Raw genomic sequence first — 120,546 nt, 5'->3', positions numbered from 1 at the left:
ATTCTTTTCATTTCCAACCTCTATATAAGCACCATTCAGCCTTCAAGGAAGAAAAACAGAAATTCATACACATTTCCATTAGTTCCAAGGCTTGCAAAGAAGGAGGAGTGCTTGGAGTTGTGCTAGCCATTCCATTGGAGTTGTTGGAGCATTCTAGGTGTATTCTACTTTGTTTCTCTATGTTTAATATCAATTGTTTTTGTTTAATTGCAAGTATGAGGAACTAAACCCTTTAGCTAGGGGGTGATTCGAAACTATGTTTATGCTTGCAATATGAATTGATTACCTTTGGTTGGAATTTCATAAGTTGTGGATTCAATTTGTTTAACCATTTGATTGATAACTTATTTATGTATGTTTATTGAGAGTGCACGCTTAATTTTCATGCATAAATATGACGCTAGAATATAAGTGAGTTTCACCTAATCGTTATGAACTTATATTCACAAGTAGTGGAGGTTGCTTATAAACAATCGCGTTAAATGAATTCTTGGCACTAGTTTCATGCTTTTCATAGTAACGAATGCCTCGTCAACACTTATAGTTTTCATGATGCTTAATGATCTTTGATTGTATCTTTATTGTGCTTTTCACGTAAAGGACTTTTGGAGAATGTTGTGAATTGCGTTGCGCAAACCCATCCAATTCATTAACTTAAGGAGAACTTGACGGTTAATTTAAGCGGACCTAATTAACCTAGGGTGTTAAGTTTCATAATTTATCGAAAGACCAACTGAGAATCGATCTTGTATTGCAAGTGTGACATGTGTGGAGAAGAACCCCTTAAGCTATTCCATCATCCATATTTTTCATCGCATTCATATTTACATTTTGCCCTTAATTATAATCTGTCCATTTAATTTAATCTCGTCAAAAACAACTCAATTCCCCCTCCCCATATTTTGTTAAAGTCTTAGTCGTTCAAATCTATCTTATTTTATGCTTTTAAGTATTTGGAGTCTTTTGAACTTGTTTTGAGTCTTTTGGTTTGTCTTAGTGTTTTAAAAGTTAGTTTTATTTATTTGAGTCAAGTGTTTAGCACCCCTAGTTAATCCCCGGTTAGAACGATCCCTACTTACATCATTACTACAATTGTCACAAATAGGGTTTAATTTGTGTGCTTATATATTTCGCACCAAATTTTGGCGCCGTTGCCGGGGATTAGTAACTTTGCTAATCCTTTTATTTTTGTTTTTGTTTATGTTTATATTGGTGTTTGTGTATTTTACTTTTGATATTTGATTTATTTTTCTTTCTTTGATTTTAGGCACAAATGGAGCTGAGGGAAATTTAAAGGAAAGATGCGTCCGGCTAAAGACGTTAAATCAAGCGCTTCTTGGGAGGCAACCCAAGCATTCAACGAAGGGAGACTTTGGAATCGCTAACCCAATCAGATTTGCATTTTTACACCCTTATCTTTACTGCTTTCATTTTGTTTTGTTTAGTTAGTTGTGTTATTTGGTTGATTTCTGTGAGTTTGTATTACTTAGTTTAAGTGTGGGGGAAGGTTAACCAAAGTCTCTTTACATTAATTTACATAAAAAAAAAAACAATTAAAAAAAAAAAAAAGATAAAATTTAAAATTAATGATAAAAAAAAAAAAAAACAATTAAAAAATCAAAAAAAAAAAAAACATAAAAAAACAAAAAAAAAAAAAATTAAAATTAAAATTTTACAATGATGTAAACTAATAGTATTCATTGGTCGGGTGGTGCTTCAGTAGTAGGCGGGGCTTCAGCAGTCGGCGGGGCCACAGAAGGAAGAGGCAGCAGAGGTTGATCAGTTGGAGCTTCACTACGCGGTGCCGCCCCAGAAGACGAAGGCAGATGCGGTTGGAACAAACCCACAAACCTCCGATGATCAAGTAAAATTTGACCATCGGTGTCCTGCATCTGGTCAATCTTCCTCTTCATGCTGGTGGCATAGCTGTGTGCGAGCTTGTGCAATTCCTTATTCTCATGCTTGAGCCCTTTAATCTCTTGCTTGAGACTCTGTATTTCAGCCACCAAGGATTCAACGTGACGGGTTCGGGCATATAGGCGTTGGGCCATGTTGGATACGGAACCCGCACACTGCACACTGAGAGCCAGAGACTCCTTGACCGCCAATTCATCAGACCGCCTTGCGAGCAGTCTGTTATCTCTGGGAGTGACAAGGTTTCGGGCCACCACCGCAGCGGTCATGTCATTTTTCATCATCGAATCCCCCACGGTAAGGGGACCGGTAGGGGATATGAAGGATGGCCGCCATATGTTGTCTGGTGAAGGCGGAGCTGCCTCTTCACCAATGTTCAAGTCAAAACGACGATCAGAAGGGCCAGACATTTTTCAGAGGTGGTAAAGAAAGAAGAGAGTTGGACTGATCAAGATTAAACAAGTGCAAGATGGGAGTGTTTACAGGAGGGTACTCAAGTGTGTTGTGGAACAAAATTAACGCCTCTATAAAAAGAAGAAATCAAAGAGGCGCTCCTCAGAGAAGCGTCCTCTCGCAAATCGAAGAGTCGGGGCTTCTTTCTCAAAAGCCGGATTCTTTTCTCAAAAGAGGAGTTTCCGTTCTCAAAAGCCGGATTCTTTTCTCAAAAGAGGCGTTCATTTCTTAAAAGTTGGGCTTGCTCAGAAACCACGAGCCGAACCCCGGATTTCGCAAGATCAATTCGTCCAGACGTGTTGTCACCCGTCACACGCAAACTCAGCTCTGCGAAAATCACGGGCAGTCTGTCGAAGTGCCGATTCCAACCATCTGTCTCTCTCAGCCTAGTCAGCACTTGTCACATGCAACTGGCAGCTTTGCGGAAATTACGGGCAGCTTTGTCAGAAAGCGCGTAATTTGTATTCTTCACCCATCCACCGGCTGCCGACACTAAGTGAGAGAACAGTTCCGGTTGTGAAGACAAGTCCTATAAGTTTCTACCTTCGCCTTCCACAGCAAAAGCACTCTCTCAGCACACCCTCTCAACACCTCTTCATCTCCGAAAATGCATTCCCAAAGAATCCTCTCGAGTCACTCTGTGTTCCTCATTCCTTGGGATACTCCTGCGAACAACCCATTCAAAGCAAAAGTATTTCATATCATAAAGGTTGAAAGCAAGAGTATCTCATATCATGCTTTCTCCATGTCCTTCTCCTTGTCTTTGTTTTCCGACAAGGAGAAAGAGAGCAATCAGCCAGCATTTGGTATCAATCTTCCAATCTGGAGCCAACTGCCTGGAACCCTTTCCTGATTGCTTACCTAGCCTTGCTCTCGAGTACTCATCTTCATCATTTTATGCTTTCTCTTCGTCTACCACATCTGCCTGGGGGACAGTAAGGGAAGTGAAAATGATACCTCGAAGCATGTGGAGACAATTCAGCTAGGGACAAGGAGAAAGAAAGCAAGAGGTGGGCACTTGGAAAGATTGAAGAAAGAAATAAGGACCAACACCTTTCCCTCGTGCCTGCCCGTTGTGCAGAAGAAACAAGCAGAGAAGAATGCAGCTTGCACAATCATCCCAGCGGAAGGAGTCCGAACTGAAGAACTAGAGAGGCTGCCACATCTGCTTGGAGAACAAATAAGGAACTGCAACATCACCAAAGAGCAAAGCTTCGCCGTACAATATCATCAAATCATCACTTGCAAGTAAAAAGCTAAGTGTCACCCCGTTCAAGAGGAAAGCTGTGGAAAGTCAACAAGCACGATCAATGATCACTTATTAGTTCTATTCATTGTCTTTTATCGTGATTTTCAATTTTTCGTTTGCAATTTTTTTTTTTTATATTTTCTTGTGTTACTAAACTGAATTATTTCTTTTCTTTGCAGGAACTTTTGGTTATTTCCACCCTTGAAGTTGATTGCAGAATTTTAGCTTGGGGGGTCATCGCTTGGTTTTACTGCAAACTAGGGAAGTTTTCAGTCCAATTGCTTTATTTTGTTTCTTATTATTTATTTATTTTATTTTTATTTGCATTATAGTGTTTTCTGACAGTGGGGTATAGATTTCATGGGTCCTTTCCCTCCATCTTTTGGTTTCACTTATATCTTGCTAGCTGTTGATTATGTTTCCAAATGGGTGGAAGCCAAAGCCACCCGGACTAACGATTCAAAGGTTGTTGCAGATTTTGTGAAAACTAATATCTTTGCTAGGTTTGGCATGCCTAGAGTTCTCATTAGTGATGGAGGCAACCCATGGAAATAAAGAAGACCTAGGAATTTCTGACTCCAAAACCAGGTGTTTGCGTTCTTTAACCCTCCTCTCTGTTGCTTTTACTTGGCCATGTTTATCATGTTTCCTCGTTGTTTGTTTGTTTGCTTTTGTGTGAGTTTATGTTTGAAACATTGAGGACAATGTTAGATATAAGTGTGGGGGGGGTAAACAAGTTGCTGTTGCATGATTTTCGTGGGATTTTATTCACCTATCACTTACAATGTTGTTTCTTGCTGTTTTAAGTGTTTTTAGTGTGTTTTTAAGCATGTTAGTATGTTTTGACATAAAAATCCGAAAATTTGACAAAAATTTGAAAAAAAAAATTGTTTTGAAAAAGCCAAAAAGAGTTGTTTTTGTGTGTTTGTTTGTGTCTTAGGGTACCTTCCAACACAAATAATGAGGATTTGGTTTTTAATTGCATGACTGTTAAAGAAAGTTATAAACATGATGGAAGTTTGATATGCTTTTGATTTATGCTTGGTTATAGTTATAGTTTACGAATTCACATGTAATCACAAAGAAAAAAAAAAAATCAGTTTTTGTAACATGCTTGAAGGAAGGAACTCAAACTAACACTACAACCTTGAGAGACTTGAGCCTAATACGTTCTTTGGAGAGTTATTAATCTGTGCATTTTTGTTTTCTAAAGTCGTTGCATGATCTCATCATTCTTTGCCTGGTTGCTATTTAGAAGGCGTTTCATCATTTAGTTCCAAATACTAGAACTTATGCCCGTTCCATTCAAAGCATGACATTGATTTGCATAACACATATTCAAGATGAAGTTGTGTAGTGAACTAGAGCCAAAAAGCTTATCCCGTGCATATTTGTTTAAGTTTAACCCCGTTGAGCCTTGTTTAGCCTGTTTTCTTTGTTAAACCACATTTCCCTTACCTAGCCTAGATTAGGACTATCCTTACCCTTGTTTTTAAAGCATAATGAAGCATGACTTAAAATGAATTCCTTTTGATTGTCCTTATGCAGAAAACAAGTGTGGGGGAATGAGATTTTTGTGTTTAGTGTGCCAAAAGAAAGTAATAAGGCACGGGTTAAAAAAAAAAAAAAAAAAAAAAAAAAAGTTTGAAATAAGTGAGGAAAGGCTCACAAGTGTTGTTTGTTGTAGAAAGGGTCCAAAAAGTTGAAATCGACCCTAAAAAGTTGAATGAATAACCCCATTGTGTTTAAAGTTAGTTGCTGCATTCAAAAGGAATTCTAAGCATCAATTTCATTACTTTGCTTATATTGCTTTAAAAAACGTTTGTTTCCTTACCTTTCATTGTTAGCCAATCACCCCTAACCCCGTTACAACCCTTAACTTCAATCTTGAGTGTTATGTGTTTCAATATGTGGAGTTTGGGATTGGTACGAGCATATGGTATCCCTGGTTCTCGCATCTAAGTAGTAGCATTCCAGTCATGAGATCATATCTATACATGCTTAATAACTCCAGAAATTGCTTTCTTTGCTTTAAACATATGTGAGTGTTCGTTTTCATGTTTACATCAATCTTCTCACATACACCTAGTGTAGGGTGTGTAGTCAGAAATTCAGAGTGAAAATAAGAGTGTATCTTGTAAGGAATTGAGCAAATTCTCTAAGGCATGTTACTACATTTAAAACATCGTTTTAATTGGTTATATGTGAACTAGTATATGGTGACTATGATTAAGTATGTGCTCAAGGGTAGGGAAGGCCAAAATATGTGGTTATGATGATCTTTTGCATGTCATGTTGCATTGAAAATCCCTAAGGTAAATGTTGGAAGGTTTAGGTTTTGTTTTGTTCTTATGTTTTGTTTCTTTGTTTTGCTCGAGGACAAGCAAAAGCTAAGTGTGGGGGAATTTGATAGGAGCATAAATATGCGACTTAGTATGTTTGTTTTCGTGCATTTATGTTCTTAGTTCTTAGTTATGTTAGTAGTTTAAGCCATTTTTGTGTGTTTGTAGGTTCTATGGGCCAAGGATGCAAGAAGATGCATTTTGGAGCACTTTGGAGCATTTTTGGGCCAAGATTGGATGGTGCAAACATGGAGACATGAGGATGGACGAATTTGATGATTCAATGGGCTAGAAATCTACATGTGTGTGTGCAAAGTGTTGGCCTACAACTTCAAACATCATAGCTGCCATGTGATGGCAGAAAATGTGTTTATTGCTAGCTAAATGGATGAAGAACATGCATGTGCAAGTATAAACACCACATGGGCAGCAAGAAGGAAAGAAAACAGCAACACACACACCACATGGGCAGCAAGGAATCAGAAATTAAAGCATGGAAGAGTGGGAAGTGATGATGACAACACAAACACACACACACGGCAATGGAATGGAGTTGGCAGATTTCTACAACTTTGGTAGTGAATGGACAGCAAGGAATGGCAGAAATTGGACCACTATGAGGTGGATTTCTGGTTGGTCTTCCACTTATAACTTTGGGTGGCTTTGGAATGATTGTTTCTAGGTGGAAAGAGCACAAAAACAGCACACACACATGCAAAAACAAAGCTGGCAGCATCCTTTCTTCTTTGCCGTGAGTTGTCATGTCCATTGCCTTGCAATTCTTTTCATTTCCAACCTCTATATAAGCACCATTCAGCCTTCAAGGAAGAAAAACAGAAATTCATACACATTTCCATTAGTTCCAAGGCTTGCAAAGAAGGAGGAGTGCTTGGAGTTGTGCTAGCCATTCCATTGGAGTTGTTGGAGCATTCTAGGTGTATTCTACTTTGTTTCTCTATGTTTAATATCAATTGTTTTTGTTTAATTGCAAGTATGAGGAACTAAACCCTTTAGCTAGGGGGTGATTCGAAACTATGTTTATGCTTGCAATATGAATTGATTACCTTTGGTTGGAATTTCATAAGTTGTGGATTCAATTTGTTTAACCATTTGATTGATAACTTATTTATGTATGTTTATTGAGAGTGCACGCTTAATTTTCATGCATAAATATGACGCTAGAATATAAGTGAGTTTCACCTAATCGTTATGAACTTATATTCACAAGTAGTGGAGGTTGCTTATAAACAATCGCGTTAAATGAATTCTTGGCACTAGTTTCATGCTTTTCATAGTAACGAATGCCTCGTCAACACTTATAGTTTTCATGATGCTTAATGATCTTTGATTGTATCTTTATTGTGCTTTTCACGTAAAGGACTTTTGGAGAATGTTGTGAATTGCGTTGCGCAAACCCATCCAATTCATTAACTTAAGGAGAACTTGACGGTTAATTTAAGCGGACCTAATTAACCTAGGGTGTTAAGTTTCATAATTTATCGAAAGACCAACTGAGAATCGATCTTGTATTGCAAGTGTGACATGTGTGGAGAAGAACCCCTTAAGCTATTCCATCATCCATATTTTTCATCGCATTCATATTTACATTTTGCCCTTAATTATAATCTGTCCATTTAATTTAATCTCGTCAAAAACAACTCAATTCCCCCTCCCCATATTTTGTTAAAGTCTTAGTCGTTCAAATCTATCTTATTTTATGCTTTTAAGTATTTGGAGTCTTTTGAACTTGTTTTGAGTCTTTTGGTTTGTCTTAGTGTTTTAAAAGTTAGTTTTATTTATTTGAGTCAAGTGTTTAGCACCCCTAGTTAATCCCCGGTTAGAACGATCCCTACTTACATCATTACTACAATTGTCACAAATAGGGTTTAATTTGTGTGCTTATATATTTCGCACCAGGAGCCTAAACCAGCTAGTGCATCTGCATGTGCATTGTCTGCCCGCGGAACTTGAGTGAGAGTGTAAGTCTGAAATGCTTCAAGCTGCTGGCGTACTTTCTCTAGGTATTGTGCCATCCTTGGGTGTTTTGCAGTGTATTCCCCAGTAGCCTGGCTGGTGATTAGTTGGGAATCAGAATGAATTGCGAGTTTCTTCACCGCCAAGTCTTTTGCCATTCGGAGGCCCGCTAGTAGAGCCTCGTACTCTGCTTCGTTATTGGATGCTTTGAAACCTAGAGTGATCGCCTGCTCGAGCATTGAGCCATCTGGAGTAACAAGAACTACACCTGCTCCCGAGCCTTTATAGTTGGATGCACCGTCGACATGCAAGTTCCAGAAATCTTTATTGGATGGAGTAAGTGTGGCTAAGGTACTCTCTGCTGCTTCTGGGGCGTCGTTGGGCCGCACTGTTGCGTTGCCTAGGCTAGGTGTGAATTCTGCCACGAAATCCGCCAAGGCTTGGGCCTTTATCGCTGTGCGAGGTTGGAAAACTAAACCATATTGGCCAAGTTCCAATGCCCATTTCATCACTCGTTGAGAAGCGTCCGGACCATGTAATATTGATCGTAAGGGATATTGAGTCATAACAATGACTGTATGAGTTTGAAAGTAGGGTCTGAGCTTCCGAGCCGCAACAACTAACGCCAAAATTAATTTTTCGATCTTCGGATATCTTGTTTCTGCATCGAGAAGAGCTTTAGAAGTGTAGAATACCGGCAGTTGGGCCCCCAGCTCTTCTCGTATGAGAGCAGAGCTCACTGCTACCTCGGAAACTGCCAAATAAATATATAAATCCTCCGCTGCTTCCGGCTTGGATAGTAAGGGAGGTGATGTGAGATAACTCTTCAAGTCTTGGAAAGCTTTTTCGCATTCTTCATCCCATTTGTTTCTTTGTGCCCTCTTGATAGCTTTGAAAAAGGGTTTGCATCGATCGGTGGATCGTGAGAGGAAGCGATTGAGGGCGGCTGCTCGTCCGGTCAAGCTTTGGATCTCCTTCAAGGTAGTTGGAGATTTCATCTCTATGATTGCTTGGATTTGCTTGGGATGTGCCTCAATTCCTCGTTGGGTTACTAAGTACCCTAGGAATCGACCTGAAGATACTCCAAACGTGCACTTGGTGGGGTTGAGCTTCATCTTGTACCTTCTAAGGATATTGAAAGCTTCTGCTAAATTGCGAATGTGATCTGATCGCTGCTTGCCCTTTACCATGATATCGTCGACATAGACCTCCATGGTTACCCCAATTTGCTTTTTGAACATCATATTTACTAACCTTTGGTAAGTGGCTCCCGCGTTCTTGAGGCCAAAAGGCATGACCTTGTAGCAGTAAGTGCCTCGCTCTATCACGAACGCAGTTTTCTCCTTGTCGGGCTCATGCATGGCTATTTGGTTGTAGCCGGAGTATGCGTCTAAGAAACTAAGTAACTGGTTTCCAGAAGTTGAATCTACTAATAGATCAATCCGGGGGACAGGATAATGGTCTTTTGGGCATGCTTTGTTGAGGTCAGTGTAGTCTACGCAAACCCTCCATTTGCCCTTCTCTTTCTTCATGACTAGTACGACATTAGCAAGCCATGCCGAGTGTGCTACCTCTTCTATGAAACCGGCCTCCAATAGTTTGTCGATTTCTGCCTCGATGATCGCTACTCATTCGGGAGCGAAATGTCTTCTTTTTTGAATTACCGGTTTGGCAGTTGGATCGACGTGCAGCTTGTGGCAGGCCACTTTGGGATCAATACCGGGCATGTCGGATGGTGACCATGCGAAGATATCTCGGTTTTTCCTAAGGAAAATTGTGAGTTCTTCCTTCTCGTCTGGGCTTAGTCGTGAGCCAATTTTAGCCGTCTTTTCCGGCTGCTGGGGATCAAGAATGATGTCTTCGGCGTCCTCTTCGGGTTTCCATCCTATCCTGTCTGCTTGGGTGCCATCTTCTCGATCCACCTGCTGTAATTGCTATTTGGCAATTTCTTTGCCCTTTTGGACTTCGGTAACCTCTACGGGGGTAAAGGTCTTTTTCTTTGTTTCTTTTAACATTTGCACAGTGCATCGTCGGGATGAAGCCTGGTCAGACTTGATCTCTCCGACTCCTCCTTCCGGGATGCGGAATCGGATTTTTTGATACTTGACGGAAGTGACAGCATCCAGCTTGATCAACCAAGGTCTCCCAAGAATCCCATTGTAGGGAGATGGGTCGCTTACAATCGTGAATGTTTGCTTTGAGACGACTGGCGGTGTTTTTACGTCAAGTATGATATGACCGATGGCAGTTGAGGTGTGTCCGTTGAATCCAGTAAGTACCTCTGCCCGGCGTATGATTGTACTTTCCAGGCCCATCTTCTGAATGACTGAAAGTTGAAGTAGGTTGACCGCACTTCCATTGTCAACCATCATCCTGTCGACTATAGCATGGGCTAGTTGGACAGATACTACTAATGCATCGTCGTGTGGGAAGTCGACTCCTTCTGCATCCTGCTCCGTGAAGCCAATGATAGGTCCAGGTTGGGTATCGACTGCATGAACTTGTGAGATTAGTAAGGCCTGCTGGATCTTCCTCTTTTTGGAGTTATTAGTAGCCCCTAAGTGCTCGGACTCAGCGAAAATGCCGTTGATTCGAATCGTCTTAGTTGGTGGCTCCTCATCTCCGTCTGCATTCCTTTTTTGCTGCTCAGCTGGCTTGTCCAAATATCTATCGACTTTGCCTTCTTTCACGAGTTTCTCTAGGTAGTTCTTCCAAGTGTAGCAATCGTTGGTTGTGTGACCGGGACCTCGGTGGAATGCACAATACTTAGTGTGGTCCAACTTGGAAGTATCTCCTTTTGACTGCTTCGGCAACTTGAACCATGGTTCATTCTTGACGTCACGAAGGATTTGATGAATCGGAATTGAGAACTTAGAATAGTTGTTGGTCATCGGGCCTTCTTTGGTCGTGGGTCGGTCCCTGCGCTTGAACTCATGCCTGCCCTTGTTGGGTTGTTTTTCATCCTTCTTTTGAGTAGCTGCCAACTCTTTTCGAGGTTGTTCGGGAGCCTTTTCTGCTTGTCGAGCCTCGTCCCAAAGCGCATGCTTTTCTGCCAGAGCAAAGGAATCTGCTAGAGTTAGGTCTTCTTTCATGATCATTTCTCCAAACAGTAGGTGGTCTGCTGGTAGTCCTTTTTGGAAGGCTGCACTTGCTATCGAGTTGTCGCATCCGACGATCTTCGCCTTCTCTGCTTTGAATCTCTTCACGTAATCGCGAAGCGACTCTTTTGGGTTTTTCTTTACGTTGAACAGGTGATCGGACTTCTTCTTGATCGATCGATAAGATGAGTATTCTTTGGTGAAGACCAAGGAAAGATCATCAAAATTCAGGATGGATCGTGCCGGCAAGGTATGAAACCAATCTTATGCCTCGCCTTGTAAAGTAGTGGCGAATATTTTGCACATAAGGGCGTCATTATTCCGATAAAGGACCATCGCATTTCGGTAATGCTTCAAGTGTCTTTCGGGATCCCCATCTCCTTTGAAAGATGTGAAGTGTGGCATGCTAAACTTGCGCGGAGGCTCTGCCTGCTCGATCTCATCCGCGAAAGGTGACCTGCTCATGTTGGTCATATCTCGCCTTAGTGCCTCATCAACCATTTTGTTGCGCCGAAAATCACGCATCCGCTCATTGAAAAGCCTTTCTACCTCTTCTTGGATTTGCTTTTGTTGGGGTAGCGGAGCTTTTTGCTGCCCTTGGTCTTTTTCTACCGGTCTAGGCTGCTCTTCTTCTCGCTCGGCTCGTCTACGCTGTGGCTGCAATGGATGAGATAGATTCCTAGCAGGCGAGGGATTTCTTTGCAGGCTACCGGTTGAACTAGAGCCAGATTGAACGATCGTTTCCTTCCGTTTGTCAGGCTGCCTGCTCCGATGTGATGTGGAGGATACTCCTTGTGAGCCTAATCGCGAATGAATGCTTTGCCTGGAAGGTTGCCCATGTTGATTATCAAAGCGTGGCCCCAACCGTGAATGTATACTTGCTCGTGGGCCTAACCGAGAGTGCACGCTCATCCGCGCGCTAAGACGGGAGTATATGCTATTTCGGGGGCCCAATCGAGAGTGTGCACTGTCTGAATGCTCCACTTGTGATGGGTTGAATGGCTGCTTTCCAGGACGCTGTTTAAAAGGCTCATTGTCTACCCTTGTTCTACTCCGGGAAACTTCATCGTGAGCGCGATGCATCTCAGTACGTTGTAAAAGTTGATTCACCAAGGTGGTTTGTTGTGCAAGGGCGCTCGTCAATTCTATGACTTGTCGGGACAAGTTTTGTTCGCCATTCGGATTGGAAGAACTTGGATGGAATGCACCTCCTTGAACAATGAAAGGGTGGTTGACTCCAGGTGCGAGATTTGAGTTGGGGAATGTCAAATCTGCAGAGAAATGCGGTGAAAACGCCTCAGCCTCGATGATTGGTCCGGATGGTTGAGATTGTCTCGGGCGGACTTGGGCAGCTTGGGAAACCATGAAAACAGGCTGGGCTGCGGGGGCAGGCTGGATCACTGGGGCAGGCTGGATCGTTGGAGCAGGCTGGGCTACAAGAGCAGGCTGGATCACGGGAGCAGGCTGCTCAATGCGCGGTGCATGTGAATGCGAGGCTTGGGCTTTGGTCCACGTAAACTTGGATGGCACGACTCGGGCCGTGGTGAAGGCTCCATGGACCTCGCCACGAGTGGCTACCGAAGTAGCCACCGTGGTGGTGCCCATGGCGGCTGTGGTGAAGGCTCCATGGACCTCGCCACGAGCGGCTACCGAAGTAGCCACCGTGGTGGTTCCCATGGCGGCTGTGGTGAAGGCTCCATGGACCTCGCCACGAGCGGCTACCGAAGTAGCCACCGTGGTGGTTCCCATGGCGGCCGTGGTGAAGGCACCATGGACCTCGCCGCGGGTGGCTACCGAGGTAGCCATCACGGTGGTTCCCATGGTGGAAGCTCGTGGTGATGATGTCGCTCCCCTTCTTGTCGCATTTTGCCTCATGGATCTCCGTAGTCCCATTTCTTGAATACTAGAATTTTTACTTGCGGAATTTTCTAAATTTCTAGTCATTATATTTTTCTTATACGTTTTATCAAAGAACCTTTGCAAGTAGAAAATTCTAATAATAAGAACGTATGAAAAATATTCAAATAGACTAGAAAATAAAGAAAAAACCTTTTTGTACGAGAGTCTTCGACGAGTATGGATTACAACTCTCAATGAAAGCACCAATTTGTGGATGCAAATTTTCTCCTCTTCGATCTTGGACGATTTTGCACCTACAAAACAACTAGCACCTTAGGTTAAGGCCAAAAGCCTCACGCGCCCACGATGAATGGGGGGGGGCTTTGGCCGAAGAACCTCCGATGCCAAAGTTAGAAATTTAGAGAGAAATAGTGTTTAGAGTGTTTTGGAATTTTTGCAAGAGGTTTGGAATGAATTTTTGGTGAGAATAGGAGCCTATTTATAGGATTAGGCTTCCCCATTTTTCACCAAGGAAGGGCCGGCCACACCCTTCCCTTTTCTTAGTCAATTTGTGGTTTTTTATTAGCCCCTTTATTGGCTAATAAAATAGAAATGAATGGGGTCTTAAATGATTAGCTTTATTTGAGTAATAAAGTGGAGGAAAATAAAAAAAAAGGTAGGGAAAAGATGGGAGGGAATGTGGCCGGTTACTATGGGATTTTTAGGTTTAATTTTAGGTTTAATTAGCCAATTAATTGGCTAATTAAATATGAAAGGAGATATTTTATTATTTATGGTATTGATTGGCTAATTTAAAAGGGAAGGAAAGGTGGAAAAGGTAGAAAAAAAGGTGATGGAATAGACTTTGAATGGGGTAGCCGGCCCTATCCCATTTTTTAGGTTTGAGTGGATGTTTCAAATTGGTAATTAAGGGATGATTTTAGGAGATATGGGAAGAATATATTATTTAGATAATTAATTAACTAAATAATATATTAGGGAAATTAAGTTTTGGAAATAATTACCTAAAATAAGATAATTTGGAATTAGTTACCTCTTCTGGAGCATTTTTGAATTGGTTGAGGATGATTACCCACTACTTGCGCGTAGGAATCCCGATATACCTCAAGGGTATTTTTGTCCTCTTTCGTTCACAAATCCACGTGTCGCCTAGTGAATATTTTTGGCTCCACAGTTGTCGTCTTCGACGACGAAGATGATGCAGGTGAGGATGACGTCCTTGCAGTTCGGGGGGGGGGGGGGGGGATATGGGTTTCGCGCCGGAGGGGTGGTAATGGGATCTGGGTTGGGTTTCGCGCGCGCGCGCGCAGGGGGGGCGTGGTAATGGGATATGGGTTGGGGGGTGGTCGTATGGGGTATGGGATCTGGGTTGTTCTTTGGGTTTTTTTTTTCCTTCAAAGGTGCAAGTATGGGGTGGGGGAAGATGGGAGCGGGGAAGAAGAAGGCTGAGAGGGGTTCACGGGGGTGGGGTTTTGTTCAGCTTTTGGGTTTTTATTTTTTTATTTTTTATTTTATTTTATTTTATTTTAAATTTCAAAGATTTAGGTTTTTTTTAAAAAAATTAAAAAATTATTATTTTTGCCACGTGACACACATTTGGCAGCCACATCAGCACAGATGTGGCAGCCACGTCAGTATTTAACAGATTAATGGACGGAAAATCTAACGGATGTATTATTTTGAATGATGTATGAAAGTGAAATGTTTTAAAGACGTTGTATGAGGTTGTAATAGACATCAAACATGAGTGACTACTATGTAATTTACCCTAAAAATTAGTACAGGATTCTCACACGTACTAAAAATTAGTACAGAATTCTCAGAATTCTCACACGTATTAAATTCTAGGGATTACGTGGGCTTGCAATGGATTCTTCATCACCATAGTAAACTCCCGCTTCTCTGACAGGTCAACGTCATCTCCCTCCACAGCCCTCCACTGAAACTTCCAAACCAAATTCGCCACAAAGTACTCCAGGTGAAGCACCGCCAATCCCGACGCAGGACAGATCCTCCTCCCTGCCCCAAACGGCATCATCTTAATCTCCCTGCTCCCCGTCAAATCGAACCCTTCTTCTCCGCCGCTGCCCAAGAACCTCTCGGGCTTGAACGCCATGGGATCCTCCCACACTTGCGGGTCCCAGCCTATATCCGCCACCATGAAATTAACACTCCCGTTCTTGGGCACCACGTGTCCGCCCAAAACCACGTCTTGCGTCACCGCGTGCGGCAGCACAAAGTGCGCCGGCGGGTGGCGCCTCAGCCCCTCCAAGATCACGGCTTTCAGATACGGCAGCTTGTGTAGGACCTCCTCCCGCACCTCCTCCTCCGTTTCTCCCATCACCCCTTTAATCTCAGCAAACAGCTTCTCCTGAACTTGCGGGTACTTCACTACGTTGGCCATGATCCACTGCAGCGCGGTGGAAGTCGTGTCGGTGCCGGCGTTCAGAAACTCTGAGCAGAGGCTGACCATTTCTCCCTCCGAAAGCTTCCGCTTTTCGTTGCCGTCGGGAAGTTCGAGGTCCAGCAGCGTATCAGTATACGACAACACAAATTCATCGTCTTTGTCGTCGGTTTTGCTGCCCTGCTTCGCCCTGGTTTGTCGTGCTCGAATCAGACGGACGAGCACTTCTCGTCGTTCCTCGAGGATTTTGAAGAATTGCCGCTACCGATTTTTGAAGATAATCTTCGTCAATTTTGGATTGAAATTGAGGATATTGAACCGCCCGAAACTCAAAAGTAGTTGGCGGTTCACACGCTCGATTTCTTTGATTTGCTCTTCGTTCATTTTGTCGCCGAAGCACATCAGAACCAGGAGGCAGAACATGGCGTATCGGAAATGGTCGACCACCCTGACGCCGCTGGCGACGTCTTCTGAGTGGGATTGAGACTCGGTTTTGAGGCGGTTGACAAGGATGTCGAGAACCCATTTGCGGGCGTTGCCGTAGGATTTAACGCGGGAAGGGTGGAGGATTTCGGAGGTGATATTGCGGCGGAGGAGACGCCACGAGGGACCGTAGCCGGCGGAGCCGATGGTGTGCTGGTTGCTGTTGAGACACTTGTTGGTGGCCAAGGCCCGGGGGCGGTCGGCGAACACGGCTCCGTTCTGGATTAAGGCCTGGTGGGCGAGGGAGCGGTCGGCGACGAAGACGGTAGAGCGGGAGCCGATGCGGAGGGAGATGATGGGCCCGTATTCGGCCTGGAGTTTGCGGATAATAGGCTCGAGCTCCGAGGCAGATTTGAGGAGGAATAAGAAGCCCTCGATGATGGGGAAGAAGCGAGGCCCGGGAGGGAGATTGGGTCTGGAGATGGAAGTGGGTAGGAATAGAGAGAGAAGGGGTTTGAGGAGGAAGGAGACGCAGAGGGCGATGAGGACAAGGAACCAGGTTTCCATGGTGAATCGTAAGCAATCAGACAAAAGGGCAACTGCGTCTGCTCATTAATTGTTAGTTTCCATACATTATAAGGAACCAAGTTTCCACGGCATTAACTCAGCTGCACATATTGTCACTTTCACTTAAAATGTCTGACCATGAGTCCATGACAACTTCGACGAAAAATAAGTCCTACGTTGAAATTAAACTTTAGTGTGTTTCCTGAATCACTGGAAGTTAACATTGTGATTCAAGTTCATATGAAGGCATTAGATATTATGTCTATCCATTTAGATCATCTCTAATTTATAAAATAAAGCTTAAAATATAAATTTTAAAACCTCCAAACTATCTCCAACCATAAGCTAAAATAAAATATATCTCTAAACTAGATTCCTCCAAGATTTAAAGTTGGCTTAAATTATTTTGAATCCACCAAACTGTTATATTTCAATTTTTCTTTTGCTTTTTACTTATAATTTAACGGTTATGATCAAATGAGATCAAATCTAAAAGTAAAAAAAAGATTTGACCGTCCAAGATTAAATCAACATCTAAAATAATTTAAGAAAATTATTTAAATCAAATTTAACTTAAAACTTTATAAATACCTATGTATTTGTATGATTTTTAATTACTTATCGGAATTTAAATATTTTTAGACTAAAATATTTATAAAAATAGATTAAGATAATCTACGTAAATTTTATTTTCAAAAAAAGTTACCGAAAACAAAAAGTTAGGCTAAAATCATTATTTGATCATCACAGGCTAAAATTTTAAGCCATAAGGGTTAGAAGAGAAAAACAGTTTCTCGCTTATGACTTAAAATTTTCTGGCTTAAATTTTTAAGCTTTGTCCCCAAAGGTTGGAGATGGTCTTAAAGGACATAAAATTGTGACTAGAGATACTCCCGAATCTTGTAATAATTCTCACATAAGGGGCCTTCAATCACAATTTGTTGGGTGCCAGAACCACCACCCTACAAAAGATCAAATTATATATACGCTAGTCAGACTTTCCGTCCGCAAACTAGAACTCTAGCTATGGAACTGTTGTGCTAAAAATGTGGGTGCAAATACTATTAGCATATTGTATATGACCAACCTTATGGCTTGCATCTCCAACTTTGCGTAATGTCACATATTCATTGCATCTCAGCGTCCCACCAACAAATTCAACATGTCAAAGAAATCAGATCGAGATTGTTGTAAATATAGTAGTTCCATAGAGCTTAACCTTATCTCCGAGGCTCAAAACATGAAGTTGAAAACTTCAGATTACTTCAGTTGACGAATTTTTAGGACGAAGCATAGTCTAACAAATTAAGCAATGAACAGAAATGGTACCATAACACCTTTGTCGGAAAGAAGTTGTCTTCAAAAAGTTGTTTATTCTTCCATTTCTATATATACGAAGGTAAAAACAAAAACACTACTCCACCGAGTTTGTTCAGACCACAATAACTGGGATATCGAATTAGTCATCAAACAAGTTGTAACACCAAGATTAAAGGAGAGTTGTAACTATGTAGGCATTCCCATCAAATTCTCAAATGCTCCTTGCTATTGGGCAATCTCTAAATACAGAAGATGTCTTCCAAGATTGGAAAGTTGTATTAGTTATAAGCTAAAAAGTAGCAAGTACAGCTCACTCAAATCACTCACTAAATATTGAAGTTATAAAATCTGTCTTGTATCACACTAGTAAACTAAAATTCCAAATTTTCGAAATTGCATAATCAATGAAGAGCATACATTGATGGATTTGACAGTTCAAAGTATATCGAAAAATTATTACAGAATTCTCCCACGCATTAAATTCTAGGGATTACGTGGGCTTGCAATGGATTCTTCATCACCACAGTAGACTCCTGCTTCTCCGACAGGTCCACGTCATCTCCCTCCACAGCTCTCCACTCAAATTTCCACACCAAATTCGCCACAAAGTACTCCAGGTGAAGCACCGCCAATCCCGACGCAGGACAGATTCTCCTCCCTGCCCCAAACGGCATCATCTTAATCTCCCTGCTCCCCGTCAAATCGAACCCTTCTTCTCCTCCGCCGCTGCTCAAGAACCTCTCCGGCTTGAACGCCATGGGATCTTCCCACACTTGAGGGTCCCAGCCTATATCCGCCACCATGAAATTAACACTCCCGTTCTTGGGCACCACGTGTCCGCCCAAAACCACGTCATGCGTCACCGCGTGCGGCAGCACAAAGTGGCCCGGCGGGTGGCGCCTCAGCCCCTCCAAGATCACGGCTTTCAGATACGGCAGCTTGTGCAGGACCTCCTCCCGCAGCTCGTCCTCCGTTTCTCCCATAACCCCTTTAATCTCCGCAAACAGCTTCTCCTGAACTTGCGGGTACTTCACTACGTTGGCCATGATCCACTGCAGCGCGGTGGAAGTCGTGTCGGTGCCGCCGTTCAGAAACTCTGAGCAGAGGCTGACCATTTCTCCCTCCGAAAGCTTCCGCTTTTTGTTTCCGTCGGGAAGCTCGAGGTCCAGCAGCGTATCAGTATACGACAACACAAATTCATCGTCATTGTCGTCGTTTTTGCTGCCCTGCTTTGCCTTGTTTTGTCTTGCTCGAATCAGAGGGACGAGCACTTCTCGTCGTTCCTCGAGGATTTTGAAGAATTGCCGCCACCGATTTTTGAAGATAATCTTCGTCAATTTAGGGGTGAAATTGAGGATATTGAACCGCCCGGAACTCAAAAGAAATTGGCGCTGCACCCGCTCGATTTCTTTGATTTGCTCTTCGTTCAATTTGTCACCGAAGCACATCAGAACCAGGAGGCAGAACATGGCGTATTGGAAGTGGTCGACCACCCTGACGCCGGCGCTGGCGCCTTCGGAGTGGGATTGAGACTTGGTTTTGAGGCGGTTGACGAGGATGTCGAGAACCCATTTGCGGGCGTTGCCGTAGGATTTGACCCGGGAAGGGTGAAGGATTTCGGAGGTGAGGTTGCGGCGGAGGAGGCGCCAAGTGGGGCCGTAGATGGCGGAGCTGATGTTGTGCTGGTTGCTGCTGGAGTACTTGTTGGTGGCCGAGGCCCGGGGGCGGTCGGCGAACACGGCGCCGTTCTGGATTAAGGCCTGGTGGGCGAGGGAGCGGTCGGCGATGAAGACGGCCGGGCGGGAGCCGATGCGGAGGGAGATAATGGGCCCGTGTTTGGCCTTGAGTTTGCGGATGATAGGCTCGAGCTCCGAGAAGGATTTGAGGAGGAATAAGAAGCCGCCGATGACGGGGAAGACGCGGGGCCCAGGAGGGAGCTTGGGTTTGGAGATGGAAGTGGGTAGGAATAGGGAAAGAAGGGGTTTGAGGAGGAAGGAGACGCAGAAGGCGATGAGGATCAGGAACCAGGTTTCCATGGTCAACCGTCGGCAATCAGACAAAAGGGCAATTGCGTTTGCTCAATAATTATTAGTTTCGATACTTTGTAAGGAGATTGATAAGGAACCAGGTTTCGACCGCATTGACTCAGCTGCACATATTGTCACTTTCACTTAAAATGTCTGACCATGACAAGTTCGACAAAATATAAGGGACCTGGCTTCTCTGCATTCCTAGTTTTCATACACTCTTATCTCCTCTTATTTTTGCGATAACAGTTAAACTATGTTAACATTTTATATCACTATTACTTTTTGTCTTATTATCTCTATAAAAAGATCAATATAAAATATTGACGTGGATTAATTGTGACCGCACGAAACAAAATAGGAGGGGATGGGAGTGTATGAGAACTGGAAGGGCAGAGAAGCTGGGTCCAAAAATAAGGCCGGCACTGAAATTAAGCTTTAGTATGTTTCCTCGAATCACTAGAAGTTAATATCGTGATTAAATGTCGGTTTATCCGAAAGCGTTAGATATTAGGATTTGGATCCTCTCCTGAGCTTAAGGAGAGGATCCTTCTAAGCAACGTATATGGACCGTTAGATGAAAATTCAACGGCTATAATTATTATAACTTTAAAAGAACATTCTGTTTGTAGCCGTTGAATTTTCATCCAACGGTCCACATATGTTGGTCAGGAGGATCCTCTCCATTAGCTCATGAGAGAATCCAAATCCTAGATATTATGTCTCTCCCCTTAGACCATCACCAACTCATGAAATAAAACTTAAAATATATGTTTTAAAACACTCCCAAACCATCTCCAATCATGGGCTAAAATAAGCCTGGGAGAGAAAATATATTTCTCAGCTAGATTCCTCCCAGGATTTAAGCTTGGCTTAAATTATTCTGAACCCACTAAATTATCATATTTCAAACTTTTTTTTTGTTTTTTTACTTATAATCTAACGGCTACGATCAAATGAGATCAAATATATTAGTAAAAACAGATTTGACGGCCCAAAATTAAGTTCACTAAGTTTCCCCTCTTTCTATATACTATCGATGAAATTGCAAATATGTTTAAAAAGTACAACCTTCAATCATACGTGTTCGTTGTGTTGTTTATTATTATTCCATATTCTCCTCTTTATTAATATATTTATTTTATTCATTGAATAATGTATGAGTTGTTGGATGATGAAAGCGCAATTAATTCATAATACATTGACAATGGTCTGTATTTTAATTTGATCAATTTATATTATTGTTTCACGGACCGATATAATTACAATTGGATTTAAAAATACAACATAACGTTAAGAACCAAGCCGGCATTGGTGATATTTGTGACAAGTCTTTGTTTTTATTTTGTATGGAGTGGTGTATGGGTACTTGGATGAAGGTGCAATTAATTCAATATATATTGGAGGGGGAGGACAAGGCCTAGCTACGGTGGCACTAGTGCCATGGGAATTCCCCCCTTATACTGCATGAATTTGAAGGGTGACACTCACACACCCACGCATAGATTAAGGGTTGTGATTTTCACACACCCTTAATTACCTTTCCCACACCCCTTCTTATTTTTTAATACTTAATTGATATCTTACTATTTACTTTTCCATATATACCCTTTTTACTTTTTGATTTTTAAAAGTTGTTTTTTATTTTTTGTTTTTCTTGAAACTCCCCTGCTTTTTCCCATGCTTTCTTCCGATTCTTCCCCAAAACCCAGACACCTCCTGCTTTTTCCCATGCTTTCTTCCGATTCTTCCCCAAAACCCAGACACCTCCTGCTTTTTCCCCAAACCCAAACACCTCTTCGAAGCATCTCACTCCCTCAGCCGAGCCCAACGAAACTTATTCTGAAATTTCCACTGCTTCTTCTCTTTCCGTTCCCCTGTCCTCTTTATTACTTCTTGTGAAAAACCACAATGGATGACCTGATAATAACAGATGAAGAGCTCCAGATGGACATTGAGTTGCAGAAGATATTGGATATGGCATGCAAGGAGGATGGCATGGAAGAAATTTCAGAATGCATTCCTCCTCTTAACACTTTTGATGGTAAGTTTCTAAAGTATTTTCTCAAATTATTAAGATTGATTTTGGAATTTAGGGTTTTTGTTCTCTTCTTGCCTCAATTTGTTTTTTAGGTTTAGTTTGTTCTTTTCCTAATTTGTGGTTCAAATGATAATTGAATGAATGAATACTGGTGGTTTAAGATAAATGTATCATGTAACAATGAAGTAATTGAATCTAGGGGAAGAAATTTAGAAAAATGCGTCAAGTAAACAGAAAATCATGAAACTAAGTTTGTAAATGTTTTTGACATCAGAATTTTTTTTACAAGAATAACGAAAAATTAGGCAATGCTCAGAGACTAAGGAGCAAAAGATTAAAAACTACCATGCTTAAGTGAATGCACCGGTCAATGCTCTATACACGGTACACATGCTATTTACACATCTAGATAAGAACCGTTAGATTGAAAATGAACAGACGAGATAAAAAGTATGATTGATATATTTTTTTGTTTGAAATTTCTAACTTAAATTCTTGGTGTCTTTTGCCCAAATCAAAATCTCGGTCTCAACTCTGTAATCCAAACACTTGAACTTCAAATGGAGCAAAAAATTACCTATTCCTCATAAAAATTGGAGCAAAAATGTACTTTAACTATTGGTTTGTGTTGGGGTTTATAAAAACTGAAGCAAAAATGTACTTTTGCCCAAAACAAAAACTGGTGTCAACTATGTACTCATAAAAACAGAAATAATAGAGAATATTGATTTGTGTTGGTTTTGGGGAAATTAATTTTCTACTGGAATCTATTGGTCCCCAATACACTTTAACTTAATGGTAAATTGGTATTAGGTTTAATTGTTGTGGTTTTACCTAGGCTCCATGTTTTGGTGTAAACTTGATATAATGCATACAATGCTTTGGTATAAATTTGATACTTAAATGTCTAGCCCATTGATAAAAAGTATATATTCTACATATATAAATGTGTTGGTTTGTGATATATAGGAAGTCAACCAACGATTGATGAGCCCGATAAAATGCTCTCTTTGTTGGCGAAATGTTTTGAAAGTCGAGAAGACCTCATCGGGGAAGTTCGTAAGATAGCATTAATGCAAGGGTTTGCAACCGTTATTAGAAGATCTAAGACAAATACATATGTTGCTATTGGTTGTGATAGAGGTGGGGATTATCGAGCCTCTAAAACTTCACTAGATGAAAGAAAAAAAAACTCAGGATCTCGCCTCATAAATTGTCCATTTGAAGTCAGGGGGCGTAAAAAGAAATGTGAAGAATTTTGGAAGCTAGAGATAAAAAGTTTATTGCATAACCATGAACTTTCAAATGACATGTGTGGACATCCTTCTTGTCGTCAATTTTCACAAGAGGAAATCTTACGAATTAAAGAAATGAGTAAGGCTGGTATACCACCACGCCAAATTCTATCTTCGCTTCGGCAAGGCAATCCTCATCTTCAAGTAGTTTCTCGAAACATCTATAATCTAAGAGCTAAGATTGTGAAGGAGAGTCTGGCTGGGCGTCCAGTTATTCAAGCATTATTAGAAGAACTTGGTGAAGGTGGTTTCACTTATAACATTGAGTATGATCATGAAGGCCACTTGACTCATTTGATCTTTGCTCATCCCTTGTCTATAGAGTTGACCAAGAGCTACCCATATGTTTTTGTGATGGATTGCACATATAAGACCAACAAGTATAAGATGCCATTATTGGATATCATAGGAGTTTCAAGTTTCAACACATCCTTTTATTTTTGTTTTGTTTTCATGCAAAATGAGAAAGAAGAGGATTATGTGTGGGCTCTAAAAATGTTTAGTAAGATTTTGGGAGTTGATAATCATCCTATGGTGATTATAACGGATAGGGAGTTGGCATTAATGAATGCTATACGCATTGTCTTTCCGAGTACTTCCAATCTTTTGTGCGTGTGGCATATTGAGAAAAATATACTTGCAAATTGTAAAGCTCATTTTGAGGAAGAAGTTGATTGGATTGATTTCATTTCTACTTGGACAATTTTAATCCAATCTCCTAATGAAACATCATTCAATGAAGCTTGGAGTCGTTTTGAAGTTAAGTACGAGGATAAGAAATTTGTTTTGAAATATATTCTTGGTACTTGGCTTCCATACAAAGAAAAGTTTGTAAGTGCATGGTCAGAGAAAGTTACCCACTTTGGTAACCGTGTTACTTCAAGAGCCGAAGGTGCACATGCAACGCTAAAAAAATATCTTCAAGTTTCAACTGGAGGTCTTCGCGAGGTAAAAGAAAAAATATGCCTTGCTATTGAAAATCAATTTCAAGAAATCAAAACTCAACTTTCAAGTGAAAAAGTTAGAGTTTCACACAAGTTTCGACTTCCCTTCTTCAAAGAGGTTGTTACTCATGTATCTAGATTTGCATTGAATGAGTTATATAATCAATATGAAGCCTCAAGTTCTTATGATCTTCCATCTCAATGTAAGGGTCATTTTCTCAAGACAATGGGTCTTCCTTGTGCTCACATGATTAGAGAGATGAATATTGAAGTCTTGCAACTAAATAACATACATCCACAATGGAGGATTGATAGAAGATTGTTTGTCAATGATCGTCATGTAAGCTTGGACAATGAACAAGATCAAATAAGCGGCCTTCTATTGGAGTTTAAAGATAAGTATGAAAAGTTGCCTCTTACTCAAAAAGAGGATACCAAAAGGCAACTTTGTGAATTTATTGATACTTCTCTTCCATTAACTCTTGAGCCTAATGTTAAACCTCACAAAGGTCGTCCAATGGGTTCTAAAAATAGAAAAGAATCAAGCTCTACAAAGCGTGGTCCTTCAAAGTTTGAAATAGTGGAGAAGGCTCATAAACGTGCTCGACGGGTATGTCATTTTTTTTATTTATCTTTTAATATTGTCTACTATGGTCATGATTATTTATATATAAGTATAACTTAATGTTCATTGTTTATAGGTGTGATGAGCATAATGATTTGCCAAAGAAACTTTTTGTTAATAATAGCTTAGATGTGTAAAGAACACATTAAGGTACATATATTTTTGTTGATTTTTCCCCATAAAAATACTAATTAAGTTTGTAATTTTCTTTCCTTTTGTTAACACGTTTTTATTTTCTTGTAGGTTGGAATGCATGGGTTTCATATCTTTTTGGTAACATCTCCTTTTGAACACAAGATTAAAGGCCAAACATAGTGTAGGCAGAATGTGAAAGCTTGTAATGATATCTGATGAATTGTTTGGGGCATGAGGCTACTATTATGGGGATTAAAGTATATGGATTGCTTACTAGTATTTTGTACAATTCATGTAACTTATGCATATATGCCATATCATTAGGTAATCGTTTTATTTTTATTTATATAATAGGTGTTTTATACTTGTTTTGGGATCTCTCAGATTAGACATATATGGTTGAATGTTAGAAAAAGAAAAAAGCAAGTTTAAAATAAAATAACAAAAGTATTCTAAAATTTCAATGGTCAAAAAGTAAAAAGGGTATATATGGAAGAGTAAATAGTAAGATATCAATTAAGTATTAAAAAATAAGAAGGGGTGTGGGAAAGGTAATTAAGGGTGTGTGAAAATCACAACCCTAGATTAATTAACTTAATGTGTAGCAGATAAGCAGCACATTAAAATTTTACATACTAGTTTCTGTTGAATGTTAAAGTGCTAGCTAATCCAACAAAAAAAAGTAAAAGTAAACAAAGATGGGTCGTCACTTGTCAATCATAATCCGTAGGGTTAAAGTGCTAATTATTCCTAACTCTGCGCCCAGACTTCTTTAAATCTTTGCAGGCTAGGCTATTTGTTTCCTTTTAGTCTTGTAGGCTTACTGCTTTGTTGCCTCTACTGTCGACCTTGTTTCCTTGCAATTTCTCAGTAATTGGGGGCTCTGCTCTTGTTGTCTTTAGGTTTAGCACATTAAACAGGTTTGCTAATACAGATTGTTGTAAGGGGATCTTCTTCATTGCAGGAATAAGGGGATCTTTTTCATTGCAATTGATGTAGACAAGCCACTTTTAGGTCAAGGACCCTTTGATGTTGTTTTGCATAAGGTGGGTGCTCATATGTTCTTTTAGAAGCATAAAAGCCTTTGATTTGGTTTTTGTCTTCTAAGACAAATTTAGCATGGTTTTGGTTTTTGTAGTATACGGGAATGTGTGTAAACTTATAGTTTGTTTCTCTCATTGTTCCTAATTATTCCTAATCATTCTGTAGGTAAATGAACCAGAGAAGTGGGGCTACTCTAGCCAATTCCACCTCCCGAGTTCCAAAACAACCCTCAGTCTTTCAGAATCTCTCCCTCCCTCGACTCGACTCCCTCCTTGTCCTTTCCCTTAACTCCAACTCTCAGACTCTAACTCACAGTGCTTAACGACGTTGGGACTAACACAACAGCACCACCTCCACCGTCGCGACCACCATCACCCCATCACCACCATTGAGCTCCAACTTTCAGACTTTCACAGCTTCGTCGCTACCAACACAACGGCACCACCTCCGCCATCGCGACCATCATCATCCCATCACCACCGTCGAGGAACACTGCTACCACCAGTGGTTCAATACCGCTACCACCAGTGGTCCAATACCACTACCAACCATCATCCCTCTAAAATGTAGGTAATTTTGAATTAGGATTTATTATTAATGCGAAATTGTGAATATCTGGTGTAGGGATTTTAGGGGTTTTAAGTTAGAATTTGTAGAAGAGGTCGCACTTGGTGCGATGGCAAGTGCCTTCGCCCATGAGCGGTAGGTCTCGGGTTCGAGACTTGGGAGCAGCCTCTCCATAAAATGGGGGTAAGGCTAGCCGACATTCACCTCTCCCAGACCCTGCGTAAAGCGGGAGCCTTGTGCACTGGGTACGACCTTTTTAAGTTAGAATTTGTAGATTGATGATTGAATCATATTGCCACCATTTAGGGTTTTCTTAAAATTTGAATTGCATTTGTAGATTGATGATTGATCTGTTGCCACAATTTAAGGTTCTTCTCTTTGCATCAACCAATTTTTTTCCACTGTAATATTGAACCATTGATAACAAATTTTGGGTTATTACCTGTGCAAAATAGAATAGAAACCGTATGAGCACTCGTGAACAAAGGGGAGAAGGGAAGTTGTGTTTTGGTTCTAGTAGATGCGAGGCAATGTCGACTATCTTCCCACGTGTCATTTGGATTTGATTGATGCATGCAAGCATGGTCTTAGGTTCTATGGAAGTGATTCAGGTTTTAGATTTTCAGTTGCATCTATGTCGAACATGCTTATTTTGATTTTCCATGCGTTATTACCAGTTGTGGAGCTTCACTTTTCATGGCACATTCATTGTCATTTATATTTATAAGATTGTAATTCTTGTTTAATCCATGTAATTCAGTGTCATTTTTATTTGAATTGCATTTGTAGATTGATGATTGATCTGTTGCCACCATTTAGGGTTCTTCCCTTCGCATCTACCAATTTTTTTCCACTCTAATATTGAATCACTAATAACAAGGTTTGGGTTTTTCTTTGCTTTGCATATTTCAGATCTAAGTCTGAGCGAAACGTTTCCACTCTCAGTTGTCGTCTTTGATTCAATGTAGTCTAGTTCTTCTTAGTTCTTATCATTCACAGTTGTCAATTTGTGTTTCGATTGCATCTCAAAAAGTTCGTAATTCGGTGATTGTATGCATTTGGTTTCACAAACGGCCGATGTAGATTTGGTTGAAGATGATACAATTCAATTTTAGATGTTCTTATATTGATATGTTTTGGAAATTAGATTTTATTTTCGGATAGAAAACTCATTTGAACTTAAGCAATTTTTAGGGATTTGTTCTGCTTTAGTTCACTTAGTATTCAAACCTGTTTTAAGTTCACTAAGTTTCCCCTCTTTCTATATACTACCGATGAAATTACAAATGTGTTTAAAAAGTACAACTTTTAATCATACGTGTTCGTTGTGTTGTTTATTATTATTCCATCTTCTCCTCTTTATTAATATATTTATTTTATTCATGGAATAATGTATGAGTTGTTGGATGATGAAAGCGCAATTAATTCATAATATATTGGCAATGGTTTGTATTTTAATTTGATCAATTTATATTATTGTTTCACGGACCGATATAATTACAAATGGATTTAAAAATACAACATAACGTTAAGAACCAAGCCGGCATTAGTGATATTGTGACAAGTCTTTATTTTTATTTTGTATGGAGTGGTGTATGGGTACTAGGATGAAAGTGCAATTAATTCAATATATATTGGAGGTGGAGGACAAGGCCTAGCCGCAGTGGCACTAGGGCCATGGGAATTCCCCCTCATACTGCATGAATTTGAAGGGTGACACTCACACACCCACGCATAGATAAATTAACTTAATGTGTAGCAGACGAACAGCACATTAAAGTTTTACATACTAGTTTCTGTTGAATGTTAAAGTGCTAGCTACTCCAACAAACAAAAGTAAAAGTAAACAAAGATGGGTTGTCACTCGTCAATCATAATTTGCAGGGTTAAAGTGCTAATTATTCCTGGCTCTGCGCCCAGACTTCTCTGAATCTTTGCAGGCTAGGCTGTTTGTTTCCTTTTAGTCTTGTAGGTTTACTGCTTTGTTGCCTCTGTTGTCGACCTTGTTTCCTTGCAATTTCTCAGTAATTTGGGGCTCTACTCTTGTTGTCCTTAGGTTTAGCACATTAAACCGGTTTGTTAATGCAGATTGTTGTAAGGGGATCTTCTTCATTGCAGGAATAAGGGGATCTTCTTCATTGCAATTGATGTAAACAAGCCACTTTCAGATCAAGGACCCTTTGATGTTGTTTTGCATAAGGTGACTGCTCATATGTTCTTTTAGAAGCATAACAGCCTCTGATTTGGTTTTTGTCTTCTCAGACAAATTTAGCATGGTTTTGGTTTCTGTAGTATACAAGAATGTGTGTAAACTTATAGTTTGATTATCTCTTTATTCCTAATTATTCCTAATCATTCTGCAGGTAAGTGTACCAGAGAAGTGGGGCTACTCTGTTGATTGGAAGAAAGTACTAGTCTTCTTCTTTGGAACCCAATAAATGTAAGTACTTAATAGTTAATAGATCCGCACGTTTTTCTTTTAACTAGTTTTTCTTTGAATATTGCTAATGTAAGTCAAATTTAGCATGATTCAAAATTGCTCTATCCCTCTTTTTAGCATATAGTTTCTTTCTCCTATTTTCATTTGGTTTCATATCGAGTATTAATGGGGATGGATTTATTTAGCACGTCTTACATTTGGTTTCTCTTTGTTTTCATTTAGCACGTCTTTCTCTTGTTTTCATTTGGTTTTATTTAGTTTCTTTCTCTTAATGGGGATGGATTTAGTAGTTGGTTTTATTCGTGATCTGAACTCTAAAGTTTTAATGGTTTCTTAAGATGATTAGTATTTTGTGGTAATTTCATGAAATTGGTGTGCATATTTCAAAATATCTTTATTTGATTAATGAATATACTTCCATTATTTAATTTTTACAAATTTTTACATATTGTCTCGATCTCAAAGTTAAAGTACCCCTAGTACTAATGTAGCATCATCTATGGCTACATCACCATGTCCTCCACAACCAACACAAGCACAACCCACACAGGCAAAATCATCAATACCTCCCCAAAACCCCTCATCCTCCAAAAAAAAAGAAAAGCACCACTTATTCCAAAGACAAGACAACAAACTATAATAGCTTCACTAGAGAGATCTTCTTCTGAGAGATCTTGGGTTTGGGATCATGTCACTAAGTGTACCGTCTCGAAAATACATGAAGTAGAAAAAGATGGAAAGAAAGAGATGGTGGAGGTACAAGTATGGAAGGCTAAGTGTAACCATTGTAATGCCCTTTTTTCATGTGTTACTAGTGGGGGGTGGAACTAGTGCTTACATTAAACATATCAATAAACATTGCAAGTCATATAAACCAACTGATGAGTTGCCAAAGGTTCTAGGCAGTTCTGGACCTTTTGAGGATGTCAAAAACAAGCTTGTTGCTAAAGGGTGGAGCCTAGAAGAAAGTGTGGAAGGTATTGTTGAGTATATTGTGATCGAAGAGGTACCTTTTAGTGTTGTGAAATCACTATAAATTAACATCGCGACTAAATGACAGTTCATCCGAAGGCGTTTGATATTATGTATCTCTACTTAAAGCAAATAAAATTGTGAGTGGAGATGCTCCCGAATCTTGTAATAATCCTCGCATAAGGGGCATTCGATCACAATTTGTTGGGTGCCAAAACCACCACCCTACAAAAAAGATAAAAAATATAAATACGCTAGTCATATTTTCGATCTGCAAAAATGCAACTGTTGTACCAAAAACTTGGGTGCTAATACTATTAGGGCACGTTTGTTTGACAGGATTAGCAAGGCTTGGACTGGACTAGACTATAGTCCTGTGTTTGGTGTGCAACCGGATTAGCTTTAATGGGCTTAGGTGGGACTCGCTCGGATTACACGCCTCATTACGAGTTCTTAACGAAGAACCCCAATTTTGGGCGGACTCGTAAGCTCGGAGAGAAAACCGCGAGGATCCCCAACGTCCTGCTCGTCCTCATCTCTGCGAGGATCCCCAACGTCCTTCGTCCTGCTCGTCGCTCGTCGTCGACCTTGCCCTGCTTCCTCGTCGTCGTCCTCCTCACCCTCATCTCTGCGTATTCTCGCCCTCATCTGGTCGGAGACAGTCTGGTAAGCTTCAAATCTTCGATTGATTTCGTCGAATTGAGATTAGAATTTGGGGTTTTCATATTTTTAGTTCAAATTCAGATTAGAATTTGGGGTTTTCGTATTTCAACTTTTCTGGTAAACTTCAAAATCAATTTTTAGGTCAAATTGAGATTAGAATCTGTGTGTGTAATCTCTGTGTGTGTCTGTGTGTGTGTGCATGTGTGTGTATACTATGTGTGTGTGTACTCTGGTTTGTCTGTGTGTGTGTGTATACTCTATGTGTGCGTGTAATCTCTGTTTGTGTATACTCTGTGTGTGTGTGTGTAATCTGTGTGTGTGTGTGTGTGTGTATGTATGTATGTATGCAGTGTGTGTGTGTGTGTGTATGTATGTATGTATGCAGGGTGTGTGTGAGTGTATGTCCGTGTGTGAGAGTGTGTATGTCCGTGTGAGTATGTGTGTGAGTGTGTATGCAGTGTGTGTGTGTGTGTGTATGCAGTGTGTGTGTGTGTATGCAGTGTGTGTGTGTATGTATGCAGGGTGTGAGTGTATGTCAGTGTGTGAGAGTGTATGTCCGTGTGTGAGAGTGTGTATGTGTGTGAGTGTGTATGCAGTGTGTGTGTGTATGCAGTGTGTGTGTGTGTATGTATGCAGTGTGTGTGTGTGTGTGTATGTATGCAGTGTGTGTGTGTGTGTATGTATGCAGTGTGTGTGTGTGTGTGTGTGTGTGTATGTATGCAGTGTGTGTGTGTGTGTATGTATGCAGTGTGTGTGTGTGTGTGTATGTATGCCGTGTGTGTGTGTGTGTATGTATGCAGTGTGTGTGTGTGTGTGTGTATGTATGCAGTGTATGTGTGTGTCTATGTATGCAGTGTATGTGTGTGTGTGTGTGTATGCAGTGTGTGTGTATGTATGTATGCAGTGTGTGTGTGTGTGTATGTATGCAGTGTGTGTGTGTGTGTGTCTATGTATGCAGTGTGTGTGTGTGTGTGTGTGTGTGTGTGTATGCAGTGTGTGTGTGTGTGTGTATGTATGCAGTGTGTGTGTGTGTGTATGTATGCAGTGTGTGTGTGAGTGTATGTCCGTGTGTGAGAGTGTGTATGTCCGTGTGAGTGCAGTGTGTGCAGCTGACCAGTGTGTGTGTGTGTGTATGTATGCCGTGTGTGTGTGTGTGTATGTATGCAGTGTGTGTGTGTGTGTGTATGTATGCAGTGTGTGTGTGTGTGTGTATGTATGCAGTGTGTGTGTGTGTGTGTGTGTATGTATGCAGTGTGTGTGTGTGTGTGTATGTATGCAGTGTGTGTGTGTATGTATGCAGTGTGTGTGTGTGTGTGTATGTATGCCGTGTGTGTGTGTGTGTGTATGTATGCAGTGTGTGTGTGTGTGTGTGTGTATGTATGCCGTGTGTGTGTGTGTGTGTATGTATGCAGTGTGTGTGTGTGTGTATGTATGCAGTGTGTGTGTGTGTGTGTGTATGCAGTGTGTGTGTGTGTCTATGTATGCAGTGTGTGTGTGTGTGTCTATGTATGCAGTGTGTGTGTGTGTATGTATGTATGCAGTGTGTGTGTGTGTATGTATGTATGTATGCAGGGTGTGTGTGAGTGTATGTCCGTGTGTAAGAGTGTGTATGTCCGTGTGAGTATGTTTGTGTGTGTGTATGCAGTGTGTGTGTGTGTATGCAGTGTGTGTGTGTGTATGTATGCAGTGTGTGTGTGTGTATGTATGCAGTGTGTGTGTGTGTGTGTATGTATGCCGTGTGTGTGTGTGTGTATGTATGCAGTGTGTGTGTGTGTATGTATGCAGTGTGTGTGTGTGTGTGTATGTATGCAGTGTGTGTGTGTGTCTATGTATGCAGTGTGTGTGTGTGTGTATGCAGTGTGAGTATGTGTGTGTGTGTGTATGTATATATGCAGTGTGTGTGTGTGTGTGTATGTATGTATGCAGTGTGTGTGTGTGTGTGTATGTATGTATGCAGGGTGTGTGTGAGTGTATGTCCGTGTGTGAGAGTGTGTATGTCCATGTGTGTGTGTTAGTGTGAGTGTGAGTGTGAGTATGTATGTGTATTTTGCACATTTGTCCATGAGTGTGTGTGAGTGTATGTCCGTGTGTGAGAGTGTGTATGTTCGTGTGTGTGTGTTAGTGTGAGTGTGAGTGTGAGTATGTATGTGTATTTTGCACATTTGTCCATGAGTGTGTGTGTGTGTACTTGGTTTATAACCATGATATTACAATGTGAATGTTTTGTATTGTGTGGGGTTGATGCTGAATTGCAATTTTTTGTGGTTGTTGGTTGCAGAGAAGAGGAGCATAAACAGAAGGCTAAGGCTAAGGCTACTGCATTACAGGTGTCCTTTAATTTCCCTCTTCACATGCAATGCCTAGCAATGATAGCAATCCTCATACTAGTGTTCTTAGACACATGTTTATAGATGTATAAGAGTAGAACATTTTGAATATGATGCTTCGAGTTAATGATAACTTTTTTTTTTTCAACGCCACCTGTATATTTGTTGCCTCGGGTTAATGATAATTTTTTTTTTCAACGCCACCTGTATATTTGTTGCCTCGGGTTAATGATAACTTTTTTTTTCCAACACCACCCGTATATTTGATGCCTCGGATTGTGACTTCGCTAGTTACTTTGATCTAGTTCATTTCGTATCATAATCACTTCATTTCCATCACCCTTAATAACAGTAAATATTACATATATAATGTCCTTAATTTGTTTTTTGTTTTTTTTTTGTTTGGATAGATATGGATCGAAGGAAGCTTTTATTGATCTTATTGTTAGAGATGTCTTATTTGGAGACAATTTGCATTTGTACGATTCTTGTGTTGATGATGCTACGTGGCAAACAGAGACATGTTGAACGACCCACATTGACTAACCGTTCACTTATTAGACGAGAGATTAGTTTGTGTTATCTGAATGGTATAATAGGGAATACTGATACTGAATGTGTCAACGAATTGAGAATGGATAGAAGGACTTTTGACATATTATGTGACTTACTTCGTCAAGATGTGAGGGTAAAAACTGATGGTTTGGTGTCTGTAGAGGAGCAGGTGTGTATGACTTTACAAATATTAGCACATCATACTAAGAATCGTAGTGTTGGCGGTAGATTTTATAGGTCGGGAGAGACTATAAGTAGGTATTTTAATAGCGTATTGCAAGGAATTTTGCGATTACAAGGTATCCTACTGAAAGTCCCACAGCCTGTGCCTATTGATTCTACAGATCCTAGGTGGCGATGTTTTAAGGTATGATGAGAATTTTTTTTCATTTTCCCTAAGCTTTAACTCTTCATTCCCTTTGTATAAATTAACAAAAACTTTTTTTTTTTTTTTTTTTTTAAGAATTGTTTGGGAGCATTGGATGGAACACACATTGATGTGCATGTACCTGAAATTGACAAACCAAGATACCGAACAAGAAAGGGTCGAGTCGCAACTAATGTGTTAGGTGTGTGTTCAGGAGATATGCAGTTCATATATGTGTTTCTGGGGTGGGAGGGTTCCGCATCAGACTCTAGAGTGCTACATGATGCAATTACTATGCCTAATGGTTTTAAGGTACCAGCGGGTAAGACTATTACTTAGTCTCAACTTTGTAAGTTAGGTCTAGTTCTGTTTGTCAACTACAAAACACTAATAAGGTCTGTTTTTTTTTTTCATTAGGTTATTATTACCTTGTAGATGGTGGTTATACAAATGGTGAAGGATTCCTTGCACCCTATAGAGGAATACCTTATCATTTATCTGAATGGGAGGGACGAACACCTTCTAATAAGGAAGAATATTTTAACATGAATCATTCTAAGGCAAGGAATGTAATTGAACGCTGTTTTGGCTTGCTAAAAGGAAGGTGGTCGATACTAAGGAGTCCATCTTTCTATCCGATAAGGACACAAGGTCGAATAATTACCGCTTGTTGCCTACTACACAATCTTATTAGGCAAGAGATGTCTGTAGATCCAATGGAGAATTTGCCAATAATAGAAGATGGACAAAATACAGAAGAAGGTGAATATGTTGGTAGTGTTCAAACATCTGACCAGTGGACTGCAAAGAGGAATGATATGGCTCAGGAAATGTATAACGAGTGGAGAGCAATTAGGAACCAGCAACCGAACTAGCTATATGTGTTAATGATAACATTTTATTTTAGTATTCCTTTTTATCATGCATTTGTTAGATATTAGCACAATGATTGGATGGTATGCAAATTAATTGGATATTATGCAAGTTGATTGGATATTATGTAAGTTGATTGGATATTATGCAGATTGATTATTTGTATGGTATTTTCCTTCATTAAAATATTTTTTGTTTAGGTATGGATAACGAAAATATTTTGAATGCTACTCAAGAGCCAAAAGGAAGAAGGCGTAAATGGGAAGCATTTGAGGAAGAAGTATTACTAGGAGTTCTTGAGGATTTTGTTGCTCGGAAGCAACGGTGTGACACCGGTGCTTTCAAACAAGGTACTTTGGTTGAAATAGCAAAAGCTGTCAATGTTTTATGTCCTCATTCAAATATAAAGGCAAATCTACATATTGAGTCCAAGTTGAAGAAATGGAAAAAAAAACATATAGTATGGTCGTTGACATGATAAACACAAGTGGATTTGCATGGAATGATGTCAAAAAGTGCGTTGAAGTTGACAGTGATGACTCATGGCAAACTTATGTGCAGGTTCATATCCTATTTTATTTATACATTAGTTATATTATTGCTGCTATATTTGTTACGCATGCTAAATTTTAGTTTTGCTATGTTGATATAATCTTAGAGAAATAAAGAAGCCGATGGATGGAGAAGCAAACCTTTTCCACTGTTTGATAGATTTGCATATATATTTGGAAAAGATCGGGCTACGGGTAATGTAGCCGAAACCCCTGCTCAAATGGTGGAGGAACAAAGTCATGATCATGTTGGTGAAAGTGATATTGGAGGTGAAAATTTTGTTTCTTCAATGAACCAACAAAGCCAACAAAGCACCCCATCTGAAAATAGCCAAAGAAAGAGGAAAAGAGCTGTGGGAAGTTCAAGTGATGGAACCGAGGCAATTATCAGTGGACTGAAAGATTTTTATGTTGAAAGTGGGAAGAGGATGCAAATGGTAACTGAAGCTTTAGTTCAAGGTACTGCAGATCATACTGACATAGCTAATGAACTTGAAGCAATGGGTCTCTCTCCTATGGATCAAATTGATGCATTGTCTCTTATTTTGGATAAACCAAAAAATGTGGGAGTGTTCAGGGCAATCAAACCGGAACTCAAGAAAGTGTTCGTCCAAAGGCTTTTAAGCGACAACGCAAGCGGATGAGGATTTTGGCTAATGTTAACATGGATGTATTTTATTAATGTTAACATGGATGTATTTTATTAATCATACAATCTTATGTTATGGCTTATAACTTAGCTTTGCACTAGTATTTTGGCTTATGTTAACTAGCCATTTTGTAAATTATGGAGATCTATTTTGGCTAATGTTAACTAGGATTTTCTAAATTATGGAGATCTTCTTATGTACTTGTATTTGTTGAAGTTGCATGTATTGGGCACTATTATTTTTCTTCTGTTGGGTGATAGAGTTTAAACCAAGCTACATTTGCAAATTAAACCCAATTCTATTAGCAGGTAATAGAAACAAAACAATTGTCAATTTTTTTTTAAGATTCATAATATACATGGCAAAAATATGCTCCAATTAACCCATATCATGAGATTTGTAGCATTACTCTATTACACAATGGCAAAAATTTGTAATCCTAGTCTAAGCAAACACAAATCTGGTGAACAGTACTGTTTTTCTTATCCTGCTTCTTAGTCCGACATTACACCAAACACTTCACTAAGTTAGTCCAGCTTAGTCCAGTCTAAGCCAGTCCAGCTTAGTCCCGGCAGCTAGTCCAATCCGAGACAGTCCGGCGCAACAAACGCACCCTTAGCATATCAGATCGAGATCGCTGTAAATATAGTAGTTCCATAGAGCTTAACCTTATCTCTGGGGCTCAAAACATGATGTTGAAAACTTGAGATTACTTCAGATGACGAATTTTAGGGACGAAGCATAGTCTAACAAATTAAGCAATGAACGGAAATGGTAATTGAACACCTTTGTCGGAAAGAAGTTGTCTTCAAAGAGTTGTTTATTCTTTCATTTCCATATATACGAAGGTAAAAATAAAAACACTACTCCATCGAATTTGTTCAAACCACGGTAACTTGGATTTCGAATTAGTCATTAGACAAGCTGTAACACAAAGATTAAAGGAGAGTTGTACCTATGTAGGCAATCCCATCAATTTCTCAAATGCTCCTTGCTCTTGGGCAGTCTCTAAATGCAGAAGTTGTCTTCCCAAGATTTGAAAGTTGTATTAGTTATAAGCTAAAAAGTAGCAAATACAGCTCACTCAAATCACTCTCTAAATATTGAAGTTATAAAATCCGTCTTGAATCAGACTAGTAAACTAAAAATCTAAATTTTCAAAATTACATAATCAATGAAAAGCATACATGGATAGATTCAACGGTTGAATATGCACCGAATAATTAGTACAGAATTCTCACACGTATTAAATTCTAGGGATTACGTGGGCATGCAATGGATTCTTCATCACTATAGTAAACTCCTGCTTCTCTGACAGGTCCACGTCATCTCCCTCCACAGTTCTCCACTCAAATTTCCACACCAAATTCGCCACAAAGTACTCCAGGTGAAGCACCGCCAATCCCGACCCTGGACAGATCCTCCTCCCTGCCCCAAACGGCATCATCTTAATCTCCCTGCTCCCCCTCAAATCGAACCCTTCTTCTCCTCCACTGCTGCCCAAGAACCTCTCCGGCTTGAACGCCATGGGGTCCTCCCACACTTGCGGGTCCCACCCTATACTCGCCAGCATGAAACTAACACTCCCGTTCTTGGGCACCACGTGTCCGCCCAAATCCACGTCATGCGTCACCGCGCGCGGCACAAAGTGCGCCGGCGGGTGGCGCCTCAGCCCCTCCAAGATCACGGCTTTCAGATACGGCAGCTTGTGCAGGACCTCCTCCCGCACCTCGTCCTCCGTTTCTCCCATCACCCCTTTAATCTCGGCAAACAGCTTCTCCTGAACTTGCGGGTACTTCACTACGTTGGCCATGATCCACTGCAGCGCGGTGGAAGTCGTGTCGGTGCCGGCATCCAGAAACTCTGAGCATTGGCTGACCATTTCTCCCTCCGAAAGCTTCCGCTTTTCGTTGCCGTCGGGAAGCTCGAGGTCCAGCAGCGTATCTGTATACGACAACACAAATTCATCATCTTTGTCGTCGGTTTTGCTGCCCTGCTTTGCCCTATTTTGTCGTGCTCGAATCAGAGGGAGGAGCACTTCTCGTCGTTCCTCGAGGATTTTAAATAATTGCCGCCACCGATTTTTGAAGATAATCTTCGTCAATTTCGGCTTGAAATTGAGGATATTGAACCGCCCGAAACTCAAAAGTAGTTGGCGCTGCACGCGCTTGATTTCTTTGATTTGCTCTTCGTTCAATTTGTCGCCGAAGCACATCAGAACCAGGAGGCAGAACATGGCGTATTGGAAGTGGTCGACCACCCTGACTCCGGTGGCGGCAGCTTCGGAGTGGGATTGAGACTCGGTTTTGAGGCGGTTGACGAGGATGTCGAGAACCCATTTGCGGGCGTTGCCGTAGGATTTGACGCGGGAAGGGTGAAGGATTTCAGAGGTGAGGTTGCGGCGTAGGAGGCGCCACAAGGGGCCGTAGACGGCGGAGCCGATAGTGTGCTGGTTGCTGCTGACGCACTTGTTGGTGGCCAAGGCCAGGGGGCGGTCGGCGAACACGGCTCCGTTCTGGATTAAGGCCTGGTGGGCGAGGGAGCGATCGGCGACGAAGACGGTAGAGCGGGAGCCGATGGGGAGGGAGATGATGGGCCCGTATTCGGCCTGGAGTTTGCGGATAATAGGCTCGAGCTCCAAGGAAGATTTGAGGAGGAATAAGAAGCCTTCGATGATGTGGAAGAAGCGAGGCCCGGGAGGGAGATTGGGTCTGGAGATGGAAGTGGGTAGGAATAGAGAGAGAAGGGGTTTGAGGAGGAAGGAGACGCAGAGGGCGATGAGGATAAGGAACCAGGTTTCCATGGTGAATCGTAAGCAATCAGACAAAGAGCAACTGCGTTTGCTCAACAATTATTAGTTTCCATACTTTATAAGCATATTGATGAGGAACCAGGTTTCCAATGCATTGACTCAGCTGCACATATTGTCACTTTCACTTAAAATGTCTGACCATGACACTGCCCTCCTAGCCCTATACACTCTCGTCTCCTCCTATTTATGCGATTACAGTTAAGTTACGTTAATATTTTATATCACTATTATTTTTTGTCTTATTATCTCTATAAAAAAATCAATATAAAATGTTGATGTGGCTTAAGCGTGATTGCACAAAATAGGAAGAGATGAGAGTGTATGGGAATTGGGAGGGCAGAGAAACCGGGTCCAAAAATAAGGCCTGCATTGAAATTAAACTTTAGTGTGTTTCCTCGAATCACTAGAAGTTAATATCGCGATTAAATGTTAGTTCATCCGAAAGCGTTAGATATTATGTCTCTCCCCTTAGACCATCACCAACTCATGAAATAAAGCTTAAAATATAAGTTTTAAAAACCCTCCCAAACCATTTCCAATCATGGGTTAAAATAAGTCCGGGAGAGAAAATATATCTCTAAGCTAAATTCCTCCCAGGATTTAAGCCTGGCTTAAATTATTTTGAACCCACCAAATTGTTATATTTCAAACTTTTTTTTGTTTTTTTACTTATAATCTAACTGCTACGATGAAATGAGATCAAATCTAATAGTAAAAAAAAAGATTTGACGGCCCAAAATTAAGAAAATTATTTAAATCAAATTTAACTTAAAACTTTATAAACACCTATGTATTTGTATGATTTTTAATTACTTATCAGAATTTAAATATTTTTAGACTAAAATGTTCATAAAAATAAATTAAGATAATCTACATAAATTTTATTTTCAAAAAAAGTTACCAAAAACAAAAAGTTAGGCTAAAATCATTATTTGATCATCTAAAATTTTAAGCCATAAGGGTTGTAAAGGAAAATCAGATTCTGACTTATGGCTTAAAATTTTAAGCTTTATCCCCAAGGATTGGAGATGATCTTAAAGCAAATAAAATTGTGAGTAGAGATACTCCCGAATCTTGTAACAATCCTCACATAAGGGGTCTTTGATCACAATTCGTTGGGTGCCGGAACCCCCACCCTACAAAAGATCAAATTATACATACGCTTGTCAGACTTTCCATTCGCAAACCATAACTCTTGCTATGGAACTATTGTGCCCAAAATTTAGGTGCTAGTACTATTAGCATATCTGTATATGACCAACCTTATGGCTTGCATCTCCAGCTTTGCGTAATGTCACATATTCACCGCATCTCAACGCCCCACCAGCAAATTCAACATGTCAAAGAAATCAGATCAAGATCGTTGTATAAAGGGGTGGGCAAATGGGTACAGGAATTGCTGGTCGGGGCGGGTACGGACCAGTTCCTAATTTTGTAAAAACAGAACGATACGAGGCGGGCCGGGCCTGGCCTTTGAAGTTTTCAGTTTGGGCCAGTTCTAAAAGTATAAGAAATGCGAGAACCCGGACCGGCCTGTTTGTAATTACAATGGACAGACGAGATTTAAAATATCATATCTCCATCCAATCTCAACAGTTAGTTTCAACCCTAGCCAATTCCACCTCCCGAGTTCCAGAATCACCCTCAGTCTCTCAGAATCTCTCATTCCCTCGACTCGACTCCCTCCATGTCCCTTCCCTCGACTCCAACTCTCAGACTCTCACTCACAGTGTTTAATGCCGTCAGGACCAATACAACAGCACCACCTCCGCCGTCGTAGCCACCATCGAGCTCCAACTCTTAGACTCTCACATCGCCGTCGCTACCAACACAATGGCATCACCTCCGTCGTTGCAACCACCATCACCCTATCACCACCGTCGAGGAACACTGCTACCACCAGTGGTCCAGTACCACTACCAACCATCATCCCTCTAAAATTTAGGTAATTTTGAATTAGGTTTTATTATTAATGTGAATTTGTGAATATCTGGTGTAGGGATTTTAGGGGTTTTAAGTTAGAATTTGTAGATTGATGATTGAATCCTGTTGCCACCATTTAGGGTTTTCTTAAAATTTGAATTGCATTTGTAGATTGATGATTGATGTGTTGCCACCATTTAGGGTTCTTCTCTTCGCATCTACCAATTTTTTTCCATTGTAATACTGAATCACTGATAACAAATTTTAGGTTATTACCTGCGCAAAATAGAATAGAAACCGTATGAGCACTCGTGAACAAAGAGGATAAGGGAAGTTGTGTTTTGGGTCTAGTAGATGCGAGGCAATGTCGACTATCTTCCCACGTGTCATTTGGATTTGATTGATGCGCGCAAGCATGGTCTCAGGTTCTGTGGAAGTGATTCGGGTTTTAGATTTTCAGTTGCATCTTTGTCGAACATGCTTGTTTTGAATTTCCATGGGTTATTACCTGTTGTGGAGCCTAACTTTTCATGGCATATTCAGTGTCATTTATATTTGTAAAATTGTAATTCTTGTTTAATCCATGTAATTCAGTGTCATTTATATTTGAATTGCATTTGTAGATTGATGATTGATCTGTTGCACCATTTAGGGTTATTCTCTTCGCATCTACCAATTTTTTTCCACTGTAATACTGAATCACTGATAACAAAGTTTGGGTTTTTTTTTGGCTTTGCGTATTTCAGATTTAAGTCTAAGCGAAACGTTTTTCTGGAACAACCATGTCTCTGGTGAGTTTTAGTTTGTTTCTTCTAATGTACCAATCTCAGTTGTCGTCTCTGATTCAATGTAGTCCAGTTCTTCTTAGTTCTTATCATTCACAGTTGTCAATTTGTGTTTCTATTGCATCTCAAAAAGTTCGTAATTCGGTGATTGTAAGCGTTTGGTTTCACCAATGGCCGGTGTAGATGTGGTTGATGATGATACAATTCAATTTTAGATGTTCTTATATTGATCTGTTTTGGAAATTAGATTTGATTTTCGGATAGAAAACCCATTTGAAATTAAGCAATTTTTAGGGATTTGTTATGCTTTAGTTCACTTAGTATTCAAACATGTTTTAAGTTCACTAAGTTTCCCCTCTTTCTATATACTACCGATGAAATGGTAAATGTGTTTAAAAAGTACAACTTTCAATCATACGTGTTTGTTGTGTTGTTTATTATTATTCCATCTTCTCCTCTTTATTAATATATTTATTTTATTTATGGAATAATGTATGAGTTGTTGGATGATGAAAGCGCAATTAATTCATAATATATTGGCAATGGTCTGTATTTTAATTTGATCAATTTATATTATTGTTTCACGGACGGATATAATTACAAATGGATTTAAAAATACAACATAACGTTAAGAACCAAGCCGGCATTAGTGATATTGTGACAAGTCTTTGTTTTTATTTTGTATGGAGTGGTGTATGGGTACTTGGATGAAGGTGGAATTAATTCAATATATATTGGAGGTGGAGGACAAGGCCTAGCTGCAGTGGCACTAATGCCGTGGGAATTCCCCCTCATACTGCATGAATTTGAAGGGTGACACTCACACACCCACACACAGATTAATTAACTTAATGTGTAGCAGATGAACTGCACATTAAAGTTTTTCATACTAGTTTGTGTTGAATGTTAAAGTGCTAGCTAATCCCACAAACAAAAGTTAAAGTGCTAATTATTCTTGGCTCTGCGTCCAGACTTATCTGAATTTTTGCAGGCTAGGCTGTTTGTTTCCTTTTAGTCTTGTAGGCTTACTGCTTTGTTGCCTTTACTGTCGACCTTGTTTCCTTGCAATTTCTCAATAATTGGGGGCTCTGCTCTTGTTGTCTTTAGGTTTAGCACATTAAACAGGTTTGCTAATACAGATTGTTAGAAGGGGATCTTCTTTATTGCAGGAATAAGGGGATCTTCTTCATTGCAATTGATGTAAACAAGCCACATTCAGATCAAGGACCATTTGATGTTGTTTTGCATAAGGTGAGTGCTCATATGTTCTTTTAGAAGCATAACAACCTTTGATTTGGTTTCTGTCTTCTCCGACAAATTTAGCATGGCTTTGGTTTATGTAGTATACGGGAATGTGTGTAAACTTATAGTTTGTTTCTCTCCTTATTCCTAATTATTCCTAATCATTATGCATGTAAGTGAACCAGAGAAGCGGGGCTACTTTAGCCAATTCCACCTCCCGAGTTCTAGAATCACCCTCAGTCTCTCAGAATATCTCCCTCCCTCGACTCGACTCATTCCCTGTCCCTTCCCTCGACTCCAACTCTCAGACTCTCACTTACATTGCTTAACGTCGTCGGGACCAACACAACAGCACCACTTCCGCCGTCACAACCAGCATCACCCCATCACCCCATCACCACTATCGAGCTTCAACTCTCACACTCTCACAGCGTCGTCGCTACCAACACAATGGTACCACATCCGCCGTCGCGACCACCATCACCCCATCACCACCGTCGACGAACACTGCTACCACCAGTGGTCAAGTACCACTACCAACCATCATCCCTTTAAAATTTAGGTAATTTTGAATTAGGTTTTATTATTAATGTGAAATTGTGAATATCTGGTGTAGGGATTTTAGGGGTTTTAAGTTAGAATTTGTAGATTGATGATTGAATCCTGTTGCCACCATTTAGGGTTTTCTTAAAATTTGAATTGCATTTGTAGATTGATGATTGATGTGTTGCCACCATTTAGGGTTTTTCTCTTCGCATATACCAATTTTTTTCCACTGTAATACTGAATCACTTATAACAAATTTTGGGTTATTACTTGCGCAAAATAGAATAGAAACCATATGAGCACTTGTGAACAAATGGGAGAAGGGAAGTTGTGTTTTGGGTCTCGTAGATGCGAGGCAATGTCGACTATCTTCCCACGTGTCATTTGGATTTGATTGATGCATGCAAGCATGGTCTCAGGTTCTGTGGAAGTGATTTGGGTTTTAGATTTTCAGTTGCATCTCTGTCAAACATGCTCTTTTGATTTTCCATGGGTTATTACCTATTGTGGAGCTTCACTTTTCATGGCAAATTTAGTGTCATTTATTTGTAGGATTGTAATTCTTGTTTAATCCATGTAATTCAGTGTCATTTATATTTGAATTGCATTTGTAGATTGATGATTGATCTGTTGCCACCATTTAGGGTTCTTCTTTTTGCATCTACCATTTTTTTTTCCATTGTAATACTGAATCACTGATAACAAAGTTTGGGTTTTTTTTGGCTTTGCATATTTCAGATCTAAGTCTAAGCAAAACGTTTTTCTGGAACAGCCATGTCTCTGGTGAGTTTTAGTTTGTTTTTTCTAATGTTCCAATCTCAGTTGTCATCTCAGATTCAATGTAGTCAAGTTCTTCTTAGTTCTTATCGTTCACAGTTGTCAATTTGTGTTTCGATTGCATCTCAAAAAGTTCGTGATTTGGTGATTGTATGAGTTTGGTTTCACCAATGGCCGGTGTAGATTTGGTTGATGATGATACAATTCAATTTTAGATGTTCTTATATTGATCTGTTTTGGAAATTAGATTTGATTTTCGGATAGAAAACCCATTTGAACTTAAGCAATTTTTAGGGATTTGTTATGCTTTAGTTCACTTAGTATTCAAACATGTTTTAAGTTCACTAAGTTTCCCCTCTTTCTATATGCTACCGATGAAATTGCAAATGTGTTTAAAAGTACAACTTTCAATCATACGTGTTCGTAGTGTTGTTTATTATTATTCAATCTTATCCTCTTTATTAATATATTTATTTTATTCATTGAATAATGTATGAGTTGTTGGATGATGAAAGCGCAATTAATTCATAATACATTGGCAATGGTCTGTATTTTAATTTGGTCAATTTATATTATTGTTTCACGGACGGATATAATTACAAATGGATTTAAAAATACAACATAACATTAAGAACCAAGCCGGCATTAGTGATATTGTGACAAGTCTTTGTTTTTATTTTGTATGGAGTGATGTATGGGTACTTGGATGAAAGTGCAATTAATTCAATATATATTGGAGGTGGAGGACAAGGCCTAGCTGCAGTGGCACTAGTGCCATGGCAATTACTGCATGAATTTGAAGGGTGACACTCATACACCCACACACAAATTAATTAACCTAATGTGTAGCAGATGAACAACACATTAAAGTTTTACATACTAGTTTCTGTTGAATGTTAAAGTGCTAGCTAATCCAACAAACAAAAGTAAAAGTAAACAAAGATGGGTTGTCACTCGTCAATCATAATCTGCAGGGTTAAAGTGCTAATTATTCCTGGCTTTGTGTCCAGACTTCTCTGAATCTTTGCAGGCTAGGCTGTTTGTTTCCTTTTAGTCTTGTAGGCTTACTTCTTTGTTGCCTCTGATGTCAACCTTGTTTCCTTGTAATTTCTGAGTAATTGGGGGCTGTGCTCTTATTGTCTTTAGGTTTAGCACATTAAACAGGTTCTCTAATACAGATTGTTGTAAGGGGATGTTCTTCATTGCAAGAATAAAGGAATCTTCTTCATTACAATTGATGTCAACAAGCCACTTTCAGATCAAGGACCATTTGATGTTGTTTTGCATTAGGTGAGTGCTCATATGTTCTTTTAGAAGCATAACAGCCTCTGATTTGGTTTATGTCTTCTCAAACAAATTTAGTATGATTTTGGTTTCTGTAGTATATGGGAATGTGTGTGAACTTATAGTTTGATTCTCTCCTTATTCCTAATTATTCCTAATCATTCTGCAGGTAAGTGAACCAGAGAAGTGGGGCTACTCTTTTGATTGGAAGAAAGCACTAGTCTTTTCTTTGGAACCCAACAAATGTAAGTACTTAATAGTTAATATATCTGCACATTTTTTTTAAACTAGTTTTTCTTTAAAGGGGTGTGCTATTCACACACCCATTTTTACTTCTCACACACCCTTGTTAATTTCTGTCCGTTGATCTTCTTTAATTCATCCGATCCGACGGCCAAAAAGCAAAAAGGTGTGAGAGAAGTAAAAAATGGTGTGTGGATATCACACCCCTTCTTTAAAATATTGCTAATGTAAGTCAAATTTAGCATGATTCAAAATTGCTCTCTTCCTCTTTTTAGCATATAGTTTCTTTCTCCTATTTTCATTTGGTTTCATATCGAGTATTAATGGGGATGGATTTATTTAGCACGTCTTTCATTTGGTTTCTCTTTGTTTTCATTGAGCACGTCTTTCTCTTGTTTTCATTTGGTTTCATTTAGTTTCTTTCTCTTAATGGGGATGGATTTAGTAGTTGGTTTTATTCGTGATCTGAACTCTGAAGTTTTAATGGTTTCTTGAGATGATTAGTATTTTGTGGTAATTTCATGAAATTGGTGTACATATTTCGAAATAGCTTTATTTGATTAATGAATATACTTCCATTATTTAATTTTTACAGATTTTTACATAATGTCTCAATCTCAAAGTCAAAGTACCCTTACTACTAATGTAGCATCATCTACGGCTACATCACCATGTCTTCCACAAGCACAACCCACATAGGCAAAATCATCAATGCCTCCCCCAAACCCCTCATCCTCCAGAAAAAGAAAAGCACCACATATTCTAAAGACAAAACAACCAACTATAATAGCTTCACTAGAGAGATCTTCTTCTGAGAGATCTTGGGTTTGGGATCATGTCACTAAGTGTACCGTCTCGGAAATACAAGAAGTAGAAAAGGATGGAAAGAAAGATATGGTGGAGGTACAAGTATTGAAGGCTAAGTGTAACTATTGTAACACCCTTTTTGCATGTGATACTAGTGGGGGTGGAACTAGTACTTACATTGAACATATCAATAAACATTGCAAGTTATTTAAACCAACTAATGAGTTGCAAAAGGTTCTAGGCAGTTCTGAACCTTTTGGGGGATGTCAAAAACATGCTTGTTGCTAAAGGGTGGAGCCAAGAAGAAAGTGTGGAAGGTATTATTGAGTATATTGTGATCGAGGAGGTACATTTTAGTGTTGTGGAGAGTGAAGGGTTTAGGCGGATGATGTGCAAAGTCCAGCTTAGATTGCATGTTCCATCTCGGAGAACCATCGTGAGGGAGTTATTCAATATGTATGATACCATGAAAGATTATTTAAAAAGGGAGATACACAATCATAGAGTGAGCTTGACTACTGATACATGGACAAGTGTGTAAAATTTGAACTACATGGTGCTAACTGCTCATTTTGTAGATGATGAATGGAATATGCACAAAATGATTCTAAAATTTTGTTTGATTTCAAGTCATGAAGGCAAAGAAATAGGGAAGATGATTGAGCAATGTTTGGTTGAGTGGGAGATTGAAAAGGTAATGTGTATTTCAGTTGACAATGCATCGGCTAATAAGGTGGCAATTGAGTATATTGTTCGTAAAATGCAGAAATGGCATAATAGTAAAATTATTATGAATGGCAAGTTTATGCATGTGAGGTGCTTAGCTCATATTATCAACTTGGTTGAAAAGATTAGATACAAGTGTGGATGTTCTTAGAAATGTTGTGCGGTTTGTGAGATCAAGTCCCCAAAGGTTTAGTTATTTCAAGAAATATGTGGAGAATGAGAAGTTGGATAGTATGGGTCTAGTTGTTATGGATGTGCCTACTAGATGGAATAGCACATACATGATGCTAGAATATTGCTTAAAGTTTAAAAAAGCATTTGAAAGGATGTCCGAAGATGATGAAGCCAATATATACTCCGCCTATTTTAGGGAAAAGGTGCTTAATGATGAAGGAGAAGAAGTGGCGAGTAAAGGGAGGGTTGGACCACCTAAAGAGGAAGATTGGGATGGTGTAGAAGTGTTTGTGGAATTTTTGAAGGTCTTCTATCTTATAACTTTGAAAGTTAGTGCAAGTAAATATCCCACATCTAATACAGCTGTTCATGATGTCAATGTTGTGGAAAATGAGATTGAAAAGTTTTTTTTGCCTGAATATATGCAAACTGGAGAAAGTATATAGTTGGTGCTACGTGATATGACATTTAGCAGGAGAGCCAAATATTGAAAATATTTTTGTTCAATTGACTCCCTTAATCAAATATTTGTAGTTGCCCTTATCTTAGACCTAAGGTTCAAATTGAGGCACTACATGCACTTGTGTGGAAAGCAATTATAGCTTCCTGAAAAAGAGATTCAACAGAAAAGTAATGAAGTGAAGACATTGTTAAAGGCAATGTGTGATGAATATGCTTACCAAGCTTTCGGTTCATAACACAACAAAAGGGTAGAGAAGATTTACTTGTTGACACTACTTGTTCAAGGGTAAAACAATCATCTTCTAGTGTGCCAACAGAAAATCTAATGATATTTAGTCAAATCGTAAATGATTGGGAGAATGAACTAGAAGACACCGAAGATATTGCGCTTGCACATGAGGTGGATAAGTATCTCCTTGACATTGTAGAGAAAGTACCATATGGTTCACAATTTGACGTTTTGAAATGGTGGAAGTTGAAAGGGAGGAGCACATATCCCACACTTGCTTTGATAGCGAAAAATGTCTTGCCAATTCAAGTGTCCATAGTTGCCAGTGAAAGTGCATTTAGTGGAGGAAAGTGAGTAATTGACCCTTTTAGATCATCTCTCCTTCCTCAAACATTGGAGTCATTGATATGCCTCCAAAATTGGTTAAGATGTGAACCAATTAGCAACATTGAGTATGAAGCAAGTTCGGCTGAGCTTGAATTTTATCAAGAGTGTGAATAAGGTAATTATTTTGTTTTGCATAGCTTGATTTATACTTTATATTAATTGGTTTACAATTAACGTTTGTTCTTTGTTGTAGAATATAAAAGAAGAAGAGCAAATACTATATCTACAAGCTCAACCATCTTACCAAGTGTTCCTGAAATTGAAGCTCCTCAAACAACTCGAACGAATAAAGGAAAAGGAATTGCGGTAATATTTTAAACTCAAATGAATAAACTTTAAATTTCAATGATTCAATGAGGATAATGTGATATTAGACGTTAAAAATGTCATGTTTATATTCTATTTTTGCTTACAGATTCAATGAGGATTGTTGTTAGAACTTGGACGTTGGATGTGGTTTTGGATGTTAATTTGGAATTTATTGTGGATGCCTTGGACTTTCGGATATTTTGTATGTTGATTTGATTTTTAGATGTTGGACGATGTAATATTGTTATTTTGGATGTATTGTTAATCTATGAACTTGAATGTTGGACTTTGTATTTAGAATTTTTGATTGGATGTGAATAATGGTGAATTTGTGCAAAATTTGCATAAATGCAGTCTGTGACTCTGTGCAGTTGCAATCAGTGCAGTTTGCAATCAGTGCAAATTTTATTATTTTTTTTCAAACCAAAAAAAAAAAAGGGACCCGTGAACCTAGCCTGAACTGGCCCATTTCAACCGGGCCGGGTAAGGTCTGGTTCCTATATTAAAAAATGTAATCTTTGACCCGTTTTCTTTGAACCCAGGTCCGGTCCAGTCCCTTCAAAATTGGGCCCGGCCCGGCCCGTGCCCACCCCTAGTTGTATATATGGTAGTTCCATAGAGATTTAACCTTATCTATGGGCTACAAAACATGAAGTTGAGAAAGATTATTTCATATAACGAATTTTGGTGATGAAACATAGTCCAACAAATTAAGCAATGAACGGAAATGGTATCTAAGCACCCTTGTCGGAAAGAAATTGCTTGAAAGTAGCCATTTTTAAGTCACCAACAAGGACAGATTCATGCGGTGGAGGCGGGGTTAAGAGGGGTTGTAAATATAGCATTTCATTTTCTGTCTTTCCTGCCTCAGAATCAACCCAAGCTACTTCATAATCTCCGATACGTGTTTACAATTACATCAAGATAGCAAATACAGCTCACTCAAATCACTCACTAAATATTGAAGTTATAAAATCTGTCTTGAATCACACTACAACAACAACAACAACAAAGTCTTTTTCCACTAAGTAGGGTTGGCTATATGAATCATAGAACGTCATTGCGCTTGGTTATATGTCATGTCCTCCGTTAGATTCAAATACTAAACCTTTTATTAAGGGTCTTGAATCACACTAGTAAACTAAAAATCCAAATTTTCGAAATTACATAATCAATGAAGAGCATACATGGATGGATTTAACGGTGCACCGAAGAATTAGTACAGAATTCACTAACTTATTAAGTTCTAGGAATTATGCACGATTGCAATGGATTCTTCATCACCACAGTAAACTCCATCTTCTCTGACAGATCAACGTCATCTCCCTCCACAGCCCTCCACTGAAACTTCCAAACCAGGTTTCCATGGTCAACCGTTGGCAATCAGACAAAGGGCAAATGAGTTTGCTTAATAAATTGTTATTTTCCATATTTTATAAATAGATGGATAAAGCTCCTTTGCTGACGAACGTTGACGTTGACCTGGAGACCAACTCTTGGGTCGAGCAAAATATCGCAAACCAATCACACAACATTGTATCGATGAAAAGCTAAAATGCATGGCAATTTACTTGTCATGTTTGCCTCATTATTCCGACTCAACTATATTTTGTCACGTAAAAAGGTTAAACTGCTTAACTGTGATTCGTTTGTGATGTTTAGTTTTAGCATGTATGTAATGTCTTGGTACTATTTGAAGTTAACACGTTCGTCTCTAACTCATCAAACATGATTTGTTTCCTTGAATATGATTTACTTGAACTGCCAATTTGTGTCGAAGATCCATCATGCATGAATAGAATTCACAACTTCAACGGAAAATAAGTCATACATTTAAATTAAACTTTAGGGTGTTTCATGAAATCACTAGAAATTAACATCACGACTAAATGACAGTTCATCCGAAGGCATTTAACATTATGTATCTCTACTTAAAGCAAATAAAATTGTGAGTAGAGATACTCCCAGATCTTGTAATAATCCTCGCATAAGGGGCCTTCGATCACAATTTGTTGGGTGCCGGAACCACCACCCTACAAAAAAGATAAAAAATATAAATACACTAGTCATATTTTCCATCTGCAAAAATGCAACTGTTGTAACAAAAACTTGGGTGCTAATACTATTAGCATATCAGATCGAGATCGCTGTAAATATAGTAGTTCCATAGAGCTTAACCTTTTCTCTGGGGCTCAAAACATGAAGTTGAAAACTTGAGATTACTTCAGATGATGAATTTTGGGGATGAAGCATAGTCTAACAAATTAAGCAATGAATGGAAATGGTACCTCAACACCTTTGTCGGAAAGAAGTTGTCTTCAAAGAGTTATTTATTCTTTCATTTCCATATATGCAAAGGTAAAAACAAAAACACTACTCCACCGAATTTGTTTAGACTACAGTAACTTGGATTTCGAATTAGTCATTAGACAAGCTGTAACACAAAGATTAAAGGAGAGTTGTACCTATGTAGGCAATCCCATCAAATTCTCAAATGCTCAAATGCTCCTTGCTCTTGGGCAGTCTCTAATACAGAAGTTGTCTTCCCAAGATTTGAAAGTTGTATTAGTTATAAGCTAAAAAGTAGCAAATACATCTCACACAAATCACTCTCTAAATATTGAAGTTATAAAATCCGTCTTGAATCAGACTAGTAAACTAAAAATCTAAATTTTCAAAATTACATAATCAATGAAAAGCATACATGGATAGATTCAACGGTTGAATATGCACCGAATAATTAGTACAGAATTCTCACACGTATTAAATTCTAGGGATTACGTGGGCATGCAATGGATTCTTCATCACTATAGTAAACTCCTGCTTCTCTGACAGGTCCACGTCATCTCCCTCCACAGTTCTCCACTCAAATTTCCACACCAAATTCGCCACAAAGTACTCCAGGTGAAGCACCGCCAATCCCGACCCTGGACAGATCCTCCTCCCTGCCCCAAACGGCATCATCTTAATCTCCCTGCTCCCCCTCAAATCGAACCCTTCTTCTCCGCCGCTGCCCAAGAACCTCTCCGGCTTGAAAGCCATGGGATCCTCCCACACTTGCGGGTCCCACCCTATATCCGCCACCATGAAACTAACACTCCCGTTCTTGGGCACCACGTATCCGCCCAAAACCACGTCATGCGTCACCGCGCGCGGCACAAAGTGCGCCGGTGGATGGCGCCTCAGCCCCTCCAAGATCACGGCTTTCAGATACGGCAGCTTGTGCAGGACCTCCTCCCGCACCTCGTCCTCCGTTTCTCCCATCACCCCTTTAATCTCCGCAAACAGCTTATCCTGAACTTGCGGGTACTTCACTACGTTGGCCATGATCCACTGCAGCGCGGTGGAAGTCGTGTCGGTGCCGGCGGTCAGAAACTCTGAGCAGAGGCTAACCATTTCTCCCTCCGAAAGCTTCCGCTTTTCGTTGCCGTCGGGAAGCTCGAGGTCCAGCAGCGTATCTGTATACGACAACACAAATTCATCATCCTTGTCGTCGGTTTTGCTGCCCTGCTTTGCCCTGTTTTGTCGTGCTCGAATCAGAGGGACGAGCACTTCTCGTCGTTCCTCGAGGATTTTGAAGAATTGCCGCCACCGATTTTTGAAGATAATCTTCGTCAATTTCGGCTTGAAATTGAGGATATTGAACCGCCCGGAACTCAAAAGTAGTTGGCGCTGCACGTGCTCGATTTCTTTGATTTGCTCTTCGTTCAATTTGTCGCCGAAGCACATCAGAACCAGGAGGCAGAACATGGCGTATTGGAAGTGGTCGACCACCCTGACCCCGGCGGCGGCGGCTTCGGAGTGGGATTGATACTCGGTTTTGAGGCGGTTGACGAGGATGTCGAGAACCCATTTGCGGGCGCTGCCGTAGGATTTAACGCGGGAAGGGTGGAGGATTTCGGAGGTGATATTGCGGCGGAGGAGACGCCACGTGGGGCCGTAGACGGCGGAGGCGATGGTGTGCTGGTTGCTGCTGGCGCACTTGTTGGTGGCCAAGGCCTGGGGGCGGTCGGCGAACACGGCGCCGTTCAGGATTAAGGCCTGGTGGGCGGGGGAGCGGTCGGCGACGAAGACGGTAGAGCGGGAGCCGATGGGGAGGGAGATGATGGGCCCGTATTCGGCCTGGAGTTTGCGGATTATAGGCTCGAGCTCCGAGGTAGATTTGAGGAGGAATAAGAAGCCTTCGATGATGTGGAAGAAGCGAGGCCCGGGAGGGAGATTGGATCTGGAGATGGAAGTGGGTAGGAATAGAGAGAGAAGGGGTCTGAGGAGGAAGGAGACGCAGAGGGCGATGAGGATAAGGAACCAGGTTTCCATGGTGAATCGTAAGCAATCAGACAGAGGGCGACTGCGTTTGCTCATTAATTGTTAGTTCTTGTTAGTTTCCATACTTTATAAGAAAGGACAGTCTGCCCTCCTAATTGTGGTGCCCTTCCATCCTCTCTTATTTTGTGCGGTCACGCTTAAGTCATATTAATATTTTATATTAATTTTTAATGAGATAATAAGATAAAAAACAATAAAAATATAAAATATTGACATGGCTTAATCATGACCGCACAAAATAAGAGTGCATGAAAGGGCACCACAACTAGAAGGGCAGACAATCCTTGTCCTATAAGAAATCAGGTTTCCACGGCTTTGACTCAGCTGCACATATTGTCACTTTCACTTAAAATGTCTTACCATTGCAACTTCGAAGAAAAATAAGTCTACGTTGAAATAACTTTAGTGTGTTTCGTGGAATCACTGGAAGTTAACATCGTGATTAAATGTTAGTTCACCCGTTTGATATTATGTCTCTTCACTTAGACCATCACCAATTCATAAAATAAAGCTTAAAACATAAGTTTTAAAACTTCTCCCAAACCATCTCCAATCATGGGCTAAAATAAACCCTGGAGAGAAAATATATCTCTAAGCTAGATTACTTCCAGGATTTAAGCCTGGTTTAAATTATTCTGGATCCACCAAACTGTTATATTTCAATTATTTTTTTGTTGTTTACTTATAATCTAACGGCTACGATCAAATGAGATCAAATCTAATAGTAAAAAAAAGATTTGACGGCCCAAAATTAAACCAACGTCTAAAATAATTTAAGAAAATTATTTAAATCAAATTTAACTTAGAACTTTATAAATACATATGTATTTGAGAATTTAAATATTTTTAGACTAAAATGTTCATAAAAATAAATTAAGATAATCTACATAAATTTTATTTTCAAAAGAAGTTACAGAAAACAAAAAATTAGGCTAATATCATTATTTGATCATCACGGGCTAAAATTTTAAGCCATAAGTGTTGAAAGAGAAAAATAGTTTATGGCTTATGACTTCAAATTTTCTGGCTTAAATTTTTAAGCTTTGTCTTGTCCCCAAGGGTTGAAGATAGTCTTAAAACAAACAAAATTGTGAGTAGAGATACTCCTGAATCTTGTAATAATCCTGACATAAGGGCTTGCGATCACAATTTGTTGGGTGCCAGAACCACCACCCTACAAAAGATCAAATTATATATACGCTAGTTAGACTTTCCATCCGCAAACCAGAACTCTAGCTATGCAACTGTTGTGCTAAAAATTTGGGTGCAAATACTATTAGCATATATGTATATGACCAACCTTATGGCTTGCATCTCCAACTTTGCGTAATGTCACATATTCACCGCATCTCAGCGCCCCACCAGCAAATTCAACATGTCAAGGAAATCAGATCAAAATCGTTGTATATATGGTAGTTCCATAGAGATTTAACCTTATCTAGAAGTTGAGAACGTGAGATTATTTCACATATCGAATTTTGGTGATGAAACATAATCTAACAAATTAAGCAATGAACGGAAATGGTAACTGAACACCCTTGTCGGAAAGAAATTGCTTGAAATTAGCCCTTTTTAAGTCACCAATAAGGATAGATTCATGCGGTGAAGGCAGGGTTGAGAGGGGTTGTAAAGATAGCATTTCATTTTCTGTCTTTCCTGCCTCAAAATCAACCCAAGCTACTTCGTAATCTCCGATGCGTGTTTACAATTACATCAAGATAGCAAATACAGCTCGCTCAAATCACTCACTAAATATTAAAATTATAAAATCTGTCTTGAATCACACTAGTAAACTAAAATTCCAAATTTTCGAAATTGCATAATCAATGAAGAGCATATACATTGATGGATTTAGCGGTTGAACGTACATCGAAAAATTAGTACAGAATTCTCCCACGTATTAAATTCTAGGGATTACGTGGGCTTGCAATGGATTCTTCATCACCACAGTAAACTCCATCTTCTCTGACAGGTAAACGTCATCTCCCTCCACAGCCCTCCACTGAAACTTCCAAACCAAATTCGCCACAAAGTACTCCAGGTGAAGCACCGCCAATCCCGACGCAGGACAGATCCTCCTCCCTGCCCCAAACGGCATCATCTTAATCTCCCTGCTCCCCGTCAAATCGAACCCTTCTTCTCCTCCGCCGCTGCCCAAGAACCTCTCCGGCTTGAACGCCATGGGATCTTCCCACACTTGCGGGTCCCACCCTATATCCGCCACCATGAAATTAACGGTCCCGTTCTTGGGCACAACGTGTCCGCCCAAAACCACGTCATGCGTGACCGCGTGCGGCAGCACAAAGTGCCCCGGCGGGTGGCGCCTCAGCCCCTCCAAGATGACGGCTTTCAGATACGGCAGCCTGTGCAGGACCTCCTCCCGTACCTCCTCCTCCGTTTCTCCCATCACCCCTTTAATCTCCGCAAACAGCTTCTCCTGAACTTGCGGGTACTTCACTACGTTGGCCAATGGCCATGATCCACTGCAGCGCGGTGGAAGTCGTGTCGGTGCCAGCGTTCAGAAACTCTGAGCAGAGGCTGAGCGTTTCTCCCTCCGAAAGCTTCCGCTTTTCGTTGCCGTCGGGAAGTTCGAGGTCCAGCAGCGTATCTGTATACGACAACACAAATTCATCGTCTTTGTCGTCGGTTTTGCTGCCCTGCTTTGCCCTGTTTTGTCGTGCTCGAATCAGAGGGACAAGCACTTCTCGTCGTTCCTCGAGGATTTTGAAGAATTGCCGCCACCGATTTTTGAAGATAATCTTCGTCAATTTCGGCTTGAAATTGAGGATATTGAACCGCCCGGAACTCATAAGTAGTTGGCGATGCACACGCTCGATTTCTTTGATTTGCTCTTCGTTCAATTTGTCGCCGAAGCACATCAGAACCAGGAGGCAGAACATGGCATATTGGAAGTGGTCGACCACCCTGACGACGGCGCCGCCGCCTTCGGAGTGGGATTGCGACTCGGTTTTGAGGCGGTTGACGAGGATATCGAGAACCCATTTGCGGGCGTTGCCGTAGGATTTGATGCGGGAAGGGTGAAGGATTTCGGAGGTGAGGTTGCGGCGGAGGAGGCGCCAAGTGGGGCCGTAGATGGCGGAGCTGATGTGGTGCTGGTTGCTGGTGACGTACTTGTTGGTGGCCAAGGCCGGGGGGCGGTCGGCGAACACGGCGCCGTTCTGGATTAAGGCCTGGTGGGCGAGGGAGCGGTCGGCGATGAAGACGGCGGGGCGGGTGCCGAGGCGGAGGGAGGTGATGGGCCCGTATTTGGCCTTGAGTTTGCGGATGGTAGGCTCGAGCTCCGAGAAGGATTTGAGGAGGAATAAGAAGCCGCCGATGACGGGGAAGACGCGGGGCCCAGGAGGGAGCTTGGGTTTGGAGATGGAAGTGGATAGGAATAGGGAAAGAAGGGGTTTGAGGAGGAAGGAGACGCAGAAGGCGATGAGGATCAGGAACCAGGTTTCCATGGTCCGTCAGCAATCGGACAAAGGGCAAATGCGTCTGCTTAATAAATTGTTATTTTCCATATTATATAAAGAGATGGATAAAGCTCCTTTGCTGACGAACGTTGACGATGACCTGGAGATCAACTCTTGCCTCAAGCAAAATATCCCAAACCAATCACGCATCGATGAGAAGCTAAAATAGTAAAATGCATTGTAATTTACGTGCCATGTTTGCCGCATTATTCCGGCTCACTTGCATATTGTCACGTAAACAAGTTAAAATGTTTAACTGTGATTCGTTTGTGATGTTTTGTTTTAGTACGTATGTAATGTCTTTGTACTATTTGAATTTAACACGTTCGTCTCTAACTCATCAAACATGATTTGTTTCCTTGAATATGATTTACTTGAACTGCCAATTTGTTTCGAAGATTTCCATCATGCATGAATATAATTGACAACTTCAACGGAAAATAAGTCCTACATTTAAATTAAACTTTAGTGTGTTTCATGAAATCACTATAAATTAACATCGTGACTAAATGACTGTTCATCCGAAGACGTTTGATATTATGTATCTCTACTCGAAGCAAATAAAATTGTGAGTAGAGATACTCCCGAATCTTGTAATAATCCTTGCATAAGGGGCCTTTGATCACAATTTGTTGGGTTCCGGAACCACCACCCTACAAAAAAAGACAAAAAATGTAAATACGCTAGTCAGATTTTCCATCTGCAAAAATGCAACTGTTGTACCAAAAACTTGGGTGCTAATACTATTAGCATATCTGTATCTGACGAACCTTATGGCTTGCATCCCCAACTTTGCGTAATGTCACATATTCACCGCATCTCAGCGCCCCACCAGCAAATTCAACATGTCAAGGAAATCAGATCAAGATCGTTGTAAATACAGTAGTTAATATCGTTTGTTAATTGAATATATTCGGGATTTGGTTGAATTTTTGAAATGTGAACTACGAAAGGCTTGATCCGGTTACAGGGTACGTAGGCAGTCTAACAGTGTTAGATGCGGCCTTAAATAATCGAGAATTTCACTTTAATTGAGAATTATTCTTATTTTGAGAACTTTGGTCAATTGAAAGAAAATGGAAATATCTTGAGATTATAATTGTGTGGTTGATAAAATAATAATGTTTATGAATCATATTGGAAATGAAGAAATTTTTATAAAGTATAATAAATAAATTTTAGTACATAAATTATGTAAGGTAACTATACGTTTTGATTTTTAATTAATATTGATGGTTTTGTATGTGAATGAGTTATTTAAATAAAGATTTGTGATTTAAAATTTGCTAAATAAAGTGGAGTTTAGTTTGGGCCTATCAATATTAATAATATTATTTCTGGAATTAAAGAATTAATTCGGGACGGGGCGTTACAAGTGTGCAAAATTTGAACTACATGGTGCTCACTGCTCATTTTGTGGATGATGAATGGAATATGCATAAAAGGATTCTAAACTTTTGTTTGATTTCAAGTCATGAAGGCAAAGAAATAGAGAAGATGATTGAGCAATGTTTGGTTGAGTGGGAGATTGAAAAGGTAATGTGTATCTCAGTTGACAATGCATCGGCTAATAAGGTGGCAATTGAGTATGTTGTTCGAAAAATGCAGAAATAGCCTAATAGTAAAATTATTATGAATGACAAGTTTATGCATGTGAGGTGCTTAGCTCATATTATCAACTTGGTTGAAAAGATTAGATACAAGTGTGGATGTTTTTAGAAATGTCGTGCGGTTTGTGACATCAAGTCCCCGAAGGTTTAGTTATTTCAAGAAATGTGTGGAGAATGAGAAGTTGGATATTAGGGGTCTAGTTGTTATGGATGTGCCTATTAGGTGGAATAGCACATACATAATGCTAGAATATTGCTTGAAGTTTAAAAAAGCATTTGAAAGGATGTCCGAAGATGATGAAGCCAATATATACTCCACCTATTTCAGGAAAAATGTGCTTAATGATGAAGGAGAAGAAGTGGCGAGTAAAAGGAAGGTTGGACCACCTAAGGAGGAAGATTGGAATGGTGTAGAAATGTTTGTGGAATTTTTGAAGGTCTTCTATCTTATAACCTTGAAAGTTAGTGCAAGTAAGTATCCCACATCTAATACAACTATTCATGATGTCATTGATGTGGAAAATGAGATTGAAAAACTTTTTTTGCCTGAATATATGCAAACTGGAGGAAGTGTATAATCAAGGTAGCAAATACAGCTCACTCAAATCACTCACTAAATATTAAAATTATAAAATCTGTCTTGAATCACACTTGGTAAACTAAAATTCCAAATTTTCGAAATTGCATAATCAATGAAGAGCATATACATTTAGGGGTGGGTTCGGTTTAAATCGGTTCGGTTTTTTGCCAAAACCGAAACCAAACCGAAATTTCGGTTCGGTTCGGTTCGGTTAATTTTTTTTTCGGTTTTTTTCGGTTCGGTTTTTTTTCGGTTCGGTTTCGGTTTTTTGTTTTTTTTTTTCAAAAAATGAAAAACATTGAAATTTTAAATTTTAACATATCTAACACAATCATAACATAAGCATTCTAACTAGAATCAAAGACAATGAAAATAAACATTTAAAATTGAACTAAAATCATCAATCAAGTCTTCCAAAGTCCAAACTAACAACCTCACAAAAATCGTACAAATGACTTAGAAAAGTTAAATTGTATGATGTTGTTCAAAGATCAAGGTTGTTTGCTTGTAATTGCATGTTGACAACTTGATTAGTAAAAATAATGCGTGGGTAGATTTATTTAGTGTGTGTTAGATTCTTTTCCATCACAAATTACCCAAGTAATCTACCCGAAATAAATGTTTATAGATTATGTTACATGTTATATGAGAGTAGATTTGGAAAAGAAAGCTATGGCAGAAATAGGCAGTGCTATGGAGATGGATGTAGGTACTTCTGGAGGAGGTTTGGTTCCAGAACCTTATATGGGAGATAAATAATATGTTAGGGTTTAGAGTTTTTATAGGCCTTTTTAAAATATTTTGAGCTTAAAGTTTGGCAACACATTGGGTTTAGCACATTTTAACTTACAAATTGGGTTTAGAAAATAATACCCAAAACAAATAATTAAATAAAAAATTAATTTAATTAATTCGGTTCGGTTCGGTTTAGTTCGGTTTCTAGAGCACTAAAACCAAACCGAACCAAAAGAATTCGATTCGGTTCGGTTTTTTCAATTCGGTTCGATTTTTTCGGTTTCGGTTCAGTTTGATTTTCGATTTTCGGTTTTTTGAACCCACCCCTGTATACATTGATGGATTTAGCGGTTGAACGTACATCGAAAAATTAGTACAGAATTCTCCCACGTATTAAATTCTAGGGATTACGTGGGCTTGCAATGGATTCTTCATCACCACAGTAAACTCCGTCTTCTCTGACAGGTCAACGTCATCTCCCTCCACAGCCCTCCACTGAAACTTCCAAACCAAATTCGCCACAAAGTACTCCAGGTGAAGCACCGCCAATCCCGATGCAGGACAGATCCTCCTCCCTGCCCCAAACGGCATCATCTTAATCTCCCTGCTCCCCGTCAAATCGAACCCTTCTTCTCCTCCGCCGCTGCCCAAGAACCTCTCCGGCTTGAACGCCATGGGATCTTCCCACACTTGCGGGTCCCACCCTATATCCGCCACCATGAAATTAACGGTCCCGTTCTTGGGCACAACGTGTCCGCCCAAAACCACGTCATGCGTCACAGCGTGCGGCAGCACAAAGTGCCCCGGCGGGTGGCGCCTCAGCCCCTCCAAGATCACGGCTTTCAGATACGGCAGCTTGTGCAGGACCTCCTCCCGCACCTCCTCCTCCGTTTCTCCCATCACCCCTTTAATCTCCGCAAACAGCTTCTCCTGAACTTGCGGGTACTTCACTACGTTGGCCATGATCCACTGCAGCGCGGTGGAAGTCGTGTCGGTGCCGCCGTTCAGAAACTCTGAGCAGAGGCTGACCATTTCTCCCTCCGAAAGCTTCCGCTTTTCGTTGCCGTCGGGAAGTTCGAGGTCCAGCAGCGTATCAGTATACGACAACACAAATTCATCGTCTTTGTCGTCGGTTTTGCTGCCCTGCTTTGCCCTGTTTTGTCGTGCTCGAATCAGAGGGACGAGCACTTCTCGTCGTTCCTCGAGGATTTTGAAGAATTGCCGCCACCGATTTTTGAATATAATCTTCGTCAATTTCGGCTTGAAATTGAGGATATTGAACCGCCTGGAACTCAAAAGTAGTTGGCGATGCACATGCTCGATTTCTTTGATTTGCTCTTCGTTCAATTTGTCGCCGAAGCACATCAAGACCAGGAGGCAGAACATGGCGTATTGGAAGTGGTCGACCACCCTGACGACGGCGCCGCCTTCGGAGTGGGATTGAGACTCGGTTTTGAGGCGGTTGACGAGGATATCGAGAACCCATTTGCGGGCGTTGCCGTAGGATTTGATGCGGGAAGGGTGAAGGATTTCGGAGGTGAGGTTGCGGCGGAGGAGGCGCCAAGTGGGGCCGTAGATGGCGGAGCTGATGTTGTGCTGGTTGCTGGTGACGTACTTGTTGGTGGCCAAGGCCAGGGGGCGGTCGGCAAACACGGCGCCGTTCTGGATTAAGGCCTGGTGGGCGAGGGAGCGGTCGGCGATGAAGACGGAGGGGCGGGAGCCGAGGCGGAGGGAGATGATGGGCCCGTATTTGGCCTTGAGTTTGCGGATGATAGGCTCGAGCTCCAAGAAGGATTCGAGGAGGAATAAGAAGCCGCCGATGACGGGGAAGACGCGGGGCCCGGGAGGGAGCTTGGGTTTGGAGATGGAAGTGGGTAGGAATAGGGAAAGAAGGGGTTTGAGGAGGAAGGAGACGCAGAAGGCGATGAAGATCAGGAACCAGGTTTCCATGGTCAACCGTCAGCAATCGGACAAAGGGCAAATGCGTCTGCTTAAGAAATTGTTATTTTCCATATTATATAAAGAGATGGATAAAGCTCCTTTGCTCGAACGTTGACACCTGGAAATCAACTCTTGCCTTATGCAAAATATCTCAAACCAATCAAGCAGCCTAAAATAGTAAAATGCATTGTAATTTACTTGCCATGTTTGCCGCATTATTCCGACTCACTTGCATATTGTCACATAAAAAAATTATAATGTTTAACTGTGATTCGTTTGTGATGTTTTGTTTGAGTACTAATGTAATGTCTTGGTACTATTTGAAGTTAACACGTTCGTCTCTAACTCATCAAACATGATTTGTTTCCTTGAATATGATTTACTTGAACTGTCAATTTATTTCAAAGATTTCCATCATGCATGAACAGAATTGACAATTTCAACGGAAAATACGTCCTACATTTAAATTAAACTTTAGTGTGGTTCATGAAATCACTAGAAATTAAAAATGACAGTTCATCCGAAGGCGTTTGATATTATGTATCTCTACTTAAAGCAAATAAAATTGTGAGTAGAGATACTCCCGAATCTTGTAATAATCCTCGCATAAGGGGCCTTCGATCACAATTTGTTGGGTTCCGGAACCACCACCCTACAAAAAAGATAAAAAATATAAATACGCTAGTCAGACTTTCCATCTGCAAAAATGCAACTGTTGTACCAAAAACTTGGGTGCTAATACTATTAGCATATCTGTATCTGACGAACCTTATGGCTTGCATCCCCAACTTTGCGTAATGTCACATATTCACCGCATCTCAGCGCCCCACCAGCAAATTCAACCTGTCAAGGAAATCAGATCAAGATCGTTGTAAATACAATAGTTCCATAGAGCTTCACCTTTTCTCTGGGCTTCAAAACATGAAGTTGAGAACGTGAGATTATTTCACAGAACGAATTTTGGTGACGGACCATAGTCCAAGAAATTAAGCAATGAACGGAAACGGTACCTGAACACCCTTGTCGGAAAGAAATTGCTTGAAATTAGCCATTTTTAAGTCACCAACAAGGACAGATTCATGCGGTGGAGGCGGGGTTGAGAGGGGTTGTAAAGATAGCATTTCATTTTCTGTCTTTCCTGCCCCAGAATCAACCCAAGCTATTTCGTAATCTCCGAGCTGTGTTTGAAATTACATCAAGATGGTGAGGAGGATATGATTATGATACAGACAACATAAGGTGAAACTTGATGCTCTCATGCTTACCTTTTTAAAGAGCACGTTACTCATTAACTTCTCAGACAGTTGCACCTGCATTTCAAATAATGCAAAATTAATCAAATAAGGTAAAATCTTGATGCTCTCATGCAGGTGCAACTCTCTTGGGTTCGAGACTTGGGAGCAGCCTCTCCATAAATGGGGGTAAGGCTAGCCGGCATTCACCTCTTCCAGACCTTGCGTAAAGCGGGAGCCTTGTGCACTGGGTACGACCTAAGATTTTACCTTATAAGCACATAAGTCAGAAGTGACATCAATTGTTTCTTCAATTTGGGGAGCATAAACATGCGGGCAAACACGTTTCAAGCAATGTTGCTTCAAATGTTCCGTGGCCTCAGCTGTTCCGTGAACCAAAACCTCCAGGAAAAATAAAAACGCATACCATACCATAAGGTTAATTTAATGTTTAAGTGAAAAAAAACACTTCTGGACAATCAAATGATTATTCAAAAGACAGTTATAAAATAGTCTCGGGCCAACCTGAAAGACACAGACGGCGACTGCATTTCAGGAGCTGATTATATAGATTGAATTAGTAAACTTACAAGCTTTAGAGGAGCCATATGGGAAAGAATTGATTTGATGGATCTCGCATCGGACCGGCCCTCAAAGTCCATATAAATCAATGAACACTTCACTTGAACCTGAATTAGAGAAGAAACCAGAATAGAACATAGTTTAAGTTGATGTCAAGATTAATAAAACTATAAACTAATTTAGCAGACTTCTACTTACCGTCAATTCAGTCGATACAACTTTTGAAGGCCTCGTGTCGAGTATCAAACTAGCAGAGCCTTCGTCAAGTTTTCCATCCACATCACCACCAACCTGAGGCAGATGAAATGTTAATAATGAAGGATAATGGCATGTACAAATCTCTGTAAAAAAAAAAAAAAAAAAAAACTGACAACAATTTCAATTTGACATAGTGGACCAGAGGAAGTTCCTTCTCAGAAAAAGAAGAAAAAAATTGATGGCAAGCAATATAGCTAACATGCCTGGGAGAATCATGGAGGAATAGTCTTATATACACATCAAGAATCTGGCAACGATGGGCAATGCTAAACAATATTCCTCATCCAACTTTTAACTTTTAATAAGGATGGTTTTCAGAGGACCTCATGTCAACCTTCCAACATCACCTAAGACATGAGACCATTCTTATCCATGTTTTATCCCCACAAACCGGGTCAGAATGTAAATAACTCAGACTTAAAAGAACAATAATCCAACTAGAAAGAAACCAAAGAATATGATGATTCACAATAAAAACTTACAGGCATAGTTCCATGGTCCATGTCTTCATCTTTTATGACATAATCATCCGGATTTATAACTTCACCAAAGTCATCCCACTCAGAATTATTCTCATAGAAGGGGAACATGGGGGCAACACTGGTTGAAGGAGTAAATCCATCTATTAACATGTCCCGGTATCCACCACCATGTGGACCTACTGCTGCAACAAATAATCACAAAAGCTTCTCAGAAGAAAGAACTTGTGCAGAAAGCTTCAAATTACAAAGGTCAAAAGAATGAGTAAAAGCTTTGACGCTCATTCCAAATAGAATATGTCCATTTAAAGAAAGTTTTTCAGATGCTTACAAGCATCATTCAAAAGATTGGCAGGAAACAGAAATTGTTTTCAAACCTACCACCCGGCAAAGGATGTGAATTGCTAGCATCCATGATCATTGGATCACTCATGTTGACATCAGCCCCATGAAAAGCTTTTGATTCCTCCTCTTTTATCAAACTAGCCTTTAGAGCTTCTTCCTTTCTGATTCTGTTCTGCTCTTCTTCATAGGCAATTAGTTCATCCCCAACCAAAGGGACCCTTTTGGATATGGTAACCTTAACAGCTTTTGGAGGTGGATCTGCCTGAAGCATGCGAGCTAAACTTCCAAACTACATAAACAGCTTAAGGTGTCAACATATGGTGCCTATTAATGCAAAAAAAAAGAAAAGAAACAAAGAATCTAGAATGCTAATCATAACATTTAACGCCTGAAAATGATAGTTATGTCCATATAGGATACCTGGGCTCGTTCTGTAAAAAGCACAAGATTCTTGGCATCATTTGCCCATTCAACAAATATATCATGAGAGAAACCAGCTTCTAAACTGGCCATGGATGCTAAAACAACCTGTATTGGAAGAATGTGTCAAAGTCATTCAAATGGGTAGGCCAACTAGAGATAAAATACTAATGTATATATGGTAAACCTTGGGACCATCAGGAGCATTGTCAAGTTCACTCTTGTTAACTAAAAGTCTGATTCGCCTGCAAATGTTCGCAAACATACATAGTAAATCGTTCAGAAACAACAATATTCCACTTAGTGAATCAAAATTTCAAACAGTCAAGAGTGAACATATATAGAAAAGACCACTTACTTCAAATTAAAAACATTCTCACGTGTCTTCTCAAAGGACTTTGCTATAGCATCACTCATCCACTCAAGGAAACTTTTTACGTAATCGATTGTGCTTGATGCAACGTATGTTAGGAAGAAGATGGGATAGTTCAAATTTTCCTCTGTCCAACACTGCAATTGATGGGAAGAACCAAAATTAATAAATGCATCATACATGACAAGAGAAAACTGTTCTGTTGTTGTAACAAGGATAGAAACAGCACTCATCTTCCCTACCGATTCCAATATCTGGACAAGTTCCATAACCCGCCCGGCAGTATCAACAGGTAACAGCACATTCCCATCAGATCGCAGAGTCTTCTTTATAGTATCTATATAATATCCAGAAACTAACAGTCAAAGAATAAAAGAACCTCATATAGATAGTTGTTTGTTCCACACATGTTCTGCAACAGGAAAAACAGAAATAATGAAGAGAAGCAAACACTTCAATTCCTGGTTCATAAGAGTAGTTAAGAGACCTGTAAATTCCTTGTCCTTTTGGCGTCTATAAGGCTGATTGTTCAAAGCATTGTAGGCATCTGTTATCAGAACAGCAGGGCGTACGAAGGCTGATTGATTAATTCCATTCAAATGCCTGATGAAAATCACAGCAGTAAGCAGTTCAAAATCATCAATCTCTATTCCAAAACATCATGTACACATACAATTAACCAAATTTCCACTGGCAGTTAAAAAAAAAAGAGCGAAAATTACTTCTCTTTTCGATGGTTGAAGTCCAAGGCATATATAACATCCTCCCCATCCTTTGTTATCTTCCAGACGGTACCACCCAAGAGATGTCCGGACACATGGGGAGAAATCACAATGCCCTCTCCTTTGCCTACAAACTATATACGACAGCGGATTCTCGTTATATACGCCGCACAGCGGCGTCACCTCAACTGAAGTTCCCATTCGAATTTTTCTTCAGAGAGTTTCCCTCTCTTCAAATCTCTGCAACTGCGGCGACTGAAATGTTTGCTGTTCGACGGCACCGTTTCAGGTTGCCTCACAAGTCGTTTCTAACTTTTTTTTTTTTTTTTTTTTTTTGTCTATTACTTTTTTTTGGGGGGGGGGGCCTTAAGTTGGGAGGGTATGATATCCAGCTCCGGAACAGTGTATCGATATGCAAATGTATAGTAATATCGATGGACATATCAATATTACTTGTATCCAACGAAAATTATGGAAATTTGTAATGGAGTGAGTATTATTCATATTTAGATTTAGTCGAGACTCGAAATTAGAGATAATTTTCTCAAGAAAAAAAATTTATAAGTTCAAAACTATAATGGCTTCTGACAAAATCTATGTATTGTATCAGTAAATATCATTCTGTGATTTTTTAAGTTCAAAATCCATAATGGCTTGTGCCGATATAGGATGAAGTTTGCCTTTCACTCACTTTCCATATCGCTTCTTGATTTTTTAATATTTCGACAAAAATATCAACAATTTCTTTGATAGTTTTAACACTGCCCTTGAATCACAATAGAAGCATTTTAAAAATCTGGATAAAAGGTACAGTGATATGCATGTCCTCTTAACGACATGTTTTTAGTTCTTTGGCCGTTTCTGGTTCTGTTGAAGTGTGCTTTTCTCTCTCTCTGTTGTTCTGTTTGAGCTGTTTTCACATGTTTCTCCCATTCACACATCTGCTCGATCAGCTTTACCAAGAAAACATATGATCTCTTTATTTCTAAGAAGATTTCTGTAACAAGGTATGACAAGATTGACGCATACATTTCGTTCATTAGCCAGTCGAAGGAATTGGATCGGAAATGTTTCAAGCATCAGGTTTCGGAAAATAAACATCGATCGCTAATTCCCTATATCAGTTCTTTTTCAAGTTGGAACAGAGGACTGTCAATTCCAAGGAATGTACAACTTTCATTTTGCTCTGCAAGCAAGCACTGAGCTAGTAAGCGGCCGCACAGACAAGCGGCTCATACTTCAATCTGGTGAGCTTTATCGTTCATGTTTGGCAAGGGTCCGTCCCATAGCTCCGCTAGTTCCTTCCTTATCCAAGAAATGAAAACAATTGGTCCCAGCGTCGAAGGCACCTGCATTCACCAATAAAGCGGGAATATTCAAAGAGATGGTCGAGACTCAAGCCGTGCAATCAAATCTTATATGAACTCTGACGACCAAAACTACCCCAAAGAAGCTAATGGAAGCTCTCAGTCATATCCAAATGCAAATTTGATATGATTTTGTCAAAAAAAACACCTCTAATTTTGCCGAGCACCATAGCTTAGTGCTAAACGTACCATTTATTGAATAAACCAGACTATTAAAGCGGAAAGATCCATCGACTCTCATGGGAGAATAGCAATAATACAAATCAACTTGAAAACCAACAAAAGGACTTACCAGATAAAGAAGCGCAGGTTGAGGAGAGTTTGTCAAGATGCCAGCTGCTAAAGCCGTAACCAGCCCAATGGCATATCCAGGAAGGGCATACCAAATATATTTGTGCCCCTTCGAGGAATGCATATCTAACAGATTTACCGTATCCTTGCTCCTTCGATGATCAAAACATAGGACTAATGCCAGCAGCATGGAAGGAATTGCCTGCAATATAACATTAACAAAAAAATATTCAAATTGCTTGAGGCAAGAGTAACTACTCCGAATAGAATATGCATGATGATCATGTCGCAATAATACACTTAAAAAAAAACAGAATCTTAAGGGCTTGCAATTATGAGAAACTTAGTCTGAACCAACTAATTTGTAGACATACAAAATGAACGGAAAACAACAATGAAGGCCCAGACAAATCAAGTAATTAACCACTAATTTAATGACCCAATAGAATATAATCAACATAACTGGAACATTAAAAAAGTACTAACTCTAGATTTAGGGACTAACCCACAATGCTTTTAACATATGTAACCTTATTCTTAGTCTGGCACGGTAAACTCTAATTAAAACCATGAATGCAGCACGATATTGATTGTTGCAATAAAAGAGAAACACCATCATTAGTTATAATATGTTACAGTAGTTACATTGTTGAAAGAAGGATGTCATACCATGTCACCGAGACCAAGCATCATGAAGTCTCTGGCCCCTCCAGGAATCTCTCCACCCAATAAGTTCCTAGGAAAGACAATCTTCACAGGCAATTCCAACTTCTTCGTTACCATTTGCAGCCCAGGAAGACTCAAACTATTTGCAACAGTATGAACTGGGTTTGAGGCTTGTTGTGTTGCCACTGATACCATGACATTTGCCCCAAAAAATCTCTCAGAGAAGAAAACCCAGAATATGTCATATACAAATAGGCAGACAAGGAGCATTGCACAAATTTTGATGTTTGGAAGACGAACATGACTCACAAAGGCAATACATATGGAAATGCCCAACAAATTGTTCAATACCCAGTGCCCAGAAACAAGCCAAGCAGCAACTGTACCAATGCATAACAGCAATAACAGGGCTTGGATTCGCGTAAATGACTTGGAACAACACCTTGACACATATGGATCCGCAAGACCAAATTGTGACTTCAAATAGGCTGCATAAGGAGATAGGAAGAAAAACAGGGAGGAAACGGAGGCAACGGCTGTGAATACAGTGAGGAGTTGTGAGACGGAAGTGAACAAGTAGAACATCAAAAGCAAGCTTACAGAGCTCATCACCGGGATCATGAGTGCTTGGGACCTATCTAACGTAATTGATGTTTCGGATAAATCATGGTTTTTCTCCATTTCTTTCCCATAATTTAGAGCCCGAAATGCAGATCCAAAAGTCACGCCTACTGCCGTTACAACTAGAGTAAAAGGTGCAGGCTCCAGCAAATAAAAAAGCTTCCAGAGAGGCTCCATAACTAATCAACCACGCAATTTATTCCAATTCTTATCTCGAACTTGATTTCAACGCATATAAAGTAACACAAAAGGTCACAGCATATGGAACCAAAGTTGCAACGTTTCTCCGTCTGACACTTGAGCAGAGAAACCCCTGCAACCTGCCAAACAGTAAGGAGAAAAATGTTAAAGAATTTATCGCCAACTTTTAAAGTAATGGAATCCTAATTCAAAATCATATCCAGCACACCATATTTATATCAATGGGAGAAGGAAAAGATTTTTGACAAGGCGATATTCTATACTACTCTAACCTACAACGAGGGAATTCGAACTTGGATGCCAGAGGCGGGGCTAACCCACTTCTGCAAAAGATTTAAAAATCTCAGAAACTTGGTTTTGCATCTCTTTCTTACAAAATCCCAACTCAGCGATACTTTGCACACACAATTGGGACCCTAATCCAATCTCACACAAAAAGCATCAATCTTTAACAATAATCTTTCCAATCTCACACAAAAGTATCAATCTTTAACATTTTCTTTTCCATTTCCCCCAATTTTCCCAGCCACCAAACAAAGGGTGAGACTCAAAATGTCAAATTTTCATTTCCTTTCCTACATTTTCCCATCAACCAAACAACCCCTTATCAAAACCCAAAGTAAAAACACAAGCATGAGTAAATTTAGGAAACCAAGTACCAAATTTTGGTATTCGTAGCAATTTTACATCCAATCATATCTAAAGATCTGAGAAAATTAAGCCAATTGGAATGAGAAATTGGAGTTCATCAAAGTGATTGTTGAGAGAGGACTAACCTTGGACTTTTGCGTTCCTCTCTGGTTTAAAGCAAAGCGAGCCTCTTTTCTCGGAGCTCTACACTTGGTAAGAAGCGTTTTCTAGTTTTCATTTTCACCCCACAAATTTTCCTATTTTATGAACTGATCCCCAATTGGCGATGACAATATGGGTGGTATTCTTGATCTTATCTTATATAGGGGCCTTAATGTAATTATATCTTTTTAGTATTTTCCAATTTTCTTTACATAATCTTTGGGTTGGGTTGGTTGGGGTACAACGGGGATTGCTGGATTGGCATATTGGGCCTAGTTTTGGTCTTTTGGATTCATTCATAGGTTACGACGTGTTCAATATAAGATTTGTAAAAAAATAGTGTTATCCACGTAATCATTTTACTTATGATACTGCCTTTTTAATTTTTTGTTGTTTGATCAAATGAATTGAAAATAAAATTATTGGAAAAAAATAACAAGAGTGTGTTAGAGGCAAGGTTCTAAAAGACGCTAGGCGCTAATCGAGCGGCGAACTGGGGCCTAGCACCTAGGTGGCTAGGCAAGGCTTAAGCAGGCACCTAGGTGAATTAGGTGGATTTAAGTAAATCTATTATATTTCATGTAAATAAGTGTCTTTTTTTACTTAAAATATATGTAATTTCATCATAAACTACAAAATAAAATGACATATATATTATGAAGTATTGGAACATAATGAAAACATGAGAAACAAGCATATAATGTGTTCATTTTAAGTATTCAACAAGTCTCTTACAATTTATTGAGAAAAATAAAATGCAAAATGAAAGTTATCTATTTTCTGTCTAAATGAGTCACAACGTAGGCGGATGCCCAAGCGGGTCTGAGCAGGCTAAGCAGATGCCTAAGCGGTTTGGGCTGGCGCCTCAGCATGTCTAGGCGTCATTTCTTAATTTTCAAACGTCTAGGCATTAATCGGCGCGGTGGCCAGCCGCCTAGCTACTTAGGTAGCGCTAGGCGGAGATTTTTAGAACAATGGTTATAGGTAAAAATGAGTGTGTAAATAGCATTATCTTTCAAAAGTTGCTTACTCCGACAAAAAATAATAGTTGTTTATTTTATTTTAAAAAATTGTTCATTAATATTTTTATCGGATTTAAAAGATGTTTACATTTAATCATCTTATTATTTTTTATTATTTGCAACGAGTTTTATAGGGGAGCGAGATCGAATAAAAATCTTAGATGTGTCATGAGTAAATTTTCTTAATCATCTAGACCATAAACTCCCTGTAACGAAGTTTAGAAAAAATGAAGAAATAAGCTTCGTATGGTAACTTATGGCTGTAGAAGAAAAATATACATTTCATACAATAGCTAGACTTTTTTTTTTCTTGGTGTACAACATCAACTATATTTCAATCTTTTCAGATAATTTTTTTTTTCAAATAGAAGAAGGATCAGTTTGTGGCTTTGTTACAGTAGCCCACTTTTTCGGATGTCGAGAAAACTCACAGAGGCGTTTCAGCCTCCCATTGGGTATCATCTTATGATCGACTACCATTAGGAATCGAATCAAGACGTGTTGTGTGGAGTACGGACCTGTAATTCGTCATTAACCACTAAACCACCAGTTGTAGTTAATATTTTGTAGATAATTGAATTCAAGGATTAATGTTAGTGTCAATATGTCACATCCTAATCGAAAGCAATTAAACAACATTAAGGAAAAATAAATGCAAAGATGGAGAATGTTAGTTGCAAACCACATGTGAAGTCATCATTATCATTATTTCTAATAATTGAGGCTTGATAGATGATGGATCATCATCTTAGAATCTTAGATCTAATTATTCATTAGTTTGTTCCAAAATTTACCCATTTAACCTAATTTCTTATTTCACAAGAAAACACCATGATCAACGATTTTGCTCATATCGATTTTATGTGATCACCAAAACTTGTTTTATCTTGTCAATAACAATAAGGATAAAGATTTAGATTTTGAACCATCGACAAATGAAAAAAAAGAAGTCATTGTATAAATAAAGACATGGTGGGTAATAATCATCACCATATAATCACCAAATCTTCTCTTCTCTCTCTGTAACACCAGCTTCCGTCTCTATAATCCAAGCTCAAGATTTCTGCCAATAAAATGGGAACGTAGTCTTACTAAATCAAATATCATTGTATGCAAACCATGAAGAACGAGACTCGAACTACAATACAAACCCAAAACACAATTTTCTAATCAGAGAATTGCTAAGAAGACTCTCTCAAAGTGAGACTTTTCATGAACTCTATGTTACCTTATGTTTTTTTACACAATGTTTTATAATGTCGACACAAGAATTATGCTAAAAAAATGAAACGCAAAAAATATCTCAATTTTTTAGAGAATCTCATTAACATTCCTCGTCTAATCAACTTAAACACAGATTCTGGCATGCAAACTTGAAAACACTTGTCACGGACAAATTGGCCCCCAAAATTCAAAGTGGTTAATCACCCTAACTTACTTCTAACCAATCCAAGATTAAAGACTCCATTTAAAACCAACCCACATTCTCACCGTTCTTAACCAATCCAAACCACTCATCACGGGTTCATCATCCACCGTCAAAATCATAATGCATTTAGTCAGTAGGGCCATCACACAAACAAGTCGGGCGGGTGGGCTCCACAAACACAATCCAACTTGGGAATTATGACCGTAACGTACCACCAAGCAGCCTCTCCATCGGCTTATAAAACCACTTCAGGTCCTCCACGGCTCCACCATTAACACGAAAAGCACCTTCATCTTCGTCACCAGAGTAGTCAATATATACAGTAAGTTTCACGTTTGGCTATGAAAAATCAATGTTAGTGAAGAGAGAGCGTATAACGGCGACGATGATGCATGTAAATGCAGTCCTGGTTGCCATCACGGTGGCTCTGCTAGCGTGCGCTCGTCAGCGCATTTACTCCGACGAGCGGCGCCTCGCGGTGAACATGACCTTTGTCCGGGATGGTTCCGCTCTCGGAGCTTGTACTAAAAAACTTGTAATTATGTAGTAAAAGAATGATTTAAACATGTTTATTTATTTAGTTTGCTTGGATGGGAGTTTGCCTGCGTATCACCTGCACAGAGGATTCGGGGCCGGAGCAAGAAACTGGCTTTTGCAGTTCGAGGTAACTCTCTTTTTATAATTATATGGGTTCAAAGAAAACTTTTATTAGTGATAATTAAAGTTAATAGCGTATAATTGAGAGTGAAAGTTTAAATTTGGGAAACCAGTACGACATCGTCGGTTGTATTCGTCTTGCGTCTTGTGCACGTTACCATGTAATGTACAACTTACACCACCCGTGGGCGCTTTCAGCCGCACTTTTGTCAGTGGCGTTGTTTCATTGGCTAAAAGCAACGACAGATTTTGTCGGTCGCCGATTCAGAAACAAATCGCAATGATTAGTTAGTGTGGCGATGTCAATTAGTTAAGAGTATTCATTTTTATTTTCGAGTTACGAGTTTAGTCCTTCCTCTCGTTATATCAGTTGTATAGGTATTGAGTCGAGTTGTTGTTAGAAAAGGGGTTCGTTGGGGTCTCTACTTAGTGATCAGGGGCGGAGCCACCAAGGGACTAGGGTAGTTCCCGGCCCATCCTGACTTCATCTGAGGTGTGAACCTCATGGAAGAAGATGAAGCAAACGACGTCGTTAAGCTGTTTTGATTTTAAATCTTTTCTACTGTCTAATGAAACGATAAGTTTGGTAGGGGAGTTTTAAAAGAGATGTGCAATTTTAAATGGAAAAAGCAACCCCACTTCTGGTTCGATTCTCTCACCTAACAGTAATATACACCCTATAATTTTCTAAAGCAACTCACCTTCTTTATTTGCAGACCTCTTCCCCTTTTCCTTCTTTTTCTACTTCTTTGTATTTTCTTTAGCCTTCCACAACCTACCTCTTACTTGGTTGTCTGGGTTTTTTTACATTTTTTTCTTCTTAGTATTGAATTTAAGAGAATTTTTTCAGTTTTGTGAGAATTACACAAATTACATATGTCAACATGTTATGAATTCAACTTTTTACACACACTCATATATATATATATATATATATATATATATATATAAGTGTGTAAAAGGCCCCTCCTCATTCAGAATTATAGATCCGCCACTGTTTGTGATAATTGTGATCACTTGAGAAACCTTATGAAGCTTGAAGTTTTGCATTGATAATCATAAACCATGATGTTAAATCATAGCCGTTTGATTAATTGGATTAGGGTGGAGGGTGGTACAATGATGTGAAATCATGCTCGGACAGAGCCAACACGCGAAGAGGATCAACACGTTATATGAGCAAGTGGAAGGTCTTTTCTGGAATTCTCAGCAATAATGCATCTCTTAATCCAGGTATAGTGTTATTCACATATTTATTTTTACCTTTTATATATATATTTTTTAATTTTTTATCATTGATCTTCTTTAATTCATTTAATTTGACGACAAAAAATTGAGAGAAGTTTGTGAGAAATAAAAATGCATGTGTGGATAACACTACCGTATAATATATACATCATCTTCAATTCCTCAATGCATGCTTTAACTAATAGTCATTGATTTAGTTGACAAAAACTTGTGTATGAATGTCGAATCACGTAAGATGTCTTTCTTGAAAGCATTAGAGTTATGTATTTTAGTCTCACTCGACTTCACACTAGTCCTACTCATGTTTAAATTGCTATAATTAGACAATTCTATTCAAATTTTTCTCAACTAAACTTATATTTTGTGGTTTTACTTAATAAGAGAACTGCCATAACCAGACAATCATGCCATAATTTTCTTTTATTTACTCATATCTTGTGGTCCATATTTGGCATCACATTTTTACAAGCTATACTACTATTGCTGCTTTTTCATAATTTGGTCTATATATTTTGGCATACAGCTTAAGAGAGGGGCGAGCCTCTCTGCATTACTTATTTCATAATTTACCACTAATCCCAAATAATATTAACTTTTAGGCAGACAGGTCTAGTAGAGGGGGGACGGGTGGGGGGTTACTGGGTGCAAAGTTCCTTTCTTTTTCGAGAAAGAGTTGGTGCCTCGCACATAACTATTAACGAATAACTAATCTTGCCTAATCCGTCTCTAAAAAAAAAAAAAAATCACTTTTTGCAGACAGTCCATGTATCCTTTGCTTTTCTGTTGTCCCGATCACGTGGAAAAAAATAGAGATGACATCTATTTTCTCAGTGGTAGCTTCTGATCTAGCTGACCATCCTTCCAGCCTCTTTCTAGTTTTGTCATTTCCTCTTGTTGTTGGACTGTTTAAGGCCATGCCAAACATAGTCCATAGTGCACATTGGCCTATGCATGTCCCATGACTATGCAGAACGGCTTACATGGCACAAAAACACCGTCAAGATGAGGCCAATGAAATAAAGACGTTTTGTCTAAACATATTTACAAAACGCCACATCACAGTGTTCCCATGTCATGAATACGAACAATCTCACTTTTCTTACTAGTTTGTATCTCTATGTGAGTGAGCGCGTAAGTTTGATACATATTGATATTATTGGCCTATTATCTTACTTAAGCTTTGGACTAGTCGTCGTGCTCCTGTTTTTTAAAAAATGGGCATTGAGTTTGATCCTTTCTTTTTTTATTGGTTCCCTCTACCTGTTATGCACGTCAGGGAGCGTCTAAGCTTGATGTACATCGCTACATTCTAATTTTGAACCAGATTTTACAACTGGAACCGAGTGAAGCTTAGATATTGTGATGGAGCTTCATTTGCTGGAGATGCAGTTGTTAATAACGGGGTACTTATCTCTAAACAACTATTTCCTTCCCACATTCTTAACTGATCATTTCTTTGCACGTAATGCTCGTGTGAAATGATTGTGACAGACATCGTTGCTCTATTTCAGAGGGCAAAAGATTTGGGAAGCAATCATCCTTGATCTTCTGCCGAAAGGTCTAGGACAAGCGCGTAAGGTAACACTGATCGATCAGATAAATTCTTCTGACATTTTTGACACGAACTTAGGCACTCGAATTCAGTTACTTTGTCACATTCCATCTGTTTTCTAGGCTCTTTTATCAGGTTGTTCTGCTGGTGGTTTAGCATCATTTTTGCATTGTAACAACTTCACCAAATACTTACCAAGCAACGCCAGTGTAAAATGCTTGAGTGATGCCGGATTCTTTCTGGATGAGTAAGTTCGTTACGTCAATTTTCCAACGCCAAAGTACTTTGCAGTTAATGCATGTATCATTATATCTTCCACTTTCGGCGTCACATTTTTTTGCAAACGAGATATAAGCTTGAACCACACCATAGATCTTGTGACTCTACAGGTAACAAGTTCTAATGCCGAAATAAACCAAAATTTTTTTTTATTCTATATTTTCCATGTTCTTATTATATGGAAGGCAGGGAGTAGAGAAGAATCTAGAGGAGAACGGTACCAAGAATTCCATTTATCCCGAGCTGGTAAGATTTTCGTAGCATTGATCGTTGAGCTGTTAGCCGATTAATGCATGTTAATCACCTGGTTTTTAACATTTGCTATGTTTTGATGCAGTGTTTCTTATAGAAATATTAGAGAGACGGGCCATACGGCCCACTTCCAACAACACCGATATTGTCCCCAACTTGGTAATTACCACCTGCACAATCCGTCAGGTGTGGGGTTTTATCACAAAAGGGTGTGGGGTTTTATCACAAAAGGCCTCGGTATTAGTTAGAGTGGGGTTAGGATATTTAAACTCTTCTTTTGTCATTGATACGGTCGATGTGGGACATTTCAACACGCCCCCTCACGTGGGACCCTGCTTGGGTTAGGATATTTAAACTCTTCTTTTGTCATTGATACGGTCGATGTGGGACATTTCAACACGCCCCCTCACGTGGGACCCAATTAGCAGGTCACACGTAGGAGATCCACACATCGACAACCACGTGGAGCCAAGGGGGCTCACCCTACACGCAGGGCCAAGGGACCCACCATCATCGCGCGGGGCCAAGGGGACCCACCCATCACGTGGCAGTACGGTACGGGCCCGCTCCCTGGCTCTGATACCATATAGAAATATTAGAGAGACGGGCCATACGGCCCACTTCCAACAACACCGATATTGTCCCCAACTTGGTAATTACCACCTGCGCAATCCGTTAGGTGTGGGGTTTTATCACAAAAGGCCTCGGTATTAGTTAGAGTGGGGTTAGGATATTTAAACTCTTCTTTTGTCATTGATACGGTCGATGTGAGACATTTCAACATTTCTTTCCACAGTATGCACTGAAATTCATCACAACACCTTTCTTCATATTGAACTCAGCCTATGACGTTTACCAGGTATAAATTTTGAAATAATTAGTAGGCGTGAAACTTAGCTGCAATATGTTTCATACCTCCTTTCTCTCTGCATCTCTCGTCACATGATGCACATAAACAGTCCTTATCAATTAATGGACCTCGTATTGTCCACAGTTCCATCACATACTGGTTCCGCCTTTAGCTGATCCACGCGGACATTGGAACCGTTGCAAATTGAATCCTGCAGAATGCAATCCTGACCAGCTAAATACATTGCAAGGTTCTTCTTCAGTTCTTTCCTTTTTTCCCCCTTCAAGTTGCATCATTTTCCTTAACCAAAGCACGATCACGGACTCTGCGGTAGCTGAATCATCGCTCTTTTTCTCTTAATCGTCAGAATTCAGGCGTGATATGATTGTCGCGATGGGATTGTTCTACAAATATTCCAGAAGAGGAGGGATTTTCCTCAATTCATGCTTTGCTCATTGCCAAAGTGAGTCTCAAGACACATGGTTTGGTGACGATTCTCCAAGAGTACACAATAAGGTATTAATGTTAATATTTCCACAATTTAAGGAGATTCATGTCATTTCATATGCTACAATTTAAACGAAGGGTAAGGTCGCGTACTCCCGACTCTCGCAAAGCGAGAAACCTTGTCGAATTGGGGTCGCCCATGTCATTTCATATGCTAAGAATGCAAGAAGGTTTTGGTAGAGGTTGTGGATTGATGAGGTTTTTTTTTTTTTTGTAGACGATTGCAGAAGCAGTAGGTGATTGGTACTTCAGCAGAAGAGTAACAAGGGAAATTGATTGCCCATATCCTTGTGACACTACCTGCCATAACCTTATACCTTCGACTCAGGTAGTTAACGTTATCATGATTTTGAGGCGTTATTGCAGAGAGATTCTAATATACAACCGGGATATATTTTATATTAGTTTTATTCATCACATGATCAAAGATATACATACCGTACATTGCATCCGAGATTCTCCCGTACCTTATTTATTTATTTATTAATTCCATTGATCTGACTCGAAAAAAAATATATATATATATTGCAGGCCCTTTAAGAAGATTTACAAGCTATTAGCTAGGTCACAAAGGTCTTCAGGGGCTTTTCCCAAAAAAGGAGACAAAGTGATATACATGGCGGAAAGGGATTTTCTCCGGTTCCCTTTTACCAAATTCATCCAATTAATCAATCTGGATCATTGAAATTTGATCAAACGACTACAAACATGAGATCCCTTATAATAACTTTAACCGTTTGATTAAAGGGTCCGAATTAGATGATTCGATGGAAGGGATCCGGAAATGATCCCTTTCCATACATGGCATAGCTTGTTCGAAAACAGGGAAAAGAAAAGCAAATATTCTTTCATATCAATTGGATTCAATTCACCAATAAATTATAAGTTCGTTTATTTTTGTTTTGTTTTTGTTTTTGTTTTTTGTTAAATGATAGATTTTATTAGATTAGTCATAAACGGAATTTAAAATCACGCCTTCATACAAAAACTCAACATCTTTATATCACTGTCGTAAATGACCACTTGTTTTATTTTGTTTTTGTTCAAATGGATGATTGTGGAGTGCTCATCCTCATTTTTTATTTTCCCTTTTTTTCTGATGAAAAAAATTGCCTTCCAAAGAGCTTGAGGCCCATAGCTCAAATCTGAATCTTCAACATTATCTGACCCGAGATTCTTGTTGGGCTTGAACATTTATCTGGCTCAAATTATACTCTTCTAAAAGCTGGTGGATGACTACTGTTCATTAATACTGCGTTGTCGGTTTTGTAGATGCAAATTTCTTCTTCCTTCTTTTTGGACAAAATTGCACGTACAAAACAATTAACATCTTAGGGTCAAGGGCAAGAGCCTCACGCGCCCACAATGAATGGGGGGCTTTGGCCGAAGAACCTCCGATGCCAAAGTTAGAATTTAGAGAGAAAAAGTGTTTGGAAAGTTTTTTAGAATTTTAGCAAGAGTGTGAACCTAGGTTTTTGGTGAGAATGGGAGCCAATATATAGGGCATGGGCGGTCGTCTTTGGAGGAAGAGTGGCCGGTCCTTTATGCACATTTTTGGTGTTACTTGGTGATTTAATTAGCCATTAATATATTAATTTGGCTAATTAACGTAATAAAAGGAATGTTTTTGGGAGTTTATGGTATAATTTAAAATAATGGCTTAATTGGTTAACTAATCAATGTCACAAAAAAGGAAGGATATGGTGGAAAGATGAAGGAAATGGCCGGTTCCCTTGGGAGAGAGGGTAACCGGCCTTTAGCGTATTTTTTGGACATAATGGATAGCTTAATTGACAATTAATGGATTAATTAAGTAATAATCTCATTAATTAGCCAATTAGCTTAATTTATGTGGAATATTCTGTAGGTTATAGAATGATAGCTAATTGATTAGCTAAAAGAGGGAAAGTGAGGTAAAAAATATATGGAATATGTTTCGAATTGTTACTTATTTTGGGCATTTTTGACTTGGTTGATGATGATTGCCTGCTGCTCGCGCGTAGGAATCTCGTTGTACCTCAAATGTATTTTTGTCCTCTTTTGTCCCGAAATTCACGTGTCATTTTGTGATTATTTTTGGCTCCACAGGTTTTGTCCCTCATTTTATTCATGGTTTTTGGATTTTAGTGGGATTGTACAATGAAGTGATTAATTTGCCCTTGAACTTGTTCTTACTATTCAGTAAACACGCCGTTGAAAATTAAAAGAAAATAGAACAATTGAAGTTTACTCTCACTCTACAAAACCATACGTAAAATTTTCATATCATATGTCTTATCGTTCAATTCTACTCAATTTCAAGGAAATTCCCCCTCTTACAGCTCAAGTCTTTGTTATTTTTGAGCGTTAAACTATTAGCTGTTCATCAAACTCTCTGTTCGTCTGATATGTTTTATGTATGGAAAAATAATAGAAATTTTCGATTTGTTTATATGCTTGACATTTCAAACTCAATACATTTGCTATAAGTTGAAAGTTTCGCAAACTCTCAGCCGTTCAAGACAAAAAATTATTAGAAAAATGACCCACGAGGCATGGAATCTTTTGCATTGAAAATAGATATTTAACGCATGCACAAAAATTATATCAGATTCCTCCCCTTACGTCAAATTTTGCTTTTTTTTTTAATTGAAAATTAATTTCACCAGATTTCTTGAAAATTAATTTCACAAAATCTTTCAATCCAAGAGAGGTTTTTCAGTGTGATCGGTACATATAATGATATATCACGTGTCATTATACAAATAGTGAGATATATATGTTAAAAAGATAATAATTTAAAAAATAAAATTTCTCACAACCTTTATAAAACTATGTGGTATATTACACGTGTTTTGGTCACAATGAAAAATGTCACATCCCAGCCAGGCCCCATCACATCCTGAGCTCGACTCCACCGTAGCACGATATTGTCAGCTTTGGACCCCGACCACGCCTTCACGGTTTTGTTTATGGGAAAACACACGAGAACTCCCCAATGGGTCACTCATCATGGAATTGCTCTTGCACGAACTCGCTTAACTTCGGAGTTCCAATGGAATTCGAAACTAGTGAGCTTCCAAAATGGTGCTTGGTAGAGATGATAATATACATATAAGGCTTACAGAATCCTCACCCCTGGACGATGTGAGATCTTACAAAAGATTTCTCCCAATCCAAGCTGAGAAGCTATAAAGATTCTACAACTGTCAATTCGCCGCATTCCATGAGAGATTTTTCATTGTGATGAAAACAAGGGATGATACACCATGTGTCACTATACAAATGGTGGGATATGCGTGTTAACAAGTTAATTACTTAAAAAATAAAAATTTCCACCACTTATATAAAACACGTGGTATACCATTCGTGTTCCGGTCACAATGAAAAATTTCTATCATTCCATGCCACATCACCACAGCCTTTTGCAAACCGAATTACCAAACCGCCCTTATTAAATTTAAGATGCAAAATCCTGTTATTTTATTCAGATTACCGCATTTGACCTCGTCGCGACTCTTACATCATTCGTCATTTCTTAGTCTCACCCATCATTACGCACACAAAGCTCGGCAAAGCGAGAAGACCGAGAGCGAGAGAGTGGAGTGGCAGCAGCAGCAGCAGAAGGTGCAGTGGTGGTAGGGTGAGGGAAATGCCTTGCTCTGCAATCGGCGGTGCTGGCGGAGGCGGTGGGGACAGTAATGGTGCTTTGAGCAATTTCAAGCTCAACGAGTCCACGTTCTTGGCCTCCCTCATGCCGAAGAAAGAGATTGGCGCCGATCGATTCATCGATGCGCATCCCAACTACGACGGCCGCGGCGCCCTGATCGCTATCTTCGGTAACTTGTTCAGTTCAATCGCTTAATTTCTGTTTGGAAGCAAAGAAAATTATAGAAAGGAGAATTGCTCTAATTCTAATCTTATATTTTCTGTTTGATTCATCTAAGAAGAAAGAAGCGTGTGATTATAGTTGTGATTAGGCGTAATTACGAAAATTAGTTTAGAAATTAGTTGACAGAAGAAAGAAAGTATTGGATTGACTTTCTGAGCTGAGGAAATTAAGCTGTTGAAACTTGAACTGAAACTTTGAATCAGATACTGGAGTGGATCCAGCTGCTTCTGGATTACAAGTTACGTCAGACGGAAAGCCGAAAATCCTAGATGTTCTTGATTGGTAACTATGATTAAACTAATTTATCTGAGCAAATAATTGGTATTTACTAAAACCTTTGATTTAATCTGATACCTTCTGTTTTATCAGCACCGGGAGTGGTGATGTTGATACTTCGAGGGTAGTCAAGGCCGATGACGATGGTTGTATTTGTGGAGCTTCGGGTTAGTTTCTCGATCTATTTGTGTGTATGCATGTATTTATGTTTCTTGAACTTTGTAGCCTGTGTTTATATGTTTGATTGACCAGGTTTCGGAGTTTATACCGACATCTTTAGCTTATAGAAAAGAACTATCTAATTTATGCAGCCATCTTAAGCCCTGTTTTCAAAATTGCCATGTGTGGTTTTAATGCCAAGTTTCATACAGGAGCATCTCTGTTTGTCAACTCTTCATGGAAAAATCCTTCCGGTGAATGGCATGTCGGCTATAAATTGCTATATGAGCTATTTACGGATACGTTGACTTCTCGCTTGAAGGTGAGCATTATGACCCATTGATTTGTTTATTCGGATTTTCTTTGTAGTCTCTGTCATCACTTCAGATGATAATGACAAATTTTCCCTCTTTTGCTTTTATGTTTTCACTGACAGAGAGAAAGAAGGAAAAAATGGGATAAACAAAACCAAGAAGAAATTGCCAAGGCTGTTAAACATCTTCAAGAATTTGATCAGGTTTTTGAACATGATGCTTCTTAATTTCTTTACTGGGAATAAATATGACTTATGTACTTCATCCTGTGCTGTTAATTTTATGTAAGCATACCAAAAACTCAACTGAAGGTGTTAACTAAATGAAAATGGTTATTATTCCAATTTCATGTAAAATTGTTTTCTTTTCACTGGGAAATGGCCTCTCAGTCTATTAGTATTTAAACCCTCTTGTTCAAGTTAGTTTGTTGTAATACTGTACCTGCGTAGAAAGGGGATGGATTTAACTGCTATCTATCATTTGAAATGTACATGTGTTAATGTTGGAAAGCATCTCTAACACAGGTCACCATAATCTGATCAATTCTATGTAAAGCTTTCCAGCTGCTTCCCTCAAAATACATGATTAGCACAAGTAGTCTCCTGCATGCTTGCATTATGTTGCTCCTAAATATGTAAGTTACTCTGTTACCATTTTCAGAAACACAGCAAATTGGATGATGTTAACTTGAAAAGAGCTCGGGAGGACCTGCAAAATAGAGTTGATTACCTACAAAAGCAAGCTGATGTGAGTGCAAAATTTATTTTAACAAAATAAAAATAAATTCCTATGCAACTCTTAATGGTAGTAATTTTTTGTCTTCTAGAGCTATGATGACAAAGGGCCTGTCATAGATGCTGTTGTATGGCATGATGGAGAAGTATGGAGGGTTGCCCTTGACACACAGACTCTTGAGGATAACCCAGATTGTGGAAAACTTGCAAACTTTGTGCCCCTAACTAATTATAGGTATGGTTGGGTTGGTTTATTGGAAGTTTTGTTAGAAAGTTGAGACAAAGAAACTTATTGTAATCAAGACCACATTTTTCATCTGATTTCAAGTTGCAAATTTATTTGTCTTTGGTGTTTTAGTTTCCAGTACAGTGGCCATGATAATGAATCTATTATATAGAATTTGTTAGTTAGTAGTTAATTATATAAACTTTTTTACAGGATAGAACGAAAATATGGTGTTTTTAGCAAATTAGACGCCTGTACATTTGTTGCTAATGTGTACGATGAAGGGAATATTCTAAGTATCGTAACAGATTGCCATCCACATGGCACTCATGTTGCTGGTATCGCTACTGCTTTCCACCCGAAGGTACTATTATGCAGGCTACATTTACTGCAGTTTTTTTCAATGCTAGGGTAATATTCTTATGATACATGTCGTGTTCTTAGGAACCCCTGTTGAATGGAGTTGCACCTGGAGCACAAGTCATATCTTGTAAGATTGGAGACTCACGTTTAGGTTCAATAGAGACTGGAACTGGGTTGACTCGAGCCTTGATTGCTGCTGTGGAGGTGCTTTTAAATTCTATTATTTTCTAATAACTCTAAGATAATCAACACTAAGATAATCAACAATTTTAGTATTGCCCAAGTCTTGTTTAGGATTCAGTATTGTGATACTAGTAGACTCCAATGCCTTATATAGATGATTATCATGATGGCTTTTACAATGTTTTCTGCAGCATAAATGTGATTTGATCAACATGAGTTATGGAGAACCTACACTGCTGCCAGACTATGGGCGTTTTGTTGACCTCGTTAATGAAGTATCATTTCTAAATTTGTGACTTTGTCTTTGATAACTGCTTAGTTTTTTTTTTTGTCCTTTTATCTTTCATGCTCTCACACATGTTATATTCTACCCATTGGTGCTAAACTAGGCTGTGAACAAGCACCGTCTGATATTTGTGAGCAGTGCTGGCAATAATGGGCCAGCATTGAGCACTGTTGGAGCACCTGGTGGTACCACATCAAGCATTATAGGAGTTGGTGCATATGTCTCTCCTGCAATGGCTGCTGGTGCTCATTGTGTAGTTGAAGCTCCAGGCGAAGGGCTTGAGTACACTTGGTATATTAACTTCCTTCTTATGACTTTCAATGTTAAACAAGAGTTCCCTCTTTCGGCTTCATTTAAGGTGGTCTTCTGGTTCCATGAGATTTTATGGTTGATATGCAGGTCTAGCCGCGGGCCAACCAGTGATGGAGCTCTTGGTGTCTGTATAAGTGCTCCTGGTGCAGCTGTTGCTCCTGTTCCTACATGGACTCTTCAGCGACGCATGCTCATGAATGGAACATCAATGTCATCTCCATCTGCTTGTGGGGGAATTGCATTGCTTGTTAGTGCAATGAAGGTACTTGTGTTATGCATTAGTAATCTTGTTGTCTGCTCTTTTGACATTGTTGGTACAAATATGTATTTTCTGGTGCAACTTCTTAAATCTATTGATTTCTGCAGGCTGAGGGTATTCCTGTGAGTCCATACAGTGTAAGGAAGGCTCTTGAGAATACATCTGTTCCTATAGGCTGTTTGCCTGAAGATAAACTATCAACTGGACAAGGGCTTATGCAAGTTGACAAGTTAGACTTTTGATCTAAGCCTGCACTCTCTCCTACTATAGATATATGCATATAATTTTGATAGATATCCTGCTTGTTTACTGATTATCAGGGCACATGAATATCTAAGGCAGAGCCGGGATGTACCAAGTGTTTGGTATCAGATAAAGATAAATCAATCTGGTAAAACAAGTAAGTTTCATGCCCCCACTGCCTGCACACTTCATTGAAAAGCCCAGAATTGTTCAGCTTCATTTAGCTCGAGAATTCTTCTTATCTTGCATGATGGGATAGATAATATTCTCCAAAATTCTCTTGTGATTTTAAAAATTGGTGAAACGTCTCCTACAGAAAAGGCTGAATTTGTCAAACTTTTTGTTAGATTTGCTGATGCCCTTACGGCATGTTAGTATTAAGTCCGATATCATGGATCTTCATTTTTATAGTCAGGTTTCATTTTTTAATGCACTAGTCATTAGGCTTTAGCAAGAGTTCCATTTTTGAGAACTGTTTTAATTTTAGGTTATGTTGATGCTCCAAACTTACTTTGTTGTGTGATTTGATGACAGCTTCTACAACACGAGGAATCTACTTAAGGGAGGCTAGTGCTTTCCAACAATCTACCGAGGTGAGATTATTTTTACACCTGAGAGGCAACAAATTTCTATGTGTAGAATGTTAACAATCTGAGGTTATGAGTTAGTTCTTTTCATTATGCAATTGTTGCATAATTAGTGTTACCAGCTACAGCTTGATATGTGGTGACGCTATCTTGAACTCAAAAGTCAAGTTTTGTGATATGTTTATGATGTCTCTTTTGATTCAACTTGCCTCCTTCCTATTATAAGTTTACTTTCTTTTTAGGCTTTTTAGCCAAAATGGTTCCTGAGATTTGCATAACACCTCACTTTGGTTCTTGAGATTTCAAATCAATAGAGGTGGTATCTGAGATTGTCCACCATCCATCATTTTGGTCATTCTGTTAAAAACTTCATTAAGTGTCCCGGAGTTCTTGGCCGGAAGTTTGGGCAATTTTCAAAGCTTCGTAACTCAATCATTTCTTAACCAAATTTGACCCATAATATATCAAAATGAAGATAGGAAAGTGTAGAATAAGATTATACCTATTTGGAAGCCCAATGGTTGCCGGAGATGGTCGGAAAATAGCCTCAAAGTTGACTGGTCCGAGGGAAAACTGGAAAACTCACCGGAAACTGGGTAAACTTTAAACGTTCATAACTTCTTCAATACTCAACAAAATCAAGTGATTCAAAAACGAAAGTCATACTTCTCGACGAGACGAAGAGAATCCTACCTTTTTCAACGGCTAACTCGCCGTGGTTTGGCCGGAAAACAGCTCGAAAGTTATGAATGTTTAAAGTTTACCCAGTTTCCGGAGAGTTTTCCAATTTTCCCTCGGACCAGTCAACTTTGAGGCTATTTTCCGACCATCTCCGGCAACCATTGGGCTTCCAAATAGGTATAATCTTATTCTACACTTTCATATCTTCATTTTGATATATTATGGGTCAAATTTGGTTAAGAAACGATTGAGTTACGAAGCTTTGAAAATTGCCCAAACTTCCGGCCAAGAGCTCCGGGACACTTAATGGAGTTTTTAACGGAATGACCAAAATGATGGATTCTGGACAATCTCAGGGACCACTTCTATTGATTTGTAATCTCAGGGACCAAAGTGAGGAGTTATGCAAATCTCAGGGACAATTTTGGCTAAAAAGCCTTCTTTTTATTTAAACTTGCTAAGAACAACTTTTGAAACATTTCTTTCAGTCCCTGTTTCCACTTTCATAGCATTTACCAATTCTAACATAGCTGATGTGGTGTTTCTAACAGTGGACGGTGCAAGTTGAACCAAAATTTCATGAAGGTGCTAGTAATTTGGAAGATTTGGTTCCTTTTGAAGAGTGTATTGAGCTACATTCCAGTGAGAAGGCTATTTTGAGGGCTCCTGATTTTCTCCTTCTTACCCATAATGGGCGTAGCTTCAAGTTAGTTAGCACTACTTCAATGTGCCATTTTCATATTAATTTGTCCACATGTATGCTATAATTTACTTGTTACTGTTTTTGCTTTTTTCTTTCTTTTAAGAATTCCCCTGGTTTTCTTCATCTGTGAAATTAACGAACTTGATCTTCTGCTATGCTAATTCACACATGTGGTTGCTATACCATTAAAAGAATGCTTGAATCAGCTGTTGCATTGCATGCACATATTTGTGTGTTGTCATACTTTTACATTTGGCGTCATACTTCTTATGTATTTGGCTTGGAATATAGAATAGAACATAGTTTCTTGTGAGTGTAGCTTGTGGGAGCTGCCTGCTCTCAAATGATGGCATAGCCAATTACTTGTGAACTAGTCCCCAAAACAGAGTGAATGGGCAAGGTCTTGAGCCTTATGTTGATATAAGTTTCCTTCATTGGAACATATATATGTATCAAAATGTGCATGCACATGGAACAAATCCGCATGTGCATAAGCTACTTGCATGATACTTTATAAATGTTTTTTGTGCTGTCTTGAGATTCTGGACAAGTTGAGTGTCAGTTTATTCATCATCATTTACAAGTTCCTCTTTCGTTATTTTCAGCATAGTAGTGGATCCCACCAACCTTAGTGAAGGTCTGCACTATTTCGAACTGTATGGTGTTGATTGTAAAGCACCATGGCGCGGTCCTCTTTTCAGAATCCCTGTTACCATAACAAAGCCTATAGCTGTGATAAGTCGACCTCCATTGTTGTCATTCTCTAGGATGTCATTTTTGCCAGGTATGAGCATGCTACTTGTGTTTTTGATTGGATGGTGTGGATCATATGTACAATTCTTTCATGGTGGCAATTCCTCTTCTTGATGTTAGGCCACATAGAAAGGAGATTTATAGAAGTGCCTCTTGGTGCTACATGGGTTGAAGCAACTATGCAAACATCAGGATTTGATACAGCAAGAAGATTTTTTATTGACTCTGTTCAGGTACAGCTTGCAGTTAAAACTTATATCAGATGGTCTAAATCTGCATTAACATGCTTGCAATGACCAGCTATGTCCCCTGCAAAGGCCTCTTAAATGGGAGAGTGTTGTAATATTCTCGTCTCCTGCTGCCAAAAGCTTTTCATTTCCTGTTGTGGGTGGTCAAACAATGGAATTAGCTATTGCTCAATTTTGGTCAAGTGGCATAGGAAGCCATGAAACAACTATTGTGGATTTTGAGGTATGCTGTTAATATCTAGACTTGGGATATCTAGTAAAATTGCAATGCTTTATTGTTTACTAACCAAAATCTTTTAGCTTTCTACATTTACTGATGATGGCATGAATTTGCATTGTGGTTAACTTTCTAGATTTCTCTATTATTCTGAGGTTGTACCTCAATTGATTTCGACATTAACGTCTTATAGTTTCAGTTCAGGTAACTTTTTTGATATTCAATATAATATGAGTTGAGAGAAACTTCCTTTTCACTCAACCGATAGACTTTGTTCTATTTCTTCAACTGAATTTTTATCATTCATTGAAAGTCTATTCTTTTGTTTTAGATATAAATCTAAAACCTTTAATAACCACTTAATTTTAGTTTTTTCATCAGTAATGCAGTTTCTTCAGCGACAAAAAGGCAAGAGGCATCTTATAATGAACTTCATTAGAGAGCCTTACAAATGGGTTTTGTATAACTTTCAGATTGTGTTTCATGGAATTAGCATTAATAAAGATGAAGTAGTGCTTGATGGAAGTGAAGGGCCAACCAGAATTGAAGCTGAAGCTCTACTGGCTTCTGAGACACTTGCACCGGTTGCTATTCTAAACAAGGTGAAGTTGCTCCCCTATTATAGATGATGATAGTCATACAAGTTTCTTAACTGCTTGGTACCCTTGTGTGCTAATATATTATCTTTTCTCCTTGAGATCAATTTGCAGATAAGAATTCCATACCGGCCGGTTGAGTCTAAACTTTGTTCACTCTCAACAGATCGTGACAAACTACCTTCAGAAAAACGTATTATGGCACTTACTTTAACGTGAGTTATGATCTGATGTTCATTACTTAGAAGTCTGCGCATTGAGTTTTACAGTAATAAATCCTTTCTCTTCTGGTTCATGCAGCTACAAGATCAAATTGGAAGACGGAGCTGAAGTGAAGCCTCAAGTTCCATTACTTAACAATCGCGTATATGACACCAAATTTGAGTCTCAATTTTATATGATCTCTGATGCAAACAAGGTACTTTTGAGCATTGTTTTTGTCATAGTTGAATATGAAATTTTGTTACAACAGGGAAGTTGAGGATGCATTTCCCTCATCCCAACTATCATGTGTACATGTTTAATCATTGGAATCCTTTGAGTGTACTTTTTCATTAGAATTTCTTACTTTCTTCCATTTCTGATCATAGCGTATATATGCAATGGGTGACATATATCCAAGTAAATCAAGACTGCCCAAGGGAGATTACAATTTACGGCTTTATCTAAGGTATTGTCCTCTTTTTGAGACAACACATAACCAGCATGCCCATGCATGCTTTTATTTACCTGCAATTAGGACTTATTTTACTACCACTAATCATCTTTCAGTTTCCTTTGTTAGTTTGTTGAAGTTATTCCTTAATATGAAATTATCTTAATATGAATATACCTGGCATTGTTTGCTACCATGGACATTAACACTGGAAAGGTGCATTAGGCATAAGTCAATTTTCTACTAGATTAACAAAACTTGCTGCTATTCAAACATCATCTAATACGAGGTGTTTCAACCTTAGACATGACAATGTGCAGTACTTGGAAAAACTGAAGCAGCTGGTGTTGTTCATCGAGAGAAATTTGGAAGAGAAGGTAGAGTTATTCTATATAGTGATATGCTGTTCATAATATAACTCTCTTATAATCAAAATTGTAGAAGATTATCTGTAATATTTATTATTTATACCCCAGGGTCAATGCATCTATGTTTCATTACTTATTAAATGCTCTTATTTCTTTTCAAGCCAGGATGTAATCCGGTTGAGCTTCTTCTCCCAACCTGATGGCCCTTTGATGGGAAATGGTAGTTTTAAGTCCTCAGTATTAGTCCCAGGGTATGCGGCTGAATAATTTGTTCTTGTGGTTTAATGACACCATTTTGCAATGTTATTTAACTTCTTGATATTTGGTAGGAAAAAAGAAGCATTCTATTTGGGTCCACCATCCAAAGACAAGCTTCTAAAGGTATTGTTCTATTTATATATTTATTTTTTAATTTGATGTAAGGGCTAATGATTTTAATGCTAGTGATATGTTTTGCAGTTTTCTTCACAAGGATCTGTATTACTTGGAGCTATCTCGTACGGGAAGCTGTCATATGTTGATAAGGGAGAGGGAAAAAATCCACTAAAGAACCCTGTGTCTTATCAGATTTCTTATATAGTGCCACCCAATAAGGTTTTATATATAATCCTCAGTGTCCTAAGACAACATCATATATGTTCTCATGTGACTGACCAGCTGACTTGAGCTTTGGTTAGATCTCCTGTTTTCATTAGTTATTTAGCCAACAAAAACATGTGTATATAAGTAGTTTTCATTACAATTACAGATGGATGAGGACAAAGAAAAAGGTTCTTCTACTTGCACCAAGCCTGTTTCTGAGCGGTTAAAGGAAGAGGTATGTAAGGCACATTAGTTTCTTAATCTGTTACGGATGCATCAGATCTTTATGCAGGTTGCTTCATCTGTTCTCAATGCTTCAGATCTTTATGCGGGTTACTTCAACTGTTGTCTATGCATCAGATCTTTATGCGGTTTACTTTGGGTAAAATTTGTTGGTAACTTCTGATTTTGAAATTAGAAAAGTTGAAAGCATGCTACTCATTCCCACCTTTATCCGACGCTTGTGTGGACATTTGTAGTAAAATTCTCTGACTTAACTAAATAATAGATATAGCTTCCTAAGGTGCTATCTTTTTTTTTTTTCAAGTGGCTCATACCAAACTTAGAAACCTGATATTTCTGTGGCACTTCTAGAACTGAGCATGTGCATACAGTTACCCTTATTTACGGCTTTTCAAAGTTGGTAACAGATTTGTCTAGTGAGTCCTTATTTTATTCTTTACTTCGGCATTTTTATTATAAAAGCTCCTTGTCTTCCTGTCAGATTCTGAGGTTCACAAATCTTTCTACCTGAGATACTATGCTTATTGTTTGTACTTTGTTAATCAGGTTCGAGATGCAAAGATTAAAGTTCTTGCAAGCCTGAAGCAAGATACTGAAGAAGATTGTTTGGAGTGGAAAAAGTTATCGTCTTCTCTTAAGGTTAGAGCTCATATCCTCATATTGTTATGGTATAGATTAAATGAGTTAGGTGTATATGATCAGGCATTGACTATTTTAGGTCATTTGATGACATGTAAAGGAAGATTATTTGAATTCAGTTTCTGGCATTGTCTATATAGTAGGGTTCTTATATTGAGTTTGCTTCGTTCAACGTGGTTAGTGGGCCTCTCACTTCTGAGTGCCATGTCACCAACTTATCTTACACATGGACACGACACTCACATTTGAGCTTTTAGTCTAAATCTGTTCCAGAACTATACGTTTTGACCTGTTAATTTATACTTATAGTCAATGCATGTATAGATATGTATTTAATAATATATTTGGTTTCAAATTGAGCATCTGCTGATTAAGTCTGTTGAGACTAGCCGTCGAAAATATCATATTATGCTTGAGGTTTATGTAGCATCTATAACTCACTCATTGTATGTAACTTGTGTTTCTCTTTTCAGTCTGAATATCCTAAATACACCCCACTGTTTGCAAAGATCTTGGAAGCTGTACTTTCTCGGAGCAATGACAAGGACAAAGTCTGCCATGAAAAAGAGGTAGTGTAGTACAACCATTTGGCCAAGAATGATGTAGTTCTGTAAATTTTTAATCCCTTGCAAGTGAAGAAATATAATTTAGGTTCCACTTTTGGAAGTTGGGGGGGTTTGTTGCCAGGTGAATACCTCACCAAATGTTTTGGTTTAGGGTAATTGATCAGGGCAATTGGATCCCCATGCAAGAATTACCCGTCTTCATCATTTTCAATACATGATGAACCGATTCATACTTTGTATATACCGTAGGTGTATACAACCTTTCTATGTTCAAGGTTGTGAACTAATACGTATATGCTTGCGGGGTTTGTTTATGTGGTGATCTAATAGCAGCAGTTATCACATCCTCTGCTTTGCAGGTAATTGATGCAGCGAATGAGGTGGTTGACAGTGTTGATAGAGACGAGCTGGCAAAATTTTTTGCACTAAGAAGTGATCCCGATGATGAAGAGGCTGAGGTTTGCTATGTGTTAAATCATACTTGTTTTTCATTCTGTCTTTCTGGAAACTGTTGTGAAGATGCCAAAATTATTTCAGAGAATCAACAAATCTTACAAGCTTTTTTCATAAATTTGTTTATAGGTTAATAATAACTAGTACTGATTCTTGTTATAGAAAATTAAAAAGAAGATGGAGACAACTCGTGATCAATTAGCAGAGGCATTGTACCAGAAAGGACTGGCACTGGCAGAGATTGAATCTTTGCAGGTTGGAATAGTTATTTCCTTCGAAGTACTTTCTTAGTCATCTAAGCTTAATCTTCTGTTTTTAAAAGTTTGGTATAAAGTATGTGAAAGTTACACGGTCAGACTCAGATTTTATTTGAGTTGGGTCAGCCTGAGATGGTTGTATGTTTGGTTAACGTAAAGCTTACTTCTTTCTAGGATGTTGAGCTTTAAAATTGTGAGGAACTTTTGTTTTCTTCCATTTTTCATAGAAAAGCTTTTACAATGGCCATGCGGGTATGAATATACGTACTTTTTAATATGTGATCAGTTCTCCATACCTATGAATGCTGACCGAGAACTCACCACACTCTTTTCCATTCAAGTATTACAGTCCATTTGTTTCTTATACCCATTTATTCAGTAGTGGGAACGTTCGTATGCATTTATTTTAAATGTATCTCCTAATTTTCATTTATGTATCTCTAACAATTAATGGAGTACAAACTTACCGATTATTGTTGCAGGGTGAGAAGCCTGCAAAGGCTGAAGGTGCAGAAGGGGGGGAGAAGATTGAAGATCCTTTGAAACCAGGCTCAGATTTGTTTGAAAGCAACTTTAAAGAACTTCAAAAATGGGTTGAAGTGAAATCCTCCAAATACGGAACTCTCTCAGTACTACGTGAGAAACGTTCTGGAAGGCTTGGAACAGCACTGAAGGTATTTTTCTTTTTCCCATCTTAACCTTTGGAAAAGCACACTGCATCTCACCTAAAACCATGTATATCTCATAGGATCAGTATCATCTGCACTTTCTGGTAGGCCTTTTGATTGAACTGCTCGAGTAATTCTAATTGTATGTCAGCTCAATAAACACATTAATATAATAAGTTCCAAGCCAATAAACCCGAAAAGAATTCAAAACGCTCTATAAACACACAATCTGGTCCTCTAGTCATTTGTAGTTTCAAGGTTTGTATTTCCCCGGAAATATTGTCAAAGAGGAACAGTTTATCTAACCGATCATATTTACAAGTGCAGGTTCTGAATGACGTAATTCAAGACGATGGGGAGCCTCCCAAGAAGAAGTTATACGACCTGAAGATTTCCTTGCTCGATGAGATTGGCTGGCAACATTTGGCGGCACACGAGAGGCAATGGATGCATGTCCGCTTTCCACCAAGTTTACCTCTTTTTTAGAGTTACTCTGTTTCAATTCTCGGAGATCAAATAAATGCGAATAGTAATATCACACTAAAATGTGCTAGACCCTGTGACTGATTGAGCTAGTTTTTCGACTACTTAAAGGACGGTTTGTATGACGTTTAAATGATCGTTTCTCACTTTCTCTTCTATCTGTAGTGCTTGTGATTATACTCGTCTTCTGTCTTCGAAGTGAAATAAAACTTGCACGGAAGGACGACGGGCTACAAATATCCTTTGCAAGTTGAACTATAAATGTATTTGTTTCTTTTGCTTTTCATTCGAGATATCAATGCCGCTAATCTCCAATAAGGATTAGGAGTGATAAGATCGTGGAATCCAAGTGCCTAGAGGGGCTGGAGTGCTAGAGGCAGGCCATAGGAAGGCCTCAGAGTGAGCTCAACGGAAGGCGAGTGGCTATAAGTTGGAGAGATGGTAAAAGAAAACCTAGTTAGAATTAGGGTTAGAACTATCTTGTACTCCAAGAAAGTCAAGTTTCGACCAATGCACATTCTCCCTCCAAACCCGAAAGGCAAGTACCCCATCTTGTGCTTGCACCCGCCGTGGATGTCGTCCTTGAACCTCTCCGGCTTGAACTCGTTGACGTCCTCGCCCCACAGGGCCGGGTCGTGGTGCATGCCGACGATGTCAATCCACATGTTTGTTCCACTCGGAATGGACAGGTTGTCGCTCACATGAATGTCGGCTTTGGCTTGCCTTTGTGCATTTGGTGATGAAGGGTATAGTCGTAAGGCTTCATTCATCACCCATCCCATCTGCATAATTAAATTAAGCACAATCAATTATGGTGTTTGAATAAAAGCATCTTACCAAAATAAAAAGGCAAAAATGGCCCGTTTGGTGAGCTGGATGGGATTGGGCCTAGGGATAGGATTGGATGGATATGAACTTGTAAGACATAACTTGTAACTCATGTATAAGGATAAGTTAGATAATTCACTCTAGTGTGAATTCACAACCCATCATGTCCAGTCCTATTAATCTCACATTGTGACACAACAAACAACAGACTTGACTCAATTCTATTTTAATTGACTATAACTTGTCCCATCGAGCCCACCACACGGGGGAAAGGAAAGTTTTACCTTCTTTAGTTCGGAAAGCATGTCCACATCAATTTCTTTATTATCTCCGACCACTTCCCTACTCTCCTCTCTCAATTGATGTTGCCAATCCTGGTGGGTGGCCAGAAGCAACATTGTCCATGTGATTGCCAATGCAGTTGTCTCATGACCTCCAAAGAAAAATGTCTTGCACTCATCCACAAGTTCTTGTGTTGTGAAGCCTCGTTCACTCTCCTTAAGCAACAAGCCAAGCAGGTCGCACTGCGGCGTCGACCCTTTGATGGATTTTTGCCTTTCGTCAATGATTGACAAGAACAATTGGTTGATTTCTTGCCCAAGTTTTCTGGCCTTTAGGGTTTCCTTAGGGTGCATAATTTTTCCGAAAGGAACTCCCACAAGACGGCTCGTTTTGAAGAGTGTCATTTGCAAGGATCTTAGTTTTTCGAACACTAGGCGGCCACTTTGGTAGCTGATGCCAAAGCCGGTCTTGGCGATGATGTCTCCGGCGGTTGCTGTGATTTCTCTCTCGACGTCGATTTCTTGAGCACCGGAATCTTTCCAATTGTCTAGCATTTTGATGGTGGTCTCCACGATTAAGCTCGCCATTGCCTGAATTCATAAACAAAGCGAAAATGGGCAACTCATAATATCAAGTACTGTATCTGATATAGTATGCGTTTGATCTGCATATACATAGAAAGAGCGAGAGCGTATAACTTCAAGTTTGTTGGGTTAAAAGCAGGAGTGATAACATGGCGGTGACGAACCCAGTCTTTCCCTTCGGACATGACTAGGCCATTACCGAACATCGGGGCTCTATCGCGTCGGAACACCGCTGGCTTCCCCCAGTTCTTTGCTGTCACCTCCGCAGACAGTTTTTTCAGTAGCTCTGGATCTGCTATGTACAAAAATGGCTCAGTCCCCAACCAATAAACGAACGTCTTTCCTGCAAATATACACAAACACAAACCAATCATTTTATACAAACATTTATCATTTATTGACATGAATATTTGGGCATGCAAATGTGTTTTGAGATGGTTATCAAACGGGCACTTAAGCGTGTGAGTTTACTTACCGAAAGAGTTTTGCCAGCGAGTAAAAAAAGGAAAAAGAGTTGAGTGTATGTCATGGGAGATATTTGAACTTTGAAAATTGATGGTCTTCTTTTTCATCTCACTCAGATTTCCGAATGGAAACCTTGGAGAGGGACCATCCAACCCATTTTTCTTGAGCTTCCTGTACGCAAGAATTGGGAAACCCCAGAGAGAAAATATTAATCTGCAGAAAATATACAGAAGTGCCATGACGATCGCGATGACGAAAACTAGAAGAATGGTTTCCATCTCTCTCCCTCTCTCCCTCTCTCTCTCCCTCTCTCTCTCTCTCGTTAGTTTATCCATCTTATATATAGAGTTTATAATATATACAATACTGGCACACAAGCCTTATTTTACTAGGAAAGTAAATCCTAAAATTTACATTTAATTACAAGGAAGGTAATCTACAATACAAGGAAGGAAGGGAATCTACAATGTAAGGAAGGGAATCTACAATACATGGAAGTTAATCAACGATACAAGGACGGTAATCTACAAAAGATAGAAAAACTAAATGCTAAAGTTCACAATTAATTACAAATCCTAAACCTACCAAACATAGGACTCCTAGAATATTTATATGAAAATCAATACTCCTCCTAAAGTTGGTGCATAGATACGAGCATGCCCAACTTGATAAGTGAGTCTTGAAACACTTTACTAGATACTCCATGAGTAAGAATATCAGTCTGTTGCTCTCCTGAAATTTTTGATCTTTTGAGTACTTATTCTTAGTGGTTTGGTAGCATATTAGATGTGCTTACTTGTTTAACTTTCAAAGTATGTCAAACGCATGCTCGTTTGATCTCATGAATGTCGAAAACAATCCAAATATGCTCCACAAAGAAAAATTGTATACTTTTGACACCTAATAAGCTTTTCATCCTTTGTACTCATTCTCAAAAGTCTAGTAGCATATTATATGTGTTTATTTGCATAAGTTCTGAAATGTGTCACACGACGCTCGTTTGATCCTATGAATGCCGAAACAGTCCAAATACACTCCAAAAAGAAAAAAGTTGAGTACTTTTGACACCTTGTAAGCTTTGATTTTTTGAGTACTCATTCTTAGTGGTCTAGTAGCATATAGATGTGTTTTTTTGCTTAAATTCCAAAGCGTCCCAAATGCCCACTTGTTTGATCCTATGAATGCCGAAAACTGTCCAAATACGCTCCAATAAATTTCGATATGTAATGCTTGTGATTATACTTGTCTTCTGTCTTCGTAGTGAAGTTAAACTCACGGGTCCTAAAAGACTCATCCCCTTGGAACTTCAAATTAAAAACCGGTTCGGTCGTATCGTTTGCTCATTCAATTGTCATGATATTTGTTTCTTTTGCTTTTTATTCAGTATAACAAGCCGCTAATTTCCAAATATTCAATATGGCTTACAATGAGATGCCACTTGAAAGGTTTTATTAATGAATAAAAAAATTAATTGAATGACTCTAAGGCAAAAGGAGAAACTCTTAAGAAATGACTGATGAACACGTGACTGGACGATTACACACACCGAACCCGGCCCCTGTATAGGGTAAAGTGGGTCCAAACTATGACCTGGAAAGCTGCATGCATGCGTACGGTCGTACATAACTCCTAAATTAGGGTGAAAATTAGAGACTTTTACAATAAGGACTTGGAGTGATAAGAACGTAGGGCCCAAATGCCTAGAGGGGCTGGAGTACTAGCGGCAGGCCATCGGAAGGCCTCCAAGAATATATATATGATTTGGTGCTGCATTGTGCAACATGTGTGCGCTATTGCAGCGTTCAGCAAGTTACAGTCGGCAACCTTTGCAAAAGGTCGAGTTTCATTCAACATTTTGTATATCTTGTTGAATGGTTACAATTTTTAGTTAAATGATATGATGCTTACTCAAATTGTATGAGTATAATTAAAAGCTGTAATTAGTCAAATTTATTTTCTGAAAATAGAAGGGAAGTGGCAATAAGTGTTAAATATTTCAAGAATATATATGATTTGGTGCTGCATTGTGCAGCATGTGTGTGGTGCTGCAACTTGCAGCAAGTTACAGTCGGCAACCTTTACAAAAGGTTGAAATAGAAGGGGAGTGGCAACAAGTGTTGAATATTTTAAGAATATATATATATATATATATATATATATATATATATATATATATATATATATATATGATTTGGTGCTGCATTGTGCAACGTGTGTGGTGTTGTAGCCCGCAGCAAGTTACAGTCGGCAACCTTTACAAAAGGTTGGGTTTCATTCAACCCTTTGTATATCTTGTTGAATGATTACAATTTTTAGTTAAAAATATATGATGCTTACTCAAATTGTACGAGTAGAATTAAAAGATGTAATTAGTCAAATTTATTTTCTGAAAATTCTTAATATAAGACATGTCTTTTGGGTAAACACTATTAAGAAGGGTTATATATCTTCAACTAAAATGAAAGGACTCGATGAATGGGTGTTTTAATGCCTATAAATACCTATTGTGGCATAATGTTTCACACACAATTTCAGAAATTTGTTTCTACATTCCTTGCTCTCTTCTTTCTCCATCACATTCATATAATTTCTTTCTAGTTATTTCTAAGGAAATATAATTCGGTTTTGCTAATCGAATATTCCATACTTTGTTGTATTCTGGAAGTGATATGCCAAGAACCCTTTAGCAAACTCATTCAAGTGGGGGCAAATAACACTTTAAGGAAACGATTCAAGTCGTATCTCAAAGTCATCATTCAGATTATTCTTTATATTTCTACATTTACTCTAACAATCTTAAAGTGTTATTTTCGTCATGGAGAACAAATATGATAACATGACTTTGAAGATTATCAATCAAGATGTCTACAAGCTCGACAAATTTATCAAATTTCACCCGATGGAAGGACAAGATGTGTTTCATGCTTACTATTCTAAATGTTATATATGTGTTGGACCCGAAATTGGAGCCTATTCATGAACCAAGTGACAAAGGCTTGGACAAAATAGTTGTCGATCGAAAGAAGCGTGAAGAAGATGAATTGGTATGTCAAGGACACATCTTGGACACATTATCTGATTGCTTATATGACATGTACGCACACATTCAATCTCTAAAGGAAATTTGGGAAGCATGTGAACTCAAGTACACAACGGAGAAAAGAGGTACCGATAAATTTTTAATGTTCAAATATTATGAATTCGCTATGTTTGATAACAAACCCATCCTAGACCAAGTTCATGAATTGTTGGTCTTGGTCTCAAAGCTTCGTGAACTTAAAATAGTTATTCCGGATCCTATGATAGTTGATGCTATTATGGTAAAATTACCCCAAACATGGAATAACTATAGAAAGAAACTTCTACACATGGTGGAAGATATTAGTTTGGAGGATTTGCAAAAGGGTATTCAAATTGAAGAGAAAACTCGAAATCGTGATAAGAATTTTGCAAATCAAGATTCCTCTAAAGTTCACATTGTCAAAAGAAACAAATATAAAAAGAACTTCAAAGTCAAAATTGACAAAAGGAAGTTTAAGAAGACCAATTTCAACAACAATCAAAAGAATGCAAATGGTGTCTACTACCATTGTGGAAAGAAATGACGTTACACTTGTGATTGAAGACATGGAAAGGCAAGTGAGGAATATGCCAATAAGACTAATAGCACAAATATGGTGGAAAACTTTGGAATTGATAACATTGTTGCAATGGTATCAATGATGCATATTGGCATGATTACTGAACTAAATATGGCAGCGGCAATAAAATCCTCCGATTTGTGGCTCGACTCAGGGGTTACTATACATGTGTGCAATGACAAGGTACAATTCAAGACATATGAAGCATTAACGGATAATCAAGAGGTTTTAATGGGGAATCATAATTTCGCCAAAGTTCCAGGAAAAGGAACCGTTGAACTTCAGTTTACTTCTGGGAAGAAATTGACGTTACTTAATGTACTGTATGTTTGAGAAATTAGAAAGGATCTTGTGTTTGCAAATTTATTATGTAAGAATGGTATAAAGACTGTTCTAGAGTCCGACAAGTTAATAATGTCGAAAAATGAGATGTTTGTTGGGAAGGGAAAAGGTATTCTTGTGATGAGATGTTCAAACTAAGTATTAATAATAAAGTGAATTCTTCTGCTTATATTGTTGAATCTTCCTCTCATTTATGACATTTACGTTTAGCACATATAAATTTTAGATCTTTAAAATACATGCGCACACTTGGTTTAATTGCTTGCAATGATGATTATAATGATAAATGTGAAATATGTATTCAAGCGAAAATGACTAAGAAATATTTTCCAACTGCCGAAAGAAATACAAATATATTAGACTTAATAATTTCTGACATATGTGAATTCAATGATATTTTAACAAGAGGAGGAACAATTATAGATGATTTTTATAAGTTCACTTATGTTTATTTATTGTCTAATAAAGATGACGCTTTTGAGTTTTTTAAGAACTATAAAGCTGAAGTTGAAAACCAAAAAGGAAGAAAAATTAAATGCCTTTGTAGTGACAGAGGTGGTGAATATTTTTCATATGAATTTGATATTTTTTGTGAAGAGCATGGTGTTATACATCAAAGAATTGCACCATATATACCACAACAAAATGGTTTGGCAAAAATAGGACACTCACTAAAATGATTAATTCTATAATGATTAATGCTAATACTCCAAAATATTTATGAGGTGAAGCATTGTTTACTGCATGCCTTATACACAATAGAATTACATCTACAAAGACACATGTGTCACCATATGAAATTTGGAAAGGAAGAAAACCAAATTTGTCATATCTGAGAGTATGGGGTTATGTAGATTTTTATAAGGCACTCGATCATAAGAGATCCAAGTTGGGTCCAAGAGGAATTAAAAGCATGTTTGTAGAATATGCAGAAAAGTCAAAGGCATATAGATTGCTTAATTTAGACTCAAATACAGTAGTTGAGTGAGATGTCGAATTTATAGAAAATAAATTTTATAACAACTACTCAATGTCTAGAAAAGAGAATGATCAATACCTTCCTCTAATCCGGCTACTAGTCATTCTCAATGTGAGAAAAGAAAACAGTCTGACACTATTAATGAACCAAGGAAAAGCCAAAGGGTAAGAAAAGAAAAGACTTTAGGCTCTGATTTTATTTCGTTTCAATCTATTGTATTTTTAGTTGAAGGAAATATAAAAAAGGTTCTTAAAAAAATACCCATATTGTTGAATGTTAAGGATAAAGGAGGAGGGGAAGGGCGTCAGGTAGTCGACAGCCGGCACTCCATGATCACGTCGAATCCTTATGAAAATGAATCCAGAACAAAATCGCGCTAAAGCTAGGGCGTCACCCGTAAGTGGCGCGCTGTGTGGCCCGAGCACAGTGATAAGTGAGCAAGGGTCGCTGTATCTCCATCGGCACCCGGATGCAGTGTTAAATGAGCAAGGGGGCCATAGAAACTTCTTTTCGAACGACTCCACTCAAAGTTGTTTGGGAGCATATGCTCCTATCAACTTTACCCGGGACACACAAAAGAAGTACTTTGATCCTATTAGACGGGGTAGGGTGAAGAAGCTAGGACAGAAGGGTAGAGTTCAAGAGAGCAAAATGCGTTTAGGAACGTGGAATATAGGAACCTTAACGGGAAAATCGATGGAAGTAGTGGAAGTTATGGTGAGGAGAAGGATAAATATTATGTGCCTACAAGAAACTAAGTGGGTTGGTAGTAAGGCAAAGGATCTAGAAAACTCAGGGTTTAAACTTTGGTATTCGGGCACAAATAGAACGAGAAACGGTGTTGGCATCATCGTGGACAAGACCTTGGTACAAGATGTTGTAGATGTCAAGAGGGTAGGAGATAGAATCATGGCAATCAAGATTGTAATAGGACAAGAACTTATCAATGTGATTAGTGCGTACGCACCTCAAGTAGGGTTGGATACGAGTTCGAAGGAGAAATTTTGGGAAGATCTTGGAGACTTGGTGCAAGGAATTGCTCAGACGGAGAAGTTATTTATAGGAGGAGATTTAAATGGACACGTGGGCAGGGAGACAGACAACTATGGAGGTTTTCATGGTGGCCATGGTTTTGGGGAGAGAAACGAGGATGGGGAAGCTATCTTGGATTTTGCAATGGCATATGATCTCTTCTTAGCCAACACCTTCTTTAAGAAGAGAGAAGAACATGTGATCACCTACAAGAGTGGGTCGTCAAAAACACAAATAGATTTTCTTCTAATGAGGAAAGGGGATCGTATAACTTGTAAGGATTGCAAAGTTATACCAGGAGAGAGCGTGGCTAATCAACATCGCTTGTTGGTGATGGATGTACATATCAAAAGAGTAAGACAAAAGAACAAGACTTGGAAGTGCCCAAGGACTAGATGGTGGAATCTAAAAGAAGAAAAACAAGCCATTTTCAAAGAGAAGGTAATCACCCAATGTGTGTGGGATAGAGAGGGGGAAGCTAGCCAAATGTGGGATTCCATGGCTAGTTGTATCCGAAAAGTAGCAAAAGAGGTATTAGGAGAGTCCAAGGGCTTTGCCCCACACCAAAAGGAATCTTGGTGGTGGAATGAGGAGGTACAAACAAAGGTGAAGGCTAAGAAGGAATGTTGTAAAGCCTTATACAAGGAGAGGACCGATGAAAATGGTGAAAGGTATAGAAAAGCGAAGCAAGAGGCGAAGAAAGCTGTCAGAGAAGCTAAGTTAGCGGCTTACGACGATATGTATAAACGACTAGATACCAAAGAAGGAGAGTTGGATATCTATAAACTATCTAGAGCAAGGGAAAAGAAGACAAGGGACCTAAACCAAGTGAGGTGCATCAAGGATGAGGATGGAAAGGTTCTTGCTACAGAGAACGCGGTTAAAGACAGATGGAGAGGTTATTTTCATAATCTTTTCAATGAAGGACATGAAATGAGTGCTTCTTTAGGGGAGTTGAGTAACTCAGAAGAGTGTAGAAACTACTCTTTTTATCGTCGAATCCGGAAGGAAGAAGTGGTTGTAGCTTTGAAGAAGATGAAGCATAAAAAAGCAATAGGCCCAGACGATATACCAATCGAAGTGTGGAAACTTTTGGGAGAGACAGGTATAACATGGCTCACTGACCTTTTCAATAGGATTTTGAAAACGAAGAAGATGCCAAATGAGTGGCGAACGAGCACTTTGGTGCCTATCTACAAGAATAAGGGTGACGTACAAAATTGCATGAACTATAGGGGTATTAAGCTAATGAGTCATACAATGAAGCTCTGGGAGAGAGTCATTGAGCATAGATTGAGGCAAGAGACACGGGTTTCGGACAACCAATTCGGGTTCATGCCAGGGCACTCAACCATGGAGGCAATCTATCTCTTACGAAGATTGATGGAAAGATATAGAGATGGGAAAAAGGATTTACACATGGTCTTTATAGATTTGGAAAAAGCGTATGATAGGGTCCCAAGAGACATTCTTTGGAGGATTTTAGAGAAGAAAGGAGTACGAGTAGCATATATCCAAGCTATAAAGGATATGTATGAAGGAGCAAAGACTGCTGTAAGAACTCATGAAGGACAAACCGAAAGCTTTCCCATAACTGTAGGATTACATCAAGGCTCCTCCTTAAGTCCTTACCTTTTTGCGTTGGTAATGGATGAGTTAACAGGACATATTCAAGATGATATTCCTTGGTGTATGCTTTTCGCAGACGATATAGTGTTGATAGATGAAACTCAGGAAGGGGTAAATGCAAAGCTTAACCTTTGGAGAGAAGTGTTGGAATCTAAAGGTCTTCGCCTAAGCCGATCAAAGACAGAATATATGGAGTGCAAGTTCAATGCAAATGGAGGCCAAAACGAGTTAGGGGTGAGGATCGGAGATCAAGAAATACCAAAGAGAGACCGTTTTCGTTACCTAGGATCTATCTTGCAAAAGAACGGAGAATTAGATGGAGATCTCAACCATAGAATACAAGCTGGATGGATGAAGTGGAAGAGTGCATCCGGCGTGTTGTGTGACCGCCGTATGCCACTGAAGCTCAAGGGAAAATTTTATAGGACGGCAATAAGGCCGGCGATGCTGTATGGCACAGAATGTTGGGCGGTGAAACATCAACACGTACACAAAATGGGTGTAGCGGAGATGAGGATGCTTCGTTGGATGTGTGGGCACACGAGAAAGGATAAGATTAGGAATGAGGATATCCGGGGTAAAGTAGGAGTAGCCGAAATTGAAGGAAAGATGAGAGAAAATCGGTTACGGTGGTTTGGACATGTGCAAAGAAGGCCTACTGACGCTCCAATTAGAAGATGCGACTATGGGACAGAGGTTCAGGGCCGAAGGGGTAGAGGAAGACCTAGGAAAACTTTGGAAGAGACTCTAAGAAAAGACCTAGGGCCAATGGCGTTCTAAGATTCATATAGCCGATCCCACTCAGTGACTTGGATTTTCTAAGTCTCCAACCGAGAAGTTTTCCTCACTCGGGAAATTAAGGGAACACTACCCCAACCTACATGCTCCACTCAGAAAGCTTCAACATACAAGCTTCAACAAAAGAAAATTCAAAGAACTTAGCGAAGAAGGCTTTGGTGTATTTAACACAATACGTTGAAATGAAGGAAAGCTTATTTATTGATATCCCCGATAAGCTACAAATATGTACATATACATGAGTCAAAATAAACACACAAGAGGGAGCCTTCACAAAGGTTGCTTAGGAGAAGTCTCAGCAGTCGGTAGAGCCCCAGAAAGAGAAGGCACCGGAGGGGGATCATTTGGAGCCTCAGTACTGGACAGAACCCTAGAAGGAGGAGGCATCAGAGGTTGATCATTTGGAGCTTCATTACGCGGTACAGCCCCAGAAGACGAAGGCAATAAATGCCTTTGGAACAAACCCACAAATCTCTGATGATCAAGTAAAACCTGACCATCAGTTTCCTTCATCTGGTCAAGCTTCCTCTTCATGTTTGTAGCATAGTCATGTGCGAGCTGGTGCAACTGTTTATTCTCATGCTTGAGCCCTCTAATCTCCTGTTTGAGACTCATCACTTCAGCCGCCAATGATTCAACTTGGTGGGTTCAAGCAAATAGGCGTTGGGCCATATTAGACACAGAACCTGCACACTGAACACTGAGAGCCAGCGAATCCTTAACAGCTAACTCATCAGACCGTTTGGAAAGTAGTCTGTTATCTTTGGGAGTGAGAAGGTTCCTGGCCACCACCGCAGCGGTAATATCATTCTTCATCACGGAATCCCCAACGGTAAGAGGACCAGTAGGGGAGACGAAGGATGGGCGCCATATGTTGTCTGGAGAAGGCGGGGCTGCCTCTTCAACAAGGTTCAAGTCAAAACGACGGTCGGAGGGGCCAGACATTTTCAAAGGTGTTGAAGAGAGAAGAGGTCGGACAAATCAAGATCTTAGAAGTGCAAGAATGAAGCTTCTACTGGTGGAGATTCAAGTGTGCTTTGGAACTTAATGCCAGCCCCTATAAAAATCTGCACTCGACGGAGCTTCAGAAATCGAAGAGGCGCCTGCTCAGAAATTGAAGAGGCGTTTGCTTTCTCAAAAGTTGGGCTGCTTAGAGATCACGAGGGTTGATCTCAGAAATCGAAGAGACGTTTGCTTTCTCAAAAGTTGGGCTGCTCAAAGACCACGAAGGCCGATCTCCGAAATCGAAGAGGCGCTCGCTTTCTCAAAAGCTGGGCTCCCCAGAGACCACGAGGGCCGATCTCAAAAATCGAAGAGGCACCTACTTTTCCAGCCTTGTCAGCATCTGTCACACGCACACTCAGCTTTGCGGAAATTATGGGCATTCTGTCAAAGACTTATGGGGAAGTAGAAAACACATGAATCTTACTGTTCAATCACCCACTTTCCACACGCAACAATAGCTCATGGGTACCACAGATAACTTTGCCAAAGTTCTCTGCCAAAGTTGAGCACGTGAAGCTTGCAGCTCCCACTACATCGCTCTGACCAAGAAGGGTAAAAGAATAGCAAAGAAACAGCACTAACAAAGTCTAGACCCATAAATTTTGAAGGTCTAGCTGCCATATTATTACCCACAAGGGTAAAGGAACAGTACCACTGCTGGATAATTGGAAAGTCCCTGTGTGTCAACCTCTGTGCTTCGTGGCAAGGTAGACTAGCAAACATGCCCAACCTTTACTCACATTCGAGAAAACACTCCCAATAAGATTGCTTGCTCCAAAATCGAAGAGGCACCGTCCTCCGAATCTCAAGAGCCAGACTCCCAACATGACTACTTTCTTAAAAATCGAAGAGAGGGTAAAGGAACAGTACCATTGCTGGATAATTGGAAAGTCCCTGTGTGTCAACCTCTATGCTTCGTGGCAAGGTAGACTAGCAAACATGCCCAACCTTTACTCACATTTCGAGAAAACACTTCCAACAAGATTGCTTGCTCCAAAATCGAAGAGGCACCGCCCTCCGAATCTTGAGAGCCAGACTCCCAACATGATTACTTTCTCAAAAATCGAAGAGACACTGCTCCCCGAATCTCGAGAGCCAGACCCCCTGCATGCTTGCTTTCTCAAAAATCGATGAGGCATCGTTCTCCGAATCAATCGAAGAGGCGCTCGCTTTCTCAAAAGCTGGGCTGCTCTGAGACCACGAGGGCCGATCTCAGAAATCGAAGAGGCACCTACTTTTCTAGCCTTGTCAACACCTGTTACACGCACACTCAGCTTTGCAGAAATTATGGGCATTCTGTCGAAGACTTCTGGTGAAGTAGAAAGCACATGAATCTTACTGTTCAATCACCCACTCCCCACACTCAACAATAGCTCATGGGTACCACAGATAACTTTGCCAAAGTTCTCTGCCAAAGTTGAGCACGTGAAGCTTGCAGCTCCCACTACATCGCTCTGACCAAGAAAGGTAAAAGAATAGCAAAGAAACAGCACTAACAAAGTTTAGACACATAAATTTTGAAGGTCTAGCTACCATATTATTACCCACAAGGGTAAAGGAACAGTACCACTGCTGGATAATTGGAAAGTCCCTGTGTGTCAACCTCTGTGCTTCGTGGCAAGGTAGACTAGCAAACATGCCCAACCTTTACTCACATTCGAGAAAACACTCCCAACAAGATTGTTTGCTCCAAAATCGAAGAGGCACCGTCCTCCGAATCTCGAGAGCCAGACTCCCAACATGACTACTTTCTCAAAATCGAAGAGAGGGTAAAGGAACAGTACCATTGCTGGATAATTGGAAAGTCCCTGTGTGTCAACCTTTGTGCTTCGTGGCAAGGTAGACTAGCAAACATGCCCAACCTTTACTCACATTCGAGACAACACTCCCAACAAGATTGCTTGCTCCAAAATCGAAGAGGCACCGCCCTCCGAATCTCGAGAGCCAGATTCCCAACATGATTACTTCCTCAAAAATCGAAGAGACACTGCTCTCCGAATTTCGAGAGTCAGACCCCCAGCATGATTGCTTTCTCAAAAATCAAAGAGACATCGTTCTCCGAATCTCGAGAGCCAGATACCACATACCACTTTTTCAAAGTGCTCTGACAGAGTTAAAACATGTGAAACTGGCAGCTCTCACTACCGTGCTATGACCAAGCAGGGTAAAGGAATATCATTACTACTTGTTGTTAGGGAGACTCCTATATATGTCGACCTCCATCCCCAACGGACAGGCAGACCTGCAAAAATGCTCAACCCTTTATCATATCTGAGAGGGCACTCCCAACGAAGCCTTTCGAAATATTCAGCTTTCTTTCCCCCCGATAATACCTCTGCAAACAAGCTATACTAGAGCAAGAATATCTCATATCATCAGGGTTAAAAGCAAGAGTATCCCATATCATGCTTTTTCCCTGTCTTTTCTTTTGGCCTTGTTTTTACCTGTAAGACAAGGAGAAAGAGAGCAATCAGTCAGCACTTGGAATCAAGCTTCCAGCCAGGAACTGACTGCCTGGAACCCCTTACCTGATTACTTACATGGCATTGCTCTCGAGTACTCATCTTCAACATCTTATGTTTCCAGGGAAGATTCCGTATCTGCTTGAGGAACAGATATGGCAAGTGCGAAGGATACAAGGAAGCATGTGGACACAAGCGTAACAGCACACGTGCTGATACATCCATTACTCTGTCAAAAGCAAAAGTATCCCATATCAGCAGGGTGGAACGTACTCTAGATTTGATGGACTTGTTTTGACCCTCAAATTCTTCAGTCGGCCTTATACTCTGGAGGAAACCAGAAAACCCTCCAGCTCAGTTCAAGAATAAGCATGTGGAAAGTTACTTCTTCAAAAGCAAAAGTATCTCATATCATCTCTTCTCATTTTTCTTCTCTTTATCCTTCATGCTGCTGCAAGATGGGGAGAAGGTGAACAATCAGTCGGAGCTCTGATTGCTTACCTTGTTTGTCACCTCTTTCAGCAGACCCCCTAGCTCGGCGACTTGGGGGACTCCTACTACATGGTTTGTATCGCACTTGACCAAGCCTGAAACTACAAGTAAGCTTCAAGTGAAATTGATACATTACCTTGTGCATCTCCACCAGTTAAAGATACCACCCCTGGATGGAGGAAGAGGACTTCCAGAGAAGATGCCACATCTACCTATGAGACAGATAAGGCAAGTCAAGACGATACCACACTCCGATACTTAGAAGTTTCGTGATTACGAGATCATTCTCCCACAATATTTCCTAATGTCATTTGTACTAAATCATTCACTTGTACTCACTAAAGGAGAGCTTGAACCTATGTACTTGTGTAAACCCTTCACAATTAATGAGAACTCTTCTATTCCGTGGACGTAGCCAATCTGGGTGAACCACGTACATCTTGTGTTTGCTTTCCTATCTCTATCTATTTATATACTTATCCACACTAATGACCGGAGCAATCTAGCGAAGATCACAAAAAGCGACCGTTTTCGCTACCTAGGATCTATCTTGCAAGAGAACGGAGAATTAGATGGAGATCTCAACCATAGAATACGAGCTGGATGGAAAGAGTGCATCCGGCGTGTTGTGTGACCGTCGTAGGCCACTGAAGCTCAAGGAAAAATTTTATAGGACGGCAATAAGGCCAGCGATGTTGTATGGCACAGAATGTTGGGTGGTGAAGCATCAACACGTACACAAAATGGGTGTAGCGGAGATGAGGATGCTTCGTGGGATGTGTGGGCACACGAGAAAGGATAAGATTGGGAATGAGGATATCCGAGGTAAAGTAGGAGTAGCCGAAATTGTAGGAAAGATGAGAGAAAATCGGCTTCGGTGATTTGGACATGTGCAAAGAAGGCCGACTGACGCTCCGGTTCGAAGATGTGACTACGGGACAGAGGTTAAGGGCCGAAGGGGTAGAGGAAGACCTAGGAAAACTTTGGAAGAGACTCTAAGAAAAGACTTAGAGTACTTGGATCTAACGGAGGACATGACACAAAACCGAGCGCAATGACGTTCTAGGATTCATATAGCCGACCCCACTTAGTGGGAAAAGGCTTTGTTGTTGTTGTTGTTGTTGTTGAATGTTAAGGATGATCCTAAAAATCTAAGCGAAGCATTAACTTCAAGAGATGCAGCCTTTTGGAAAGAGGCTATAGATAATGAATTTGAATAATTAATATCTAATCAAACATGGATTTTAGTAGACTTGCCACAAGGATCAAAAGCAATAGATTGTAAGTGGGTGTTTAGAAGAAAACACAATACATACGGGTCTATTCAGATATTTAAAGCCAAGCTGGTTGCCAAGGGTTTTAAGCAGAAAAATGGAATAAACTATTTCGATACATATGCACAAGTAGCTAGGATCACATCAATTAGAATATTGTTTGCATTGGCATCTTTATATAACTTGCATGTGCATCAAATGGATGTGAAAACGACTTTTTTAAATGGTGATTTAGATGAAGAAGTCTATATGGAACAACCAGAATGGTTTGTTCTCCCTGTGAATGAAAAGAAAGTTTGTAAATTAGTCAAGTCCCAAAATAATGGCATTAAAAGTTTGATATTGTCATTTTATCATATGGATTTAGACATAACAGTGATGATAAATGCATATACTCTAAATTCACAAATGATTATGGTGTTGTTATATGTTTATATGTCGACAACTTGCTAATTTTTGGTACAAACACGAAAGGTGTATCTGAAACTAAAGAGTATCTAAATTCAAAATTCAAAATGAATGACTTGAATGAAGTAGATACTATCTTGGGAATTAAAGTAAAGAAGCATAATAGGGGTTACGCTTTGTGTTAGTCACATTATATAGAAAAATTGCTTCTTAAGTTTAAGCATCTACAAATAAAAGAAGCAAATATCCCTTATGACCCCAGTGAGGCTTTGCTTAATAATTATGGTAGGTCTATTGCACAACTTGAGTATGCTAGTGTAATCGGAAGTTTAATGTATGCTATGCATTGTACCATGCCATATATCGCATTTGCAGTAAGCAAACTTTCTAGATACACTAGTTATCCAAGAACTGTCCATTGGAAAGCAATAAATAGAATTTTTGGTTATCTTAAAAGAATTATTAACCTGAGTTTAACTTACTATGAGTTTCCAGCAGTACTTGAAGAATATTCAGATGTAAGTTGGATAGCAAGTGCTAATGATAATAAGCCTACATCAGGGTGGATTTTTACAATTGTCGGATGAGCAATTTATTGGGCTTCGAAGAAGCAAACATGTATAGCACATTTAACTATGAAATTTGAATTTATAGCATTAGCGGCATCAGGTAAAGAAGCGGAATTGATTAGAAATTTGTTATTGGAAATAGATTTGTGGCCACAACCAATGCCATTCCATTTCTTTATAGTGTGATAGTGAAGCTACTTTGTCTAGAGCATACAATAAGGTATACAATGGAAAGTCTAAACATATTAGCTTGAGACATGAATATGTCAAGCAATTAATAACTGATGGAGTTATTAATATTGTTTATGTTAAATCAAGTAATAACTTGGCGGATCCGTTAACGAAAGCATTTTCAAGAGGTTTGGTAGTTAGTACATCTAGTTGAATGAGGCTAAAACCCTTAACTGAAAATTAGCCACCAATAATGGTAACCCAACTTTATCTAGAACATCACTAGTTTAAAAGTTTAATGGGTAATAACAAGTTATTGATAAGTAGTTGTGAAAGCACTGAAAATTAATATATAGCTCATTCCAAGATGATCATTGCAAGACTGCTACGTTTAGGAGGATGAGTTTTATCTCTTAATGAGGTCATTTGTAGTTATGTTTGTAGTAGCAGGGACTTGGGAATGAACCTCACCTATATGAACATAAGAAGTGGTGCTGATTCTACCAAGAGTTGGATTTTCTCTTGTAAATGTTCATGAAACCAGGATGAAGCACAATACCATAATAGTGCTTAATTAGTTCAGAAGTTTCTATAAGGAAATAAGACATAGTCATGTGTGTAGTGGTTCTGGTTTTAACATAAGAATAGTTGGTTTAAACTTAAGTCACCGTCACATTCGTTATAACTTTGAATTACGTACACTAATTAAAGGTTTAATTCGAAAGATACTTTTATTATATACATGATTATATCGGTATATTTGTGATTAATTAAAAAAATAGAAGTATTGTAATACCATTTATTATATATTCTTAAAATAGGGAAGGATTGTTGAATGGGAATGTCATGAGCAGTGACATGTTAATCTCTCCCAAACCGGATGCGAATGGGAATGTCATGAGCATTGAGTACCTTTCCCACGTGCCAAAAGCGTGGACTGTGGTCAAATGTATCACTCTGTTGTTTGACCGCTGACAATTTGACCAAATAGGTCTGACCTTTTTTTTCTTTTCTTTCTTTGTTTTAGGGTTTCAGAGTTGCATATTTGGACAAACCGAATCTGGAAGCCGCTTTTTTCTTTAGTTATTTAATTAACATGTACCCACAGCTTGACGACCAAGTAATTATCTAATCATGTTCATTAAGCGGCCATTAATTAACTCGATTAGATAGTTAACGACTTACATGGAGACCATCATTGATTCTATATTTATAGAATGATTAGGGTTAGACTTTATCTTTATAGAAATTCTGATGCACTCAAGGTATTAAATATCGATGATATCGAAAATATCGGTAGTCCGAAAACACGGAAATATCGATGGAAATATCGGGATAATATCGATATTGATAAAAATAATATGGAAACCATGGAAATTGTAAGAAAAACTTGAAAATTTTTATTGAAATTTTGCAGGATGTTTATTTAGTCAATTATCTATTAGTTTATCACAAAAAATTGGAAGGAAATGCATTGCATGATGGATTTAATATTATCAAGTAGATTATATAACGAGCTGGCAAACATTGTGAGTGTAGAAAATATGTAGTAATTAATGAAAGAAGTTTAAACACACTATAATCATTTATATATAATGAATTAGTACAATATTTTACACTTTATACATTGCATGGTAAGATACATGAGTGGCTTAGTACCACATAGAGTTCCTATGAGGTTCAAAATTTTCACTATCTTCATCATCTCTATGTGTAGAGTGAGTGTATTGTGAAGAGTAGTTATCAAATGATAAATCCCCAAAATAGTTTTGCATGTAATTGTTAACATGCCACCCATATGGATCTGAGATTGGTTGACCTTGTCCATAAGCAAAATCATTTGAATATTAAGTCTCGGATTGTTTCCATGAGTTGCTCGATTCCATTCCAACAGGAATGGGATATGAAGGGTAGGGAAATGGTTGGTTATGAGTATAACCATAGTTACTACTTCCCACTCCAACAGAGTCCGAAGTTATAGATAACGAGTTATCTTCTTGACTTGACAAAATCCTCTTGCCTCTTTCTCTACAAGTATAGTCCTTCCCTATGGCACCAATTCCTGGTCCTGCCCGCCTACTGCCATGGTCCTCATCCTGTGTTGCATGCGTGAAGTTTGCCTCATCTTGTGTTGCATGCTCTGAATGGCTCTGATACTCCACCTTTGAGAATGTGAAAGAATATCACAGACAGTGGCACACGGTTTTGAATGTGAAAGAATATCACAGACTTACAGTGGCACACAGTTTCATTATGAAAGCACTATTATTTTTGTCTATGGTCTGAAATTGTAAAAAGTGATTCTAAAAGTTGTCAGGTGAGTGTGAGTCATATGACCCAACCACACATATACACCGACACGTCACCATACACGCACACAACACAACACAACACACGCATACAGTCTCTCTCTCTTGATCCTTCTCTCTTCTATCTTCTCTGATCTCCCTTCTCCCCCTTCTCCATTCTCCCACACACACACACATATCTCTCACACACATGCACAGAGACCTAAGGTCTCTCGATCCTTCTCCCACATCGCCTTCTGCTCCTCCCTCGTCGGCGCCGTCTCTCTCATTTCTCTCTGCACCTAGGGTCCGAGACCCACATACACACACGCACACCATCGCACCTGCTTCAGGAAGACACCCATTATCATCAGCAACCTCGTCTTTCTCCCTCTCCTTCTCGTCTCTGCAACTCGGCGAACGCAGGAACTCTGGCGAGTTTCTTGAATTTCTCCGGTTAGGTAAGCTTCGGGTTTGCCTCTTTCTATTCTAGATTGAAGCTTATATGTGAAATTTAAGTTGAAAATCGTGTTTTTGCAAGGTTTTTGGGACAAAATCGGCTCGGGAATAGGCACACCCATCTCCGGCGAGGCCGTGGGTGTCGACGAACTTTCCGAACACCTTCGACCGTTTCACGGCAAACAAAATTTATAAAAACATTCATCTCGTCTTCTATTTCATTTTGATACCTAGATTGGAGTCTAGGGTGCTCTTTTACAGTCGGCCGGAGCTATAGAAGCTCCGGCGTTCTTCTCCGATTAGCACAGTTCCAAAATATCGCGATAGTTTCGGAAATATCGCGATATTATCGATAATATCGCGATATTTTGACGAAAACCCATTGGATACCTATTAAAATATCGTTAACGTGAAAAACCGATAATATCGGTGAAATATCGCCAATATTATTGACATTTAAGACCTTGGATGCACCACATATATATGAGTTCATAACAACGCATGCATGAATATGATATAAAATGATGAGACAAATGTGTGACATATAGAAAGATAAAAAAAAGGGTAACTTGACTTTTTTTTAGGGTCATTTTAGTTCCAGTCTTTAATCAGCCTAATTGTTAGATTGAAACCTTATTTGTTTAAATATTTTGATTGGGATCTTTAGCATCATTTAAGAGATTTAACTCATGCATTTAATGTCCCACAAATTATGAAATATAACAAATTCAAATAATATTTTTAAAATATAATAAATACTTAAAAATCAATAATAGAGTAATATTGTTCTTCACAAAATTATAACAAAAAAATAATGTACCCACATAATTATTAACATATTTTAAAAAATAATTATTGATATGTTTTAAAACATAAAATAAATACATATAATTAGCATGGGTACATTTAGAAAAATTAAAACTAGGTACAAATAAATTAAAAAATATGGGTACAAATACAAATAAAAGTTTAAAAAATATGGGCACAAAAAAAAATTAATATGGGCACAAATTAAAACTAAAAATAAAATTGGTACAAATTAAAAAAGGGCTGCAAATTAAAAATTGGTACAAACTAAAAATGAAAATATATGATTAAAAATTTACCCATAAATATAAATATATCCTATGTAACATTTTTAACAATAAATGAATATACTTAGAAATAATTTTTTTGTTTTTTTTGTTATTGAAGTAGTTAATAACGTTTATTAAAACCTAAGGACCTTGATCAAAAATTGAAAAGTAATAAGGTTTTAATTAATGAAGTAGCAAAAAGAGGGATGAGAACCTAGTTTCTCATTTATTTTTATTTACATGTCTTTTATTGAAGAAGCGTTTTCTATTTATGATGTTCACGTTTGAATTATGAATAAATCTTTATGTGTTACTGTACTATCTTATGTGTCTGAATAACAGTGTAGTGAATCTAATTTAGTGATATATGTGAGAAGCTGCAAACATCATTAATTATGATAATGATTTAAGTAATACATATTTTCCACATATAACCATTTTTTCCACATATTTTCCACAAGGCCATACCTCTATATTCAGCTTCAGCACTGGAACGGACAACTACATTTTGTTTCTTACTCTTCCATGTAACCAAGTTACCATTAACAAATGTAAAGTAACTTGATGTTGAGCATCTATCGTCCATTGAGTCTGGCCAATCCGCATTAGTATAACCTTCAACTCTAAGATGGTTATTCCTTTTAAACAAAATTCCTTTGTTTGGGCTTCCCTTCAAATATTGCAAAATCCTCATCACTGCATTCATATGTTGCTATCCAAGATCATGCATGTATTGACTCACTACACTCAAGGCGTAGGCAAAGTCCGGTCTTGTGTATGCCAAGTACATTAACCAGCCTTCTAACTTTTGGTATCTCCTTTTGTCAACTGGTACTTGATTAGGTTCAACAATTTAATAAGGGTTGGTCGAACATTTCTCTTCTTTAGTGTTACTATATGTTCTTTAGGTTTCAATCAATCATGTGTGAACTGCAAGTAATAAAGATCCAAGTAATAATGACGTTTAAATGATCATTTCTCACATTCTCTTCTTTAGTGTTAGTTTTTTTGTTAAATTTTGTGGTCCAGATTCACTAAACTGAGCAACATGAGCATTTTTTTTGACAAGTCTAGCTAGGAGGAACAATACCCTTTTCTATCATGTGATTGGTAAGCCAATTAAAGATGGCTTCAACCTTATCTTTCCAAAGTACAAATAAAAGAGAAAAAGTTGCTTTGGCTTCGCTTCATATTGAGTTTGTTGTGTTCCTCGTGTACTAAACGGCTTACCATCTCAATCACATGACAACTCAATCACATGATACTGGCATCAAGGTCCAATCTTGGGGGTTGGAACTTTGTAGTACTGCATCCATGCGCTGGGATTTACAACCACCACATACATTGTCCGTGGCGACCACTTTATTGTCTGGGATCGGACCATAATGCTGCTGCAGTGTTCCATCAGTACTTACTGATGTGAGAAGCAGAGGTGAAAGTTTGGGTACGGTTTTCAGCAATCCCACCAAGTAAACAAAAATGGAAAGCTCTACATACGTACCTAGGAAAGATTAAGAGACAGTATCTTCATCTGATCTTTTGTTCTATTTGCTTGTTTGTCGTGTGGTTAATGTGATCGATGTTGATGATTATCTATATCTTTCAAAATCCATTGTTGTTAGAACATAAAATATATTCGTGCTTACTCTTCACAGGGTCCTTAAGCAATTCAACTAGTGAACATTGGTGGATTTGGAATCAATAGGATATCTGTTAAATAATTGATTCCCACGCTATTGAAGATATGGTAAGGACATTTCTAATTGAACTATACTCATCATTTCATGATATTTTGATTGATTTTCTTGTGCTGATCATTGTTTCATTTTGGTGAAGAACGAAAGAATTTATGTACCTCTGTCCTCAAAATAAGTTTAAGTTGATCGTTATAAAAAGTCCAAGAGCGCAAATCGTGTTTAGTTGCTAAAAATAATAGCTTGGTAAAATTTCAAACGTAGTCCTTTTTGTATGGTTAAAGTAAAGTCTTCGTTGAACTTTACTCATGTTTGTGCAGACTTTGTAGACTTGCCATATACAGGGTGTGCCATCAGTGCTAATTCTGAGTCAAAAACGATAGATGAATTGCTTTACTTGATCCTGCATTACACAGGGTTAGTCTCTCATCACCGACTTGTTAACAAAAATTACCTCTTTTTATTTTTTATTTTTATTTTTATTTTTATTTTGTAATTGTGGTGCATCTTGCTTGGCTGCTTCTTGGTTTGTTTCTCTATTCGTTTATACTCCATGTTTGCAAAGTGACAGTTATATATGTTTGATCATTTGAAAACCTGTGATTCGATAATAGAATGCAAGTTTTGCATGCCAAGCGACTGTTGTTGGATTCGATTTGGCCACGGGTTGGTGGTACAAGTCCTGTCCATCCTGCCATAAAGTTGTAAATAAGACGTCTGAATCGTTTGAGTGCAACGAACATGGGTTGATGAACAAATTACCCGAACCATGGTAATATTCTTTTGCATCTATTTTTCATTTGCCGGTTATATTAAGTTGCTAACTCATTTTTTAATTTCTGATGGTTATGAAATTTATACATAATAATGTTTTTATGCCTATGATGTTTTATGCAACAACAATGTTGAACGTGTGACAAAGTTACCGTTACGTATGTCTTTGAACTTTATAGAACGACTTTGCATGTGTCATGAAACTACCATTTTTATGTTTATGAATTGTTAATTTTGCTATGCTGAACAATGTCTTTCGGTATATCTTTATACTTGATGGCTCAATCTGCGACATCTTGAATTCACTTTGATGTATACACACAGGCACATACGTTTATCCAGCCAGTATATACTTTTGCAATCACTCTCCTGCCTGAATTGATCTTTGTTCGTAATCTCAATGCATGCATACAGATAACTTTGGGGTGGTCTCCATCCCCATTATATTTTGGTTACTGTTTGACCCTTGCGAGTGTAGAGTTTACCTTGCAGAGTTTGGAAAGTATTGTTTCCATTTCTGCTTTTGTTTTATAAAACTGGGGAACAAAGACTGTATACTTTGTTGTTGCAGATTTCGATAGCTAAAACTTTCAATTAAACACTGTTTATTTTGCACAGTCTATTGATGTTGGGTGATATGGATCTAAATTATTTGTGTCTTTCTGTTGATGTTATTCGTGCATACCCAGCATTCCGATGGTTCTAATGCATTTTCTAGATTGCTCACAAGATGTTATTAGCAGTGATGGTTGTCTAACACAAGAATATCCTCCTCTTTCACAGGTTCAAAATCAATCTTATTGTGGAAGATAACACGAATAAGCACAACTTCCTCATGTTAGGAAGTCACGTCGATAAGATACTTCGTGTTTCTTGCCACACTTTGGTGATACAAGACGGATATGAGGATCCTTTAATTTGTGGTGCCGCCAATTCTTAAAAATTTGGTCAGCGAGTAAAAAACATTTCAACTTTCTTTTGGAAATCAAAATAGCGACTTTGGGAAGACATATTTCATTGTTCATGGACTGCTTCAAGACTAGGCACTCTCCAACCCAACGATCGGCTCAATCATACCACAAACACCTACTCCCACCGCATGAAAACAAATTTTCAGTCAATTAACTCCCGCCCCATTGACGTCTACCCAACCACTGGATCAACAACCTCGATCAATTGCAGCCTCCAAGACTTCAAATAGAGCATTGTTCCTTGATCAAGCAGACAAATCTGATTGGTAGACTTTCCCTTCCGATAAATGCTCTCATGTGTCAATCTTATTAACCATACTTGCTTCTCTTCGGTATATGTTTGCACGGTCATCAAAAACTGTCGGCCAATCTTTTTTTACCACTCTTTCACACTCTTTTCCATAACTATCACATTTATCTCCATCCTTATCAAATTTGCTTTCATTCACAGCAAAAAACCTCGCAGCAAGAAAACAAGCACAACCAATTCTGCCAGAATTGCTGGAGAATTCTACAATCTGGTTGTCCCCAAAATCAAACATGCCGACAGAGTTCCGATTGCCGCCCTCAAGACAAAAACTCAGGCAAAAAAAAAAAAAAAAACAAAGATAGGTAAATTACAATTTGTTTTTCACACGCATGCCTGCATAACATCCATGATGGCAACTTTTATTACATTATTATTTATGTTTTTTGCTATAGTGTGGAGGATGTCCAATCACAAAGTGAACAACCACAGTTTCCGTGATGGAGTGTTGCATGTTTTTTTTGTTTGAACATCTGTGCTTGATGACTTACCTGCTAGAACAACGTTTTTTCTGTGTTTTGTTAGTTGCTAAAACAGGTGTGTGATAGGATTTTTACCACCTGCAAAAGTAGGGATAAAAATACTTGCAAGAGTATAAGGTTGTCGTAGTATAGCAACTTAAACAAGGTCGTTTTCCACAGGGATTGAATGAATAATTTGTATTTAAACTAATTCTTAGCTAATTATTTAGAACAAAGTTAAGATTGATTTTGGAATTTAAAATAATAAAAATGAATTTAAATAAAAATAATTAAATAATTGACAAAGTAAAGAAAGCAAAAGACAAAGGTTTTGGAAAAGAATTTAAACACTAGGGTTTTGACGTCACCATTAACAATCCTACGCAATCTTACCATTTACTTATGAATTTCTACATACATGCTTTGAAAGTTAGGCTTTCCTAATACATATTTTCCTCGTGATGTTCAAGCGAAAATGTGTATCTAACATGCAATCCGTCTGTGATGTTTAGATCAAATATAAACATGCAAGACTCATTAAGTTTTGTGAAAACCCTTTGAAAAACCATGTAAGCGTGATGTTCGCCTTAAGTGAACTTACAATTACTAATCACAAGAAGCCCTCCTCAATTTCAGGGTGATGTTCCAACATAAATTGCATCAAATTACTTGTCTAAAAACCCTATTGGTCGCAAATCACTAAGACAATTAGATAGTTTAATCAAGGTAATTAATAATTCAAGGCAAGCATGCATCCATTCATAAGAAAATTAATAAAATCATATATGCATGCTAAGGCTCATGGCTTTTCCCTAGCAAACGGAAATTAGTTACGAACAACTATAAAAACTAAAGAAAATATATTAACTAGAAAAATGATTGAAAACACCTTGTAGGTAAAAAGTCTTTCTCCAAAATAATGCGTGCCTTCTCCCCCAAACCCTAATGGCTAAAAAGCCTTATTTATACTACTCCAAATTAAAACCCTCATAGAAAAGGTTTTATTAAAACTAGGAAATAAAATAACAAAAAAGATAACTAGGAATTACATTCATATTATGACTAGGAAATCTGTCCAGCAAAGAGATTGACACGTTTTTGGACCTTAAGGGATCCAAAACAGGCCTAAAATGACTCAAATTAAAGATTAGGACCTCCTATTCAAGTTCCAAGAAGAGTTTAAGCCATAATCCATCATCTTTTAGCCCAAAAGTCGCAAATAAACTCTGTAGCCCCATCTGCCAGCATTGCAAGCTGGGCATAAATTAATTCTCCATGATCAGATGCTTTGGGATAAAATTATGAAATTTTGAGACAACCTTCTTGACAGATTCACGAACCCTCGCCAATTGGAATCACTAAAAAATTCCACCGTTTGATTACTTTATGCTTAGAACAAGTTCGCGTGTCCTACATTAAAAACATATAGCAAAGCATCAAAATCTCACCAAAATAATAACCAAAATATACCAAGAATAGGGAATAATATATAGTACACATCAACTCATCAATGCGTAGCATGCAGGACATATATTTTGCCGTCTTAACTGCAAGGGCAAAATATGTGTGAATTGTAGATTGCTTATGTTTCTTCTGTTTATATGGAAACAGACATTCTCTTCTTTAGTGTATGACGTTTAAATGATCGTTTCTCACATTCTCTTCTTTAGTGTGACTAGATGTCACTACCTGTATAATAATGTCCAAATACAGTTTCATGTATTAGGTTTGGTGTGCTTTTAAATGACCGAAAAGGTATAGTCGTAAGGCTTGCCTTTGTCATTGGTTTCAGCTTCTTCAGTAGACCTTTCGGCCTTGTTTGGCATGTTGTATAAGGAATCGAATAGGACTAATAGTACGAACCCAGCCGTTTGGTGTCCTTCCGTATTAAATAGTCACTGGATTAATTTAAGCAGTCGGATAGGATAGTTGGGTATACACCTTCTTAATAAGCCTTTCCAAAAGGATTGGATTATTAGTTGGGTATAAACCTTTCCTCTCTCTCGCACTTGGTTTTCCACGACAGTTCCTCTCGCCGTCTTCCCTCTCCTCGTCGTCGTTCTCCCGGTCGCTACTCTCCTTGTCGCTGCTCTCCTGGTACTATCACACTGCTGCTCTCCTGGTACTGTCGCTCTTCGTGAAATCCGTAAGTAGCAGAAGAGTATTGAGCTCTTGATCAGGAAGTTGTCATTCCAGAGGCTTGTTCGTGAAATTGCCCAGGATTTCAAGACTGATTTGTGTTTCCAGAGCCACGCGGTATTGGTACTGCAAGAGGCTGCTGAGGCCTACCTTGTGGGTCTGTTTGAGGACACTAACCTATGCGCCATCCATGCCAAGTGGGTTACCATCATGCCTGTTGAACAATATTTCATCTGGGCAATTTTTTTGGTATTTTTATGTATTTTTGTTCATTTGGTTGTTTGCAGCC

The 120,546-nt window shown here is 39.1% G+C and overlaps 12 protein-coding genes and 4 pseudogenes across 14 annotated transcripts; 6 read left to right on the top strand and 10 right to left on the bottom strand.

Annotated features, from left to right (window-relative positions):
* Positions 1–9,866: 9,866 nt before the first annotated feature.
* LOC126615250 (uncharacterized) lies at positions 9,867–11,030 on the bottom strand. Its single transcript, XM_050283060.1, has one exon. It carries the CDS (start codon positions 11,028–11,030, stop codon positions 9,867–9,869), a length of 1,164 nt encoding a protein of 387 aa, XP_050139017.1.
* Positions 11,031–14,621: 3,591 nt separating this feature from the next.
* Positions 14,622–16,343, bottom strand: LOC126616187 (cytochrome P450 89A2-like; annotated as a pseudogene).
* Positions 16,344–17,968: 1,625 nt separating this feature from the next.
* LOC126616158 (cytochrome P450 89A2-like) lies at positions 17,969–19,766 on the bottom strand. Its single transcript, XM_050284172.1, has one exon. It carries the CDS (start codon positions 19,638–19,640, stop codon positions 18,081–18,083), a length of 1,560 nt encoding a protein of 519 aa, XP_050140129.1. The 5' UTR covers positions 19,641–19,766; the 3' UTR covers positions 17,969–18,080.
* Positions 19,767–21,248: 1,482 nt separating this feature from the next.
* Positions 21,249–25,022, top strand: LOC126616105 (PKS-NRPS hybrid synthetase cheA-like). Of its 2 annotated transcripts, XR_007621006.1 has the most exons (4): positions 21,249–21,675; positions 22,642–24,521; positions 24,613–24,686; positions 24,780–25,022. XR_007621006.1 is itself a non-coding variant. In XM_050284108.1 (3 exons), the coding sequence occupies exons 1-3, from the start codon at positions 21,543–21,545 to the stop codon at positions 24,849–24,851; spliced, it is 2,085 nt and encodes a 694-aa protein (XP_050140065.1). In that variant the 5' UTR covers positions 21,249–21,542; the 3' UTR covers positions 24,852–25,022. The 2 variants fall into 2 exon arrangements, 1 of the variants encoding a protein (XP_050140065.1); XM_050284108.1 differs by lacking the exon at positions 24,613–24,686.
* Positions 25,023–25,370: 348 nt separating this feature from the next.
* Positions 25,371–35,924, top strand: LOC126616196 (protein ALP1-like). The gene is made up of 9 exons (XM_050284208.1): positions 25,371–25,717; positions 28,646–28,722; positions 30,034–30,360; positions 32,636–32,684; positions 33,095–33,606; positions 33,703–33,928; positions 34,024–34,368; positions 34,680–34,829; positions 35,138–35,924. Exons 5-9 carry the CDS (start codon positions 33,097–33,099, stop codon positions 35,143–35,145), a joined length of 1,239 nt encoding a protein of 412 aa, XP_050140165.1. The 5' UTR covers positions 25,371–25,717; positions 28,646–28,722; positions 30,034–30,360; positions 32,636–32,684; positions 33,095–33,096; the 3' UTR covers positions 35,146–35,924.
* A 777-nt stretch (positions 35,925–36,701) lies between these two features.
* Positions 36,702–38,537, bottom strand: LOC126616177 (cytochrome P450 89A2-like). The gene has a single exon (XM_050284188.1). The coding sequence runs from the start codon at positions 38,481–38,483 to the stop codon at positions 36,927–36,929; it is 1,557 nt and encodes a 518-aa protein (XP_050140145.1). The 5' UTR covers positions 38,484–38,537; the 3' UTR covers positions 36,702–36,926.
* Positions 38,538–43,777: 5,240 nt separating this feature from the next.
* Positions 43,778–48,738, top strand: LOC126616211 (uncharacterized; annotated as a pseudogene).
* Positions 48,739–50,174: 1,436 nt separating this feature from the next.
* Positions 50,175–56,227, bottom strand: LOC126616136 (cytochrome P450 89A2-like; annotated as a pseudogene).
* Positions 51,007–52,783, bottom strand: LOC126616130 (cytochrome P450 89A2-like). Its single transcript, XM_050284127.1, has one exon. The coding sequence runs from the start codon at positions 52,746–52,748 to the stop codon at positions 51,150–51,152; it is 1,599 nt and encodes a 532-aa protein (XP_050140084.1). The 5' UTR covers positions 52,749–52,783; the 3' UTR covers positions 51,007–51,149.
* Positions 56,228–56,273: 46 nt separating the features above from the next.
* Positions 56,274–65,786, bottom strand: LOC126616120 (cleavage and polyadenylation specificity factor subunit 2-like). Of its 2 annotated transcripts, none has more exons than XM_050284112.1 (15): positions 65,469–65,786; positions 65,234–65,323; positions 64,989–65,083; positions 64,732–64,883; positions 64,561–64,618; positions 64,374–64,481; positions 63,990–64,242; positions 63,612–63,793; positions 63,070–63,162; positions 62,880–62,978; positions 62,560–62,691; positions 62,323–62,367; positions 62,068–62,235; positions 61,826–61,900; positions 56,274–56,844 (listed from the first exon to the last, which is right to left on the bottom strand). In XM_050284112.1, the coding sequence occupies exons 1-15, from the start codon at positions 65,515–65,517 to the stop codon at positions 56,650–56,652; spliced, it is 1,794 nt and encodes a 597-aa protein (XP_050140069.1). In that variant the 5' UTR covers positions 65,518–65,786; the 3' UTR covers positions 56,274–56,649. The 2 variants fall into 2 exon arrangements, with proteins under 2 accessions (XP_050140069.1, XP_050140073.1); XM_050284116.1 differs by lacking the exon at positions 56,274–56,844 and adding an exon at positions 61,495–61,709.
* On the bottom strand, positions 59,268–61,132 carry LOC126616167 (cytochrome P450 89A2-like). Its single transcript, XM_050284181.1, has one exon. The coding sequence runs from the start codon at positions 61,064–61,066 to the stop codon at positions 59,510–59,512; it is 1,557 nt and encodes a 518-aa protein (XP_050140138.1). The 5' UTR covers positions 61,067–61,132; the 3' UTR covers positions 59,268–59,509.
* A 636-nt stretch (positions 65,787–66,422) lies between the features above and the next one.
* On the bottom strand, positions 66,423–69,524 carry LOC126616096 (signal peptide peptidase-like 1). The gene is made up of 4 exons (XM_050284098.1): positions 69,391–69,524; positions 67,796–68,733; positions 67,128–67,328; positions 66,423–66,817 (listed from the first exon to the last, which is right to left on the bottom strand). The coding sequence occupies exons 2-4, from the start codon at positions 68,588–68,590 to the stop codon at positions 66,701–66,703; spliced, it is 1,113 nt and encodes a 370-aa protein (XP_050140055.1). The 5' UTR covers positions 68,591–68,733; positions 69,391–69,524; the 3' UTR covers positions 66,423–66,700.
* Positions 69,525–72,110: 2,586 nt separating this feature from the next.
* LOC126615244 (pectin acetylesterase 9-like) lies at positions 72,111–78,106 on the top strand. The gene is made up of 11 exons (XM_050283048.1): positions 72,111–72,521; positions 73,618–73,754; positions 75,087–75,165; positions 75,254–75,340; positions 75,437–75,561; positions 75,779–75,839; positions 76,606–76,704; positions 76,840–76,945; positions 77,063–77,211; positions 77,420–77,530; positions 77,734–78,106. Exons 1-11 carry the CDS (start codon positions 72,423–72,425, stop codon positions 77,740–77,742), a joined length of 1,062 nt encoding a protein of 353 aa, XP_050139005.1. The 5' UTR covers positions 72,111–72,422; the 3' UTR covers positions 77,743–78,106.
* A 2,540-nt stretch (positions 78,107–80,646) lies between these two features.
* Positions 80,647–93,411, top strand: LOC126616078 (tripeptidyl-peptidase 2-like). The gene is given in 35 exon segments (XM_050284061.1): positions 80,647–80,730; positions 80,732–81,020; positions 81,277–81,355; positions 81,443–81,516; positions 81,721–81,830; positions 81,945–82,025; positions 82,483–82,569; positions 82,649–82,791; positions 82,996–83,146; positions 83,227–83,349; positions 83,520–83,603; positions 83,718–83,905; positions 84,014–84,188; positions 84,293–84,414; positions 84,506–84,585; positions 84,963–85,021; positions 86,248–86,402; positions 87,005–87,183; positions 87,273–87,385; positions 87,453–87,623; positions 88,091–88,219; positions 88,328–88,428; positions 88,514–88,631; positions 88,804–88,883; positions 89,173–89,245; positions 89,402–89,487; positions 89,566–89,617; positions 89,696–89,830; positions 89,985–90,053; positions 90,608–90,700; positions 91,174–91,269; positions 91,626–91,724; positions 91,882–91,974; positions 92,459–92,650; positions 92,972–93,411. Coding segments are annotated over 35 exon segments (4,122 nt in total). The 3' UTR covers positions 93,131–93,411.
* On the bottom strand, positions 93,384–95,564 carry LOC126616086 (cytokinin hydroxylase-like). The gene is made up of 4 exons (XM_050284087.1): positions 95,297–95,564; positions 94,929–95,164; positions 94,240–94,827; positions 93,384–93,909 (listed from the first exon to the last, which is right to left on the bottom strand). Exons 1-4 carry the CDS (start codon positions 95,562–95,564, stop codon positions 93,481–93,483), a joined length of 1,521 nt encoding a protein of 506 aa, XP_050140044.1. The 3' UTR covers positions 93,384–93,480.
* A 19,589-nt stretch (positions 95,565–115,153) lies between these two features.
* LOC126615236 (uncharacterized) overlaps positions 115,154–120,546 on the top strand; it is a 6,384-nt pseudogene continuing 991 nt past the window's right edge.

The sequence above is a fragment of the Malus sylvestris genome, chromosome 1 (assembly GCF_916048215.2).
Source record: "Malus sylvestris chromosome 1, drMalSylv7.2, whole genome shotgun sequence".
In the NCBI taxonomy this organism is placed as follows: domain Eukaryota; kingdom Viridiplantae; phylum Streptophyta; class Magnoliopsida; order Rosales; family Rosaceae; genus Malus; species Malus sylvestris.
This window is presented reverse-complemented; position numbering and strand designations above follow the sequence as displayed.

What these genes read in the sequence shown, in the direction of transcription:
- LOC126615250 (XM_050283060.1), bottom strand. Translation starts at nt 11,030, where the DNA reads ATGATCATGAAAGAAGACCTAACTCTAGCAGATTCCTTTGCTCTGGCA.
- LOC126616158 (XM_050284172.1), bottom strand. Translation starts at nt 19,640, where the DNA reads ATGGAAACCTGGTTCCTGATCCTCATCGCCTTCTGCGTCTCCTTCCTC.
- LOC126616105 (XM_050284108.1), top strand. Translation starts at nt 21,543, where the DNA reads ATGGATGACCTGATAATAACAGATGAAGAGCTCCAGATGGACATTGAG. An exon ending in TCCTCTTAACACTTTTGATG is followed by an intron (nt 21,676 to 22,641) that starts GTAAGTTTCTAA and finishes TGTGATATATAG; the next exon opens with GAAGTCAACCAACGATTGAT. An exon ending in CTCATAAACGTGCTCGACGG is followed by an intron (nt 24,522 to 24,779) that starts GTATGTCATTTT and finishes ATTTTCTTGTAG; the next exon opens with GTTGGAATGCATGGGTTTCA.
- LOC126616196 (XM_050284208.1), top strand. Translation starts at nt 33,097, where the DNA reads ATGGATCGAAGGAAGCTTTTATTGATCTTATTGTTAGAGATGTCTTAT. An exon ending in CTAGGTGGCGATGTTTTAAG is followed by an intron (nt 33,607 to 33,702) that starts GTATGATGAGAA and finishes TTTTTTTTTAAG; the next exon opens with AATTGTTTGGGAGCATTGGA. An exon ending in TGGTTTTAAGGTACCAGCGG is followed by an intron (nt 33,929 to 34,023) that starts GTAAGACTATTA and finishes TTTTTTCATTAG; the next exon opens with GTTATTATTACCTTGTAGAT.
- LOC126616177 (XM_050284188.1), bottom strand. Translation starts at nt 38,483, where the DNA reads ATGGAAACCTGGTTCCTTATCCTCATCGCCCTCTGCGTCTCCTTCCTC.
- LOC126616130 (XM_050284127.1), bottom strand. Translation starts at nt 52,748, where the DNA reads ATGAGCAAACGCAGTCGCCCTCTGTCTGATTGCTTACGATTCACCATG.
- LOC126616167 (XM_050284181.1), bottom strand. Translation starts at nt 61,066, where the DNA reads ATGGAAACCTGGTTCCTGATCTTCATCGCCTTCTGCGTCTCCTTCCTC.
- LOC126616120 (XM_050284112.1), bottom strand. Translation starts at nt 65,517, where the DNA reads ATGGGGAGGATGTTATATATGCCTTGGACTTCAACCATCGAAAAGAGA. An exon ending in AAAGGACAAGGAATTTACAG is followed by an intron (nt 65,084 to 65,233) that starts GTCTCTTAACTA and finishes GATATTATATAG; the next exon opens with ATACTATAAAGAAGACTCTG. An exon ending in ATATGGCTCCTCTAAAGCTT is followed by an intron (nt 62,692 to 62,879) that starts GTAAGTTTACTA and finishes TTTTTCCTGGAG; the next exon opens with GTTTTGGTTCACGGAACAGC.
- LOC126616096 (XM_050284098.1), bottom strand. Translation starts at nt 68,590, where the DNA reads ATGGAGCCTCTCTGGAAGCTTTTTTATTTGCTGGAGCCTGCACCTTTT. An exon ending in TGCTTGGTCTCGGTGACATG is followed by an intron (nt 67,329 to 67,795) that starts GTATGACATCCT and finishes GTTATATTGCAG; the next exon opens with GCAATTCCTTCCATGCTGCT. An exon ending in AACCTGCGCTTCTTTATCTG is followed by an intron (nt 66,818 to 67,127) that starts GTAAGTCCTTTT and finishes TGGTGAATGCAG; the next exon opens with GTGCCTTCGACGCTGGGACC.
- LOC126615244 (XM_050283048.1), top strand. Translation starts at nt 72,423, where the DNA reads ATGTTTATTTATTTAGTTTGCTTGGATGGGAGTTTGCCTGCGTATCAC. An exon ending in CAGCCTATGACGTTTACCAG is followed by an intron (nt 76,705 to 76,839) that starts GTATAAATTTTG and finishes TATTGTCCACAG; the next exon opens with TTCCATCACATACTGGTTCC. An exon ending in CCAGCTAAATACATTGCAAG is followed by an intron (nt 76,946 to 77,062) that starts GTTCTTCTTCAG and finishes CTTAATCGTCAG; the next exon opens with AATTCAGGCGTGATATGATT.
- LOC126616086 (XM_050284087.1), bottom strand. Translation starts at nt 95,564, where the DNA reads ATGGAAACCATTCTTCTAGTTTTCGTCATCGCGATCGTCATGGCACTT. An exon ending in TCGCTGGCAAAACTCTTTCG is followed by an intron (nt 95,165 to 95,296) that starts GTAAGTAAACTC and finishes GTATATTTGCAG; the next exon opens with GAAAGACGTTCGTTTATTGG. An exon ending in TGCTTTCCGAACTAAAGAAG is followed by an intron (nt 93,910 to 94,239) that starts GTAAAACTTTCC and finishes TTAATTATGCAG; the next exon opens with ATGGGATGGGTGATGAATGA.